Source organism: Lutra lutra, chromosome 17, assembly GCF_902655055.1.
Source record: "Lutra lutra chromosome 17, mLutLut1.2, whole genome shotgun sequence".
Lineage (NCBI taxonomy): Eukaryota > Metazoa > Chordata > Mammalia > Carnivora > Mustelidae > Lutra > Lutra lutra.
In genome coordinates, this window is record NC_062294.1 from 24,572,704 (window position 1) to 24,716,882 (window position 144,179).

The window sequence follows — 144,179 nt, forward strand, 5'->3', positions numbered from 1 at the left end:
TTGGTTTCTTTATGGATTTAGCCCACAAACTCAAGATTTAGATTTGATCACAAAAGCAGAATCACTGCACTGATAAATATATACATTCATCCTGTTAAAATTAATCAGACATGTAAAACTGACCCCCAACTATAAAATGGAAAGCAAAAATAATATACCATGCTCTAAAATAGTTAAGAAATCATAATGGCATATTATATTAAGTCTCAGACCCATGGTCTAATAAATAATAAATAATAATAATAAATAAGTAATAATATTAAATAATACATAATATTGTAAATATATGATATATAACATAATAATAATAATAATAAACAATAACACTAAGTTAGCATATAACCCTCAGTGTTATTCTCTATTTTTAGTTGTATCATGTTGGTTGTTCTACTGGTGGGTGTTTATTGCTTACTAGTATACAGATTGACCAGGTTCAATTACCTCCAAGAAATTTCTTTGATTTTGAGAAAAGCCAATCAGAGCCTATTAGCAGGATTCAATAATTAGTGTCACTGCACCAAATTAATGTGACTTTAACTCAAATGAAAGACAAAAGGCTTCAGAGAATTGTTAACAAATTTGGGTAGGCTTTCCGAACTCTTTTTTTTTTTTAATAATGAATTTTAATTATGATTTTATGAATGTTTAAAGTCTGGGGGCTTTATGTTTGGAAATCTGACTACAAAGTCTGCCATCAATATGCTGAAAGAGTAAATATATTCCTCTGACAGACAGAACATGTTGAAGGAAGATAATTTGGAGATTATAATTCCATACAAACTTTGATTCATTGTGTCTATTCACTCCTATCCCACTTACTTAGGCCCACGGTATGGGACATCAAAGAGGCTACACTGTATATTTATTAAGAATAAGGATTTTGCAGTCTGACTCTGTGGGTTTCCATTTTGGTTTCCTGACTTATTAGTTATTTGGCCATGACTGAGATACTTGGCCTCTCTGTGCCTATTATGGTCTGAATGTTTGTGTCCCCAGCATTCATATACAAAAACCTTAACTCTAACTCCCAATAGGACAGTATTTGGAGATGAGGCCTTTGGGAGGTCATTAGGGTTAGACAAGTGTGGGACCCTATAATGGGATCAGTGCCCTTATAAGAAGAGACACCAGAGAGCTTGCTCTCTTTCTCCCTGAGTGCTTGCTCAAAAAGGTGACGTGAACACACAGAGAGAAGACTGTCACGAGAACCAAAGAAGAGGGCTCTCACTAGAACCCACCATGCTGGTATCCTGACCTTAAGCTTTTAACCTCCAGAGTGTAAGAAAACGCATTTCTGTGGTTTAAGCTACCAAGTCTGTAGTAGTTTGCGATGGCAGCCTAAGCAGACCAAAGACCTCAGATCGCTCATCTGTAAAATGAGGATAGCAATAGGATGTTTTTAGCCTATGGCATTATTACAAAAGTTGAGTAAGTGAGAACACCACTTCATATGAAGTAAGAGATAGAATATAAGTTTCCATGGGTATTGTTCCTTTACTTTGTAATAGATGTGAAGTTAATTTCTGTCTTTGAAATTTACATCGGTTCAAAAAGGAAGACAGTCTCAGAATTGGGGTCTGTCAAAGGCTCTTATCTATCTCTTACAGAGGAAGAGAGGCGATCATTGCCTTCTTGTTTTCCAAATTCTAAAAGATTTAAGAATACTGAGGTCTATAAATAAAATCCTTTGAGTTAAGTCCTCCTATATGGCTTCTAACTGGATTTCCCTATTCACAGCGTTACAGCAGATCTCACATATAATATCAGAAAAAAAAATTCCAATAATGTTGAGGAGATGCAGTTAAATGGAGCAGACTGAAGATGATTTTTTCTTGGCATTGTGTACATTTTCAGATGAGAAATTAGAGATGCACCATGCTTAACCTAAGCAGGAAAACACGCAGGAAGTTATATGGTGTGAGCCAACTTGTTCTGGAACATCAAATCTGAAACTCCTGACAAAATGGCATCAGGCGTTAAGTTATATTCTGGAGAGGGGATGACACCGCAGCTACCTTGACAGTCCATCTGGTAAATGTGAATGTCATTTAGCGGTCTACTTCCCAATGAGTGGCATGCTAACATCTCAATAAAATAAGAATGCAGGCTAAGTGTCAATCATCCCATGCCTTCTCAGTTTCCAAGGGATGTGTCTCATCTGTAACAGCATGGAAAAATTGCTCTTTCTCCTTAAGAGACGAAAATATTAGAGCAGCCGGAAACACAGCCCAGAATACCATCAATGAATTCTGCAAAGAGGGTAGAACTTGGGAAATAATGGATGACTTTTTTCTTGATTAATTAATATAAATCAATCAATTTCCTGATTAATTAATATAAATCAATTTCTTGATTAATTAATATAAATTAAATATAAATCAATATAATCATAACCTTTTAAAAAAATATTTAATCCTCTATAGTGTATGTGGGGCAGAGAGAGATAGTCCAGTAGCTATCACACACTCCTTTCTCCTTTGGTAGTCTTTTACTGTGGAAGCTGGGATATGTCGTTTACTCCCTTCTCTGACCTCTCTAAAAACTGAAGCCATGTATACTGTTTGGGCTAGTAAAATACAATAGGAGGTCTGCTGAGGTAGGGAATAAAGGAGAGACTCCAGAAACGGGGACTTTTCTCTTCATCTTCTCAAACACTAGCCATTTAAAGCCACAACAGCCATCTTGTGACCATGAGGCAACATGCCTGACAGCGCTAGAAACTGGAGTTTACCAGTAAAGCTAGGAAGAGTCTACCTCTCAGATGGAGACCCCCTGTGATTGGCAGAAATTTGGCATCCATGAACCTTAACCTCCCCTGTCATACCTAGGAATATGTTACTTACCATGTCAAAAGACACTTCAATGATAAAATTAGTTATGGACTTTAAAATAAGGAGATTCTCCTCTAATCACTTGAGCCTTCCAAAGCAGCAAGTTTCTCAGGCTGGGGGGTCAGAGAGATGCAGTGGAGGAGGAAGAGAATGGAGAAAGAAAGCAGACAGATTTGAAGGTAAGAAGGATTTGGTCTGTCGTGCTGCTTTTGTTAAGGAATGCAAGTGACCTCTAAAAGTGGAGCATAATCCGGGCACCTGGGTGGCTCAGTGGGTTAAGGCCTCTGCCTTCGGCTTAGGTCATGATCCCAGAGTCCTGGGATCAAGCCCCGCATTGCGCTCTCTGCTCAGCAGGGAGCCTGCTTCCCTTCCTCTCTCTCTGCCTGCCTCTCTGCCTACTTGTGATCTCTGTTTGTCAAATAAATAAACAAAATCTTTTTTAAAAAAAAAAAAGAAAGAAAGTGAAGCATAATCCCCAGCTGACAATTAGCAAGGACAGGGGGACCTCAGTCCTGTAAGACCCATGGAGCTGAATTCTGCCAACAACCTGAATCAGTACAGAACCCGATTCTTCCTGAGAGGCTCCAGACCAGAAAGTAGACTGGCCTATACCTTGATTTCAGACTGGCGAGACTCAGCACTGAGAAATTAGCTAAGCCAACTAGATTTCTGACCTATCGTTTCATGCCTGTCTCAACCTATCTATAGTAATGTTATTGGCTAAAAATGCCTGCGGGTACTCACCCGGCCCTTGGTAAGCTTCTCATCAATATGCCCCCTTCCTGAACCAGTGTTACAACTAGACAGACCCTTGTGCTTCTTACAATTGGAAGACTCCCTTCAGCAACAACCATCAGGGAACTTAGAAAAAAACAAAGGTTTATTACTTATCAGTACTAAAATTAGTAACATACCTGGGGCCATACAGTGAGTTCACAGAGGGGAGAGGGAGAGAGAGAGAAAATGATCCTGAGGTTCTACTTTAGGGCGGAGGACTAGGATTTCCTTGCTTATTCTTTACTGGTGAATTTAAAACATTAGAGTGGGAATGTAGCCGGGGAGGAGAAAAGTCAAGTGGCCCAAATGGTCAATTACCAAAATTAATCAAGATCTCTGAACACGAGCTTCTTTGTGAGGGGTGGGCTGTGCAAGGAGGAGTGGACAGGTCCTAAGGAGGTCCTAGGAGGTCCTAAGGTGGACAGTGTGTGTTTCCAGATCGTGTCTTTGAAATGGATGCCTTGGTAATCAAAGCTTAAATCATGTCCTTGTGTTACCAAAAAAGAAAACAAACAACGACTAAGGTGGGCTTACACTATACGCTATAGAACTGTGAGATACTACGGGTGTGTTTTTATGCCACTAGGTTTGTAGTAATTGTTAGAGGAGCAATAGAAAACTAACATACTCCCCTTAAACCAACTTAGTTATTAATATGTTATAGAACACAGGCCAATCTAGGAAGTCAGATAATAAAAACAATAACAACAGTGGCAATGGCAACAACTAATAATGACTAGATGTTTCATGTTGTGCGTCAGGCTCTGTCCCAGGACAAACAAAACAGATGAGGGAATCTCCCTCGGAGTTTCTGTCTTAGAAAGAGGAGATAGACAGTCAACCCCCAAAAACACAGGAAAAAAAAATACTAGTAAGTGTTGTAGAGGTAATTACAACTGGCCATTTTAAGGCAAATTACTCATTAGATAATTTAGATTGTACGGTCAGAAAAAGCCCCTGTGTGAAGGTAATTAGTCTCTATGTGAAATCTGGATAAGAAGCAACAAGCTAACAAAACTCTGTGAGGTGGGTCATATAGACAGTTACAAAGTCTCAATGATAAAAATAAGCTTGGAGTGTTTGATATAAAGGGCAGAATCATGGTGGTTGGGGAAAAGATGGTGGAGAGGAAAGGCATGAAGTTTGAGAGGGAGGCAGGGCAAAGACTTGAGAGCACTTTATAGGTCCTGAGCAGTTTACGTTTTATTCTTAGGGTAACGGGAAGTCAGTGGAGGGAAGTAACCTGCACTATGCGAAAACGATCACTGATGTTGTAGGCGCATGTTATGGAGGCCTGCGGGTAACAATGGAAACAGGGGAACAGGGAGCAGGAGATCAGCAGGGTTTAGGCTAAGGTGGCAAGAGAGGAGCTGGATGCTTTCCAGAGACTGGATAGTTCCAGGTGGTTTTAGAGGCGGATTAAATGGGACCTTCTGAAGCAGGTGTTGCGAAGATGAAGTTAGAAGCAGACGCAAGAATAACTCAAAGTCTTCAGTTTGAGCAGATGCATGGATAATTCAGATTAAGGAAAGAATGGAGAAAGCAGGCAGAGTGGATAGATTGAGAGATTAATATTGCTTTGGCTATTTTCATTTTGAGTCGACTATTAAGTATTCTAATGAATAATTTTAACATCTATTGGCTAATAGTCCCCAAACTTCATTTTTCTACATTACTCATATATATATATATATATATATTTTTTTTAAGATTCCTACCTGATGTGGAGAACAAAGGCAGAAGGAAAGATAGATAAAACTCATTGTCCTGGGGAGCCTGGGTGGCTCAGTGGGTTAACCGGTTCTCTGCCTTCCACTCAGGTCATGATCCCGGGGATCCTGGGATTGAGGTCTACATGGGGCTCTCTGCTCAGCAGGGAGCCTGTTTCCCCCTCTCTCTCTGCCTGCCTCTCTGCCTACTTGTGATCTCTGTCAAATAAATAAATAAAAATCTTAAAAAAAAAATTCAGTGTCCTTATAACCTGCAGCCTATTGACAAATACTAGAGGTAGGCAGAATATAACTTTCCTCCAGGTAACTCCCAAATGCCTTAATGTTAATGCCTAACTAGGGGGGAAAACAACCTTAGACTGACAATAGTGAGGCCTCGGAATCCTGTGAGTCTTCTTTAGCATGTGAAAATCTTTTTGGAACTTCCCTCAGTTTTACTTCCTCCAACCCCAAAGTATAAAATCAGTTGCCCTTCACAATCCCAGGGGAACAGCTCTTTCTGCCGTGGGTCCTGTCCCCCTGCTTTAATCAAACCATGATTTTGCACCAAAGATGTCTCAAGAATTCTTTCCTAGCCTCTGGTTCTGGACACCAAACACCACCAACACTGCTCCAAAAACAATGCATCGTGACCTGCTTAGTCTCTTACTTAATTTATTTTCTCTAAACAAAAATCAATTTTCACTTATGAAACTATTTTAAAAGAAAATGTTAAGGCAAATACACATTCCATTCATTTTATTTTTGCGGTAGTCATGGAAAAGGAAGATAATCATAAAAACAAATGCACTGTTTAAAAAGATGTTTTGACTTTCAGTTTCTGTTGCCTGCCTAAGGATCTGAACATGTAGCCAGATTGTTTGATTGAGAGTGTGTGTGTGTGTGTGTGTGTGTGTGTGAGAAAGAGAGAGAGAAAGAGAGTGTGTCTGTGTGTACACATACGTCGTTGGGTTGAGAATACATATACGTCATATGTATGAGAGAAGGAGACATACAAACAAATATTAATTAGATGTGAAAGTCACGGCAGCTAAAAAATGACCCGTCCTTTCAGTTTAATTTTTATTGATTATCTCAAAAACATTTCTTTTTCCCTTGTAAAAGATTTAAAGTAGATCATGCCATATCTATGGGCCACCTAAATTCCTCTCATTTAGGGCCTAAAATCTTTGGGTGGTACCTGAGCCCCACTTTGGGAATATTGTGTACAGGCCAATAGACATAAATCAATACATGATGAGAGGGGGAGGAATAATTATAACTCACAGTACACTCTATTATCCTGGTCCTCAAGCATTTGATGGCTACTACACATATTGTCTCAATAAATGTTGTTTTAAAAAGGGATCAAAAAATTTATTACATGCCAGGCACTGAAATGATACTTGCATGTTGTCATTTATGCCAAGAACAATTTTTATTATGCTATCCAACCACACTTTTCCCTAACTATGTTGCCATGCCCCCCCCTAGTTTGTAAATCAGATTGGGTTTAGGCCAAGCTAAAAATATTTTCCATGCACAAAGCACTTTCCTAGCACATCAGTGCTTAAATCACAGACATGCTTTGTCCACGATTTGGTTCTTCATATATAGACAGGCTTGGGGGAAAATTTGTTTGTGGGATGTACCAAAAAATTCTCCCTCCACCAGCTGGACCCATACCACCCCCGCTGCTATTCAAAAAGCTCTTCACATGGTTTCTTTTCCAAGGGCATTTTGCACAAATGTATAATACCAAGCAATCTTGATTTTGTTTAATATAAAGATGCTGAATAAACTTTGTTAGAAGAGTTAAAATTTGCATCTGCTTTCTAGACATAATTGTGCACTTGTGTAAATGTGGGGTTGGAGTGGGAAGACAGGGTGCTGTAATTTCTGCTCTTTGAATATCTCTCCTAAGACCAATGAGGAACAGAATAATTTCTTCCAATATTTGGATGTTCTAGGCATTCTGATATCTGCCCATTTGTCCAGGTATGAGGATGTGATAAACTGATTGGCTAAATGGAACCGACTGAAACATCTAATGGGAGGGATGAATAGAGTGGAGAAAGGAGGTGACAACGCCTTGTCCTTCTTCCCTTTCTTGAACACTTATTTGCACAAAATGCTTTTGTAAGCTTCTGACAATGATTTGGGAAACTAACCTGATCCTGTCTTTAACAAGTCCAGCCATCATTCTCCAGGTTCCAACCCCTTTGCCATGATTAGATGAATAAATCAGACAGAGACTGTGCAGGCATCTGAAAATTGAAGGAGAGTTGGAAATCCCATTCCCTTGGAGAACAGAGGCTGATCTCAAATTTGGTTTTATCAGAGAAGCCCTCTACCTGTAGAAGAGGGTGGGAGAAGGCAATGTGGAATACGTGAAATGTATTACCATGAGTAAGGAATGACATATATATACACTGCATGAACTAGGTATCTGGCCCTGAAACTCACTATTGCATGCCTTCTAGGATTCTCTGCTTGGAGAGCTCTGTACGTGAAGACAAAAGCCAAATCCTTAACATTATCAGATGTAGTATTTGCAACATATGCATGTGCTTTATTTTTTCTTTTTGCAATTGCACACAGAGTCAATCACTTTAAGCCCATTTTGCATACAATACAGGCTAAATTGTCTCTTCTGACACTCCTAATTATTTCCACACTTGTCTCTGGTATCTTTCTTTCTTCATAGACCTGTACTTCTTACTGCTAGGATCGGCGCAATTTTTGTCATTCCCTATCCAGAGCCTCATGCCATGACATATATGCATGCTTGGACACATTTTGTTTTATATAAAAAAATATACTTGCAATCACAATTGGTAACAAAGCTGAAAATTAGCTGTGCTTCTCAGTCAGCACCATTATAAGCTAACTCAGAACATTTATTCAGCAGCAAACAAATTCGGTGTGCAAAAGGCAACAGAAAAATATCAAAGTATAAAGGATGAACGCTTGCTTTGTTTTGAAATCAATTGGCAGAAAATCAATGACCCATGATTTAAGAACCCGATTCTGAACCCTAGAGACCTCAGTATTATTGCAGTGGTTTACGATTTTCTCAAATGACAAATGTTAACATTATAATAATGAGTCATTCAAATGGGTCAAAGTTTTCAGCGTTTGACTACATATGTCAAAGCGGTTCTTAAAGTGTGGACCCTGGATCAGCAGCATCAGTATCCCCTGGGAACTTGGAGTTGACGTATTAGAAACTCAGGAACTCTGGGTGGGGTCGACACCTGTGTTTTAATAAGGGCTGCCAGTGGATTCTGATGGTCATGAAAGTTTAAGAAGCATCATTTATAAGAGGTATAAAAAAGGCATTCCTTTTGCATCAATGTTAATTACAGAAATCTATTCTGATGACATAGTTGTGGAACATGGGCGTGTCTAAAGATTTATCCAATAGGATGTCCATCACAGAACTGTTCGTGATTGTGATAAGTCATAAAACAGTGAAGTTTCTATATAAAGAATAATTACCTGGGGTGCCTGGGTGGCTCAGTGGGTTAAAGCCTCTGCCTTCAGCTCAGGTCATGATCCCAGGGTCCTGGGATTGAGCCCCGCATCGGGCTCTCTGCTCAGTGCAGAGCCTGCTTCTCTCTCTCTCTCTCTCTCTCTGCCGGCCTCTCTGCCTACTTGTGTTCTCTGTCAAATAAATAAATAAAATCTTTAAAAAAAAAAAAAAGAATAATTACCTGAAGAATATTAATGATGGGTGCCTAAGATCGTTCCAATTTTCTCAAAATCATTCAAATGACTACATTTAACTATCAAGACCGCTCATCAAAATAAGCACAATATCTAGAAAGCTGATCTATTTGTAGGATCATGAATGTTCATAAGTTTCATCTTTATAAGGGTTTTGACAAAATTTCTGTTACTGATATATGTATGTGGGTATATGCATGCATTATTTTTTATATATTATTTCAATTTCAAAGGTTTGGGAAACATTCTCCCTGGCTTTGCCAATTGCCTTTTTCCTGGTTCTAAAAGTGTAAAAAATATTTTCACTTAATATGAATGTAAAATTAAAGTTTACAACTCAGATTCATGTATTACTGTGTAATATATAATATAAAACAGTGGCAACGTGCCACTGTTTCATATTTGACACATAAATACATAATATTTATGTTATATCTTAATATGTAATATAAAACAGTGGCTGCCACTGTTTTATATTTTACACCTTACTTACTAGAGAGTAATTCTGATAACATAGTTATGATCAAGTACATACAGAACATGAGAATTCTGTCCGCATTACCCTTCACAGAATCTAAAATTTTGCTTTATAAATCAGGTGTGTGTCTCACGAAGAGGATGCCGCTCAGAAAATGTTCCTAAGGTTGATGATTTATTTTGTCTGGTAAGTCTATGTTTTCATTAAAATAACACTAATTTGACAACTACAATTCCTCCACTAAGTTTCCTTGGTTTTCCCTTTATATATATGCTCTATGCAAGGAAAAATAGACTTGGCAGAATCCAATATATGGTAATAGGGTTTTGAGGTTTTCTGTTTACAGTAAGTAGTCATTATCATATCTCCAGATACTTTTTTTTTTTAAAGATTTTATTTATTTATTTGACAGAGAGAAATCACAAGTAGGCAGAGAGGCAGACAGAGAGAGAGGAGGAAGCAGGCTCCCTGCTGAACAGAAAGCCCGATGCGGGGCTCGAACCCAGGACCTGGGATCATGACCTGAGCTGAAGGCAGCGGCTCAACCCACTGAGCCACCCAGGCGCCCCTCTCCAGATACTTCTAATTACCAACTGCTTTTTCTTTCATGAAAGCATTCTCTGGAATGTGAAATGCCTGTTTGAATGCCAGCTCTGTTTAATGAAAAATTACAGTTCAACATTTTTTGTTCTATCCTTGACTGCATCTTAGGACCAGGCAGAGTGATCCCGGGATGTAACTTCAAATGAATGGATGTCCTCAAGGTTCTTCACAAGTAACAAATTTTGTTCCTAGGTGCCAGATATATAGCTATGTGTTTCTTTTGCAGCAAATAAAAGCTAGCCACTCTTTCCAAAACATTAAATAAAAATGGAAATAAATAATGAATGGCTCTCAAAGTCAAGAAAATAGCTAAGATTCAGAGAAATTATTATTTTTTTTAAAGATTTTTATTTATTTATTTGACAGACAGAGATCACAAGTAGGCAGAGAGGCAGGCAGAGAGAGAGAGAGGAGGAAGCAGACTCCCTGCAGAGCAGAGAGCCCGATGCGGGGCTCGATCCCAGGACCCTGAGATCATGACCTGAGCCAAAGGCAGAGGCTTTAGCCCACTGAGCCATCCAGGTGCCTAATTCAGATGAATTATTTGAAGTTTCTCATCTCTATCTTTGTCAGACACTCAAGTTCTCCAAGACATTTCTTCTTTACTGGTCTTTATTATAAGGATAGAGTCCAAATGTTCCTCATATATCCAAATTTCTTGAAAATCTCATACATGATGGTTGAAAAAAAACAGTCCTTTGTTTTTGACATTTTGGTTTAATTTGAAAATGAGACCATTTTCCCCCCCTGTTTTTCAAACAGAGGAGACTGTTAAAAATAAATAGTGTAAAAAACAGAAAAATAATACAGTGTATTGTAATCATTATTTTGGTCACTAGCACTGTGAGAAGACTAAAACTATCAACGTGGTATGGTATATAGCGAGGAAACCAATCATTTCTTTTTACACAAATTTTGATTTAAGAGATGACCTTCCTCCCCTTTATCCAATGGGTACAGGATACACGGATACGAGATAACCAGAAAACGCTCAGGGTTACCAACTGCTATGGTTTGCCCGGGTCTCAGGGATTTCCTTGGAAGTGAGACTTTCAGTGCTGAAATTTGTACAATCTCAGAAAAACCTAAGATGGAGAATCAGATGAGGAATGAGAATTGAAGTTGGGATAGTCCATTAGTTTCTATACTTAGGAATATGGCCACCACAGAAGTAAAGGAGAGCAAAAAACAACATTTTAGAGGTACTTGCCAGAAATACCAAGAAAAGTACGTAGAATTAGCAAGTATGATGAACAGCAGGGCAGGATCTGACATTTTTCACCAAATAGAGGTAAGAGATCAAGCAAAACATGGCAAACACTGGGGGATCCTGAACCACTGTAGTCCCAGGTATCTGGGTGACAGGTCTTCTCGAGAAACTGACAGTAATAAAGTCTCTTTTTTTTTTAAATTTTGTAATATAAAGGATATTAGTTTTTTTTTTCCATTCCTTAACTTTGATGACTTAAATCTCCCTATCCCCCAAAACATACTTTTTACCTGCTGTAACATGCTGATAAGTGGGATTTCAAGGGGGAGAAAAATCCACGCTTTCCAATTATGATATGTAAGGAAGCATTTTAACCTATTTTCAAAGGTTTACCTGCTGCAAATATGAGAGTGATTTTAATTCCCCTCTTATTATAGTCTAGTGTTCACATACTAATCCTTACTATATTGCCATGAAATTACAAAAAGAATATCATAAGAATTTTGTGTTTACTCTAAATATGCTAGATAAGCCGTTAGCATTAATGGAGCTGAGATTTTATTATTTTTCTTCCCAGAAAAAATGGAAATGAGTTTACTTAATATGGAATGATGGTTTCATATAACTGTTAGGATTAGGCAATGTTGAAAAGAAGAAATCTTAATAGAAAAAAATTGCTAGATTTTTATTCAGTGGAAATATGTGGACTTCATTAATAAGGTTGGAGCAGCTGGTCTGATCTAGTCGTCTGCAGTAATTAATTGATAGAATGCTACATTCTGTCATCATCCTCTCCAGACCCCACTCAAGTTTGTAATGTTCACAGTCTCTGACTGTGCCTTCTGGAATCTCATATAGTCTTTCTGTAATTAAACTAGTTTAGCCTTTTCACTGGAGAACGTTAAAGCATATTATGTGTAATTTGACTGCACATGTCAACTTAGAGAGCCACTCAAATATACAGTTAAGAAGAAACTTGGCGTAGGCTAACACACGTTAAAAAATAATTCTCATTTATTCCTTGATAAAGAGTAAAAAAAAAAAAAAACCTCCTTGATTTTAAGTGATTTGTGGCCTATGAAATCAGAAACATCTAGGTTTGAATCCTTGTTCCATCCTTGTACTATGGGACCTGAGATGCTTCCCTTATTCTTCTGGAAAATAGGGATAGCAAGGTCTCTCTTACTGTGCAGTTGGGCATCTGTTAAAATCTTTTCAACTGTAAAGGCCAAGACTCTTTCATTATGTAACTCTCCTTGAAATTAAAATTATAACGATGCATAATGGCATTTTCCAAAGTGACCAAAAAAAAAAAAACACACAAAAACCAAAAAACCCAAACAAAAGAAAAACCAATCTTGCAATTCTACCTTCTTGTCTTTTTGAGGTACAGGACACTTGTAGCTGACAGTCTTAATGAGGCCAGGATGGGATGAAGAAGGTGAGGTTACTAAGTATCTTATGTTTCAATGTTGCCATTAAGCTACGGTTAAGCTACGGTATAAAAAATTTTGACTTGAATATAGCCCTTTGGAAAAGTATTCATGAAGACAAATCCTCCCCCTTTTTAATTGAAAACTACTGTTTTCCTTTTGCTCTCTAGGTCGTTATATCGGCCGTCCCCTCTCCAACTGTTGGTTCTTAGGAGTTTTCTTACATATGTATTTTTGTGAACACGTATTTTCATTGCTTTGGGGTAAAAACCTTAGAGTGAAAGGGCTGGGTCACAGCGTACATACTTGATTAACTTTGTGAGACACTTCTACCAGTTTGAAGGGAAGAGAGCCACCCTTTTCTGAGCGCTTACTATGGGTGGGACACTAGGCTATGCACTTTGCATTGATTGTCCCATTGGATCCTCTTTGAACACCGTGAGCTAGGTTCTGTTTTTATTCCTGGTTTACACCGCTATAAACTGAAGTGCAGAGAGGTCAAGAAATGGGACCCAAATCACTGTTAGTAAGTTGGTCTAGGTATTTGAAGCCCACACATCTTGCACAGACATTAGTACGAACTAGGGAGAAACAAAACAAAACAAAACAAACCTAATTTTTGCCCCACATGTGCTCATGAAGTTCCAGAGTGTCACTGAGGACCAGTGATACAGCCCAAGGTGTTCTTAGTAAAATAACTTCGTGGATCTGGGAAAGGGTGATTTTTATGTATCTAGAGAAACACTTCCATTTCTTGGGAGTTACCCTTGACCAGTGACATGCTAAAGCCAAAGGAAGTGGATGTTACGGCATTATTTTATTCTGGATTCGGGGAGGCGGTTTGTCACTCTCCCCTCCACTATTTTGCACAGCCCAGCACGCCTCCCCACTACCCTACAATTAACCTATTTGAATTAGGTTTCCAATTACTATCTAAGGAAGCTGGCAGTGCCCTTTGGGTATTCTCCATCAGGGGCTGAGTTAAGCATACATTTACATGTAAATGGTCTCCTTGTCTCCTTCTTCTTAGCCTGCTAATAAAATATTCTGCAGTGCGTGCATGCTGTGTTACACATACATTTTGAATAAAAAAATGCCTGTGATGAAAAGGAAAATTAAAGCAAAACTATACGTAAAACATAGCCCTTGGAAAGAGCCATTTACCCTTTGTTTCCCATTTCTTCCATAATACGGTGCATATCTGAGGACCTACCCTGTGCCAGAGGCTGGGCTAGGAGCTGCAGGAATGCCACTGATCCGGGCCTGAGACCTGCCCTCAGGGAGCTCACTGCTGGATGCTGAGGGCATCAGTTACTGAGTTCACATGCACGCCAATAATTTTCCTGAATTTTGGAATTGTGGTACCGCTCACCCACCTTAGCCGTTACTGAGTGTTCACTACGAGCCGGGTACCGTGCCCAACACCTTACAGGTGCCATCTCCACAGATTTCTGAGGTGGGTCTTGTTACTTTCATCATTTCACAGACGGGGGAAATGAAGCCAGGATTCAAACCCAGGCTACTTGAATCTGAATTATACACATCCAACCACCAAGTAACCACACAGCTCTGGTTGCTGTTCCTTTCCCTTTTTAAAAAATTACTTCTTTCTGGGGCACCTGGATGGCTCAGTCGTTAAGCGTTTGCCTTCAGCTCAGGTCATGGTCCCAGGGTCCTAGGATCGAGCCCTGCATCAGGCTGCCTACTCAGCGAGGCGCCTGCTTCTCCCTCTTCCACTCCCCCTGCTTATGTTCCCTTTCTCTCTGTGTCAAATAAATAAATAAAATCTTTTTAAAAAAATTACTTCTTTCTGTAAAGTATTTTTTTCCTCTGTTTTCAGTTGGCCTGATTACTATTTCATTAAAACACTGAATTTGCCCCTTGATTCTAGCCTATGTTAAAATAGTTCTGATATGCACTTGTTACTTTATAAATAAGCAAAGGTAACTTTGGTTTTCATTTATCAGCCATAAATATGCACCAAGTACTGTAGGAAGTGTTTGCACCCAGAACTTCTTTGGGCATCTTTAACATCCCTGTCCCAGAGGAGAGAAATTTAAGTAAAGAGAAGTTTATTGGCTTACATGCCATCCATGCTTGGAAAGCCTGGAGGAGATGGGAACGGAAGCCAGGTCCGCCCACACTGCTGCAAACACTGGGTGGACTCTCTGAGTTATTATTAGTGGTTCACTGGCCTCAAAAGAAGGCTGCACAGATATTAGAAAACATTTCTACTTCTTGGGTATCCCCAACGATGACCAGTGCAATCTCATGCTTATGACATAAACAAGTGCTGATCAAATGAATGAAGTGACCCATGAAATCCTTCCGTTTCTTTGCCTCAGTCATCAATTCCCCAACCAATATTCTGATGATTAATTCTTTCCCTGGTATTTTGATATCAGAAACATGTTGTCCTGAGTGCCTTCAAAAAGAATACCTAGTTGGCTTGGTTAAATGCTTTGCATCGTAGATATCCATAATTACTTTCATATCTAGTTCAGCCTCCTGAGAATCGGGATGGGGTGATTTCTAGATACCTGATAGGAAGGTCACCGTGCTTCTGCCATTTTATTTTTTTCTTGACATTTTCCAAAAACTCTCTTTATTTTCTCTCCATACTTCACATTTCTCTGTCCCCGAAACTTACTCCCATTTTCCTACTCATTCCTTCCTGGGAGAACCTTTTGATTTCCAGAAATTGTAAGGTACACAGGATGACATGATGGCTCCTATTTCAAATATTCAGAGCCACCTTCCCCACAAAAACCCTCTCAGCTGTCAGACCGCATATTCTGATGCTGGATGGAGACAATAGATCTCTAGCAGCTCCCCACTGATATCTCTCTAGAGCCAGTCCCTAGGGAGGTTTAAAAAAAAAAAATGCAGATAGCACTGCCGGTGTTTTGGTATTTTTGCCTTCAGTCCCTCACGTGTCCTACCTGTTCTTCTACAAAGTGTAATTTCAACTCCACAGACTTCTCTTAAGTGCTCTCTTTTGCTTGGCCTCACATCAGATCACCATCTAATCTGGCCCAGAGATTTTTCATTAGGTTTCATTACAGGACCTTACAGTTTTCATTGCATTGCTGTGCTCTCCACAGAGACTTTTCACTGACACTATTCCGAGAAATTAAGTGATCTGAAGTACGGCAGGAGCAGCACCTGTTACTGTCAGGTTTTTAAGCCAAATAAAATGGAAGAGATCATGTTTGGAACGCTGAGTGTGCCAGGTAAGAGCCAAAGACACTTCGTTCACGTAATAACGATGATAATGATATTAACTGAGAGCAAAAACTACGTGTTTCCAAAAAATGTTCCATTTGGCCATTCCTTCCTTCAACAAATTTATTTATTTGACAGAGAGAGATCACAAGTAGGCAGAGAGGCGGAGGGGAAGCAGGCTTCCCGCTGAGCAGAGAGCCCGATGCGGGGCTCGATCCCAGGACCCTGGGATCATAACCTGAGCTGAAGTCAGAGGCTTTAACCTGCTGAGCCACCCAGGCACCCTCAACATATATTTTGTTGTGGACCTGCTATGTTCTAGGCCCTAGCATCAAGGCAAAACAAATTGTTTATGTACTTTTATCATCGGATACACAATAGTGATAGGGATATTTGATGATATGCGGCTTACTGGAATATCTAAAGTTTGCAATAGGGTAAACGTTGATGTCTCTGGAGTGGTACACACATAGCTTGAACAGAAGCTTAGTAACGGGGGTCCCTCAGGGAACTCCAGCTACTCCCTGTGCCCCCGTTAGGAGAAGCCTCAGAATATTTTCATAGTCAAAGACCATGGGTTCGATTCCAAAAGTAGCGCTAATATAAAATGGACCAAAGTTCTTTCAGAGTACATAAGCGATACCACAAATCATTTGTCAAGTGAAACTACCTACGTATTCCACTGTCTCTTTTCTTTCCCTTAATTTCTTCTTCTCAGCAGCGATGGACTCTCACTCAAGCTTTCTCTGTTTGTCCCTCTCTGCCTCTGTCTTTCTCTCTCCCTTGCTCTCCACCCTCTCTACCCATACCTTCTCCACTCCCCCTTCTTTTCCTGCCTTGTCTGTCCCCTTCAGAACTCTGCTGCTGGAAATTCTCTTGACACACAGGACTGGGTTCCTCAGTCGGCTCCTTTCCTTAGTCTCTGGGGGTCCAGTCTCCCCATTCAGCACAACAAGGCATCTCTCCTGTACCCAAAGTCCTCACAAGGCAGAGCAGAGACTCTCCTGGTAGTGAATATTGTTTTTAATTCTTAGTTGTTGTCTTTTTTCCCCCCATACTTCTTTTTGTCATCTCCATTTTTAGTTTTATCTATGTGTTTATTTTTTTTAAAGATTTTATTTATGTATTTGACACACAGAGAGAGATCACAAGTAGGCAGAGAGGCAGGCAGACGGAGAGGGGGAAGCAGGCTCCCTGCTGAGCAGAGAGCCCGATGCAGGGCTCGATCCCAGGACCCCAGGATCATGACCTGAGCTGAAGGCAGAGGCTTAACCCACTGAGCCACCCAGGCACCCCTGCCACCTCCATTTTTAAAAACAAAATTTTATCAGTATACCCACAGAATCTTAAGAGTACCCTTTCTGAAGATGGCAGCCTGATTTTAAAAAATCATAGTAAAAAACAGTAAGTTGGAAACCTCCAGTGCCCATTCATGTAAATTGAGTTATTATTCACTAGGGAGACAATCACTGTGGGAACATGATTTAGTGCTTACAGTAAAAAATATAAGTGGATTTCTGATAAATGACAAGTTGATACTTTTGTTAATAAAGTATCAACCCAGGAAGTGAGCGCTGATTGCAAAAATACATTTTGTAAACTCCAGTGCTTGGCAATACCTGTTTTCCATTCACTTCGAAAGTAACAGCCCGAATTTTCCATTTGGTCTAAAGTAATCTTTACAATATCTGAAATTGTGCAAAAACTATATACCACATTCAGCTGCTAAGTGAACTTGTACTAAATTGAACACTGTAATCTAATACAACAAAGATATTTTTATTTCCCTAAAGACATGCCTTTCTCATTTCCTAAGACATGTTTTGGGATTTAACAAACTTCTGGTGTGGATAGAAACAAGATGGTTTCATTGTAGTGTAAAGTTTAAAAAAAAAAAAAACTGTAAATAACTCTAACCAAGCTGTGTGATATATTTTTTTTTTCACAGCTGGAATACTAGTTTTTATTACAGCTCAACTGGCATTGCAAATTAAAATTCATCTCTGTTTGTTAAACTGCTACTTAAAATGGCTTCCGCCAACTGTTATAGTTGGATATTACGTTGTCATTTATGCATTTAGTGGGAATGGTTCAATAGCATGAATATTTAAAAACAAGTACACAAAAAGTACTTTTTTCTCCCCCCACTGGTTTTCAATAGTTTACTAACTGAATTATGTTTCAAATTTTTGGTCAAACTTGGCTCAGTTTCCACTGGTGATAAGGCAGCTGTCGGCTGAATTAATTAAATAGTCATTATAGGTACATTATAGCTGTAGCTCCTGATTATAGCCGAACAACTCTGATTTGTTATTACTTCTCTGTTACATTACCCTGCGGATTTGCCACTTACAGAAACCAAAGGGTTTCCAGTGACAATTCAACCACCTCCACACAAGTGACACATTGTTAACGACAACAGAAAAGCATCCTTTTGCTTTGTGCATTTCACATTTATTTTTACTAGGCACAAAGGCCTGCAGGCCATCTTGAATGCATTACATATCTAGCATTTGAATGTTCACTATTATAGGTAATGTGGGTTTACGACTACCTTAATTGTATGTATTAATGAAATAAAGCAATGAACGACACTCAGGGTCATGATACATCTTCACAGGAAATCAGCCCGATTAGTTCTCCCATTAATACTGATAATCCTCATTACCTTCTTTGGGAAACATTTACTGTCACTCCAGACAGAGTAAATCATGTTCTTTTCTGAGTTACTCTGTAACTCCCGAATCATCCTGTTATCTTTCTTACTAGAATGTTTTTTTTTTAAATTCTTTGTTTATATGCCTATCACAGAGATAAAATCATAAAATGTATCCTACCCTCTGCTATATATGGGAAGGCCCAGCAATTTCCCTTTCTCAGTAGGCCCCCTTGCTACTAAAATGCCAAAGTACAATTTTGATGGCTTGTCTGAACTAAGGAAAAATGCTAAAAATGCAGCTGAATGATTCTATCTAAAACTCCCTGTTCACACCCGATCTTGAAGACATGATTCAAGTTTATTTATTGCACCATCTTTCCCACTTAAATAGCCCATTTTTTCCTGAGAAAACAGATCTCCATAGCTGATCATTTCTTTAAAAGTAAATGTAACTTCATGTTCAATTTTTTTTCTTGTGATTTTCTTACATTAGCCTCAAATGAAAAGAAAACAACAGCTTCTTAAAAGCCTTAAATTGAGAAGAGGGACTTAGGTTCAAAGACATAAGTTCCTAATTTTGCTTTGAAAATAAAAATGTGGTTACAATTAACCATTACTTTTTGTAGCGTCATCAAAATTGCAATTCATCTACTATTTTGTGAGACTGACGCGCTACCTACTGCGCTAACGAGGCACCTCATCTACTCTTTTATAGAACAAAGAAACCCTGCCTCGTTATATATAGTGTTTCTTAAAAGATCAGATTCTTGATAACCACTTAACACTGAGAAGGGTATAATACATGTATAATAATTTATATATTTATAATTTATAAATATATAATTTATAATCCATTTGTTTTCAAGTGTTTTATCCTAGGATACACCATAAAAGGTGGCAAGAAAGGAGGAGAAATCTTTGTGATAGTTTTATAGCTACGAGTAAGAAAAATGCTAACCTTTTCTTCAGTAATATCTTGCTAGGACAACACTTTTTACCCGGCATTTATCCTCTTAGCTATCTTAATCATATCATACATTGTGAATTCCAAGAAAAATGTGTATTCAATGTCCTTAGTAAAATGTCATCTGCCTGGCAACTAGCCGGTGACTTACCACTCAGACCTTGAATAATTTCATGCATTCTAACTTGTCATAGTTTTGAACATTAGGGAAACAGAGGAACACCAAAGTCGTATGACAAACAGCATAGTTTACAAGGAAAGAGCAGCAGTCGAGTACTTTTGATGACTCTGAAACCATGATATTTGAAGATCCAAGAAGTAAACTTTAAGTTAATTTATGAAGTGCTTATATTCCTTACATAATATCCTTTTCTTAAAAAAATGAAGAATGCCTATGTCCTATCAAGTAGGAAAGGACAGTTAGCACTAATTTTATTTTATTTTTTTAAAGACTAACACATTCCTTAAGCTTTGAAAAAATGAATTTTTCAGCATTAGTATTTCTCTACTGGTAGGTAAATGCTTTCCCATCCATCATATTTCATCAAATTAAAAAAAAAAAAAAGTGGCAGTTTTACTGCTTACCAACTGGGAAATGGTGTGTCCAATCAGGAGGGTTTTTCTTCTTCCTCTTTTTATTTTTTTTAATTAATTTATTTTTTTTTAAGATTTTGTTTATTTATTTGACAGACAGAGATCACAAGTAGGCAGAGAGGAAGGCAGAGAGAGAGAGAGAGAGGAAGAAGCAGGCTCCCCACCGAGTAGAAAGACTGATGCAGGGCTCGATCCCAGGACCCTGGGATCATGACCTGAGCTGAAGGCAGAGGCTTTAACCCACTGAGCCACCCAGGTGCCCCCTTCTTCCTCTTTTTAAAAGATGGTTATAAAGCATTCTGTGGAGTTAGTTTCAACTTTTTAACTTCATAAAGTCAGATAATCATGTCATATCTGAAAGTTAAAAATAAAGATCATTCTATAGTTGGGACAAAAGGAAAATTATTGCTTTATTAAGGAATATAATAAGTGTAGTTTGAATCCTAGGTGGGATTTTTATATGATTATCTTTAGGGTATATTAGATAAGCATCTTCAAGTCTGTCCTTTGAAGTAGCTTCTCTAATCTCAGTATGAATTCCTAACAAGATTTTCACATTTTTTTTAAATGCTGTCCCAAAAAAGTGTGTGTCTATGTAGAGAAGAAGATAGTCAGTCCCCTCGCACACACATTCACAAATCTTTCCTGTGAAAATTGTCAAGTATGACGCCCAAATGGTATGGTTCTAGACGTGCCACAGTTGTTGGGTATGGGGTTAAGAACATGAAGCACTTATGCCACCCCAAAACATACCCCTTTAGCATAAGCATTATTTTGAGCTGAAGGCAACCCAGAAGAAGAAGATATAAGAATAGCTCTTCTTCCATGTGCCTAAAAGCAGAACATAAATTTAACAAGGTGTGTCACTCTCCTTCCTACCAGGAAGGACAAATGTTAGTCATTCAAGAGAAATTTAGACCTGTATCAGCTGGAGACAGCACCAGAGAACTGTGCATAATAGACTCTACTGATTAGCTTTTCTTTACCCTTAGTTCCCATCTATTTGCCTCTTCACAATTTTCCACTCTGGAAACATAAAATCCTTTTCCTTTGTCTTGCACTTCTCTAAATGTGTGTTGTTCCTTCGCTAAGATGCTATATAAGCCCAAATTCCAACCAGTCCTCTGGCGCTCATCCCTGAGTGCTCCCACGTACAAGCGTGACACACACATGCTAATGAACCTCTATTTGTTTTTCTCTTGTTAATCTGCCTCTTGTCAGTCCAATTTACAAGGCCTCCGCTGGAGGATCCAGGAAATGTTCCTCCTCACAGCAGCCACTTCCTTAGGAGTATAAACAGTTTCAACTTTAAATTATGATGTCTTATCCCTGTTTAAGCTCTTCGACCACCTCCACATCCCTTCCGGTATTTTGCTGACTTTTTCCCCTAGCCATATGGTCTATCATTCCTTCCATTCATCTATACAAAAATATTTACAGCAACTATTTGCCATGATCGTACTTTGCCTAATAGAGTTTAGAGCAGTGGCGATTTGGTTACTAATACAACTTTGTGTGCATTTGCAAGTTATGGTAGAAATTTGAAAGAAAGAAAGAGAGGTCTTGTGAAAGCAGAGAGCAAGGAAATGTGACCCAGGTTAAATGAAGGGGAGGAGCAAGTCAGATTTAGCATGCCTCAGGAGATGACGTAACCGAGTTCTGGGCGTTGTGTTCTGTACAACATGGTAGCCATTGGCTACCTGGCTATTGAGCACTTGACATACAGCCTGGAGTGAGTAAATTACATTTTTAATTTTTCCAAATGTAATTAATTAAACAGCCATATGCAGACAGTACCGTTCTAGAAATGCTACAATACTCATCGGGTCCCATTCACATGGTGCTTCCCTATTCCTTGGTGTCCTGCATACCATAGCCTTTTCCCCAAATACAAAGTTTTCTGGTTAAAAGTATAGTCCAACAACCAATTGATGAATAAAAGAATGTAAGACAAGAATTACAATTTAGGACCATGTAGGCCTTTCCATCTCACCATTTAACTAGAGGTTCTCAATTGGCATCTTGGGGAGAGAATAATAAGGAGGAGGCAAAAGTAGAGTGGGGGGACACAGGGGAAAAAGAAAAATCAGAATTCTTTAGGTTATCTCCTGATAGTTTTACAGAACCTTGTTTCTACTCTGGGTAAGAGACCTAGTAATACAGACTATTTATCTAATGCACATGTATAAATTTAACTTAGAAATGGAGTCCGAGGACACGACGTTTACAGGACTGTGATAATGATGGATTTCAAGCATCTCTCCCATGAGAGCTGGAAGGTAGATTTTCCTACATAGTTCTAATGTCGTCCTGAAAGGAGGTCTCCCTACAAATGTTTTGGAGTATAATCACTCTTGTCTAAATGAACAGTGGTTTTTGATGGTCCTATCTCTTTCCTGTTTGAGCTATAACTTATTGTCTGAGTTAAAAAGCCTCAACTGTGCTTTTGCAAAAGCAGCAACCAAGTCTTTCTACAAATTGTTAGAATTTTAACAATTAGAATGAGAATACTGTAAGTAGGGATGCCTGGGTGACTCAGTGGGTTAAGCTGCTGTCTTCAGCTCAGGTCATGATCCCAGGGTTCTGGGATAGAGTCCCACAACAGGCTCCCTGCTTGGCAGGGAGCCTGCTTCTCTCTCTACCTCTGCCTAACACTCTGCCCATTTGTGCGCGCTTGCGCGCTCTCTCTCTCTCTCTAACAAATAAATAAATAAATAAAATCTTAAAAAAAAAAAAGAAAACTGTAAGTAGCTCAGGGATACTCTAATGTGCATAAAGTTGGGTGTGACATTCTAACCTTCTCTTTCAGTTTTGGAAATCAGCACATTTTATAGGTCTAGAAACTGTTAGTAAATTAATTTGTTTAAATGAGTGGCAATAGGGTGTTCAGAAGTGTGCGTGGGGAAGGAGCAGGGACAAGGAGAAGGCAGAGTGAATCAAGCTTCATTCTGTCCTTGTTTGGAAAGACCTACAATAATAATTAGCTTATTTATTAACATACTAAGAATACATTATGTTAGCTATTATTAATGATCAGTTATTTATTTAATTCATCATCAATTAATTTATTCAGTTTGCGGTTATTACAGAGGGTGCAGGGGTGATGAAGCTCAGGGTTTATCATAGAAAAATAAACATCCATGAGAAGAGGGAAATGGCATGTGATCATTTAGAAGCACAGCGGATGGTTTGCTGCAACTAAACCAAGTAGCAGGGAGGCCACTTACAGTGCTTGTGCCTTGTTATGCCCCAGTAATGGTCCGTGATGAAAGGAGCCAGTCTGATACAAAGCGAAAGTTAAGCAAAGCTTTATTTCGCGTCAAGCATTAAGAATCTAACCGAATATTTGGGGCCGCACCTCTTACAAGAGAGGGTGACCCTTCTCTGTTTCACAGACTAGCTTTTAAGGGCAAAGGCCACGCGGTCGGGCCTGGCCACGCACAGGTGGCCAATGAGATTGTAACACACACAGGAAACTCCACAGTGATGCTAGGTGACCAGCTGAGTTACAATTTACCCTAGTAGACATTTGACTCAGCCTATCACCTTGGTTGGGATTGGCGCCCAAAAGGCTCCCAAAGGGAGGGGCCCATACTCCTTGGTACCCAGGGAGACAGTATGCATCCCCCCCCACTGATCGGATGTCTCCACCTGGCCTGACCCACCTTTGTATCTGGGCTATGTTACCTGAAGCTGGTTTCCAGGACTTGTCTCCAAGTAAATCCCCTGGGGGAAGGGGATCAGGGACAGTTTCTAAATAGGTCCTTACATGCCTGAGGACATGAGACTTGAACTGAGGTCAGAAAGTGCCTGGCAAGGTGGAGGCAGGAAAGAGTGGAGGTTTATAATAAACAAGTTATACAAAAGTGAAGAAGAAATAGATACTGCATTTGATTTAGATCCTGGTAAATATTTCATTATGGATGCGATGTAGAAGAGGAGAAAAATAAAAAGGAGAAAGAGATGAATCTGGAGATGGAGGCAATGGCCAGATAATAAAAACCCCTGTAACACTAAAGGGCTTGGGGGGCACCTGGGTCGCTCAGTTGGTTAAGCATATGCCTTTGGCTCAGGTCATGATCCCAGGGTCCTGGGATTGAGCCCCATATTGGACTCTCTGCTCAGCGGGGAGCCTGCTTCTCCCTCTCCCTCTGCCTGCCTCTCCCCTGGCTTTTGGTTGCTCTCTCTCTGTCAAATAAATAAAATAAATAAAATCTTTTAAAATAAAGTAAAAGACTTTGTGTTAATCCTAAAAGTACTATGTAGAGGATATTTTAATTTTTGCCATCCTAGAAGGATTTCTTTTTTTTTTTTTTTAGAATTTTTTTTTTTTTTTTTGACAAGAGAGAGATCACAAGTAGGCAGAGAGGCAGGCAGAGAGAGGAGGAAGCACGCTCCCCGCTGAGCAGAGAGCCCGATGCAGGGCTCCATCCCAGGACCCTGAGATCATGACCCGAGCCAAAGGCAGAGGCTTAACCCACTGAGCCACCCAGGTGCCCCTGTAGAAGGATTTCTTTTAGAAAATGCTTCATCATCTATCCCATGGAACACTGGTAACACCATCAGCCATAAACCATGAGAATTTTAGACATTCATTTTGTGATCCATTGGGTGCCTGTCCATGGAAGCCTCCAATAATTAGTTTGATACGTGAGCCTGGCTGGAATATTTGACTACTACCAAGGTGTTCAGTAACTCTGGCAAGTGCAACTGTCAAATTTGCAAACAAAAGTATGCAAATGGAAAAAACAGAAATATTACTGCACAGGAGGTACTGTGAGATATAAAGAGAGCTCTTCTCAGAACTGCGTGGGATGAAGCAAATAGTTTTGCCTGGGGTGGGGCAGGTCACAGCCTCACTGATAAAGGGCCCATTAGCTGGACCTTGACAGAAGGATGCTATCTATCAACCTATTATCTATCTGTGTATCTATGCATCTATTATCCACCCACCCACATCTACACTCTTACTTACACACCGTTTTTTGTTTTTTGTTTTTTTTAAATAGAGATAGCCATTCCAAAAAGCAACGCATACAAAGGCACCTAGTCATAAAAGAGATTTCATCTAGAGATGTTATCCACTAGGAAATAGGAGTCTACATAATATTTATAAAAAGGAACAGTGTATTTAGATTTGTGTTTTCCAACAGCAGCTCCCATAGAAGTATGGGAATTGGTTGTAATAAAGAGAAACTATTGATAAAACATATACTTTTGAAAGTTAAAGTGAAATGTAATGAGGGAGTAGTCTACTGCTTCTGTAAACTTTTGTTTTCTTTCTCTCCTAAAAATAATTTGAGTGGGCATTTAACAACACAGATGTCCAGACCTCACTCAGAAATTCTATTAATTTTAATGTCATAGATTAATTCTTAGTAGATAAAAGAAGTGGCAGATTTACTGATAGAAATGGCCAAATTTGTGACATTTCTGTTTGCTATCCTGAGTATTCCTTCATTTTTCCAGTATTTTAAACACTCACTACGTATAAAACATTTTCCTAAAAGCTGATGATACAAATTTGATGTAATGAACTTGGTCCCAAATACTTTATGATCTTAATGTTATTTTTCTCACAGTTTGGTCTATAGACAACCTAGAATCACCTGAGGAGCCTGATAAAAAAACACATTCTTATACCCCAACCCAGACAAAATTAGTAAAAATTTTGGCAGAGGGAGAGAAAATTGACATCTACAGGTGCCTCAAGTAGGTCTAATATATGTCAAGTTTGAGAATAATTGATCTAACGTGATGACAGGATTCGGGGTGAATATTGGTATATATCAAGGTTGTTACAAGTGGTACTTAGAAAAAATAGGTGGATGATGATTCTATTAACTGAAATTGAGATTAGAAGAGATCATGTCACCACTGGGAGAAGATAAAATATTCTGAAGTATTCTCAATTAGATGAATCCAGGAGACTGCTGGAAATAGATATTTGTTGTTTGGAAAGTACCAATAATTATTTGGGCATCATTAGCACAAAGATTATCACTGAAACCACAGAGACTGGTAATATTACTCAAGAAGGATATTCTTCAGTACAGTAAAAATTTTCTTAGTTTTTTAAAGAATTAAAAAAAAAAAAGATACTCAGGAAAACTCATACTCCAAAACAAGCAGAGAACGTGAAGTAATCCAAAGCAAGCAAGGCAAAAGAGACATTTCAAATTATATAAGTTAACATCAGAAGAACTGGTCTGCCCTCAACTCTGGTCAGACTAACAGACACTCATGATGACACCAAGACAGGATTCTCCATTGCTTATTCCATCATTTTTGTTGACTTCACTGACTGCCATGTTCTCTTTTGTGGCCCCATTAAGACTCTAGCATCTACAGATCTCATACTCTATCATCCTATAAGCTCTACTGCAGAGAGAGGCTACTCTCTCCCAATGAATAAAACAAGTTCTGGCCCTATCTCTCAACGGTCCAAGTATGTCCCATGCCCACACATCAACAAATCACTTGGAACAGGGAAGTAAAATACATTGATAGTCCTAAGTCATTCTGAACCCAGCTAGAGGAGCAGAGGTAGGGTTAAATGCCATCACAACCACAACTAAAACCATCAAATCATATGACCTGAGATTCAGAAAAAGGATAGATTTAAAAGAAAATATGTAATAGCCTTAGGAAGTAGGAATGCAGATGAAGCAATCCTATGTGACAAAAATGTCAACTTCATTGGGTATTAATGTCACAGCTCACAGCTCATTGTTTAAGGAATAGATCACTTCCTTGTGTTTCTGAAAATCAGGATATCGCTTTTCTGCCCTCAGTCTCCTGTTCCTCTTCCACTCCCTATTATTCTTCAAAGATCAGTGGCTTGGCAATGTAATTTCATACTTATTTCGACACCCTGGGAAGTCACAAATCCTGACTGGAATCCTTGAACTCATTTAAGACCTCTATTTTGGTGTCATTATGAGGTATACACACATCTAACTGTGAGATGCATTAAATATAACTACTCATTTCCATGATCATTCAAGGTTTTGCATTGTACTGAATAAGACTCGGTAATTTTTTTTTAACTTCTCTCTGTGCTTTGTCCATGGAAGAATGGTGTTTAAAGGGCAGCCTTAGATAATTCACACAGCTAAAGGTCATGAAGTTGGAAAAGGAAGAATGATAGAGCTGCTCATAAGTGAAGGCAAGTAATACTAAGTTGAGGCTATGTGAGTGTAAAGAATTCATTGAATAATGAATAGGAAGAGAAAGTTTGATTGAAAAAAATATATATCTTAAATGTTGATATATTATAGCTATTAAAAAGTAAGCACTGTAAATATATACACATATATACATATTTATACTCATGGAAAAATATTGGAGAGCAAAGTACTGAAATCATAATAAAATTATATGGCATAATTATTTTATTCTGAATACTTTCCTCTATTTGCCAAACTTTCTAAGTACATATTGCAAGATTATATTAAAAAAAGATAAATGTTTGTTTTTTGTTCTTTTCTACCTCTCCCATCAAAAATGTTAAATTTTATTTGCTTAACCCTCTTATTTTTCTTAAAAAAATAAAAAGGCACAACATCTTGAAGCCATATCTCAAGCCTTCTGTTTGAGTTAATCCAGAAAAAGAGTGACCAGGAAAAAAAAAAAAACAGGACAATAGTTGCTCTATTGTTTTCCAGATCTCTGTGACTCAGAACCTTTTTGTTTTTGTTTTTAAGATTTTATTTATTTATTTGCCAGAGAGAGAGAGAGAAAGAGCAAGCACAGGCAGAGAGTCAGGCAGAGGCAGAGGGAGAAGCAGGCTTCCCGCCGAGGAAGGAGCCTGATGCGGGACTCAATCCCAGGACGCTGGGATCATGACCGGAGCCGAAGGCAGTCGCTTAACCAACTGAGCCACCCAGGCGTCCCAGTGACTCAGAACTTTAACTATCCTGAAAACATCTAGGAAGCTACAAGGAAATTATAGCAAAAACATGGGAAGGTATGAGGAATTTTGTTATACATAAACAATGCATTTCAAATTCTATTGCCTTAGAAAAAAATTATCATAAGAAAGATATTTTTCCCTGTAATATTTTTAATACATTTATGCTGTATTCTGAGTGACCAAAATTTTTTTAAAGTAATAATACAAAAATCACATATAAATCAATTCTAAACACAAAAAAACAGGGTTTTCATTTAGGTCCATATATGCCTGATCAGGAGGTCAGCTGAAGTATGTGCCTTACTCAACTTGACCCTCTTTGTCCTGTCTCTCTCTCTCTCTTTTAAGGATTTTATTTATTTGTTGGAGAGAGAGAGCATGCACATGCAGAGGGAGCAGCAGACAGAGGGAGAAGCAGGCTCCCTGACGAGCAAGGATCCTAATGCAGAACTCAATCCCAGGACCCTGGGATCATGACCTGAGCTGAAGGTAGCTGCTCAACGGACTGAGCCACCCAGGCATCCCCCTGTCTCTCCTCTTGCACACACTTCAACACATTTGCCACTCTTGGGATAGGCCAATGCTTCTCAACCTTTTTTTTTCCCCATTAGAAACCCCCTACGAATACTTCTTAGACATATTTTTCCTAATCATCCTCCATGAAATTTTAATACAACAGGAATACCATTATCTCTTCATTGATTGTTTGAGTATCTGTGCTTCACATGTAACAAGAGGAAGATTTTTTTTTTCCTGTCCCCTAGAACCAATTTTCACACCCCTGGAGGTAATATCACTCCCATTGAGAATGCATGTCCTAAACTATTTCCTCAAAAGGAAGGCTACCAGTGTTTAGAGATATAAAATTTTTCATGGTACAGGAAGAACCCACAAATTGTAGAATCCTTGGATTCTGCTCGGTAAGTATCAGTAATATTTCTAGTCATTATGATAATTTAAAGAAAATGCTTCTTAAGAAAAGAGACAAAGTTTCCTTACAGAAGAATTCCAGAGAATATATGGAGATACTCCACATCTAGGAAGTGAAGCTTCATCCCTCCTCCATGGCTGCTGGTCTAGATTTAGGATTGGCTTCCAGTGAATTGAGAAGGAAAGGAAAAAACTGTAACTTTATGTTGGAAGAACCAGGTCCACACCATCTTAACCATGTGATAAAGCATATTATCCACCAGTACTGTCGTGTGGATATTAGGTACCCCTGATATTGTCTGATGAGAAGGGCACTTACTTTTTCAAAAAAAGATAGAACTCTGATCTTTTCATGAAAAAAAAGTTATAAAAATCCAAATTGGGGGGAATTCTATATAATATCTGATCAGTCAGTATTAGCAAAACTGTTTAGGTCACAAATGACAAAGAAAAGCAGAGTAATTTTACAGACCAGAGGACATGAAACTGACATGACCATTTAAGGCAAGTAATTAATTTAGATCCTGGCACAAAAAGAGGGCATAAATGGAAAAACTGGTGACATATTAATGAAATCTGGAATTTAGTTAATAGTAATGCACCAGCATTAGGTCTGACCAATGGACTGTGGTAATATTAGTTTTAACAACAGGTGCAATTTGGTGAGAGATACAAGGAATTCTCTGTGCTAAACATACAAATTTTTTTTTTTGCAAATCTGAAATTATTCAAAAATAAAAAGTTTTATTTTTTTTTTTAATGCTCCGCTCCAGACACACACAGAACACTTCTACATACTCCCCTGAGTAATAGTGCCCTGAATGGAGAAGAAACTATTAGATTAGCCTTTTTAAAAATGCACAGCCAGTCAAGCCACTTCCTTGCCCAAATTCTTAAATGACCATCTCCCCTTATTTATCACATGAGACCCATATGACACGGTTTGTGATGACCTTTTCAAACTCATGTCTCTCGACCACACCTCAGGTGTCCTTTCCTTACCTCCCTACCCCTGGATCCTCGCATTTCCCCAAGTACATTTGCTGTTTCGTTCTCCCATACACTACCTCATAGCATGCTAGTCGACATGATTTAGAAATAGATTACACTGAAGATTTGTCCGAGTTTAAAAAAGATTAAATGGACCAAGGAGAATGGCTGTTTGTGTTCATTTTAGTTATTCCCTGCTACCTACAATAGTCATCCTGTCTGACAGAATCTTTTGATCAACGATCTAGTCACGTAGATTATTGCTTGCTTGAAAAATGGCCTGTGGTGCCCCAGGAATGAACTAGAGACAGAGCAGCCCAACGTACGTGCAGTATCAGACCTCGCCATTCCGTGGCCCAGCTTCGCTCATAGCAAAATGTTGACAGATGGCTCTCAGAAATAATATATTTAATTTAAGCGTTTGTTTGTTGTGATAATGAGAGGATGGTCATGATTAAAACACAGGTTTAACCTCTCAGGAGATGGAACTAAAACATAACTTGTGTGAGAAGCAACAGACGGGGTTTGTTTGTTGTAAAGACATTAGCTAGTAAGATATATTTGTTTATCATCTTTGCATCCTCTCTGATCCATAAAGAATTTGAATCTTTATGGATTCAATGAAAGATTCACATTGAATGAGTATCAAAACAGGACTGACTGCTTAGCCATCATTTTTTGAAGTAGAATTATGTACAGGTCCTATGGCTTTAATAAATAATGTTCTTGCACACTCACTCTCTCCTCCAAATAGTTCTACTTAAATAAATATCTAGTTAAATAAAAGTTAATGTTCACAGGTCAGGAGATTATTTGCTGTTTTCAAACACTATAGTATATTTCTATGAAATATTAAAACTTAATTTTTGAAATATGTCTATACCTTCCTTCCAAAGCTGTCAAATAAGTAAAATTATTGAGTATAGATGTTTAGCTATAGAAAAGTCCTTTTCTGAGATGCTGAAATACAGAAGGCAGAAAGCAATGCAGGACCAGCAAGTGCTGACTCACTCACCCTGGAAAAGGTGAAGATGTACCATGACTACATCATTAGTTTGGTTTCAGAGACATGAAAATCCAATGATTTTAACCAAAATTAATGTTCATATTAAACAATGATTAAACAATATAAACAATCATTAAGCAAGTTATATATAAAAGAACAGTAAAGAAGCAAGTTCAGGGGCACCTGGGTGGCTCAGTGGGTTAAGCCTCTGCCTTAGGCTCAGGTAATGGTCTCAGGATCAAGCCCCGCATTGGGCTCTCTGCTCAGCGGGGACCCTGCTTCCGTCTCTCTCTCTGCCTTCCTCTCTGCCTACTTGTGATCTCTTTCTCTGTCAAATAAATAAATATTTAAAAAAAAAAAGCAAGTTCAGATTTGTGGGAAAGCAGTAAAATTCATACCTCCCATTCTTGATAGACTATTTCTATCAGTATGGGTACAAATCTACCCTGACTACCCAGTGTCACCGAAACTTTTAGTTTCTAGTCTACCCCACTAGAGACCAATGAACTAGAAAAGCTATTATATAATCTACTGTCTTGCCATCTTTTTACATATCCTCTTGCTATCCAGTAACTTCTATATTATTGGTTAAATTAGCTGGGAACTTCCAGGTCTGTCTGTCTGTTGCCATAATGCTACTATATCAGGAAAAAAAAAAAAAAGGAAGGAAAAAAAGGAAACTCATTAGAAGTTGCTTTAATTAGAAAAATGAAGATTATAATTGTTGTGCAAGAAATAGTTCTTCTTTTAGTAACGACAAAGTAGCTTGTATTAGACTAATCATGTCACAGAGCAATTATAAAATCTTGACCCAAAAAACCCCATCTATAAGAACATCCTGGAATAAGAGAAAAACTGGTCAGAAACCAAAGGAAAGAAGGAAACTGCACTGAGTAAATTTTAGGTTTATGTGGCCTGAGTGCACATTCCAGTTTACCCAGGACTGTATGGCTGGACTTACAGTCTTGAAAAATGGAAGGATGGCGTTGGAGTCTGTCAGAGTATGTGGAGAGTGAGAGAAAAATCCGAGAATGATGGGAACAACAGAGGCGAATGTTTTAAAATCTGCTCAAGAACTCCACCCAGATCCCTGGCTAAGTCCTGAAAGGAGGCATACTAATGCATTAGAGATGCCATGGTTTTCAGTGAAAGCAGTACCTGGAAGACTGGGAGGACAGAGAGAGGAAGAAAGGAAGGAAAGGAAGGAAGGAAAGTAGAGAGAAAAAGAGAGAAAGAGAATGTATGTGAGAGAGAGAGAGAGAGAGAGAAAGAAAGAACCTTAGATATTTCATCTGGTGCCCACTTCAGAGAAGATATAATTTGGAGTCTGAGTATAGCAATGAAGTTTTTCCTAAACTGCTAAAAAAAAAAAAAAAAAAAATCAACGTTGTTCAGAAAAAGAGAACAGAATCTGGAGCCTCTCCAGAATATATCACCTAAAAGGCCTATAAACAATTAAAAAAAATAGGGGCGCATGAGTGGCTCAGTCAGTTAAGCCTCTGCCTTCAGCTCAGGGCATGATCCCAGGGTCCTGGGATTGAATCTCGCATCAGGCTCCTTGCTCAGTGGGGAGCCTGCTTCTCCCTCTGCCTGCCTCTCCCCCTGCTTGTGCTGGCTCTGACAATAATTAATAAAATCTTTTAAAAAAATAAAAAGTACTAGACTTGCACAGACACAGAAAAATGTAACCCATGGTCCGGGGGAAAAAAAACAAAGTATAAAAACTGATAACTAAAAGACCCAGATGTTGGTATTTGCAGATAAGGACTTTAAAGCACTTATTATAAATATGTGAAATAACTCAAAGATAAGTTGGTTAAAATGGATAAATAGATGGGGAATAATAAGAGAAAAATAGAAACAATAAAAAGCACTAAATGAAAATTTTAGACCTATACAACATCTGAATTAAAAAATAATCCCCCACATGGGCTTACGATCAATTTTGAGACAGTAGAAGAAAGGGTCAGTGAACCTTAATATAGATCAATACAAATATAAATTATCCAAGCTAAAAAACAGAAAAAAAAATATATTTTACCAAAAAAAGCAATATAGCATCAATGAATACAAATACATATGAAGCTGTCTAAATATATGTAATTTGAGTCTCAAAAGGAGAGAAGAGAAAGAATGGAACTGAAAAAACAAACAGAAAACACCTTCAAAGGATAATTTAAAAATTCCAAAATTTTGTGAAACACACTAACTTAAAATAAGACAAAACACAAAACTCATCAAACACCAAACAAGAGAAGAACAAAGGCTACAGTACCTGGGTACACCAGAGTCAAAGACTGAAAACCAAAGATATAGGGTACATGACCAAAGAAAAGGGTCAGTTATACTTAACTAATGAAAGGCAACAAGAACCCAGACAGAGGATCTCATAATCAGAAATACTGAAGTTCTGAACAATTCTTTAAGAAATAGGGGCGCCTGGGTGGCTCAGTGGGTTAAGCCGCTGCCTTCGGCTCAGGTCATGATCTCAGGGTCCTGGGATCGAGTCCCACATCGGGCTCTCTGCTCAGCAGGGAGCCTGCTTCCCTTCCTCTCTCTCTGCCTGCCTCTCTGCCTACTTGTGATCTCTGTCTGTCAAATAAATAAATAAAATCTTTAAAAAAAAAAAAAAAGAAATAATTAGAACTACCATACCATAAATCATGTCAACCTTATTATTTTCATATAATATGGCCAAATCTAGAAGTGAAAAGCGAAATCACATTACATACATGCAGACAACAATATGAAATTAAAATAGCATCTATAAAACAATGGTATACCATCTTCACAGTGTTTAAAAGGGTTAAATAGGGGCACCTGGGTGGCTCAGTGGGTTAAGCCTCTGCCTTCAGCTCAGGTCATGATCCCAGGTCCTGGGATGGAGCCCCACATCGGGCTCTCTGCTCAGCAGGGAGCCTGCTTCCCTCTCTCTCCCTGCCTGGGTCTCTGCCTACTTGTGATCCCTGTCTGTCAAATAAATAAATAAAATCTTAAAAAAAAGGGTTAAATAACTGTCACATCAAAATTCTAGGTCTTGAAACCATACCCTTCCCAAAGAAAAGCCAATTAAAGCCATGTCATGATAGAGGAATCGTCACAACACACCTACACTACAAGAAACACTAAAGAACCATCTTTGGGCTAAAGGGAAATGGCACCAGATAGAGGCATGCATCTAAAGTTAAAAAAAATATAAAGAGTATTAGCAATGGTGGATATGTGTGTAAATGCAAAAAAATAAAAAAATACAAATTTTCTTCTCCTAATTGCTATAGGAGACATAAGTCTACCAATTACCATCAGATATATAAACCCTGCCATATCATGGGGATTATACACTACAGATCTGCTATACTGTGTACGACACTAACAATACAAAAAATGAGGGACAAATAGGACTATACAGTCACAGTGTCTTTTCCATTTCATGTGACATAATATTAACTCTGAATAGACTGTGATTAGTTAAGAATAAGTATTTTAAACAACCACTTAAATAATTATGCAAAGCTATGCGCCAACGGTGCCTTCAAATAAAACAAAATTAAACTACATTTTTATTCAAAATTCTGACACATAATAAGTCACAACTATGCAACAGATATCGGGCTAGGTATTAGGTGTCCTTGTTAAAAGGAGCAGGAAGGAAACCAAATGGTGAGAAAATAGAAGGAAGAATACGGCAGAGAAGAAGTGGCTGCTTTCTTCCTAAAACAGTTACTCAGGACATATGAAATCTTCATCAGATTTTTTTAATCTACAGATTCCTGTGCTGGTTAATAAAACCAATAAGAGAGAAATGATGCCATTATTTATGCTGTGAGAAGGAAACTGATGAGATGAAAAGTATCACTTCTTTCTGTAAGTAGTTGGGAATTTGGAAGAAAAAAAAATTAATCCCGGTGAAGCAAAAGAAAAGCCATGCAAAATTCAATGTGATTCAGATGTCTTGATACAGCCTCAGATTCTTGGCAATAATATGTTTCTGAAAGGATGTGGTAAGTCTTATTCCAAAATAGAAAGAATACATTTGAGCATAGCCCTACTGACATGACATGACGTTTACAAAGTAAATATAAAGTTACATATCATGGAATAACCAGAATGACATGTATAAAAATACAGTGCAGAATAGAGATGGTTATTTCCATAATAAAACCATTAAAGGAAAAAAGTAGGAAGGCAAGCAAAAACAAGTCATAATCTGAGCTAGTACTACATGAACATTGAATATTGAATAAAGCAAACCTGGTATTTTATTACAAGTTGGTAATTGAACATGATTATGTGTCTCTGTCTCTTTCTCTCTTTATAAAATACCAATTGTTTGAAGTTTGAAGAACTGACTTGGCATATCCAACAGTTAATTCATTAGTTTGTACACATGACTGTTCTGAAGATTTAATGAAAAAGTCATGTTAAAACAACTTAGCGCAGCGCATGGACATTATATTAACCAAACGAAGGTTTTTGTTAATGTTTTATCATCATCATCATAACAGCAGCAGCAGTCTTTGTATAGGAAAGAACAGGTTAAATAACTGTTACAGTTATTAATTAATCAGCTACAGAAAGAGGAATATCTTTATTCATCAACAACATTTATTAAGGGCCTACGCACCACTGCCATCCTGTCTGAACAATGTTGTGGGGGCGAGCATGGCTGGGGCAAAGTAAATAATCAGTTATACTTAACGAACGAAAGGCCACAAGAACCCAGACAGAGGATCTCATAATTAGAGATAACTGAAGTTCTCACCAATTCTTTAAGAAACAAATAGAACTATCATACCAACAGCATTTCAGCTTTATTATTTTTTATAAGATGTGGCCAGATCCAGAGAGAGTACTTGCCATTCTATCAGTAATCTACCCTTCTCCTCAAATTCTGGTGCCTGTCTAAACTTAATTCTTCATCCTTCATTCTTAATTCAACTTAATTCTGCCTGCCTAAACTTAATTCTTCATCCAGCATTAGAATCACCCAAAATGTTTCCTGAACATTCGAACCATGTATAGAATAGAATGGGTTTGAGGGGAAGCACAGCAGTGACAATTATAGTCAACCCTTGAAAAACTGGATGGTTTGGGGCACTGACCCCCACACAGTAGAAAATGTGGGCAAAACTACTGACTCCCCAAAAATGTAACTCCTAACAGCCCACTATTGACTGGAAGCCACACAGATAACACACCCCAGCAAACAACATATATTTTGTATGTTACATGTATTATATACTGTATTCTTTTTTTTAAAGATTGTTATTTATTTATTAGTGAGCGAGAGAGAGATCACAAGCAGGGGTGGGAGGGTAGAGGGAGAAGCAGACTCCCTGCTGAGCAGGGAGCCTGATAGAGTACTCAATCCCAGGACCCCAGGATCACGACCTGAGGTGAAGGCAGATGCCCAACTGACTGAGCCACCCAGGTGCCCTATATATGCTTATAATAAAGTAAGCTACAGAAAAGAAAGTGTAAAGAAAATCATGAGGAAGACAAATACATTTATAGTACTATATTGTACTTAATAAAAAAATCTGTGTATTGTGGACCCATGAAGTTCAAATCCATGTTTTAAGGGTAAACTGTACTTAAATTTCAGTAAGTTTCAGAAAAATTTTATATCAGTATTATCAACTTATTTAATCATCACAAGAGTAAGAAGTATCCTTATTTTACAGATAAGGAGATCAGAAGTCAGCGAGATTCAGAATCTCGCCTACGGACACAGAGCTAGTAGGCAAAGGGATCAAAGGGGAACTCCAGTCTTGTAGCTCATAGACAGATTTCCACTCTAGAACCATTGTTTCCCTTACCCATAAGAGATGCCATGATCGTGATCCATTACACAGAATTATTGAGTCAGGTAGGTGGTTAAGTATTTAAACCTTTATGGCAAAGTTCACTTGATGCATCATAATTAGCAACAGAGATTAGCTAATCAAAGTACTAATGATAACCTAATTGGTGCAGTGTTTGACTGCTTACAAAGCACTTTCGAGTAATTATATAATTTGATTCTTATAATGATGATGTGTGGCAGAAATTTTCCTCCTAACTTTACAGGTGAAGAAATTAAGGCTCAAAGAAATTTATTGACTTTCCCCCAAATCATTAAACTTCCAAAGAAGTAAAGTTGGGAAATGAATGAATTCCAGCTCATCATCTTATGTTTTTCAAATACAACATATGCCACTATCCCACATGATGAGATGATCAAGAGCAGGGTTCTTAGGAGTCCTTCCCATATTCAGAAATGACACGTGGTGCATTCTTTTAGTGGGTAATTACCCTTCCACCTGCAGTCTTAGATCCTCGTTGTGATTCTGGTCTCTTCTCCATGGAAAACATTCTTGAAAGACCATTGCATTGCCCCGTGAATATAGATTTGCGTCTGACTTCTTTCATGCTCTGTCCAACCTGAGAACACTTTTGTGATCTTAAAGGAAACACTGAAAGCATTTTCTGCTATCATCTCCCATCCATAGTTTCTGTAACACACCATAAAAGGAACTTTTCCTTTTTCTTTCACTACAAAAGCTGTGCATTTTAGCTTATTGAGCAATTTTCCATACTTTATAGTAGGCTTCTACGTCTCAATAAAACAACACATATAGAACTAAGCATTTTATCTCCTAGTTTGATTTCTAAGACTGGTTTCAAATAACTGATGTATTATTAGAGTAGTAGAAAATTCTAGGAGACTATGACAGAATTAAACCAAATAATAAAGGGAATTTGATATTTACCTCCCCCTCTTCTTTACCTGTCTAAACAAAATTTCCAACTGGTGGATTTGAATTTTGGTAACAGATATGTCCTAGTTGAGCAAAATATGGTTGATTAAACTTGTTTCTTGAAAAAAGAGAGAGAAGGAAAAAGGAAGGAAATAACTTTGGTTAATATTTTAGAATTTAATTTTATTTAGAATAAAACTGCTCAGCTACATTTTGTATTTCAAAGACCATCCGACAAAAAGATATGACCTACTACCTTACCCTCTTGAGTGTAGTGTCAAAATAATAAATGAAATAAAGTGGTGTCAGATTTGGGTCTTACACTTTGGTCTACCTTAAAACCTGGGGGGACTTACATAAAGTCATAAATGTTCTAGACCCTCACTTGCTTTTATCTACAGGTGAAGAATGTTTCACCTTCTTTGTACCATTATTATGAAGATTAGATATAATAAATGACAGATTCTGTTATTTATTTTACTCTTTACATTTATTACGTATATTCTCTCATTCTGTGTGATGGTTAGAAAATTATTATCTGTTTTGGAACATATATAACAAAGGATTTGTTTTAGAACATATAAAGAATTCCTACAGACGTATAAAAAGACTAGTGATTTTTAAAATGTGCAAAATAAGTGGCCAGGCATTTAACAGAAAAGATGTATGTGCATATCTCCCCTCACTGGTAATTAAGGAAATGCAAAATAAAATTACAACAAAGGTATTTTTATTTAGAGTTGGTCAACTCAACCCAGACCTGGAATTTTTCTTCCTCAAAGACTTGCATAATAAAACTAAAGATACAACAACCACAAAAGGCATATATTCATAAAGAAAAAGAGAACAGATAAAAAGCAACTAATTTATTACTAATGGAGGAAGGAGTGAAGTAAAAGATTGCATGTTGAATTCTAAGTACTTATCCCAAGGTTTTTCCTTAATTGCTCTCCAGATACGAGCAAAAAGTCTTCATGTGCCAACTTGGAAAACAGAAATGTCTTCGCTGAGGAATCTAGCCAGCTCAAGTGAAAAATCTAAAACTAAAATCACTAGTGTCCAATGGACCAGGAAAATGGACCAGGCAGATCTAAGGGGCGCCTGGGTGGCTCAGTCAGTTAAGCACCTGACTTTGGCTCAGGTCATGATCCCGGGGTACCAGGATCAAGCCATGCCAGGTGTCAGGCTCCCTGCCCAGTAGGGAGCCTGCTTCTCCTTTTCCCTCTGCCTCTCTCCCCACACCCCACCCCCGCTCACGTGCACGCACGTGCTCTCTCTCTTTCCTTCAAATAAACAAAATCTTAAAAAAAAAAGTCCCTTTCTCAGCTTCCCATCAGCTTGTCCTACTCCTAATATGAGAAAAAAGTCAACAATCACCCTACTTGTGAAAATTCTCTGGCAAGAGTAATGGAAACCAAAATAAGTAAAGCAGATAAAGGTAGGAAAGAAGACAAACAGACAAAAGCAACTTGAAGGAAATAAGCTACAGAAAAGGAAGAAAATTTAAAATCAACAATTATTAATGCCTTTAGGGAGAGGGAGGAAGAGATGACAGACTTACAGGACTGTGGTTCCCTCTATATTGGAATGAGGCAAATAGAAGGTCATCAAGGGAACTGATAATGTTCACTTTCTGAATCTAGAGGTGACTCTTCCTGCTAGAAGAAGTTGAAGGGTCTCTTTGCAACTCCACTACTTGGCAAACAGAATGGCAATATTGGTAGAGACAGAAGGTAAACGAAGGACACTTTCTAAACTATATTAGAGCTAGAAAGAAGCACTCACAGACACACACACGCACACACACACACACACACACACACACACACAAACACAATTCTCTAGAGTCTGTAAGTACAGAGAAATACAAAGTGAAGTGAGAGCAGAAGTCAGTGACTCGTGTGCCAGACACGTTTCTTTATGTTGTATGGTAAGAGGAGGGAAGACTTTGAGGTTAGAAAGATCTGGAATCAGATCCTTCTGGCTCTGACATTTGACACCTGGGAGAAATTGGATAAACCAATGTCACCAAGCTTTACTTACTTCACACATGAAATGGAGTAACAGAAGACATTCTATAGGATCACTGTGACTATTCCAGATAATGCATACACAAGCACTTTTGTAGCTTGGTTCAAAGTACAAACTAAATCAGTATCAGTTATTATCATTATAGTAAGATACATGGAGTTCTCATTACACATTGCTGGTTTACCTATTCTCATCAAATACTCTTCTTGTTTTTATTATTTTGCTAATTAAATAACCTCCCAGTTTTCTACCTAAATCTGTCAGTTGGGGTGTGTGTGTGTGTGTGTGTATACATTACATATATATATTACATATATATTACGTAGATATGTATGTCTACTGATATGTATTTTATATATTTTTATATATTATATAAGTAGATATATCAGTCTGCATGGATCCTACCTTACTATGCAAATCAAGCTTGAGTTTCCCAGAAGGAAAATGAACAAGCAAATAACTTCCCTTATAGAGTTCGGGCTTTGCAATTGATTCTAAGTGTTCATATCTTATAGTCAGTTTAAAAGCTTTTTTTTTTTTTTTTTTGGCTTTGTTTTTTCTATCTAACATTTGCTAAGTGGCCTTCGATTGTGTATATGCCTATTTTAGGATGTTTAAGTATGATTAGGAAACCTAATAATTGATTGCGTGGGAAGGAAGAATATCAAAAAGAAGAGGAAGAGAAGCTGAATTATATAAATAAAAACATCCAAGAGCAAGGACCACTCCGCTGTGCCGGATCAAGATACATCTTGCAAACACTCACTTCTACTTGAAATTGCCAGGGGAAGTGTGCCTGCATTTTATATCATTCAATTGCATCACAATTACATTTTGAAAACTCAGGATGATCTGTGGTTATAGTCCTTTGGTTTCTGGTGGGTGCTGTGCCTTTTATTTTATTTTTTCTTCATTCAACAGACAGACACCTGAAGCTGGTGGCAAAGTCATAAACCACAGAGCTGAATGAAAAGGCAGTTGGGCTATAATTCAGTTCACATTTAATGGTGCCCAGAGCAATTAGGCCTGGTGACAACCACTTTATCAAAGAGTAAAATTTGAATCCATTCTTTCTCATCCCAGGAGCTCGAGACAAGTTCATATTTGAACTTGAGCAAGCTATCACCAGACTTCCTTCGAGCGTTAGATGTCAAGACTTTTTCCTTGTTTGTTTCTTTAATGGGAGCCTTCTGAAGTGCTGAATTCCTTTGAATCTTTGCTGTTGAGAACCCTGTATTCATCCAGGCAGCATTAACTTTGCTCAGTAAAGATGCTTCTCACCGCTCATAGAAATGATAATATAGGGGCGCCTGGGTGGCTCAGTGGGTTGAGCCACTGCCTTCGGCTCGGGTCATGATCTCAGGGTCCTGGCATCAAACCACGCATCAGGCTCCTTGCTCAGTGGGGAGCCTGCTTCTCTCTCTGCCTCTGCCTGCCTCTCTGCCTGCTTGTGATCTCTGTCTCTCTCTTTCTCTGTCAAATAAATAAATAAATAAATAAATAAAATCTTTAAAAATTAAAAAAATGGGGCACCTGGGTGGCTCAGTGGGTTAAGCCACTGCCTTTGGCTCAGGTCATGATCTCGGGGTCCTGGGATCGAGTCCCACATCGGGCTCTCTGCTCAGCAGGAAGCCTGCTTCCCTCTCTCTCTCTCTCCCTGCCTCTCCATCTACTTGTGATCTCTCTCTGTCAAATAAATAAATAAAATCTTTAAAAAAAAAAAAAAATAAAAATAAAAAAAAATAAAAATTAAAAAAATGATAATATAGTGATAGAGGACATTTAATGAGCGCTTTCATTATACAGGGAACAATGTGAAAGCTTTACAATGATTAGTACATTGAACGCTCATAAGCCACTGAGTAAAGTATTAAGCTCTTTATCATACAGGTAGGAAAAGTGAGGTCTTGAGAGAAGAAAAGTCTTTCTCAATTCAACAAAGCCAGTGTGACTGAGTGCTTGTGAGTTAATCAAAGTCCATTTCCTTCATTTATGGGGTGCTAGCCTCCGTTTTCCATCTTTCCCTGAAATTTGGTGTGCAAATACAATTACCTTCTGAGCAACATGTTTGAGAAGTAGATGCTCTTCCATATGGGGCCTTCCCTTTCTTCACTGGTGGCTGAATGGAGAATACTTTAAGGCCACTTGAAAACTGTAGACCCAACAAAGAGTAAGAGCATGGGTCTTGGACAAAAGAAAGCACATCCTACAAATTCACTTAGTCACCCATTACACATTAGCAAGAAATCATGTCAGAGGCTTCATACAGTAAGATTTACTGGTTACCAGCTATAATATTTATGTAAGTGCTAGCTGCCATTAGGGGTATAATGGAGTGTTTAACTCATATTGTGTGATTCTGAAGAACAAGATATTAACCCCTGTGCTATATACCACGTCTAAACTGATGAATAAATCCCCCTTGTTAGAACTCTGAACACTTGCATCATTCCATCTTCTTGACAACTGTCTTCTTATTGTGTTAATTGGGGAAATCCACTAGTAATTTTACCTTGACTAAATCTCCAATAAATATATAGATAAATATCCACTATTCGAAAAATATAATATTTTCAAGGCAAAGGAATAGGAAAATCATTTTGTAGCCCTTGTTTTCAGCCTTGGGTACTTTGAGATTAACGACTCAAGCAATCGGATAAATCTGATAAGGTTTATGCATACTTAAGTCCCCCAAGTGCATATAAATATAATATTTTGCATAAAATCTTGGGATCCATAGAAATGGATTTAGGACCCTTGACACATGTGATTTCAAATAATTCACATGGAAGTTTTGCCTGACAGCGGTTTTATTACCCTCATTTTACAGATGACAAAACATAAGATACAAGTGCTAAGTGACTTGCCTAAGCTCAGACATTTGGTACATGGCAGAATCAGGATTTAAATTCAAGACAATTTTACTCCATGGTTCATGTCTTTTTGACTACTTTATGACTCCTCAGCCCCTGTGAAACATCATCTAGTTTCTCACAACTAATGTAAAACCGCTCTTCTAACATTAAATTTTGTAAAATATGACAGACTTTGCCATTCAAAATATCTACTATTTGTACAATTGAGGAAATTTAGTATGTATGTGAAAAAAGATGGATAGAAATATTGAAATTGAGAGATTAAGACAGAGATCCAGAAAGATCCAGAAAGCTAATACCTTCATAAACTATTATGTAAGACATTATCTATAAGTGACATTTACTTTTATCCAAAAGTTTTACAGAAATCTATGGTAAAGGTAACATAAAATAGCCTCCAGTGCTTATTTCCAAAGTTCTCCTACTCTCTAGCCATAAGGAGCTGGAGTTACTCAAAGAGCCTGCTCTCTTTGGTGCCTACTGAAAAATTTCTTCGGTCTCAAACCCTTTTCCCTTTCTGCCTTCATAAATCCCATCATCTTATTCAACACATTCTCCAACCAATGACCAATTTCTCCCCCTAAAACAAAACAAAACAAAATAAACAAACCCATCTCCTGATTTGTGTGGAAGTAAGAACCATGTGAGGGATCATGGTACAGTTGGTATTACCAGGTTGTGATGAATAAATGCACATCCTTAATAGCAATTATTTCTCTGGAATTCTTCGGTTTATTTTTCCTTTCCCCAATAGATTATTCTCTAAGAAGGCAGTGATTCTCACCTCTCTCTTTCTCTATAATATTCTCTATACCAGTGTAGCTTCTTCTTCTTTTTTTTTTTTTAATTTGACAGATCACAAGTAGGCAGAGGCAGGCAGAGAGGGGAGGGGGAAGCAGGCTCCCTGCTGAACAGAGAGACCGATGTGGGGCTTGATCCCAGGACCCTGAGATCATGACCTGAGCTGAAGGCAGAGGCTTTAACCCACTGAGCCACCCAGGCGCACTCCCCCCCACCCCGCCCCGGTGTAGCTTCTAACGCAGAGTAGGTGTATTTGTTGAATGACTGAAAGGTGGGAGCTTTCTCCCAATTCAGGGATTTGGGGAAATCTCTAATGATGATAGAGCAAGTTCTCTAGCTTGCATCATTCCTGAATGGCTTCAGCACACCTCACACAATTGAGAATCTGACTAATGAAATGAGCCTGACGGGTCTCAGGCTGATGAGAAACATTGCCACCACCTAGGTGGAATATGCCACGCAAACATTTTAAATTGCTTTTCCTCCCTCCTCAGAACCAGCTGAGTTGGGGACTTGCAGAAGGAAGGGCAGATGGTGTCGCTCTGCCACACTCCAGAGGTGCCTGTCTCAGTTCTACACCAAGAACATCTGCTTCTCGCCACTCTTCACCATGGCAATCCCTTCCCCGCTGAGAGACCAGCACCAGGGGCTCTGGCCTCCGTAGGTGCAGGGAGGTGCTTTCTGCTAATTCAGAGAGATGTCACGGGGAGCTGGCAGACAGTTGATTATTTAGAACCCTGTAGTGTGCACACCCTGGGGCAAAGTAGCCATGGCAAGCTATTGCTGGACCAGCAATATGCCTTTATTTCCACATCTGAAAAAATTTTAAAAATAGCTAGAAGAACAGCCTGAGTCTTTATCTTAGTGTTCTAATTAAAGCCCATAACATAGACACCTAGCAGGGAGCATAAAATATTTGAGTTAGGAAGACAGTTTTGAATGACGGCATCTCCATTCATTGATGTGTTACTTAAAATTCTCTAATATCTCACATCTCAGAGCCAGTTTCCTTGTTTATATAAATGGTAATAAGTTGATTGACATCATAGACTGCTATGAAGATTCCTCTTTCTCCTTCACCTATCTCGTCATTCCACCACAGGGGAACGCTCTCGTTGTATACCCATCTGAAAATGTCTATAGATCACATGCATTGGAATCACTCACTGCCCAGGTGATTCCGCTGCATACTAAAGATTGTTCTAAACAATTTGAATAAATCAAAATCCAGATTGCACTGATGTGATCTCAGGCAAAACATATTTCTTTCTTAAGCTGGTAGTTATCTATCTCAAAGCCTTATGTAGAGCATTTTTATGATCAAGAACCTTATATACTTAAAAAACTAGTTTGGGAAAACAGATGCTATGAAAAATGTCCTCCACCTCCCCCGCTCCTAGAAGTCTTTACAGATTTTTGATACGAACATAAAATTGTTTCATATGCACAGCACACACTAAATATAACGTTGACAAGACTTCCTACATCTTGAGACATCTTAATGGTGGTATTTTTTTTTAAGTAACAATTCAATGGTTTTTATTATATATATATTTTTATATATAAAATAGTTGTGTCACCACCATTACATAATTCCAGAAGTTTTACACCCAATAAAGAATATGTTTTCAATTCTGTTTAAAATATACACCTGCGAGTGGAAGAGCTGAGCCCTATGATAATTCTCTGTTTAACATTTTGAAGAACTACCAAACTGTTTGCCAAAGTGCCATCATCAATTTACATTCCCAGTAGCAAAGAATGAGATTATCATGTTCTCCACATACCCACCAACACTTGTTACTGATTATCTTTTCATTTTAGACAGACCAGTGGGTGTGAAGTGACAGCTCATTTAGAGTTTGAACGTGGTATTCTTTTTTTTTTTTTTTAAGATTTTATTTATTTACTTGATAGAGAGAGACACGAGCAGGGAGCCTGATGCGAGGCTCGATCCCAGGACTCTGGGATCATGACCTGAGCCGAAGGCAGATACTCAATGACTGAGTGACCCAGGCGCCCCAGAAGGTGGTATTCTTAATATGTACTTGCCCATTGTCTTAGATGTGTGTAGAGATACCCATTTCCTACAGTTTTCTAAGAAACAGTAAATTCATCTGGCTTTGCAGCAAACCATTGGCTCATGATGGGATGCCCCTTTGCAATGTTTAATATGATTATTATTTTTAAATAAGATGAGTTTGAAGAACTTAATGTTAACTAACAATTACATATATTCAATCTAACATTCACATAGTTGGATAGGATAAAGAACACAGTTTATATAGTTGGAAAGGATAAAGAATACAGTTTCACTTTCATGAATGCCCAGTACCTTGCAGCTGGGAGAGATCACTACCCTAGCATCAGGCCAAATCCAGGACACACACACACACACACCCTGAGGATTAGCTGACAAGCACTGTGTTGGTAACCAATAGATTTATAGCCATTGGAAAATTGCAGTTGGGATTAAAGCCAGATCTAGGATAGGAGGGCCAAAGGTGGAGGAGGAAGGGATAGGAGAAAGAGAAAGAGCAGCAGCAACTATCACTTACTAATTTCTTAGAATCTGAATTACATAACCTTAAACCTAGAGGAGAGGTACTATTAGCAATTCCTTTTTGTAGGAGATGAACCTGGGTCTTAAGCTATATCATGCATTAGCTAGGTTAAGAAGGAGAGCAATGATTAAAATCTGCTTTTTATTTTGTGTGTTTTGTTTTCACTTCCAGAGTAAACCCATCTTACTGTAGTAAGCCACAAACCCATCTCAACTTTACCAGAAATAGGGAGAAAAAAAAGCACCTCTTCAAAGAATAAAATAAACACACTTATAAAACCAAACACAATATTAAACAAAGTAAAGATTTTTTGGATTCAAGAGCTAAAAGTGACTCCACAGATTCACCCAAGTGAAAAATATCTGGCTGTACATAGAATTTAAAGCATTCATTCAGAAATCTGAATGATAACAATAGCTGAGAAACTAGAGTTTCTTGAAGATCACCACTGCTTTAAGGAAAACAAAACAAAACAAAACAAAAAACCTTCATTGTAATTTCTAGTTTTGAAATAATAAGTGTTACAAGCTGGATAAATACAAATGAAAGCACTAATGGAGACTTAACTTGCAGACACAGTATCTTCTATATTTCATTAATTTAAACTGCATATTTATTTCACATTTTAATATCTCTGAAATCAAGATGAGACATACAATAGATGGCTCCATACGGTTACTCTCAACAAGATGAATACTGTCTGATTCCAAGGCTAAGATTCTTTTTTTCTTTTATTTGACACAGAAAGAGAGAAAGAGAGAGAGCAAGCACAAGCAGGGGGAGCAGCAGAGGGAGAGGCAGAAGCAGACTCCCATTGAGCAGGGAGCTTGACATGAGGCTCCATCCCAGGACCCTGGGATCAAGACACAGGTTTCCAGATTTACCACATAATATTTTTAAATCACCAGTTTTCAACCAAAAAGTACAGGCATACCACAAACCAGGAAAGGATGACCCTGACAGAGGAGGAAAAAAAAAAAAAAAAGAATGGACAGAAGCCATTTCTGAGTAAGTCCAGACATTGGACTTACTAGACAAAGACTAAATCAAATGTCTTAAATATGCTCAAAGAACTAATGGAAACATGGAAATGAGGAGAACAATGTATGAATACAGTACCGCTATAAAAATACAAATCATAAAAATAGCAAAATGAAAATCTAGAGATGTAAATAGGTGAAAAAAATCAGTAGCTAAAATCAAAATTTCACTAGAGTGATTCAGGAACAGATTTGAGCAGGCAGAAGAAATATTCAGCAAATTTGAAAACAGTACAATTAAGATCACTCATTCTGAGGACCAAGAAGAAAAATAATGAAAAAAAAAAAAGTGAACAGAGCCTAGATTACCTGTCAGACACCATTAAGTATAACAATGTATAAATTATGGGAATCCCAGAAAGAGAAGAGAGAGAAAAGAGGGCAAAAAGAATGTTCAAACAAATTATAGATGAAAAATTTCCAAATTTGGTGAAATAAATGAAGCTTCATTGACAACAATTGAGATAAACTCAAAGGATGCATACCAACACATGTTATAATAAAACTACAGAAAACCAAAGAAAAAGAAAATCTTGAAAGCAATGAGAAAACCAACTCTTCACATAAAATGGATACTATTAAGATTAACAGTTAATCTGGGGCATCTGGATGGCTCAGTGGGTTAAACAAACCAACTCTAGGTTTCAGCTCAGATCATGATCTCAGGGTCATGATATTGAGCCCTATATTGAGCTCAATGCTTAGCTCAGAGTCTGCTTGTGACTCTCCCTCCCTTGTCCCCCAACCCCCCTAAGAAATACTGAAAGGAGTCCTGAAATGAAAGCACACTTGACAATAACTAGATGCCACATGAAGAAATAAAGAACTTCAAGAAAGTTATCTATATGGGAAAATATAAAAGCTATTATTGTGTTTGGGGATTGTAACTTCTGTTTTTGTTTCCCATATTATTTTAAAAACAAATCCATAAAACAATAACTACAAATATATGCTAATGGGAACACAATGCATAAAAACCTTGTGACAATAACAATATAAAGTGGAGAAACAGCTGTATAGGAGAGATTTTGTTTATTGATACCAACCTATTTAGTTAGGTTGGTATCTATTCAGACTAAACTGCTAAAAAAATTCGGATGTTATTTTAATCTCATAATAACTACAAAGAAAATAACAAATAGATATGCAGAAAAAGATATGTCAGAAATCAAAATGGCACACTAAGGAAGAAAAGGAATAAAAAAAAGAAGAAAACAGTATTGGAGGAATTAAGGAATACAAACTAACATAAGACGTAGAAGACAAATAGCAAAATAGCATTAGTAATTTCTTCTTCACTAGACAGCAGTTTAAATATAAAGGACTAACTCACCATTTACATAACACGGAATGGTTAAAAAAAAACATGATACAACTATGTACTATCTTCAAGAGACTCACTTTATACTCAAAGACACAAACTGGTTGAAGGTGAAAGCATGAAATAAGATACTTTAGCAAACAGTAAACAAAACTGGAGTTGCTATACTAACAAACAAAACAATTATAATATAAATGGTTAAAGACAGAAGTCATTATATATTGATAAAAGGGTCAATTAATTCATCAAGAAGACAAAACAATTTATAAACATATCTGAACCAAATAGGAGAGCCCACATATATATATAAAGAAAACACTGACAGAATTAGAGAGAGTTTTAGATAATAGTTGAAGAGTTCAACAATGTACTTTCAATAGTGAGTAGAATACCTAGACAGAAGGCCAGTAATTAAATATAAGACTTAAACAACACTTTAAACCAACCAAACCTAACATTTATAGAATATTCCTCTTCAAAACAAGAGAAGACACATATTCTCAGGTGGCCAGATGCACATGGAATAGTGACTAGGACAGACCATATACCAGACAGCCAGAGTAGCCTGAATTTTTTTTTTTTAACTGAAGTCATGAAAAGTCTTCTCTCACTGCAATGGAGGAAATCTAGAAATCCAGAAAGAAAACAGAAAATTCACAAATATGTGCAAATTAAACAATACAGCCTTAAGTAAACAGTGGGTCAAAGATAAGATCAAAGGGAAATTTTAAAAAATATGTAGAGATGAATGCAAACAAAAACACAAATGCAAAAATTTATAAAAGGAATCAACTCAGTGCATAGAGGGATATTTATAGCTGTAAGTATGTATACTAACAAAGAAGAAAGATCTCAAATCAAAAACCTAACTTTACACCTTAAGGAAGAAGAAGAGAAAACTAAAGCTAAAGCTAGAAAAAGAAAGAAAACAATAATGATTAGAGCAAAAAATATAAAGAATAGAAATATATAACAGAGAATTTATCAAAAGCTGATTCTTTAAAAAGATAAACAGAATTACCAATCTTTAAGATGACTGAAGAAAAAAAGAAGTTAAAAATAACTGAATATAAGTTAAAAATCTGAATACAAAAGAACTAAAATTTGAATTACTATTCACTATACAAAACCAAAAAGAATTAAAAAAGAAGCCCATGAATAATTCTATACAAAAAATTAGATCACCTAAATAAAATGAACAGATTCCTACAAATACAGAAATCACCAAAACTGACTCAAGAAGAAATAGAGAATCTGAATAGATCTGTAACAAGAGACTGAAGTAATAATCAAAAATCTCCTAAAGACAAATCTAGAATCAGGTGACTTCATAGATAAATTCCATGAAATATTTAATAAAGAATGGAAACCAAATGAACACCAAATATTTAATAAAGAAGGAAGACCACTCCATCTAAAACTCATCTAAAAATAGAAGAGAGAGCACTTCTTTCTTCATTTTGTGAGGTCAGCATTACCCTGATATCAAAGCCAGACAGATACCAAAAATATAAAAACAAAATAAAACAAAACAAAAAAACAAAGAAACCAATACCCCTTACAACTAGAGACATGCAAAAGTCCTCAAAAAAACAGTAGTGGTCTGAGTCCAACAGTATGATAAAGGGATTGTATACTATGACCAAGTAGGATTTATCCTAAAAAATGCAAAGCTGTTTCAACATTAAAAAAAAAACCACAATGTAATACACTGCATAAATACAAAACAACAAAAATACATGAGCATCTCAATTGACAGAAAAAGTATTTGACAAAATCCGTTATTCTTTCATGATAAAAATGCTTAACAGACTAAGAATGGAAACAGATTTCCTCAACCTGATAAAGAACCTGTGGAAAAATCCACAGACACCATCACACTCAGTGGTGAAATCTGAAAGTTTTCTCCTACTATCAGGAACAAAACCAAGATGCTACTTTTGCTATTGCCTTTCAACCCTGTACTGTAAGTTCTAGCCAGAGCAATTAGATGAGAAAAATAAATAAAAGGTATTTAAGTTGGAAAAGAGTAAAATTTTCTTTATTTGTAGTCAACAGGATCTTATATACAGAAATTCCAAATAATACACAGAAAAAGCTATGAAACCTCATAAATGAATTCAGCAAATTCAAGGGTACAAAATCATCATGCAAAAGTCAATTGAATATGAAGAGTTCTGTTTACAATAACACCCCCAAAATATAAAATACTGAGGAATAAATTTAAGGTGAAAGACTTTATACTGAAACCTGTAAAACACTGCTGAAACAAATTAAAGACCCAAATAAATAAAAAGATATCCTATGTTTATGCACCGAAATCATCCAAAGATTGAATATAATCTCTATGAAAATTCCAGTGCACACTCCCTACCCTTTGTTTTTTTTGCAGAAATGTTAAAGACAGTCCTCAAATTCACATGGAATTACAAGGGAGTTTTTAATAGCCAACACAATATTGAAAAGGAGATCAAGAGTGGAAGACTCACTCTTCTCAATTTCACAACTCACTACAAAACTATCATAATCAAAATAGTGTGGTCTTGGCATAAAACAGTCATATAAACCAATGGAAAATAATTGAAAGTCCAGTCATAAACCAATATATTTATGAAAAACTGATTTCAACAAGGATGCCAAGACCACTCAATGGGGGAAGAACAGTATCTTCAATGTAGTTTGTTGAAGTGCTGAAGTATCTGGGAATCCACAGTCAAAAGAATAAACTTGGACACCTACCTCATATTATATACACATATTAACTCAAGATGAATCAACAAACATAAATATAAAACCATAAAGTTCTTAGAAGAAAACCTAGTGGTGCATCTTGAATTTTGGCAATGGGTTCTTAGTATGACAACAAAAACATGAGCAACAAAAGAAAAAAAAATAGTACTTCATTAAATTTAAAATATTTGTGCTACAAAGAACATTATCATGAAATTAAAGACAACCTACAGAATGGGAGAAATATTGGCAAATCATATATCTGATAAGAGTACATATTCGAGGGGCGTCTGGGTGGCTCAGTGGGTTAAAGCCTCTGCCTTCGGCTCAGGTCATAATGTCATGATCCCAGGGTCCTGGTATTGAGCCCCACATCGGGCTCTCTGCTCAGTGGCAAGCCTGCTTCCCCCCCCCTTTTACTCTGCCTGCCTCTCTGACTACTTATGATCTCTCTCTGTCAAATAAATAAATAAAATCTTAAAAAGAAAAAGAGTACATACTCCAGAATATATTAAGAACACTTAATAGCGTGGGTCACCTGGGTGGCTGAGTCAGTTAAGCATCTGCCTTTGCCTCAGGTCATGATCTTGGGGTCCTGGGATCAAGCCCTGCATTTGGCTCCCTGCTAGGCAGGGAGTCTGCTTTTCCCTCTTGCTCTGTCCTACTTGTGCTCTCTCCTTCTCTCTCTCTTTCTCTCTCTCTGTCAAATACATAAATAAAATCTTTTTAAAAAATAAAAAGAACACTTATAGCTCAATAACAACAACAACAAAAACAAAAACAGAATAGAATTTTTAAATGGGCTTTAGACTTGAATAAAAATTTTTCTAAAGAAGATATAAAAATGGTCAGCAAGTACATGAAATGGTGTTTAATATCATTAGTTACTGGGGAAATGCAAATCAAAATCACGAGACATTACTTCATACCCACTATGACTATAATCAAAGAAATAAAAGGAAAAAAATACAAATATTGGCATGGATGAGGAAAAATTTGAACACTTGTACATTGCTAGTAGAATTTAAAATCATGCAACCAAAGAGAAAATAATTTCATGGTTCCTCAAAAACCCGAATATAAAATTACCATAAGACCCAGAAATTCCATTCATATTCCCAAAGAACTAAAAACAAGCACTCAAATAAATACTTATACACACATTTGTAGTAACACTGTTCACAACAGCCAAAAAGTAAAAACAACTCAAGTATCTATCAACCAATAGATAAACAAATTACAATATGCTTATAGAATGGAATATTATTCAGCAATAAGAAAGAATAAAGTATTGTTATATGCCACAACATCAATAAGCTTTGATTTTTATAAATGAAAGATGGCAGGCACAAAAAGTTACATATGTTATGATTCCTTGTATATGAAATACCTAGAATCCAAAGAAACAGAAAGTAGATTAGTGAGAAAAACTAAACTTTATAATGATTAATTTTGTATCATGTTAATTTCACCTCAATTAAAAAAAAAGTAAAATTAATTTCAACAGACTTTGAGCAAATCTCCAGAGCTACTAGAGAAGCCCTCTTTTAGAAAATGCAAGATTATCAGCGTTAGCATTTTTGATGGCACAAAGGATGATACTGAATGATAATAAGTGAATATCCACAACTCTCATAAATTTTCAAAAAGCTTCAAAGGGTCTGCCTCTGGAAGTTAGAGTACTTTATAAATACCCTAGTTCTAGTACATTTCATACCCCCCCACACATATTTACAGAGAGATGATTAAAAAAATTATGAAAGTCTACAAGAGATAGCCATAGTTCTTACATTTACTCCAAGTGTTAAGAAAGCATGGTGTTAGAGTATATTTGGCAGTATATTTCTTTATATTGGTCTATAAAATCACAGTGCATCTTATGATTAATGGCATCTTGAGTTTAGTGAGCCACAGTAGCTACAACGGTAACATCCCTACACTTTCCACAGATGCTTTGTAGTACAAAGGTGACCCATTCATTCATTCACTTACTTTCACGAATCAGGATTTTTTTTTAAAGATTTTATTTATTTATTTGACAGAGAGAGAGAGAGATCACAAGTAGGCAGAGAGGCAGGCAGAGAGAGAGAGGGAGAAGCAGGCTCCCCGCTGAGCAGAAAGCCCGATGTGGGGCTCGAACCCAGGACCCTGGGATCATGACCTGAGCCGAAGGCAGAGGCTTTAACCCACTGAGCCACCCAGGCGCCCCACGAATCAAGATTTTTGAAAAGGCTGTGCTAACTTCAGAATATAAATGGTTAAAAGTTTTGATATGACAAATTTGAAGGACACTTGATTTTAGAGAACTGAGAGTCAACTTCAAGAAACTTCCACTAACTTTCAAAAGTTCACCATCAAGTAGGAGACACAAAAACCTAGAAGCATTATGGTGAACCATGAACTACTGAAGAGGCAGTTATAAGGCACAATTTGGGCAAAACCCAGTGACCGTCCCTTCCTGGAGATTTATAGGAGGCTTTGTAGAAGCAATAGGGATTTGGTAGTCTTAGAGGACACACGGGGGGGTGGGGGTTGAATTTATCACAATAGAACTAGATACGAAGGTCATTCCTGGTGGAGGAATTACAAGCACCAAGGGGAAAAGGTATGAAGCAAGTTGTGAAGAGAGTAGAAGAGGGAAGGGGTCAGGAAGAAGGGAGTGGAGCCGGAGACAAGGTCAGAAGCCAAGCCAAGATTATTTTAAAACACTGGATTTCTGGATATCACATTCATAATCATTTTCTTATCTAGCCCTCTTAACAGAAAGTTAAATGCATTAGGCTGTGTTATTAATCTTTAGTGATCTCTTTGATAAACCAAATTTGATATAGTACCAGGGCTAAAAAAGGTTTAGATCTGGCCTGTAGCTATGCCACAGTATTGCTGCAATCTTTTACTTCTCTATTAAAAAAAGAAAAAGCCAAAATGTTCACTCTATATAATGGCTCCCAATTAAGGAGTATATATTCCAGGAATCACATCCAACACACACAGACATGCATGCGCACACACACACAAGGTCCTTTCAAGCAATATAATCATATGCTCACTTTTATTTTTTTTCTATTTTTTTTTAAAGATTTTATTTATTTATTTGACAGAGAGAAATCACAAGTAAGCAGAGAGGCAGGCAGAGAGAGGAGGAAGCAGGCTCCCTGCTGAGCAGAAAGCCCGACGCGGGGCTCGAACCCAGGACCTGGGATCATGACCTGAGCCGAAGGCAGCGGCTTAACCCACTGAGCCACCCAGGCGCCCCCATATGCTCACTTTTAGATGAAGAAATGTAGAGATTATATTTTCCTAATATCCATGAGCCAATAACTGATTAAAGCCAGATATGCCAGAACTTCATGATCTTAACCTTAAATTCCCTTGGTCAGTTGTGTGTCTGTGTGTGTGTGTGTGTATGTATACATGCACAATGTAAGTAAGTGGTTAATCCAGAGAAGTGGGGGGTCTTCTAATTTTTTTATAATCTGTCTTCAGTAATGGAATAATACCAGAATCAGAAACAATGCCATCTTTGACCTAAACATGCCACATTTGTTTTTGAGAGTTCAGAAAACAAACAATTACACCTATTACTTCTTTGGAAATGAGTTATTGAGTCCTGCAAGTATGTCCTTTTACTGGAAAGTGAGACTCACTGAAAGCTGTGGTTAAATTATAAAAGAAAAATAAATTATCCGCGGCATATGTGTTCTTGTCTTTGATATTGATATTGACTTTTGTCCAAACACATTTAATTTACCTTAGAATCAATGTGATTATTTCTTTTATCATCTGTTCTGCAAATTTGGTGTACTGCACATTTCAATTTACTTCACTCATCTGCCTTCCCTTTACATCATGAATTGTTTGAAAGCAGGAACCATGTTGGATTAACATTTTTATCCCTAGACTCTAGCATTCTCCCAAGCATGGAGTAGCCTCTTGCTAATCGTTTGAACTGGTGAAAAGAGAACGGGAGAGTGAATGTATCAGTGAGTAACTGAGTGAACACATCAGTCAATAAATAACTGAGTGGGCAACTGTCCTTGGAGAACGTCCCTAATCCTAAAAGGTCAGTTGCATTATTATCCCTTTCTAACAAATGAAGAGTTGGAACCGTGGGGAATTTGAGTGATTAAATATTCACACCACTATTATTGTCAAGAAATTGCTATGCACCAGACACTCTGCTAAATACTTGGTACGTGAGATTTTTAAAGGGGCCCCTCTCAACCCCTTGAAATATAGTAAGATGGACTTAAATCTAGGTATCCAAGTTGTTTATTTTACAAGCTATAACAAACATGAAGGACTACAGAATTAAACCAGGACTGTGCCAGGAAAACGGGGATATAATATCAACGTAGTTTTAATCCTTATTTTAAAAGAATTTTCCAAAAAACTTCACATAGCATATTAGAATCTCCATGCTGATGTCAGCCTCCACGTTCTAGAGTTCTTCTATGTAAGGAAGGAACTAAGTATACATTTTGGGCAAATGTAAAAAGGAATGACATCTCTATGAAGCATTTGTTAGCAAAGCAGAATGAGTAATGATTTGGGGTAAAACTGAAAGAGAGATTTTAGCATATCAGAACCAGGAAGTTTGGGTTGAACAATAAGCACTGAGGATATAAATTAGTCCACCAGCAAATTTATACTGGCTATTTTCCCATAAAGACTCAACCCCAAAGAACCTCCTTTACTCCTTTACATTCTTCTCCCTTCCCTTTTCCCCTTGCAACTCTACCGATATAAAAACACACACCCCTCTATTTTTTCATGCATGCAGTTTTTTCATCCTTCAGTTGCCTGTAGTTGTGACACCAGCCCATGATCTTACCTTCTCTTCCCAAGGCAGTATCTAGTCTTTCTTGCCTCTAAGACCCAATCATCCCTCTCTCCTGGAAACAACGTAGAATCATCATTACCTATCACAATGTTAACAGGATTGAAAATATTTATGACAGTAACTTGTAAAATACCTGCCACTTCTAAGTTATCACACAAAGCAATCAGTTTACCTGTATACCCCACCTAAGCCTTTGCTTAAGATCCCAGTAAAGTATCTGAGGGTCTGTTTCTTTCCTATTCCTTAAAATTTCAAGGCTTAGGGTACTTTTATTTGCAGAATCCTTCTTCGAGGGACCTGCTCTCCCGACTTTGACCTTCACTCTACTTTCACAGTGGAATTCTGAAACTATGCCTCAGATCATCTTTTGGAAACATGACTGGAACTGGTCTGGGTTTGTTATCTTTTTGTTGGATTTGCATTCTCCCTCTATAAATTACTTATCTGTTAGTTGCAACTGACAGAAAATCAACCTAAACAGATTAAACGAAACAAAACAAAACAAAACAAAAAACATACTGGCTGTTGGGGTGAACAAGTTCAGGGTTAGGGCTAGATTAAGGACCTCCGGTGGTAGTATTAGGAACTGTAGTATTAGGAAATCTATGTCCATATTTGGTCCATTCTCTTCTTTTTTTTTTTTTTATATTTTATTTATTTATTTGACAGACAGAGATCACAAGTAGGCAGAGAGGCAGGCAGGGAGGGTGGGGCAGAGTGGGTGGGGGGAAGCAGGCTCCCTGCGGAGCAGAGAGCGCAATGCAGGGCTTGATCCCAGGACCCTGAGATCATAACCTGACGGGAAGGCAGAGGCTTTAACCCACTGAGCCACCAGGCACCCCCACCCTCTTCTCTTTCTTCTGTTGACTGCATTCTCAGGTATAAATGGTGTTAAGATGACTGCAGAACAATATGCTCAAATCCTCTCAGGTAGAAGAACCTCTCAAAAGGAGATCCCTTTTCTGTTAGTTCCTCCAAAAGCCATGAGTTTCACTGTACTTTTATTTAAGTTGCGTATATACCAATCACTGAATCAATTTCTGTGGCCGCAATATTTGGGTCTCTGATATGCCTACACTGGTCACTTGCTCAGGCCTGAAGTTCCACCCATTAGCATGATATGGGCATAGGATATTGTGGGTTTTTATAAGAAGGGACTAGTTAGCAGAAGACATGCCTCTCACATTTTGAGGCTACTTCCTTCTCCCCCATCTTCTTACATTCCTGCCGTTCCCTATGGATGGCTTTTCTCCTTTCCTTCTACCAAGCCACAGGGTCACACTCTCAAAGTCATTAATACTGAGCTTTATGGAGAACACAGTAGATAGAATAAAAAAAGTAAATTGCTGTTTAATCTCTTCCCTTCACCCCTTTCTATAACACATACGAATAAGGCAGCAGCATGGGAAGAATTCTGCAAGATGTTCACAAGGCAATATGTTACAAAGTAGGCGCTCAATAAATATTCGTTGATAGATTTTAAGTCCCACTAAAGCACTTTCTCAGAGCCCCTTTGGCCCAATTAATATCTCTACAAGAAAAGACAAATCCACAGAGCAATGCTGAAAAAAAAAAAAGATTGATTTTGTATATAGCTTAGTCTATAATCTTCAAGATATATATTGCTTGGAGAGGTACTCAAGGTGGTTTGTCATTCCCATCTTGTCTCTTTAGCATCAATAAGGGATATGATGGAGAAAAGAACAGTATTTTCTACTAAATATTATAGCAGCAAACACTGAGATTTACTAGAAAAACTAGGAATATCAATTTGTTTTCTATTTTTAAGACCCTTAGTCAAAGCAAGTTGGCTTTGTAAAGAATGAGAGGGTGTTTGTATTCCTTTTTTGTTTTTGTTTGATGGAGGAAGGCAGACATAAAAGAAAATACCTTTATTTTTATTTTGTTTTATTTTTTTACAGTTAGAAACGGAATGCCACACAAGGCAGGTGCATTTGAGTCTACCTGGAAGTGTGCCTACAGTTCAAGCCTACTGCATATTGATGGTATCACCTGAGGAGTTTATTTTCCCAGTATGAGTAGGAGTCTCAAATTTCTCATATAGGAGGGGAAGGCAACCATAGCTGCCTGGACACAATTATTATGAGGATCACATGCAAGGTACTACTTCTTTTTATTCTTACTTATAATAGGCTCACACAGTAATTAAAAACGCAGGCTTGAGTGTTACGTTTTCCTGATTGCAAGCCTCAGCTCCATCTCCTATTAGCTCTGTGTGACCTTTGGGAAATCACTTAAGACGTATGTAAAATATATTTCTATTTGTGTAAAAAAAAAGTTACTGACATATATGCATGTGCAAGCTTAGGACATTTCTGAAAGGACTCACAAGAATCTGTCAAGTGTTGTAGCTTCTAGCGAAGGGGACTAAAAGAAAAAAAAAAGATGTCAAAAAATGTGAAGAAATGAATTTAAAACTATTTTTAACTAAACCAAATAACAGCAGCAATAAAGAGACAACAGAGTGGAAACTTGATAACTATTCCTTATGAAACATGCAAGGCTATTTTCTTATGTCTTTTGTCTTCTAGAAGGGGAGTCAGACAGGATTAGGTTTTGTTCTGCCTTCACTATGACTTGCTATGACCTGGCCTAATTACATATCTTCTCTGTGTCTCCATTTCTTGATGTAAAAATGATAATAATACCTATATCCTGAGATAACTTTAGAGAGTCAAAGAGGAAATCCTTATAAAATTTTAGTATAAGGACTAATGAACTGTTCACACACCTACCATTGTAATCAAGAGGTCAAGGTCATACATTGATGGCACATCCAGGAACACTAGCTACATCCTCTTCCTTGCTTCCCTGCCCAGGAAGTCCTGAGCTTCTCGGCCATTTACTCCATAAAGCATAAGGAGATCTGTTCCTAAGAGCTGCCAACCGTCTCCACAGAGTCTGAGGGAAGTTTCTGTCTCAGACTGGAATTTTCTGAGCTATTTAACACTCAGTGACTAGTTAGTGGAAAAGTGGTCAATAGGTTCATTTTGAGGAGCTCCTTTTAGAAGGGCTCCCGCAAGAAAGCAATTTTTCTTTGGCCACAGATACTGTCAAAACCTTCCAGAAACTCATGTGGCAAGAAGCTGCACAAGGCACTCATGTCTGCTGAGTGGATGTGAACATGAAACACTGTGGAACATGTACTTTTTCCCTCCAGAATGGTGTTCCTTGCCTTTCTGCGATTGTTTCTCCTTTCCTCTCACTTCCCATTGTGACATGTGGGAGGAAGAATAGTAAAACAGTGACCTCTTTAGTCACCCTGGTTAAACACCACTTCCCTTCTCTTTGTGTCAGAATAATCCCAGGCACAGGTAGCAAATGTGGTTACCAAAAAAGCACAAAGCAAATGTTCCTCTATTTTTAAAACACTGTGACCGCAAGAGTAGTTATTGTCATCGCTCGCCCTGGGGCAAATTTGCCCTGGAAGCAAATAATTTTAAAAAGGCCGAAACAACAAATGTAAAAAATACTACTTTGAGTAGGGGAAAAAAAAAACAACAACAACACAAAAAACCAACTACCAAATATTTACTGATGACAGAAGTTCTGTTCACAGTAAAGTCTGCAATATAGAATTTGAATTGGACTTGGAACTCTGTTCTTGTGACCTTGTTATGATTAATAACCATGAAAAGCCCTTTGTTTTGTAACCATTTAAAACGAGCAAGTTCCTTCCCAAGAGGGACTTTGTTTTCCATAATAGAATATCTCTGAATCTGCTCAGTTTTAGGATCTCCTGTATCAACCTCTGCTTTGGTGGAAGTACAAGCAGGCTTAGGAATCAGAAAACTGAGTGTTTGGGTCTTAACACTGATGATCATGGGTTATAACAACTCTGCTGAACTCTCTGAATCTGGCTTTTGTACCCAGTAAACTAAACAAATAATTAAAGGAGGAGGAGGAGGAGAATTACATCATATATAACTATCTATACATCTACAATTATCTCTCTCTCTAACCATTTTTCCACAAACACACATACATGTAAAACACACACACACACACACACACACTGGGTGATGCCTATAGACATTGGAAGGTCATTTTACCTTGCTGAGTAGTCACTGACTGACTCAACTGCTAATGCCACCCAGAAATACCCTCACAGACACACCTAGAAATAATGTTTAACCTGGGTACACAATGGCCAGTCAAGTTGACATGAAATTAACCATCACAAATGGGATATTGAAGCAGTGGTAATTAAAGGCTGACCCCCATTTGCTTCTAGTAATTTCCAAAGCAATCCTTGGAAGGTCTCTGAGGAAAACAGGCCATAAATTGATGAGACTGATCCCCTTAAATTCAATCCTTTTTGGAATAAGCTGAAAAGTACTCTGCCTTCAGAAATACCCATATCCTAATCCCCAGAACCTATAAATGTTATCTTAATTTTAAAAGGGGAATCTTTGGGACCCCTGGGTGGCTCAGTGGGTTAAAGCCTCTGCCTTCGGCTCAGGTCATGATCCCAGGGTCCTGGGATCGAGCCCCACATCGGACTCTCTGCTCACCTAGGAGCCTGCTTCCTCTCTCTCTCTCTCTGTCTGCCTCTCCACCTACTTGTGATCTCTGTCTGTCAAATGAATAAATAAAATCTTTTAAAAAAGTACAATAAAAGGGGAATCTTTGCAGATGTGATTAAACTAAGGATCTTGAAGGGAAATTAATCTAAATTATCATGCAGGTCTTAAATGTTATCAAAAAGTATTCTTATAAGATAGAAGCAGAGGGAGATCCCATAGACTGAAGAGGAGAGGACATGAACACAGAGAAAAGGGAATGTAAACCCAGAGGCATATATTGGAATGAGGTGCCCACAAGTCAGTTTAGCTGGAAGAAGTAAGGGACAGAGTAGAGCTTCCAGGGAAAGTACAGCTCTGATGACACCCTGATTCTGACCCAGTGATTTTGATTTTGGATTTCCACCCACAAAAACCATCACAGAACAAATTCATGGGGTTTTTAGCACTAAACTTGTGGTGATTTGTTATAGCAGCCACAGGAAACTAATACATCTTTATTTTGCATTTTGAAAATAAAGGTCAATTGAAGAATGGAAAACCCCCCTGAAGTCACTTAGTGATGGATCTGCGACTGGATTCCAAGTCCAGAGCACTTTCCACTTCACTGCCCTGAGATTTATTTCCTTTTTTATTCTATTGCCATTGCCCTAATCCCAATTACCATAACTTTCCCTTGGACTTGGTCCCTAATGTTTCTGTTTCCATCCTGATTGACCACTCCCCATCACCTCCTTAAAAACTACCTCTTCTCCTTTCAACATCTTAAGGATGAGATGCCACTTTTCATTTGCTAAGAGACAATGTGTGTAAAATTCAAATACTTGGAGGAACCTGGCAGGTAACATAAATGAGGCAAGTGAATAGATAAAGAACTAGGAAGTCGTTTTCTATCTAAAGCAGTAAATTCTTAACCTGGGTGCTTATTTAAATCATCTGGGAGTCTTTCAATAGACTCCAGATCCCAGACTAAGTAAATCAAGTCTTTGGGGATGAGATCTAGGGATTAGTTTTTTCAGATCTCAGTAGCTAATTCCAGTGCACAGCCTGGAATCACGTATCTAGAGAGATTCCTCCACAGTCTCAGCAGATAACTGGAGAAATGCAGGTCAAACCTAATTTCTCCAGACATTCTAAGATTTCTAAAGAAACAGAAATTTCTGTAATGTATGTGAAATCTCCAGATTTTTAAACATCAACAAAGGCATTTGCTGATTATAATGGGCTATTTGTGTTGCCCCCTAAAATTCATATATTAAAAACCTAAACCTGAGTGTGATGACATTAGGAGCAAGACTTTCGGAAGGTAATTAGGTACTGAAGATGATGCCCTCATAAATGACATGTGTCCTTAGAAAAGAAAGCTCAGAGAGGTTTCTAGCTTCCTTTCCAACATATAGATAGAAGATATAGAAGATACAAAGACATAGAAGATACAAAGAGAAAAAGAAGTTGGAGTCTACAAACCAGAAGATGGCTCTCATCCAGAACTGACCATGTGACACCCTGATCTTAGACTTCTAATCTCCCAGACTTTAAGAAATTCATTTCTATTACTTATAAGCCAGCCAGTCTATGGGGCTTTGTTACAGGAGATCTAACTGATGAGGACACTGGTGAAACAAATATGTCAGTGGATCAGATTCAGCCTATGTGCCTCATTTTGCAACCACTGAAATACATTGGCTTGGTTTTGTCTATTCAGTACCTTCTTTTCACTAAAAGGTCGTACATATTTTTTTTTTCTGTGATGAACTTAGAAAAGCAATCAACATTTGATTAAGAGCAAGTTTCCATAACACAGAAATCAATATATTTTCTATCCAAAAAGAAATCCATATGAGTAAAGGCATTAAGCTATTTGGTAATTGCATTCTAATAAATTTTACCATAAATGAAGATTTTAAGTATTTATAATATTTAGGGAAATACATTTTTAAATCCTTAGTCTAGATGAAATACAGAAGTTATGATTACCACTCTTTTCTGTACCAATTGTTGAAAATTAATGCCATTTTTGGAAGGCTGCCTTGTCAGAAGACTGAATAAATATTTTTGAAGGGGCATTCCATTTGACATTAAGTTATTTTTCAGATAATCTTGATTGAAATAGCTATCCAATATTGTTTCAAGATACTAAGTCAATAAAGTCAAGAAAACCAAGAGCTGACTGTATCATATTTAAAGTCTAGAAGTCCCAACACAGATTTATGGATGGAACTGGGTACATGTGGCATTTGGCCAATAATTTTGCTTTTAGAATTTTCTCTTCAACATAATTTTAGCAAATGAAAAGAGACAAAGAGAAACACTCCCCCTAGAAAGATCAAACTCCAATATTTAATTCAACATAAGTGACATATAGGTTTTAAGGATTTTTAGTATCTACATTTCTGATATAAATGATTATCTTATTTGTTTAACTAGATTCATTCATTTGCAATTCTGAATGTTGCCAGAGAGAAAGACTCAAATCATACTATTTTAAATACATTAAAATAAAAGGCAGAGTTACTCATTACAATAGTTTCTCTGTATTGTTGTGGGCTTATTTTAAGAATAACTAAGTGACTTTAGAAGTAATTTTAAAGAACAATTTTCCCATTAGGAATTTAATAAGACATTATGACTGACACATATTAACTACTCAATAGACATTTGATGAAAATATGATTGGCAAAGTAAAACTCTTGAGATTCCCCAAAATAATGCAGTCATTCCAAAATTTTATATGAGACTATCCTCTCAGAATTGTGTTGTGGTTCTTCCTTAAAAAAATACTTTTGTCTTCTACCTTCTCTGAGCATTTGGACAACCACCACTTTCTAAATTATGATAGTCTTATTATTTTCTATGTCCATCAGAAAACAGACAACAGAATATGCTTTACTAACCAGAAAGGGATTCATCACATTTAAAAAAAACTGGCTTGAAGAATTTTGGCAGGTGACTAAAAATAAGGATTCCTAGTTGAGTCTCCAGTAATGACTTCCAAAGCAACAATGAAGAATGAGGCTACAATTCTATAATTTGGGACATAAGTTCAATTTCCAGTGTGGGGGAGGGGAGAGTTCCCTACACCAGCAAACAATGCTCTGAACTCTAACTGGCTGTCTTACAATTCAACTCAATTCTGACACTATCTACCTGGAGATAGCATCAGATTTTACAGGTAAAGGGCTCAGTCCCAGAAGACCAGCTCCCATTCCCACTTCAGATATCAATTGCACACCCTGGTTATTACCGGGGCTTCTCACTTATCAGCTACAAACTGGAGATTCCAATAACACCCTTCAACTCAGGATGCCAATCACAAGTCCAAGTTTTTACCTGTGTCTATGTCTGACTAGTTACATGTTGGAGGTCCCCACAGCCCATTCCTTGGGTTTGATTAATTTGCCAGAATGGCTCAGAGAATGCAGAGAAACATTTCACTTACTAGATTACTAGTTTATTACAAAGGATATAACTCAGGAACTGCCAAAGGGAAGAGATGCATAGGGCAGGTGTGGGGAAAAGCCACAGAACTTATATACCCTCTCTAGGCACACCACTCTCCCCAAATCTCCACGTGTTGGCCAACCCATAAACTGTTCCAAATCCTGTCCTGCTGGATCCTTAAGGAAATTTCATTACATAGTCATAATTGATTAAACTATTTGTCATTGGCCATCAGTGCAACCTCCAGTGCCTCTCAGGATTGCAAGTTTTAACCCTCCAATCACGTAGTCAATTCCACTGACAACCAGCTAGCATCCTGAAGTGCGGTCCAAAAGTCACCTCATTAACATAACAAAAGACACATTGATCACTCTCTATGCTTGCACTGTTCCAGGGGTTTTGGGAGTTAAGGGCCAAGAACCACAGACATGAAGACCAAATACATATGAGAAATGATACCAACCTTATATTTTACTTATAAAGCATTATATCATGGGCTATTGACCTTGACAAAATCAGGAAGCTTCAAACTCAGAAAGTTATCTGCTAAATTTCTTGTTTCAAACCCAATTCAGGCTCATTTGATTGGCAGAACTAAATATAGTCACACCCCTATCTGCCAGGGACTCTGGGAAATGCAGTTTTTAACTTTTCTACCTCTGCACACTTGAAGAGGGATGGAATGCAATTTAAGAAGCTGGCTTTCAGTGACTACCTTTCTGCAGGAAAAGATATTAAATGTGCTTGTATAGCCTTTTCTACAACTGAGTCTAGAAAGAAAACAGGAATTTTAAATGCATTCGGAGGTTATCTTTTCATCATAGAAATCCTTTGCTACAAAAAGAAAGTGGACTTTAACCAGATTGGCATATGCAATGGAAAAAAGAGAGAATGAATGGGTATTAAGCTCCTGTAATATATAGGCTTTACAGAATTCATCTTATTTAATTCTTGAAACATTCCTCTGAGATGGTAGCAACTACTCCATTGGAGAAATGAGAAAGCCCAAAACTGAGGCTCAGACAAGTATCACAACCTCTCAACATTCAAAACACTGTTTAATGTCAAAATCCCTACTTTTTCCATTTTATGACATCTCAGACCTTTTGCTACTTGGGGACCTTGGCTCACCTATTTTGGTGAAGTTATGGAAGCCCTGTGTTTGACACCCTGACGTTTACTTCACTCTTATCACAATAGCTCGAAAGCATGAACCTAATGTGCCTGTGGTACATAACCTGCTCTTTGGCCAAGTCACTGAACGAAATCAGTGAGGGCAGAGATGTATGCACACTGCCAAATTCCTACAAGAGAATCTTCAGGAAGATCATTTTCCCATAAAATCATTTGGCTTACTGTGGAAATACTCATAGTTGAAAAATGGAACTGAAAAAGACAAGAGCTAAAGTGGAGACGCATGAAAGCCCAGGTGAGAAAAGACTTGCCCGAGAGATGTGGAAAGTAGAAAGTGTAGAGAAGAGTGCAAACGTGTCTGTTATGAAGTGTGAAAATAAAGGAAGCCTCATTTAAAGTGGAGTCTGGAAAGCCTGAAGAGGGCGCTCTGACACACACACCACTCCTTGCGGCCTGCGTAACCAACTGGAAGAAGACAGACAAGAATTACTTCCATGAGGGATGGCATTTTTCACATAAGAATTGTAACTCCTGACATTAAGAAAGGGAAGGAAGATTCCTTCCTACCCCAGCAACAACACAGTAACCACCACCTGCAGCCAATGTAGCCTCAAACTCTTGTTCTTCTCTGATAAACTTTTGTTCAATACAACCCTCCTCAGTTTCCTCCTAAATCTGATAAAAGTTGACCTTCCCTTTGTCGCTTCAGACTTGTCTGTGGTCCACCATAGTTTGCTCATCTGGAATTGTGATTCCTCTGCTATTTCCAAATAAGCTCATTTTTTTTACTTAAATAAAATTGCTCTTTGCTCTGTTTAAAGTTAATAGGAGTATCCTTCATCTGAGCCACAATTTCATGCTTATATCTGTGTGTGACTGATTTATAAGTGTAGGTTAGGGGACACAGAGGCCCACTTAGAGGATGTTTTAGAACCTGAACACCACTAAAGTAGAAAGACCTTTGGGCATACAGAACAGTATGGGCTCCAACATATTGGAGCTGAGAGATGATTCCACAGTAAAATTAGTTAAGGAGATGCTACTCAATCCACTTGTTTTTCATAAGTTGTCATTCACATTCCCCAGGATTTCTTAGACCCTTTAAAAGGGAAATGCTTATGTAAATTTAAGAAAGCTTTCTTCAGATCTGTGGACCAGGTGTCTGTGTGTGTGTGTGTGTGTGCGTGCGTGCGCGCGCGTGTGTGTGCGGCACTGTGATGTATTTGATTCTGTATCTATATCTGTGTAATACTCATTCACAAGCTACACGTATTATGAAGCACATATAGTACACAATTTTGACCTGACCACACCTTCAACCCCATCGACTAATAGACAAAATTAGATATGGTAGATGGAAGTGCCTTATAGAGGAAATACTGCAGAAAATAGGCAGTGGCAAAAATTTCAGCCCAGCTAAAGCCAGGTAAAAAACAATCATATACTCCCAATCAGAAAATAAAATTTCAGTATTCTTTGAAAGAGACGTAATTGTCAAGATTCTTCTACTCCAGACTTAAACCTTCAATGAAAGTATTATTTAGACTGAGACCTTCTAAAATTTAAAAAGGCTTAGTAATCAGCAAGTTTTAAAATGCATGTTCTACATTCTGAATAAACTTGGAAGGTAAGTTGGTGGAAAATGATCAGTACCAGAAGGAAACTCTAAACTGGGGGAATCTACAACATAATATTTGTGAATTTGTGAAGCAGACATCATCATGTGTTTGATCAGGTTTCACTTAATTGTGGTAAATATATGTGTAAACAATACATCTATCAGATAATTGCAACACACAAATTGAACAAATAAAATTGTAGTATCTTAAATACCTTTAAAATTCACCACATTTTACCAGTAAAAAAGCACTTGATTCTTATGAAACAATTATCAGAGGGTGAAATTATAGGAAGTGGGTTATTTCAAACTGTTAATTTAGGGATGTTTTTTTCCTTTTCTGTCTTTTAGTGCACAATTTAGACTTTCTTACTTTCAATTCCTGATACGTATTTTTTTGGCAATGGTTGTTCATACCCCCTTCCACATGTTCTCTCTTACTATTTTCCCCTCCCATTGCACAAAATAGCTGGACGTATCTCTCTGCCTCCGTCCTCAGTTCATCTCAGTGTTTTGGGAGATAAGATTAGAGGCCTTGATCCCCCTGCTGTTAGAACAAGACCTCAATCTATCCCTGTCTCTATGTAATCAGGTCCCTATTTTAGCTGCCACAAAGCTGTCAACAAAAGAAAATAAGCTATCCCCCATCAAGGGGTTAAATTGGCTTTCACAGTGTGCAAAGGCTCTTCTGAGCAAAATTCCACCTGCACCCTCCGTCAGGCAAATTACTTCTGACTTTTAATTTATTTCTCTAGGAAATGGAAAGGTATGGCATAACCAAAGTCAACAGGGAATAAAGTACAAGGTGTAATCAGGTGCTCACCAATCGTAAGCTCCCTTCCCTGTCAGCTTTAATAGGTTCTCAGAACACACAATTTATAGAATGCATGATGTGTCCTCTGTGTTCTGAGTTTTATTTTGGACTTGTCTCGTTAAAGGCCCCAATAAGTGACAACTGACGTTTGCCTGATGCAACGGGGCTTGGAAGACGTGTATAGCGTACACTGAGGTTAGGTCTGAGAGATTGGAAAATAAGATCAGTAATTGAACTGGACTCCTGGCTTCCTCGTGTAATGCCTAATCTGAGAGGAAATCTGATTCAGGTGATGGCAGTATTTGTTTTTCAGGATTATGGTTATCAAGGATAGGGGAACCTGTTGAAAACCTGGGAAATACATTTTTAGATGAGGTTACTGTTTTGTGACTAAATCAATTTAGCAGTAAATCATTAAATCATTTAAATGATACGGTCTAACACGGTCTCTTTTCTATAATTTAACTGAACATGAGGGTATTTCTGTGATTTAATTTCACAAAACCAATTTTAAGGGATGGAAGAGATTTATATAAATTCATAACCTCAAGTACACATCGCTATGGGGAAAATAGGAAACACTTTTGTCTCAGAGATTAAAAGTAAAAAAAAATGTTTTTAAGATACAAATTTAATAAGGGTGCAGGAAATGCCCCTTCAATGAAGTAAAAAAGGGATAATAATGGAAAATTTCATTTTCATTATATGAGTCAGAGATTTATTGGTAGATTTTTCTTTTATGATATTATTGAACATTTAATTCAAGCTAGCTTTGAAATGAATTTTATATACAGGCAAACCTCAGAGTTATTGTGGGCTCAGTTCCACAATAAAGCAAATACCACAATAAAGTGAGTCAACTGAATTTTTTGGTTTCCCAGTGCATATATAAGCTGTTTACACCTACTGTAGTCTATTAAGTGTGCAATAGCATGTCTAAAAAATGTGCATACCTTAATTAAAAAAATACTTTATTGCTAAAAAAGAAACCTGCTAGCCTCCATCTGAGCTTTCAGAGAGTTGCAATCATTTTGCTGGTAGAGGGCCCATCCTGATGTTGCTGAAACTTCTCCACCAGCAGCTGCTGCTTTACTTTGCAATTTTTATGTTATGTAGACGGCTTCTCTCCTTAAACCTCGTAAACCAACCTCTGCTAGCTCCCAACTTTTCTTCTGCAGGTCCCTTGCCTCTCTCAGCCGTCGCAGAATTGAAGAGAGTCAGGTCTTGGCTCTGGAGGAGGCTCTGGCTAAGGGGGATGTTGTGGCTGATTTGACCTTCTATCCAGAACACAAGAATGTTCTCCATATCAGCAATAAGTCTGTTTTTAGCTTTTTCGTCCTCCATGTGTTCACTGGGGTAACACGTTTAATTTCTTTCTAGAACTTTTCCTTTGCCTTCATAGCTTGGCTACTTGGCACAAGAGGCCTAGATTTCAGCCAGTCTTGGTTTCTCACATGCCTTCTTCACACAACTTAATCATTTCGAGCTTTTGATTCCGCTTGGATACTTAGAGGCCACTGTAGGTTATTATTATTTTTTAAGATTAAAAAAATTATTTATTTGACAGGCAGAGATCACAAGCAGGCAGAGAGAGAGGGGGAAGCAGGCTCCCTGCTGAGCAGAGAGCCCAATGTGGGGCTCCATCCCAGGACCCTGAGATCATGACCTGAGCCGAAGGCAGAGACTTAACCCACTGAGCCACCCAGGCGCCCCGAGGCCACTGTAGGTTATTAATTGGCCTAATGTCATTACTGTTTCTCAGGGAATAGGGAGGCCTAAGCAGATGGAGAGACAGGGGAATGGCCAGTCAGTGGAGCAGTCGGAACACACACATTGGTTGATTAATTCCCCATCTTACACAGGCATAGTTCATGGTGCCCCTAAACAATTACAATGGTCACATCGAAGATCACTGAGCACAGATTGCCATAACAAATATAATAATAGCAATAATGAAAAAGTTTGAAATACTTCAAGAATCACCAAAACGTAACACAGAGACTTGAAGAGAGCAAAGGCTGTTGGGAAAATGGCACAACAGATTTGGGGGACACTATGTTGCCACAAACCTTCAATCTGAAAAAAAAAAAAAAAAGCATAGTATCTGTGAATTTCAATAAAGCAAAGTGCAGTAAAACAAGGTGTGTCTATTCCCCAAGAGTTCGGTTCCCCTGCTGTTGTAAACAATTAGTGATTTTCATATTTATTTTAAGCAAATTCAGAAAAATAAACTTGATGATATTCATTTGGTAAAGAATTAGAAGGTTTTGGAGCAGGAATAATTTTTTCAAGCTATGTATACATAGTTGGGCTGACCCATTATGATCTGCTCTGAAATACTTTTTTCATCCGTTTAATGGTTTCACTGGTCATTTAAAACAACCTTGTCGAACCAACTCTATGGATTTCAGGAGAATGTGGGTTTAGGGTGAGGGTCTGGGAGTATCATAAAAATGATATTCTTTATAAATGAAGACTTTGATAGGATTGCTGAAACCACACATCACTATGTGATGGACCAGTACCATTAATGTGTATTTTAAGCAGTGGGGCTCTTTTCATAATGAGAACCTATAATAACCGCTCCAAGGAGGACGTAAGAATTGCATTGATCTTGTCCATTACTAAAGCCAACAAATTCCCATGTGACTTAATCCATTTTGGGTAGGATTTTATCTCATCTGCAAACAATAACAACAAAAACTCTAACCGATTTCATCTACTGTTTTCATAATGTGGAATAGGAGATATATTCTCTGTTGCTGCTGCTTCTCTTCTTTGCCTGTTTCCTGGTCATTGAAACTGCCACCAGTTCTTAGATTTCTCACCAAGATGCTCCACTTTGTGGACAGATGTCTTTTGACTTGGCCTCCCAAGGCGGAATGATTGAGGCCCGGGGCTAATATTGGATTCAATGATGGTAAAATGTCTCCACTCAGGTTAGTCACATCCATATTCTTTTAATCTACATAGGGTAATACAAGTTAGGACACCTTGCAAGTAACAAGTGATAAAGATGTTCTGGCCATAAAATTTATAACCAGCCAACGGACACATTTTTCCTGTCTTACATTAACAAATGACTAAACCACAAAAAAGAAAGCATAATGTCTCAACATTGGAGTATATATACCCATAGGGTTCTCTCTCCCTTATTCCCCTGAGTTATGTATGAAAAATAAATGAGCAAAAATAAGTGAGCAACTATGAACATTTAAAAAATTAGTTGTTGGGGCGCCTGGGTGGCTCAGTGGGTTAAACCTCTGCCTTCGGCTCAGGTCACGATCTCTGATCTCGGGGTCCTGGGATCAAGCCACGCATTGCATCGGGCTCTCTGCTCAGCGGGGAGCCTGCTTCCCCCCCGCCCTCTCTGCCTGCCTCTCGGCATACTTATGATCTCTCTCTGTGTCAAATAAATAAATAAAATCTTAAAAAAAATAAAAGTTGTTAGCAGAAATAAATTTAAATATTGATGATATCAGAATAGAAAGAATACTGTCTGTGAACAAACTGCGCTCATCTTCCTCTTTCTTTCCCAACTACTGTATAAACATTTGCTTTTCCCTTTAAGTTCCTTCCGTTCTTTGTACAATGATCTAGCTCTATTTTCCACCAAGTTTATAGATAAGCTTTTTCACTTTAAATCTGTTCATCTTGTTTGTGATCCAGATGACAGAAAGCAATTGCACTAAATCCTTAACTTAAGTCTGTTTGCATACAAATGGCGCCTTCCGGGCCTGATTTGCATTACCGAAGCAGGTTTTTTCCGGGAAATTCACTTTCCCTGAGACTTGCATGTGGGTGTCAATTTTCATCAAGGGTGAATCCATTAGTCTCCTTCATTTCCTGATTACTCAAGGCTTTACCAAGTAGAGGGGATTTAACTTCCTTGAAAGATAAGCAATCCATCCATTTTTCTAGATATGGTAAATTTTCTCTCTGGACCTAGCCAGACAATCACAAATCCAGGTACCTAGGCCATAATCTTTTAGCCTCTGATGGAATTGCTTCTCTTGAACTGGGTTTTGCTGTTCCACGGACTTGCAGTAAAGGACACTGTGAGAGTCAGTCTTAGGGAAACATAGCCCTTAGTCATACTGAGGCCTGAGGAAATCTGTCAACAATGTGTCTTCCATGAAAGAGTTTCCAACCAGTGTGCAGGACACACTAGTGAACTTGGATGTATACCAAGATATATACCAAGATATGGGTTCACTCAGTCTTCGGGGACATATGGTAAAGCCCCAGGACTCATCCCCTCTGGCTAAGAGCAACCTCATCCATTCATCACCTTAAAAACGTGTACCTTAAAAATGTGACATTTTCCTTTCGCTGCATTGATAGGAAAAAAGGCTGGGAACACTGCTATTAGAGCCTCATTCACAACAAGTACATCAGTAAATTTGCTAAATAACTTGTATTTCTTTAGTGTCATGTAGGATTTAAATTTTGTAATTTGACTTGTTGGTTCCCATTAGATCCTTGGAATTTCAGAGCCAAATTTAACACTGGCAACCCCAGCTCTGGTTGCTGTAGAAAGCCTTAAAGAAATGATTTGAAGTTTGACTTTAAACCTAGCTTTGTTTCATGCCTTTATATTTATTTTGCTTTCACTACAAGTTTATCCTATTCTTGTGTGTCCACTTAAGACAAAGAAACTGAGGAGACCCTACGGGGGGAAAAAAAGCCGTTTTTTCCTTTGCTTCTTGTCTGGCTTCCATACTTGCCAGGACCTGCACCTCCAACCCACTCTAAACATGCCTTGTAATGTAAATAGCATATGTCCACCTTGTAAGGGACAATAGATAACCTGTAAGGAGTGGTTGGGCAGGGTCCTCATAAACATTCTCCAAGACCATGACACCAAGACCCCTGACTTCAGGGAATGAGTGACTTATGAAAGACACCTGGACCTTGTCCTTGTTCTGACCAGTTCCTGGATGCTCCAGAGGACATGCGCTGCAGACCCCAAGCAAAGAGGAGACTCATGCTCTTTTCCTTCCTGCCTCTCCGGGGCGCTCCGTCCATGTCTCTCTCATTCTCTCTCTCCCTCTCTCTCTCATGTATGTGTGTGTGTGTGTGTGTATGTGTGTGTGTGTATCCATCTTAAGTAAACTCTGCTTTAACCTTCTACTGGCTCCTGATTTCCATCCCTTACAAAGCCAAGGACCCTCTTGGCAGATCCTGTGTGATCCCCTCTGGGTCCCTGGACCCAGCCTGCCTGCATCACCTCGTGGGTATGTGCTTGTGCATTTTCCTTTTCTTTTCTTTCTGCTCTGTGGTGTGTCATCATGAATCTGGTTGGGAACATATGAGACATGGAGATAATATGATATACAAAAATATAATGGGACCTATATGTATATGATAATTAATGACTTGTGAAACAAAAGTCTCAATTTCATCTCAGATAAATTTAACACGTGGTAAAATTCTAAATCTCACCTTTTACACAGAGGCAGTGGGGCTGTGTAGAAGCCGTGGAAACAGTGTTTCTAAGAATAAAACTAAAGAAACATGCAAAAAGTAAACCAGACTTTCTTAACAGAAGAACAAGTTCAGGTAATCTACTTAAATTTAAACAACATCACTGTTGATAGAGGACAGTAAAGCAGAGGGGTAAGAAAAGCTCTTACAGGTTCCAAATTCCACAGCTCCCTTTGGGAACACAATCACTAATTTCACAACATGAACAGGGAGGGAAATGGATTTGTTGAGGGAAAACAATGCATCAGGAACTTTGATTGTCATTCCCTTCAGTTCTAATAATCCTGTGAAGTATTATTACTCACATTTTACAAATAAATCAGTGGAGACTCATAGAGTTTCAGTATCTTGTTCAGGAAAACAGCATACAAGCAGCCGGGCCAGGATCAAACCACAATGATTATCTGCCACCAGGGGCAGTGTAATTTCCACGATTATGAGTTGTCTCTAATAAACCCATGACCAATCTTAGAATTGGTCTTGAGATTTAAATCTTTGTGGATGCTAGTTATGAACACAGTGGGCCACTTCTGTCTAGACAAGATAAGTATGCCAAGAGTCCAGCATGACTGTAGCTAAATTTGATCCTGAATCTTAAACCAGACAGAAGAATGGAACAGCAATAGAAAGCCAAGGATGACAGAGAAAAGGGAACATGAATGTAAGTGGAAGTCACACACCCTGCTTCCCAACAGGGTATGGATGCCCAGATACTATTCTGAAACCCTGGTAGGATGTTCTGACAATACTTACTGGTCATTGCACATGGTGTTCTCTCTCCGGGATGCTTTCACCTTAATTCCATCTTTCTGGCCATGTAACTAGCCTACCTTCTATTTTCCTATACTTATTCATTCAGCCATTGCTTTCTGAAAACCTCCAGTCTGCTAACTCCAGAGCTGTGAAGCTAGGTAGTCAACTAAATCCTATACACTCAGAATTGGGCAATGTGTGGTTTTCACGGTCAGAATTTTTATAATTTTGTGGAAAAATACATTTATTTGGGTTTATTTGCTTAACATCATTGTGTCTTACACATACTTGTTTATAGCTCTTAACCAAGTGAGGCAGTTATGGGTGTATATTTTTGTTTCTGTTTTTTTTTTTAATTAATTTGTATTAGCTTTTAGAAATCATTTATTTATTTATTTTGAGCTAGAAAGTGAGCAGGGATGGAGGCCAGAGGGAGAGGGAAAGAATCTCAAACAGACTCCTCACTCAGCATAGAGCCCAATGTGGGGCTTGATCCCATCCCCTGAGATCATGGCCTGAGCTGAAATAAAGAGTCAGATGCTTAACTAACTGAGCCATTCAGGCTCCCCATTTCTATTTTTTTAAATGAGAGTTTCTGACTTGGATAATGTTAGCTCCTGGGGACTCAGCGATGTGCAAGACACAAACTCAGCCTTTGAAATATTCAGAGGTATTCAGATACTGGTTCTTAGGTAGTTGATGCAGGTTAACAAAGTAAATGAAGGGATGAACATCTGGATTTACCAACTTGATACTCTGGGGAAGTTAAAGAAGGAAACATTCAGACAATGATGGAATGACCTAGCACACTAATTATTTGATGCAAATAAAAAGAAAGGCATCTCAATACTCGTATGCACAGTTATGCAGAACTGAAGCTAACTATAGATGGTACACAAAGGGTAGAAGTTCTGTTCAGAAGGTGCAGCAGAACCTCTCCCGTGAATGGGACACATCGACAGAAGCAGGGCAGGGGGATCAATTCCTTTACCATTTTAATGTACACAGTGATTGGGAGCCACGGTAGTTTCCTTGAGAAACTAGGGGACAGACTGCAATTACTCTGTGCAGACATAAAGACTGGCTTGTGAAAGGGCTAGCACATCAGGAGAAGGCTGAGAAAGTGGATCCACCTCTAGGTATCAGTGTAGCCTGAGGATAACGGCGAGAACATGTCCTGAAATGCAGGTTACCAGGCCCAGCCCAGCGATTCAGCTTTATGAGATCTGCTGTGTGGACTCGGAATCTACCTATCCAGGAGTGTTTTTTCTAGATTTCTACACAAGCGCTCTGCAGCCCCAGTTGTGGGAAGCATTCCTTCGCGCAGGCAGGATCTGTTCACGAGGCGTGACTGGACTGACAGGTGTGAGGGGACTCTTGAAGTATGTCACTAAGAAAAATGTAGATTTCCAAAGAACGTTTTCCTTTTTCAGTCTTGAGAAAGAGCTGCGAAGCTGGTTCTGTGTAAGGCTAATGAAGGCTGTGCTTTATATTAAAGGCTCCCTGCTGTGGAGCTGTCCACTTCAGCACTAGCCTCGGCTTTCAAGTGTTAATGATCAGGAGCTCCTCTTTCCCCAGAGGGATGAGGCACGCTCCTCTGTCCTTTAGGGGCTCAGGCACTTGGCTCTGATGTTCTGACATTCTGGGACTCAGATGGTAGAGATCTCTAGTTTGGATTTGACTTTTTCAAAATCACTCTCACCTCACCTGTTTACTGCATGTAATCCAGAGCTCAGGGTCTCAATCAGTCTCCACAGGAAGGTTTTTCTTTTCTTTTCTTTTCTTTTCTTTTCTTTTCTTTTCTTTTCTTTCTTTCTTTCTTCTTTCTTTCTTTCTTTCTTTCTTTCTTTCGAATCTGTGAGAACACTTGGGGTATGAAGAATGATAGAAACACAGGGGGTCAGGAGGACCCGGGTTCAAATGGAGGTTGGCCAATTACTAGGTGTTTAATATTTGCTGCTTAATACATACTAGTTTCTTCATCTGTGAAATGGGGACAATAAACCTGCCATGGTGGGGGTAATTCATCCATCTACAACTATATATTGAGTAACAATTAGGGGCTGAGCATGCTGATAGGAGGTGGGTGTAGGCTGATGAATAAAGCTAGGGTATCGGCCTTTTGGAGCTTGGGGAACTTGGGGGAAAAGACAAGCAGTGTAGATATAAACATCCAGAAGCCCAATTAGAAATTGTGATAACTTTCTGTGGAGCAACTTTCGGTGGAAGATAATAAAGATTAAAGGGGAAGATGGGGATACTTCAGTAGAACGGCAGAGCCTCCTCCCTGGGCCAGTAATCTAGAGGAGCATATACAAGCATGCAAAGAGCTGGAAAGAGTATATCAAATAGAAAAAAAGTAAAAATAGTAAGTTCCTGAGTTAGGAAGAACTTCACCCACAAGAGGCCAGTGACACTGGGGAAAAGCAACATGAGATCAAATTTGAAGAAATGAATATGGACCAAATCACGCATGGCCCAAGTAGCCAGACACAAGAATTTCGATTTTATTCTATATATAATGGGAAATTATTGAGAGAGAAAGACATGTTCCAATTATGAAAATTATATATGAAATGACAACTTCTGGTGCATAATAGATAGTCTATAAATAGTGGTTCTTTGGAATTCATGATTCACAGTATAACTAAGCTCTCAGTCCCATAACATGACAGAATAACAGAATTTTATTGGTTATGGAGTTCATCAAATTACTGAGTATCTCATAAATTGAATGACCCGATCTGTCCAATAACCAAGTCCTTGAACCTGCAGATTGAGAACAATATTTCCTGTAAGTGGTGAAAATGGTTCAAGTGCCAAATTTCCCCAAATGTGGTAGTGGTGAAAATGGTTCAAGTGCCAAATTTCCCCAAATCTTAATAAACCCTGAGAGACATAATTTTTTTTTTTTTTAACAAAAAGACTTATACACGCTATTGGTCTGCAGTCCACAAGGAACAGAAATTTCCTCAAAACCTATTCTGTTGATCTATGGTAGATATTTTTAACCTAATGTGTGTGAATGAAGAAGGCATGATTCAGAGCAGTTAGGCAACTTTTCCAATTACATCCAGTTAGTGAAGGAGGGATCTGGGAAGACTGCACCAACATGATGGTTTCCCAGATTTATCATTGTCAATTCCTAGACTGTAGACTTCCTGTAGTTCTCTTTTGAAATATTAAGTCACATAACTAGTAGAAAGAAGAGTGGGTCCATTAGGTCATGACACGTCAAGTTACCAACTATTCACAGCAAATAGATTACAAAAAGGAAATATTTAATAAAGGAGGCAAGAAAACCTAAACTTTCATTGGACTATGAACCAAAACACATGCATTTGAATAGCTGCAAAAGCTACACATGATTAAACATTAGTAAAGCCATTCCAATTAGAAACTGAATCTCATGTCATATGACCCTTGGAAATAGAATGGCATGACATTACGAAGGTCCTCTTCAAAGAACACTTAATAAACCAGCCCAGTAGGTTAGTTCATCTGTCTGGATTCTCAATCTCATGACCCTGAGGTCATGACCTGCGCCAAAATCAAGAGTCAGACACTCAACCAACAGAGCCACCCAGGTGCCCCTAAAGATTTTATTTTTAATAAACTCTACACCGAGCGTGGGGCTCAAACTCACAACCCCGAGATCAAGAGTCGCACGCTCCACTTACAGAGCCGACCCGCCAAACCGGAAATCCTCCTGAAACACCATGAAAGGGCTTATTGCCACACTGTATGGATCTACCTCACTTTTTAAAAACAATTCATTTAAGGGGGATACGAAAAGTTACATAAAATATAAATGTTGGCAATGAATTAAGTAGACAGAATTATACATCCCTCATGAAATCATCAACCTTTTTAAAATGAGGTACAAACTGTTGTTATTATCGTCATCCCCTGCCCCCTTTTCTTTTCTTTTCCTTTCCAAATGCGGTATCAGAGATGTGTTTCTTTGTGAAAGCCAGCAGGTGGCTCTCTGGGGTACAGCTGTCAAAAAAAAAAAAAAAAAAAAAAGGCACAACTCCCAACTCCCTTACATGGTACTACTGAAAACAGACACCTGAAAGCTCAAATAAAACCACTGTTAACACCATGGCCCTGCCCATCTCTGCCCCACCTTAGTATGCCAATTTTAGTGCTGAAAATGTTAAATTTTTGTACAAAAGAGCCCTTAACTAGCTAGAAAGAAGTTTTCACCATCCTAACAGCTTGGCACAGGGAAGTAGTTAGTTTTCCCCTCCCCGGAGTGAGCAGTATCCATTAGAACAAGCAAATGACAAGCAAGTCAGACTAAGAAAACAGGTGTGGATAACTTGAAAGTGGTCTAAAATGGCAGAGTTTGTGTTTCCAGAGGACCAGTATCAATATGTTAAATGACACATAAATTTAATATCGGTTTATTTCTACTCAATATTATCCATATTACAATCTTTCCATAAAACCAACCCCCCCCCCCAAAAAAAAATCGCTTTGAGTCAAACTCTACTGAAGACATTCAAATACATTTGAATTTGGTAAGCATTCAGTCTTATGTCATGGATTAGGATGTGACTTCTGATAAGTAATCACTATTCTCAGGTTTCATAGATATTTCATGCTGTATTTACTATTCAGTTGAATACATTATACTAAGAATCAAGCTTGTAGTTTACAAGATATTAATCTAGGAGAATAAATTATGACTTTGTATCAAGGATCTCTGAATTTGAAGCACAAACTGCTGTTTTGGTAAAAGTTGCCAGAAGATCTTTCTTATTTAGCTTTTTAACATAACTAGACGAAGCAGGTTATCTCCAGTCACAGGTTTGTTTTTGCCAAAGGAGTTTACTCAGAGTTTGCCATAAACGCAGTTTATTAGGAATGAAACTGTACTATTTGGAGAGTTACTCAAGGCTGGTAACTGAATGAATTAATAATTCTCATGGCTTTAAAGTTAATTCTTACTTGAGGCTCCACAATCATACATATTTTAATATCAAAAGCTAGAAGGTGAATATTTAAAAAAAATTTTTTTGAAAGACTCACTGTAACCCAAATTTGAAATGAAGCAGGTTTTTTGGTGTTACTCTCTGTAAAAGAGAAAATCAACCAGCCTGGATTTCTTTTAAATTTTTTAAATTTTTATTTATTTGACAGAGAGATCACATTAGGCAGAAAGGCAGGCAGAGAGGAAGAAGCAGGCTCCCTGGTGAGCAGAGAGCCCGATGCGATGCAGGGGTCCATCCCAGGACCCTGAGATCATGACCTGAGCTGAAGGCACAGACTTTAACCCACTGAGCCACCCAGGCACCCCATAAACTAACAAGTACCTATATTCTTTTTTTTTTTTTTTATTTAATTTTACCTATTTATTTAACAGAGAGATACACAGAGAGAGAAGGAACACAAGCAGGGGGAGTGGGAGAGGGAGAAGCAGGCTTCCCGTTGAGCAGGGAACCAGCCTGGATTTTAAGATAGGATCCCTTTAAAAAAATGAAAAGAAAAGAAAGGAAAATAAGGACTCGGGATTCCCATCTATTTGTGAAACCTGAAGTTAATGTTATAGTTACAGATAAGCTGTTTTTTCAAGATCCATAACCATGCTATAAAAATAGTTTCCTTCCTTTTTCAAGATCCATAACCATGCTATTAAAACTTTCCTTCCCCACCCACCCACCAGCCCCTTTGCTCAGAACTGTTTTACATTGTTCATATAACAAACTATTACCCATTCCTCTTTATCAAGGTAGCTAAGTGTTAAATAATACATGTCTGTAGACTCAGTCTTAATTGAAGCCAATAGCCTATTCCCGCTCACATTATCGATGAAAAAAAAAAAAAGAGAGAGAATATAAGAGCAAACTAAGCATCCCCTCTTTCAGTTAAAAGAGAATAGTAGTCCCCCTCTTATCCATGGGGGAGCCGTTCCAAGACCCCCAGTGGATGCCTGAAACTGAGGATAGTTTCAAAAACCTGTATATACTTCACATTCATACCTATGATAAAGTTCAATTACAAAGTTGGCACAGTAAGAGATTAACAGTAACTAATGATAAAAGAGAACATTGTAACATACCATAATAAAAGGCATGTGAATGTGGTGTCTCTCTCTCAAACGATCTTATGGTACTGTACTCTCCTGATGATGTGAGGTGATAAAATGCCTATGTGATGAGACGGAGTGAGGGGAAGGGCACAGGCATTGCGACATAACATTAGGCTCCTACTGACCTGACAACTCGTCAGAAAGAGGAACCTCTGCTTCCCAATTGCGGCTGACTGCACACTTCATTGAAACAGCAGATAAGGTTGTATACGGGTCAAATTTGTTATGAACCAAAACACAGAAGATTGGGATATATGACCAGATTTCTCCCCACCCTGATTCCACCCCCCTCACACACACCTGCCTCTTTTCTGAAATTTCAGTTTTTCCCCCTTGCCTTGAGGGATCTCAGCTCCTCCTCTCTATTGTAGTTATCACATGCTCATCTACCTGAAATCTAGAATGTAAACACATCAAAATTAACTATAAGAAAGGGAACGCTTATCTGAGCCTGACAGGTTCCGCCAATTTCCTTGCACTATTCCACTCCTCCACATTTTGCGCCATTTTTCACGTTTTACGTAGAGACTACTGTCAGTCTGTCCACTCCCTCCTGCTGTTGGTTGTGGATCTGTGGCTGCCTTCCCACTGGGCTAAATCATTCAGTTCCTCTTCAAGCAACACCTCTCATTGATCACTGCAGAGGGGCTGCTTCTGAAAATGTTGATTCAACTCAGTAGGGAAGATGGGCTGGTGCGGTTGGAGGAGGAGGACTGGCAGAAACTCTCGAAAACAACACACCTCCTAGTTTCCATTGGAATAAAAAGCAATCACACCCCCTCCCCTGCCTCTTCAGCAAACTTCTGCCAAGTTGGCAGATGATTCTAACTCAAAGGAAAGAAGGACAAGTACAAAACCAGCTGAATGGCTTCACAGGAAACAACTGTTCATTTCTGCCCTTACACTCCTTGTCTACCCCCAAGAGAATCTCAAAGCCAGCTGCCTTCAGAGTTATCATGATCTGCTTGGATTCTAAACCTGGAGAATTGAGATTAATGAAAAGTACTTTTGCCACTAAAAATACCTTTCCCAAAGCAGTGATTTCCTAACCCACAACTGTTTAGAATGGCATCGTTTAACAATGTTTATAAGTCATAAAACATGCATTGGGCTGATGTATGAGTTTGTATCTTTAGAGGAACTAGAATTGCAAACAAACAAACAAAAAATGCAGGGAGAGAGGAAAGAAAAACTTTCTAACAGATGTGTTCACTAGTAAATAGAACACACAACATGTGCTGCGAAATAAAAGAACCATTTGGCAACATCAAATATCTTGGCATCTGTGTTAGATTTGTAACCACAGTAAAATATTGATATGGACCATAAAATTCAAGTTCTATATTCCTGTGCTTCTGGGTGACTCTGCTTTGAAAGACTTTTTGCACCATGGAATTGTTCTTGTTCATCAAAGACACTTTATGACAAACCTGTTTTATGACATTGCATTGCCAGGCTCATTTTCAAAAAGTAGATGCAAAAAATGGAAACATCTATTAATTCTAAGCGAGGCGTAAATTTGACATCTGAAATGAATACAGAAGAAACTACACAGCTAGGACCCCCTGATGGGAAGATGTACTTAAGGAAATATGCGCAGATAAAAGGTCATTTAAACTTGAAGTTGAGTTTCAATATTAACCTTATATTTAGTTATACATTGTGGAATTGGTTATTTTAAGAAAAAGTGACATGATAAATGGTAGCATCTATATTGTATAATATATAGTATTTAATAATTAAATGTTTTTATGTAAATATGTAATCATTTAAATGGTATGACAAATAACATTTTAACAAAATATTAAATACATATCTACATATTTTATCAGTTTTATAACTTATACCATATTACAAAAATAATTTATACATAAAAACTAGTATAGAAAATATACATAATTTATGAAGACAAAATAGTATAGTTAAATACAATTTTTTCAACAAAGCCTCCATACTGCTTATGAATGCAACTAGTTCTTAAAATTGTTTTAACTTTTTCTTCTGGTAGATATTTCTCTATATGTATTTTTTTTTTTTACAAAGTATTTGCAGTATTATTTGTTGTCTCATCAATGTTAGACATTAATTTCCCAATATGAAATATAAACATTTAATATTCTCACCCAAACCCTTTGCTATAATTACAACTATGAGTTAAATAATGAGCAGTTACAGTTACTTTTCACAAAGCAATATCCATAGCATAGTAATAAAATAATCATAGTATACTGCTTTGCTCGGAATGAACAAATGGTCGTGTCTTTTTAAAAATTTGTAATTTGATCTCCCCTTCTCATTCATTCATTTCAAACTCCAGCAGATATGTAATTTACTAAACTCCCTCTCCCATCCATCTCCACCTGACCTCCAGCCCTGACCATCCTTCTTGAAACCCCTGTTCTGTGCCTACACGTAGGCTTCCTTCTTCTTCTATTTAACTGTCATCCTGTAACTAGCCTATCCCTCTTCTCAGGTACTCCCTTCATTTCTTTTATGTGTTGTACGTTCCACACCTGGGTCATTGTCTTCCTGGTTGTTGCTTTACTTTCTTGTTTGAAGAAATTTCTAGGATTTCCCTAAGAAATGGTATCTGTTTCAAGACGTTATACATCTAAAATTATCGTTATTTCAAAAAAAAATGTATCTTCATTTCTTCTTTCCACTGGATTCAGTTTGAGCAAAAAAAGTCTAATTTGAAGATCAATATCTCTATGTTCAACATTTTTGTTCCATGACTGTTTGGCTTTCAGATTTTCTTTGAAAAATCCAGTGTCCTTCTGTATCACAATGCTTTCTGAGTTCTGCAAGATCTTCTTTACATCAAGTGTTTAAAATTTCATGATGGTACACCTTATTGCAGTACTATCTTATCATTCCCTGTGCGGTCCATAGTCAATCCTTTTAATAGGATTGTGTCCTCAATTCAAAGATATTTCCTTGTACTCAGTACTTTTATAGGAATTCTGGGAAGATTGAAAAGAAAAAAAATGAACTATGGAATTTTATCAGTTGGATATTAAACCTTCCAGAATAATTGTCTGATTTGCCCATGGTTTCCTTCAGATTTTCTGTCTCTCTTGTGCTTTACTTTGTGGGGTATTATCTCAGTTCTAACAGCTAACATTCTTTTTTTTTTTTTTCCCTTTTCTGCTATTTTATTTTTTAATTTGCAAGAGCTCTTTTTTATTATTGTTTTTGCTTCTTCCTGTTAGAGAGAATTTTCTTCTTAAGTCATACCTGTGATAACTTTTCTTAACTCTCCGAAGATAATAATTGCTAGATTTTCTAACATTTTTTTCTCTTCCCTCTATTATGTCTGTTCTCTCTGAATCCATTTTTGTGGGTGTTATTTTATGTATTTGGACTCTATTTTTCATTAGCAGGCTTTCCTTATACATGTGGTGGAGACTATCTGTTCATATTTAAGAAGGGGTCTCTAGGTGGTTGAGCAAGGGCTTGAACCCTGCTGGGCTTAACTACCGGGAAGAAAAGGAATTCTTCTTCTCCTCCCATGGGTACTTATTTTCTACGTGTGTCTTCACTAGCAGAGCCATATTTCTTCTAAAGATTTTATTTATTTATTTGAGAGACAGAGAGAGCATGGCATGGGGGAGGAGCAGAGGGAGAAGGAGAAGCAGTGTTCCCACTGAGCAGGGAGTCCAAAGCAGAGGCTGGATCCCAGAATGCTGGGATCATAACCTGAGCTGAAGGCAGATGCTTAACCCACTAAGCCCCCCAGGTGCCCCTCGTTCAGGGGCGCCATATTGGACCAAAATAATATTAGCTTTGTTTTTAAATTGAAAAGAATGTTACATATGCTCTTAAAAATAAGAATAGAAAAAATTGTGTATATTTTTTCATGTGAAGCATTGTTTGAGTCAACCTTTATATTTTTTCCTCAAATCAATTTATCCCATCTCCTTTAAATTTGCTGTAAAGTGTATATTTATACTGAAAATACCAAGGGCCTTTAAGAGTGATAAAGCAAAACAAAATGAATATGTCCCCAGAATGATTTCCTTATGTTAAATATAATTAGACTTGGTATGTAAAGTCCCAAATATAACAGATACAAATACATGCCACTGAGAAAGACCACACTGTCCAGAGACAGAACATCATAATTAATTATTCAAATTATTTTTTTTTAAATTTTTTTATTTTTTTCAGCATAACAGTATTCATTATTTTTGCACCACACCCAGTGCTCCATGCAATCCGTGCCCTCTATAATACCCACCACCTGGTGCCCCCAACCTCCCACCCCCCACCCCTTCAAAATTCTCAGATCGTTTTTCAGAGTCCATAGTCTCTCATGGTTCACCTCCCCTTCCAATTTCCCTCAACTCCCTTCTCCTCTCCATCTCCCCTTGTCCTCCATGCTATTTGTTATGCTCCACAAATAAGTGAAACCATATGATAATTGACTCTCTCTGCTTGACTTATTTCACTCAGCATAATCTCTTCCAGTCCCGTCCATGTTGCTACAAAACTTGGGGATTCATCCTTTCTTTCTTTCTTTTTTTTTTTTTTTTCAGCTTTAAAAACATATATTTTTATCCCCAGGGGTACAGGTCTGCGAATCGCCAGGTTTACACACTTCACAACACTCACCACAGCACATACCCTCCCCGATATCCATAACCCCACCCCCTCTCCCAACCCCCTCCCCCCATCAACCCTCAGTTTGTTTTGTGAGATTAAGAGTCACTTATGGTTTGTCTCCCTCCCAATCCCATCTTGTTTCATTTACTCTTCTCCTACCCCCTCGACCCCCCATGTTGCATCTCCTCTCCCTCATATCAGGGAGATCATATGATAGTTGTCTTTCTCCGATTGACTTATTTCGCTAAGCATGATACCCTCTAGTTCCATCCACGTCGTCGCAAATGGCAAGATTTCATTTCTTTTGATGGCTGCATAGTATTCCATTGTGTATATATACCACATCTTCTTTATCCATTCGTCTGTAGATGGACATCTAGGTTCTTTCCATAGTTTGGCTATTGTAGACATTGCTGCTATAAACATTCGGGTGCACGTGCCCCTTCGGATCACTATGTTTGTATCTTTAGGGTAAATACCCAGCAGTGCAATTGCAGGGTCATAGGGTAGTTCTATTTTCAACATTTTGAGGAACCTCCATGCTGTTTTCCAGAGTGGTTGCACCAGCTTGCATTCCCACCAACAGCGTAGGAGGGTTCCCCTTTCTCCGCATCCTCGCCAGCATCTGTCATTTCCTGACTTGTTAATTTTAGCCATTCTGACTGGTGTGAGGTGATATCTCATTGTGGTTTTGATTTGTATTTCCCTAATGCCGAGTGATATGGAGCACTTTTTCATGTGTCTGTTGGCCATCTGGATGTCTTCTTTGCAGAAATGTCTGTTCATGTCCTCTGCCCATTTCTTGATTGGATTATTTGTTCTTTGGGTGTTGAGTTTGCTAAGTTCTTTATAGATTTTGGACACTAGCCCTTTATCTGATATGTCATTTGCAAATATCTTCTCCCATTCTGTCAGTTGTCTTTTGGTTTTGTTCACTGTTTCCTTTGCTGTGCAAAAGCTTTTGATCTTGATAAAATCCCAAAAGTTCATTTTTGCCCTTGCTTCCCTTGCCTTTGGGGATGTTCCTAGGAAGATGTTGCTGCGGCTGAGGTCGAAGAGGTTGCTGCCTGTGTTCTCCTCGAGGATTTTGATGGATTCCTTTCTCACATTGAGATCCTTCATCCATTTTGAGTCTATTTTCGTGTGTGGTGTACGGAAATGATCCAATTTCATTTTTCTGCATGTGGCTGTCCAATTTTCCCAACACCATTTATTGAAGAGGCTGTCTTTTTTCCAGTGGACATTCTTTCCTGCTTTGTCGAAGATGAGTTGACCATAGAGTTGAGGGTCCATTTCTGGGCTCTCTATTCTGTTCCATTGATCTATGTGTCTGTTTTTGTGCCAGTACCATGCTGTCTTGAGGATGACAGCTTTGTAATAGAGCTTGAAGTCCGGAATTGTGATGCCACCAACTTTGGCTTTCTTTTTCAATATTCCTTTGGCTATTCGAGGTCTTTTCTGGTTCCATATAAATTTTAGTATTATTTGTTCCATTTCTTTGAAAAAAATGGATGGTACTTTGATAGGAATTGCATTAAATGTGTAGATTGCTTTAGGTAGCATAGACATTTTCACAATATTTATTCTTCCAATCCAGGAGCATGGAACATTTTTCCATTTCTTTGTGTCTTCCTCAATTTCTTTCATGAGTACTTTATAGTTTTCTGAGTATAGATTCTTAGTCTCTTTGGTTAGGTTTATTCCTAGGTATCTTATAGTTTTGGGTGCAATTGTAAATGGGATGGACTCCTTCATTTCTCTTTCTTCTGTCTTGTTGTTGGTGTAGAGAAATGCAACTGATTTCTGTGCATTGATTTTATATCCTGACACTTTACTGAATTCCTGTACAAGTTCTAGCAGTTTTGGAGTGGAGTCTTTTGGGTTTTCCACATAGAGTATCATATCATCTGCGAAGAGAGATAGTTTGACTTCTTCTTTGCCGATTTGGATGCCTTTAATTTCCTTTTGTTGTCTGATTGCTGAGGCTAGGACTTCTAGTACTATGTTGAATAGCAGTGGTGATAACGGACATCCCTGCCGTGTTCCTGACCTTAGCGGAAAAGCTTTCAGTTTTTCTCCATTGAGAATGATATTTGCGGTGGGTTTTTCATAGATGGCTTTGATAATATTGAGGTATGTGCCGTCTATCCCTACACTTTGAAGAGTTTTGATCAGGAAGGGATGCTGTACTTTGTCAAATGCTTTTTCAGCATCTATGGAGAGTATCATATGGTTCTTGTTCTTTCTTTTATTAATGTGTTGTATCACATTGATTGATTTGCGGATGTTGAACCAGCCTTGCAGCCCTGGAATAAATCCCACTTGGTCGTGGTGAATAATCCTTTTAACGTACTGTTGAATCCTATTGGCTAGTATTTTGGCGAGAATTTTTGCATCTGTGTTCATCAAGGATATTGGTCTGTAGTTCTCTTTTTTGTTGGGATCCTTGTCTGGTTTTGGGATCAAGGTGATGCTGGCCTCATAAAATGAGTTTGGAAGTTTTCCTTCTATTGCTATTTTTTGGAACAGTTTCAGGAGAATAGGAATTAGTTCTTCTTTAAATGTTTGGTAGAATTACCCCGGGAAGCCGTCTGGCCCTGGGCTTTTGTTTGTTTGGAGATTTTTGATGACTGTTTCAATCTCCTTACTGCTTATGGGTCTGTTCAGGCTTTCTATTTCTTCCTGGTTCAGTTGTGGTAGTTTATATGTCTCTAGGAATGCATCCATTTCTTCCAGATTGTCAAATTTGTTGGCGTAGAGTTGCTCATAGTATGTTCTTATAATTGTCTGTATTTCTTTGGTGTTCGTTGTGATCTCTCCTCTTTCATTCATGATTTTATTTATTTGGGTCCTCTCTCTTTTCTTTTTGATAAGTCTGGCCAGGGGTTTATCAATCTTATTAATTCTTTCAAAGAACCAGCTCCTAGTTTCGTTGATTTGTTCTATTGTTTTTTTGGTTTCTATTTCATTGATTTCTGCTCTGATCTTTATGATTTCTCTTCTCCTGCTGGGTTTAGGGTTTCTTTCTTGTTCTTTCTCCAGCTCCTTTAGGTGTAGGGTTAGGTTGTGTACCTGAGACCTTTCTTGTTTCTTGAGAAAGGCTTGTACCGCTATATATTTTCCTCTCAGGACTGCCTTTGTTGTGTCCCACAGATTCTGAACCGTTGTGTTTTCATTATCATTTGTTTCCATAAATTTTTTCAATTCTTCTTTGATTTCCTGGTTGACCCATTCATTCTTTAGAAGGATGCTATTTAGTCTCCATGTATTTGGGTTCTTTCCAAATTTCCTCTTGTTATTAAGTTCTAGCTTTAGAGCATTGTGGTCTGAAAATATGCAGGGAATGATCCCAATCTTTTGATACCGGTTGAGACTTGATTTAGGACCAAGAATGTGATCTATTCTGGAGAATGTTCCATGTGCACTAGAGAAGAATGTGTATTCTGCTGCTTTGGGATGAAATGTTCTGAATATATCTGTGATGTCCATCTGGTCCAGTGTGTCATTTAAGGCCTTGATTTCCTTGGTGATCTTTTGCTTGGATGATCTGTCCATTTCAGTGAGGGGAGTGTTAAAATCCCCTACTATTATTGTATTCTTGTCGATGTGTTTCTTTGATTTTGTTATTAATTGGTTTATATAGTTGGCTGCTCCCACGTTAGGGGCATAGATATTTAAAATTGTTAGATCTTCTTGTTGGACAGTTCCTTTGAGTATGATATAGTGTCCTTCCTCATCTCTTATTATAGTCTTTGGCTTAAAATCTAATTGATCTGATATAAGGATTGCCACTCCTGCTTTCTTCTGATGTCCATTAGCATGGTAAATTCTTTTCCACCCCCTCACTTTAAACCTGGAGGTGTCTTCGGGTGTAAGATGAGTTTCTTGTAGGCAACATATAGATGGTTTTTGTTTTTTTATCCATTCTGATACCCTGTGTCTTTTGATTGGGGCATTTAGCCCATTAACATTCAGGGTAAGTATTGAGAGATATGAATTTAGTGCCATTGTATTGCCTGTAAGGTGACTGTTATTGTATATTGTCTCTGTTTCTTTCTGATCTACTACTTTGAGGGTCTCTCTTTGCTTAGAGGACCCCTTTCAATATTTCCTGTAGAGCTGGTTTGGTATTTGCAAATTCTTTCAGTTTTTGTTTGTCCTGGAAGCTTTTAATCTCTCCTTCTATTTTCAATGATAGTCTAGCTGGATATAGTATTCTTGGCTGCATGTTTTTCTCATTTAGTACTCTGAATATATCATGCCAGCTCTTTCTGGCCTGCCAGGTCTCTGTGGATAAGTCTGCTGCCAATCTAATATTTTTACCATTGTACGTTACAGACTTTTTTTCCCGGGCTGCTTTCAGGATCTTTTCTTTGTCACTAAGACTTGTCAATTTTACTATTAGGTGACGGGGTGTAGACCTATTCTTATTGATTTTGAGGGGGGTTCTCTGAACCTCCTGGATTTTGATGCTTGTTCCCTTTGCCATATTGGGGAAATTCTCTCCAATAATTCTCTCCAATATACTTTCTGCTCCCCTCTCTGTTTCCTCTTCTTCTGGAATCCCAATTATTCTAATGTTGTTTCGTCTTATGGTGTCACTTATCTCTCGAATTCTCCCCTCGTGGTCCAGTAGCTGTTTGTCCCTCTTTTGCTCAGCTTCTTTATTCTCTGTCATTTGGTCTTCTATATCGCTAATTCTTTCTTCTGCCTCATTTATCCTAGCAGTGAGAGCCTCCATTTTTGATTGCACCTCATTAATAGCTTTTTTGATTTCAACTTGGTTAGATTTTAGTTCTTTTATTTCTCCAGAAAGGGCTTTTATATCTCCCGAGAGGGTTGCTTTAATATCTTCCATGCCTTTTTCAAGCCCGGCTAGAACCTTGAGAATCGTCATTCTGAACTCTATATCTGACATATTACCAATGTCTGTATTGATTAGGTCCCTAGCCTTTGGTATTGCCTCTTGTTCTTTTTTTTGTTGTGAATTTTTCCGCCTTGTCATTTTGTCCAGATAAGAGTTTATGAAGGAGCAAGTAAAATACTAAAAGGGCGGCAACAACCCCAGGAAAATATGCTTTAGCCAAATCAGAAGATATCCCGAATTGTGAGGGGGGAGAAAGGGGATAAAAAGGGGTTCAGAAAGAAAGAAAAAAAAACTATTAAAAAAAAGAAAGCCGATAAAGAAAAAATATAAAAAGAGGAAAAAATATATATATATTAGATAAACTATTTAAAAAACGTTAAAAAAAGAAAACAGTAAAAGTTAAAAAAAATTTAGCAGAAGAAGAGAAAAAGAAAAAAAAATTGAAAAAGAAAAAAAAATTAAATTAACTGCAAGGCTAAAAAATCATGGGGAGAAAGCCATGAGTTCCGTGCTTTGCTTTCTTCTCCTCTGGAATTCCGCCGCTCTCCTTGGTAGGTGAACTTGGTCCTGGCTGGGTTTCCCGTAGATCTTCTGGGGGAGGGGCCCGTTGTAGTGATTCTCAAGCGTCTTTGCCCCAGGCAGAGTTGCACCGCCCTTACCCGGGGCCGCGCTGAGTCATCCGCTCGGGTTCGCTTTCGGGAGCTTTTGTTCCCTGAGCGCTTTCCGTAGAGTCCGGAGGACGGGAATAAAGATGGCGGCCTCCCGGTCTCCGGCCCGGAGGAGCCGAGAGCCCGGGGCCCCACTCCTCAGTGCGCCCTCAGAGAACAGCGCCCAATGTCTCCCGTCACCCTGGCCTCCGGCCGCGCTCCGAGCTGACCAAGCCTGCGACCGGTTCAAGGCAACCCCGAGCTGAGAGTCACTCCTCAGCTCTGTCTCTGCAGCCGGCTTCCCCGCTCTAATACCGGTAAGCTCTGCGACACTGAGACACCCCCGATCCTTCTGCGACCCTGCGGGACCTGAGGCCGCGCTTACCCCGCCTGGGCTTCACCCCAGTTAAGCCTCTGGAGCGATGTCCCTCAGCGGAACAGACTTTTAAAAGTCCAGATTTTGCTTCGTTGGTCTGCCGCTCGCCGGGAGCCGGCCCCTCCCCCCCGCGGTCTATCTTCCCGTCGCTTTGGATTCACTTCTCCGCCAGTCCTACCTTGCAGAAAGTGGTTGATTTTCTGTTTCTGGAATTGCTGTTCTTCTTCTCTTCAATCTCCCGTTGGATTTGTAGGTGTTTGCAATCTTTAGATAAGCTATTTAGCTGATCTCCCGCTACCCGAAGTAGTCTCAGCCTGCTACTTCTCCGCCATCTTGACAAAAGTCATAATTAATTATTCAAATTAAAGGAACAGATTCTGTTTTGAGAATTAAACTGAACAAGTAGACATAAAATGGATGATACAAGCCATTAGTAGAAGTAAACCCAGTCTGCCTAGAAAGGTGTGAGTAAATAGTTGTGAAATAGCCGCAATTCCAATCAAGGTACCCTACATGGAATTTAGGGAGGCAGAATCAAAGTACAGCTGAAATGTAGTAAGGATATGTCTAAATGATTACACTGAATTTGTCTAGAGAAAGACAAATGTGAACAAAAGAGGAGGATCTCTTGTTGAAACACAGATGGAGAAAATCCAAGGACAGGGTGTCATCATGAGGTCATCAGTCTACACTAAGACTATCAAAGTACTGAACTGCTAGGATGGATAGATCAGGATATGAAAGGAACTCTGCCATCATGCTTAAGTAGTTCATGCCCAAGCCACTCTGGAAAACAGCATGGGCATTCCTCAAAAAGTTGAAAATAGAGCTACCCTACGAGCCAGCAATTATACTACTGGGTATTTACCCTAAAGATACAAATGTAGTGATCTGAAGGGGCACGTCCACCTGAATGTTTATAGCAGCAATGTCCACAATAGCCAAACTATGGAAAGAGCCTAGATGTCCATCAACAGATGAATTGATAAAGAAGATGTGGTATATATACACAATGGAATACTATGCAGCCATCAAAAGAAATGAAATCTTGCCATTTGCGATGACATGGATGGAACTAGAGGGTATTATGCTGAGCGAAATAAGTCAATCAGAGAAAAACAATTATCCTATGATCTCCCTGATATGAGGAATTTGAGACACAGAGTGGGGGGTTTGGGGGGTGGGGAAGGAAAAAATAAAACAAGATGGGATCAGGAGGGAAACAAACCATAAGAGACTCTTAATCTCACAAAACAAACTGAGGGTTGCGGGCCGGGGGAGGGAGAAGGTGGTGTGGTTATGGACATTGGGGAGGGTATGTGCTATGGTGAGTGCTGTGAAGTGTGTAAGCCTGATGATTCACAGACCTGTACCCCTGGGGCAAATTATACATTACATGTTAGTAAAAAAATAAATAATAAAAAAAAAGAAAGTCATGCCCAGACCTTAAAATTTTGTAGTCTTATACCAGGAAATCATTCCCATAAATTCAACTCCCATTGGAAATGTCTCTATAATTATTTTGCCATAACTCTGATGTCCCCAGGGAGACTGGGCCACATTTGATCATCTGCCCAGATGTGGCCAGCAGGCTTTCCTTTGTTTATTTTGTTGCACAGCTGAGATCAGGACAGAATATTAAATAAGACCTTGCTAAATATTCTGATAAATGAATAAAGGATGTTAGTGGGATAAGCAAAGAAATATTTAACCAAGTTTTCTGGTTTATTAGATTCATTGGACTTCGGTTTTACGTGGTGTGCCCTACAGTATTGTCTATGTCTCTATTTCTGCAAAGTCGAGGCTAAGTTTTTAAAGGTCAAGAAAGGAATAATAAGTGTGCTCGTGTTCGGGCTTAGCATGGAGCTCTTCCCAGCCTCCTACATTCTTTCTTTGTGACTGAGTACTTTCCTTCCCCTGGGTTACTGGCAGTGGGAATATGTACCCTTGTCAGGAGATTACTCTGATATTTACTCATAAGGGTTTGATCTTTTTCTGTAGTCAGAAAGGAAAAACTTATCAGAAGACAGTATAGTAATTCAAACTGAAAACGTGCATACACCATAGCACAGAACTGCCTTCTTTATGGTAAATAAGCATTACAATTCAAACATTTAAAGACATCTGTGTTCAGTACTACCCCGTATGTTCTCATCGAGTGATCATGATAAGTGGCTTTGAATTAGAAGCATGGGTGTTACATTTACACTACAGAAGACTATTGGCTTTTCCACATGTATTTTAACTACTGAGAAAGGCAATAGTGAAAATGCTGTAAAAAGCATCTAATCTGTTGATTAGAAAATCAACAGAATAAGTTAATTTTAATTGAATATTCACAAGCTATTTATATATATATATATATATATATTTTTTTTTTTTTTGGACGTGCTATAATCTTTTAAGTTGTTTGTTAGAGTTAGCCTCCTGAATTCTATCCATCAGGGGACACTGACAATATCGAATTCCATTTCCTGCCAAGCTGATGACTAAATCGGTCATAGTGACCAAAATAAGATAATGCCACCCTAGAAATCTTCTTGAAATACAGTCTGCCTTCCTTAGTGATTGTGGGAAACAGTCAATTGCACCTATCACATTATATCAAACAGAGAGATGATGCAGAAGACACCGCCAATGGACCATGTTTAAGTTAAGAAAATGCCAATGACACATTAGAGCAAGTGAGGGGATATGCTAGCATCTCACAATTAAAGGAAAAACAAACAATATCAAGTGATCTAATGGAGAAATTGAGACCTGAAAAAACCCCATTTATTATAGTAATTGAAAAAGGGGAGTTGGTCCAAAACTGCTATCTCTGTGTTTGCTCACAGAGGTGTTGGCTCAAAGGCCCTGAAGCGCCTTTACGGGCAGGACAGGAGGCTTACTGGAAAAAGCAGGAAGATCTCCACTTCTCCACAAACTACAGCAAAGCTACTCACTAGTCACTCAAGGGAGTGACTATCCACCCAGGGAGGATGACAAAACCATGTATTTTAAGTTGTTGAATTCAAGACTGTCCTATAAGGTGTTTTAGCCTCTGAGGCTCATTCTCTCTTAGGGATCCACTAACCCTGATGGCAGGGTGACAGTTGGCACAATCTGTGATATGCAGACACCTGTCCATTAGGAATTGGACAGGAACCATCCATGTGCCTTACTGAGGCTACAGGATGGGAAGTAACTACTATACAGAAATGGCTTTCAGCTGCTACTGCTCAAGGCCAGTCCTGGATTGGTGATGAGGAACTAAAAAGGCCTTAAATACTTTTACAAATCCCAGCAAAATGATCTCCTTAATTAAGTGTATAATGATACACTGATACATGAGGAGTGATACAGAAATGGTCTGCCTACACCAGGCTTTCATCTTAGATGTATGTGGTTCTTAATGACATCTCTGAAAATCACAGACATTCCTCTAACAAAGACCTGAGGCCATTTTCTCACGATGAATAGCCACTTCATAGTAAACACCATCTCTTTTAGCTTTTAAAAAAATATTTAATTCATACCTTTAATTTGATGTTCTTCCTTGTTATTGCCCCCCCAATATTTTTCTCTTTAACTTTTACATTAGTACGTCATTCTGGGAGCGTTAACACAACTTAGGTTCGTACCACCACCACAGTCAGGATACAGAACAGGGGCTACACCTCAAAAAATTCCACTGTGCTAAAGCTTTGTATTCAAATGCTCTCATCACCCTAAAGTCTGGCAACACACGTACCTACTCTCTGTCCCTATCGTTTTGCCTTTTCTGAAACATTGCACAAGTGAATTCATACAGTGTATATAGCCTTTTGAGTCTGGCTTCTCTTACTTAGCAAAATGCATTTGAGATTCATCTATGTTATTTGTGTATCAATAGTCCATTCCTCTTTCTTGCTGAGTAGTAGATCATTGTATGGAAGGTCCACAGTTTGTGAATCCACATACTGAAGGACATTTTGGTTGATTCCACTTTTTGGCTATTATGAATAAGGCTGTTATAAATATTTCTATATATAAAGTAATTTTTTTTTTCTTGGATAAAGACCTAGAAGTGAGATTTCCGGGTCATACTGGAAATGTAAATTTAACTTTTGGCTCTTAACTACTTGTTTTTATCCATAGGTAAGCAGATGGATAGATTCTGACTGTGTCTATACATAATTACCCTATCAGCATCTTATTATTAAGTACATATTCTGTTCCAAGCAGTGCCAGACACTAAGGACCCAGAGATGAATAATGCATTGTATATTAAGCACACGCATGGATGTGTGGACATAAGCAGTGTGTTCATTTCCTAAGGCTACCATAACAAACTACCACAAATTGAGTGCCGTAAAACAACAGTGCTCTCTCATGGTTCCAGAATCTGGAAGTTCCAAATTAAAGAGGCAGCAGTGCAATGTTGCCTCTTAGACTCTGAGCAAAACCCTCCTTAGTTTTCAACCTGGCCTCTACGGTAGCCAGCAATCCTTGGCTTTCCTTGGCTTGGAGCTGTAATACTTCAGTCTTTGCCTCCCTCCTCCCTTCCATGTTCTTCTTTTAAGAAGCTAATCATATTGGATTAAGTTCCCGTCCTACTCTAATATGACCTTGTCTTAACTAATTACATCTGTAAAAACCTTACTTCCAAATAAGGTCACAGGTTAGCTTGTCAACTGTCCTGCTAATTTTTAGGGGACACAATTCAGCCAATAAAAACAGGGATAAGGATGTATTATGTGCTGACCATTGGCCAGCTACTGTGCTAGGTGTAGAGAATTGAATGGTCAGACGATTAGGCAAAGCTCTGGGTCTTACAGACTCTATAACTTGGTAGGCAAGATAGACTTTAATACAATAATGATACAGAATCTGTTTATAAAAGTTGGTCCTTCTTAGAAGCAGCACAGGATGCTCTGGGAATGAAAATAAGGGGTTCTAACCTGGTCTAGGGTATGGAGAAGGCTTTTCTGAAGAAGTAATATTTAAGATGAACTTAAACACCAGCCACACGGAGGTAGGGAAGCATCCCAAGAAGACAGATGAGCATATAAGAAGGATTGGAAGCTGGGGAGAATATTATGTTCCAGGAGTTTGGCGTAAAAGTGTAAAGGAACAGTATCAGGAGAGGCAGACAAGTTGGCAGGGGGTTGATTACGTAGAACTTTGTGAACCTGCCTTGAATTTTAGACCACACCTTAAAAGGCAACATGAAGTCACTGTAAAGTTGTATTTTCGAGGCTGACATGATCAGAAATGCACTTACAAAGATACCTCCCCCCAAAATGTGGAGAATAGATTAAAGATTTTATTTATTTATTTGAGACAGAGAACACAAGCAGGGGCAGAGGCAGAGGAAACAGCAGACTCCCTGCTGAGCTGGGAGCCCAAGAGGGGGCTCCATCCCAGGACCCTGAGATCACGACCCCAGCCAAAGGCAGACGCTCAGCCGTCTGAGCTACCCAGGCGCCTCTGTGGCGAACAGATTAAACAGATCAAGTTTAAAGGAGATAATTAGTATATTTAAATGTTTAATATAAGATAGAGCGACTTGGGTCAGAGGGGTGTTGATGGAAAGAGAAGGAGGCTCAGGTTTGAGGAAAACACTGGATGCGCCCTCAGTAAGAATTACACCCAGTAGAACGGCGAGGACAAAGAGGTAGAATAAAAACAAACAAAAGAACACCTCTCACATTTCTAGCACAAACTCCCAGATCAGCTAAAGCATCTTTTTTACTGACTTAAAGACCACCAGCGGGTGTTCACACCTGGGGTGTGAGATGCACCAGGAGTTCTACTTGTGACACAGCAAGTTTTTGAGTGTCTGAGAGACATTCAAAGGATTATATCTAACCAGTAGTTGGATACAAGACTCCAAAGCCAGAAGAGGCGTCTGGGTTGGATACCTACAACTTTGAGTCAACAGCATAGAGATGGCAATTTAACCAAGAGAATGAATGAAATTATCTAGGCAAGGAGGATAGAATTAGAAGAGCTAAAACTGAGCCCTAAGGAACTCCCTCATTAGAAGGTCAGGCAGAGAGGAGGTTCTGGGAAAGGAGAAGGAGCGCAACTGGCATTTTTGCTGAGAGATACAACTCCAGGATAGGGTTGGAGGCGGGGCTAATGGGAGCCCTTGGAAGCAGATGGAACAGCAAACACTGAGGGCAAAGCCTCAAGAAGCTCAGAACATACTGGCAAGCTGGTTAGCTTGGTTGAAGGACAGGATGTATGAACCGGTGTAGGAGGAGGGAAACCTTGAAAGTTAGGACGAGATCAAATCAAGGCAAACCTTGGCTCAAACATTTTGTCTTTCATCTAACTGGTATGTGTTGGGGAAAACTGCGTTGGAACAGAATGTTAAATGGATTCCCTGCAATTATTGCCTGGGAGGGAAGGACAGTGGGACTTAATTCAGATTGCATTTCAGTAATGTACTTTTTTTCAATTAGGTAGTATGTGGTCCTACTATAGACACCCTTTTTAGAGTCCTGTACTCCCTACCTTCTTCCTAAGCAAATGGGTGGTTTGTATTTACTCACAACGAAATGAAGAATGTAAATACGGCTTTTTGCCTCCTAACTGAATCAACATTTTCTTGAAAGGCAGTCTTGGGTAAAACCCAGTTAAGGAATTAAAAAAAAACAACAACAAAAAAACCTAATGTTGCAATCAACCAGCAGTTTCATTTCCAGCAGTAACACATGCTTTCTAATTCCCGAAGGTGTGCTTTTCCTATTCCACTGAGCCCATGTAGGCCACCGTGGAAATCAGTCAAGGGCTGGAATTGACTCCGTACCCAGCACAGTGACCGGAGACATTAGCTACAGTGGCAACCTAATTGTAATGTAATTCCAGTAATATACGCAGTTAGCACTGAGTACAATTTAGGGTTCCCTGCCTAGAGTTTCAGGAAAGCCATGCTGTTATTGTAATGAACCCACTGCTTTGCTGCTCCAGTTTTAGTCCTTGGTTTCATTACTCAGGATGAGTTCCTCGGTTGTTTCTAAAACTTCTCCGACAGAAAAAAACGATAATGATTCTGTGCATCACTCTCCTGTTCCTTAGGAAGACTTCCTAAATGTTAGCTCTTACTCGCTATTTCAGATTCATTTCTAAGCATCTGGACTGGATTACATAATTTAATCTGCTCAATAAATCTACAGGTAGGCACTAGTGTTAACTTTCAAGTTGACATAACTTGATCGAAGTCCCACAACTCACTCACACACACACACACACCACACACACACACACACACACACACACACACACTGGTGAATGGAGGTGGGAGGATTCTGACCTCAGAGCCTACATTATCCTATATTCTTACGTTCACTGGAGGTTAATTTGCCTTCTCAATTACAATGTAAGTTACTTCAGTTCTGCTTTTGCTAGGAACTTTGCAGACTCACCAGATACTGTGTGTGTGGAAAATAGAAAAAAAGAAAAAGAAAAAGAAAGAAAGGAAGAAAAATAAAAAGAGGAAGGAGGGAAGGGAGGAAGAAAGGCAAGCAGGTATTGCAATAAAAATGGGTGCAAGATCTTTATCAAAAGAGCCTTTTTGGAAGCACCTGGCTGGCTCAGTCAGTAGAGCGTGGGACTCTTGATCTTGGGGTTGTGAGTTTAAGCCCCACGTTGGGTACATAATTTAAAAAAAAAAAAAAGCTTTTCCTTAAGGTGAAAAATAAAACAAAACAAAACACAGATTGTGAGGTAAGGACATTTTCATTCATTTGAACATGGAGTTTTAGGATTATTAGAAAAATAAATGCAGTATTTTTTAAAAAAGATTTTATTTATTTATTTGACAGAGGAGAGACAGTAAGAAAGGGAACACAAGCAGGGGGAATGGGAGAGGGAGAAGCAGGCTTCCGGCTGAGCAGGGAGCCTGATGCAGGGCTCCATCCCAGGAGCCCAGGATCAGGATCTGAGCCGAAGGCAGACACTTAACAACTAAACCACCCACGTGCCCCAATATTTCTTTTAAATGTCTGAGATTATAAAAATACTGATTTAGACTAATTCTGTCATATTTATTTAGTGTGACAGGCTGTGTGATATGAAATACATAGAACAGATTTGAATCTTGGTTCTACTGCTTCCTAGCTGTGTGATTTTCCATCAATTATTTAAACAACCTCAAATTCAACTTCTATGAAACACGTACGATATCGTGTACTTTATAAAGTTTTGGTGAGCATTCTTAACTAGTATAGATGGCTTAGGCTTTTCACCCTACAACAGTCTCAGATAACTCCCTGTCCATCTTTGTTGATCTGGGGCCACATGGAATAGCCTCCCCCAGCAGGGCAAAGGCTAAAAATGACTATTTCCTCTCCGTGATGCATTTGGAAAGCAAACCCCATAACAACACAGAGCAGTAGGTGTTATGAGCCCGATTTCGTAGAGGTGGAAACGGAGACCTTCATTCACACAGAAGACTCAGAATATAAAACAAAAACACAAATAATAGTGAATATTTATGCATTTGTATTATATGGAGTCTTCTATTTTCATCCTCTCATAGAATCTAACTTATGGGGTGTCTGTAAGGATTTGATGATTTTTCTCATTTCATAAAAGTGAAGATAATAAACGTGCTCAGGGCAAAGCTAGCAAGAAGTAAAGCACCGACTGAACCAAGGCTTTTTACTATATATCCCTAAATCTTGTCCAGTGTGGAATGTACTCTCTCAGACCCACACATGGCCAGTGGCTTAAGAAAACTGGTGACTGGGACGCTTTGGTGGCTCTGCCGGTTAAGGGTCTGCCTTTAGTTCAGGTCATGATCCCAGGTCCTGGGACTGAGCCCTGTGTCAGGCTCCCTGCTCAGTGGGGAGTCTGCTCCTCCCCCTCTCTCTGCCCCTCCCCCAAGCTTGTGCTCTCTCCTCTCTCGTTCACTCTCTCTCTCAAATAAATAACTGAAAATCTTTAAAAAAGAACGAAAGAAACAAAATTGGTGACAGGGACACAGTTGGAATTCTATTTCATGTTTTTCACAGATGTTTGTCTACATCTCTGGTCATCCCTAAATCCAAATTTTTCGGACATTAATTAGTAAATTATATGAGCTACCTATTGATACCTAACAAATTATCTCAAAACACGGAAGCTGAAAACAAAATAATCACCTATCATCTCACAGCTTTTGTAGGTTCGGAATTTGGAAGTGGTTTTAAGAGTACTTCTGGCTCAGGGTCGCACATGATGTTGTAGGCAGGATGCTGGCTAGAGCCTCAGTCCTCTGAGTGCTTGTCTAGGCCTGGAGGATTTGCTTTCAAGGTAGTTCACTCATGGGGATGACAAGCTGGTGACGGGTGTTGGCAGGCAGCCGCGGTTCCTCCCTATGTGGGTCATTCCACAGGCTGCTTGAGTGTCCTTATGACATGACAATTGTCTTTCTCTAGAGTGAGCATCCTTCTAGCAGCTCCCTGCAACACCCCCCCCCCCAACACACACTCTGTGATAACTCACAGATTTAAAAAAAAAAAAAGACAATATGAAGTAAACTGTGTTTACTAATATCTATCTCACCAAATAGGGAGATCAAATAAACAGAAGTACTCCCAAAATGGTAGCTAGTTTCACTATTCTCAGCACTCCACAGGTAACATAGAGCTTTTACTCATAAGATCTCAGCTGAGCCTCCCAGGACACCTGTACAGTGGAGAGCAAGCATCTTTAGGCCCATGTTAGAGATAAGACTAATGAACTTAAGACAGAGAAGCAACTTCAATCTAGTGTGCACATTTTGACAGAGGTTCCCAGTCTCTAAGGCTATGCATGTCTCCATGATTTGGTAGATGTTCAGGTCTTTTGTTTAAAGAGATCGTTCCCCATATAAAAGCCTATGTGGTATTATACGTGAAATCCAGGGACTTCTCTGGTGTCCTGTCCCCCATCCACTCAGCTCTTTCTCCAGGATCGACCGCAAAGGGCTCCAGACTGTTGCTAATGGGCTCCTGGCCCCAGCTGGAAACCACCTCACTCCATCATGCTCAAAAAAACTGCTCTGGCAGGAGCCCTGTCATCCTACAGCACAATCTAAAGGAACCCAGCAGCTCAGTATGAAAAACACAATCACTTCCATCCATCACTAGAGAAAGGCAGGAAAATGATTGGATGGGTGTCCTGAGCACCTTGGTCCCCACCAACTTGTTATATTTGATGTTATTACTAAGGGAAGATGGAGAGAGTAAATGCCCTACTGTGTATAATATCCATGGCATGAGTCTTGATAGATAAATGTAACTTTTATGAAGTTTATGGATTAGCCATCAGGGAAACTCTCCACTGTGTTTGCAGAAAGGTTTTCAATGCCACCCTGGCCCGAGGGGCACCAGGATAAGTAAAGCAAACACCTGTGTTCAGGGGAAGAACCGAAGTTGATCTTTAATGCCTGGATCAGAGGAGACCTTCAGTTCAAAGGATGAAGAATGAGGTTCTCTAGCGTTTATGGGTTTCCCTTCGCCAGGTACTTTCTACCTGTTATTGCTGGCAAGGCCTTCATTGATCTTTTCTTCCAGCTGTTATTTATTCTCTCCTTTTAGCCTCAGCGAAGGAGGAAGATGAAGGGGCCAGGTGCTTTGTCATTTTCCAATACATCTGAACAGTGTAGCGCTTTCTAAATAAGAAAACCAATACGTATTTTCTTCAGTGCTGCCTCCTACATTCTGCTTCTCTTGGGAATCTAAGGGCTGCCCCTTGGGCAATGAGATGGGGCAGGCTTGGAATTGGGAAAGCATTTGATGTTTCTTTTCTTTTCTTTTTTTTTTTTTTTCCATTTCCTATGGGTCTGCACTCTCAAACAACACTGAGCTGCATACAGCTCCCCCAAATGCAGCACGTCCCTTCACCTGCACAGGAATTCCTCACTTTTTGGTGCATGTTTCTCTCCCTTCTTTCTCTGATCAATGTCTTCAGTTGTAGGGAGAGACACACCTGTAGCAGAACAGTGAGAGAAACACCTTTGGCCTTAGGAGGTCCATGTTCTCATGCAGGTGTATCTCTTTTCAGATGTGTTACCTGGTGACAGGTTCATAATAATGTCCTGGTGCCTCAGTATTCCCCCTTTTCCCAAGACATAAAATAGCAAAGCGGGGCTCACTTCCTGAGATTGCTGGGAGAGATGAGATAATGCAGATAATGAAGTCGGTATGGGGTAAGCACTCAGTAACTCAATCAAGAGTAATAATTATTGGATGTTATTTAAGTATCATTAATAATAACAACAATAACAACTCAAAGCTTCTCTTTTACCCTCAGGGTACCTTCCCTGGTTCTACAACAACCTCATTTATTTTTTATTTATTTATTTATTTATTTTTAAGATTTTATTTATTTATTTGACAGAGATCACAAGTAGGCAGAAAGGCAGGCAGAAACAGAGAAGGGGGAAGCAGGCTCCCTGCTGAGCAGAGAGCCTGATGCGGAGCCTGATCGCAGGACCCCGGAATCATGACCTGAGCTGAAGGCAGTGGCTTTAACCCACTGAGCCACCCAGGCGCCCCAACAACCTCATTTAGATAGCATTCTCTGGGCCCTCCTGGTGGTGTCTGCTTCATCACAGAATGTTTACATCTCTCTTTTTCCTTTCAATCTTCAATATCCAGAAGCAAGGCTTATGCTTATGTTAAGACTTCTTAGCACCCAACATAGTGCCTGCAACAGGGTGAATGCTCGAAAAATAGTGGTGTCATTTTCCTTGCTTTCCTTCTTTGCTTTCTTCGAACACATCAATCATTTCAGCCAGCATTTCATAACTGGCTTGTGCTTCCAGCAGAGAGATGCTGGAGAGGGAGAGAAGTGGATTAGACATGGACTCAGGAATTGACTGTCTGGAGGAAGAAATGTATTTATCAGTGGAGAGCTTCAAATGCAATGCAGTGATTCCGGCATAGAGGGGTGTCCGGGGAACCAGGGGCATGTAGAGAGAACTTCATTGCAGCTGACCGTGAGGAGGTCGAAGGAAAGTATTATGAAGGCCACCCAGCAGAGAGGATACCCAAATGGCATGTTGGAAGTTGAGCAGCTGTTTAGGCCAGACAAGAGAACAGGGAGGGGGCTGAGTCTCACGATCAGAGAGAACGGCCCGTGCAAAGAGAATATAAGTAGGAAATGGCATGCTGAATCTAGGGCATGTTTCACTGTTAATCATCTTCCAATCACCCATATCAAGGCCGTGGTAGAAGATGAGCTGAGGCCAGACTAGGGAAATCCTTGAGTGTCATGACAGTGGAATGTCAAAAGCCTAGGAAGTACAATGAGGTAACATTTTTAAACAACTCAGCCCACAGTCTTGACCAACTATTTAATGTAAGAGGATGACCTATGTATTAAAATCCTCCCCCTCGGGTGGCACAGAGAGCAGAGCGCTCAACCAGGAGAGCGACTGAAGTGTTGGTATTCAAAGTATAGTTCCCATCATGAAATACCTTCCAGGTTGGAGCCACAAAGCAGAGGAAATAACAAAGTGTGTGGATAGCAAATTGCCTCAGTAGGCAGAGTAAATGGAGCATGAAGTTGGAATTGTTGCTAACTTGTCACAAAGTACATGACTAGGAAGAAAACTTACCTACGGTGAGGTTACAGGAGAATGTCAACACATAGTAATGAAAATGGAATGAACAGGGTCAAATCCAGCATCCCCACGAACCCATAATTAAGGAAGTGCGAACTCCACAGTCCTCCTTGCTTAATGTGTGCTATTTATTTATAATTAGAGACACGAGCTGAATCCTCAGATCTAATTGTTTTGATGGATATACCCAGAGTAAGACTTTCTTCCACGTTTTTCTTCCTAAAATATCTATTACGAGCCTATTAATGAGGATTAAATGGGCAGTTTTAAATTCATTGTTTCTCTGCTGGAAACTGCATACTTAGTTTTTGAATTCTGTTCAGTAGCATTAATAAATATTTATTCATCTTGAAGACCTTTCCTAAGTAATATTCTGATACCAAAAGATCTTGGGAAGAATATAGGCAAAATTAGAGTCACAGCATGCACCTGATTTGTAGTTCGCTATCTTGACCATTTCAAAATTTAACTAACATATGGTAACCATGAGATGCCAGACACTGCGCTGTGTACATTTCTACTTTATCTCAATTGATTATTGCAAAAAAGTTATAACTTAGATCTTGTTATCCCCAAGAATCGGGAGGCGCACAGTTCAGCAACTGGTCCAGGCCACAAAGCTAGACAGAGGTGGACATGTAATTTGAATTTAGGTTTGATTCCCAAGACGGTGCTTTCTCGATTGGTAGCATGTAATGTCCCTGTAGCAGACCCAGGAGGCACACAGGGACAAGATAAGATAGGGAAAGAGTCCTGCTCTGGGAAGAGCTATGCCAAGAACTTATCTACCACCAGTGTGGCTCCAAGACCATGTTCAGTTGCTATGCCAGCCAGCGTATAAACCAGACTCCCCATTTGGGAACCATGGGGCCAGCTTAGCTGTCATGATCTCTCACCTGAACCTCAACATCTGCACAGAAATACATGCCCTATGCTCTTTTACTTTCCCACCCTCTCCATTTTCTCCACAGAAGACACAGGGAACTCCTACAGGTATATAAGGAATCATGCCAAACATCCCTCAGCGCCTTTATTATTTTTTTAAAATTTAATTTAATTTTTATTTTTAAATTAAATTTATTTTTTAATTTAAACTTTAGGTCAGCAACATACAGTGCAATATTAGTTTCTGGGGTAGAATTCAGTGGCTCATCACTTACATACAACCCCCAGTGCTCATCACAAATGTCCTCCTTAATGCCCATCACCCATCTATCCCATCCCACCACCTTTATTTTTAAGCAGTTATTGCTTTATATTCCTCAGTGTAAAACCAAAAATCTTAATTAGCGGGATCCATGCAGCCTTGCTATGCTCTGACAGCTACCTCCCTCTTTCCATTTGGGTGGCAATCCCAGTGACTTTCTTTCCATTTCTTGGATATACTTTGTTTCCTTCCTCCTGCCACAAGGCCTTTGCACATGCAAAGTGCCCTCTGCCTTGAAAGTGAAGTCAAAAGTCAATATCCAATGAGGTACATACATACAATGGAATATTACTCAGCCAACAGAAAGGATGAATACTCACCATTTGCATCAATATGGATGGAACTGGAGGGGATTATGCTGAGTGAAATAAGTCAAGCGGAGAAAGTCAATTATCATATTACTTCACTCATATGTGGAATATAAGGAATAGTATGGAGGACCACCAGGGAAGGGTTAGGGAAAACTGAAGGGGAAGAAATCAAGAGAGCGAGACAAACCATGAGAGACTCTGAAATCTGGGAAACAAACTGAGGGTTTCAGAAGGGAGGAGGGTGGCAGGATGGGTGATGGGTATTAAGGAGGGCACGTGTTGTGATGAGCACTGGGTGTTATATGCAACTAACGAATCACTGAACACTACATCAAAAACTAATGATGTCTTGTATGCTGGCTAACTGAACATAAAAACAAAACACGCAAAAGTCAATATCCAGATCTAAGTGCATATGCCTGGCTCTCCAGCAAGCTTGTCCTCACCTCTAAGTCTAGGTCACCTTTTTCGATATTTGCCTTCATTGACTCTGGTCCCTTTCCCTCCCTTCCCTCACTTTACTTTGTACTGCAATCTTACCAGCACATAATGGGATGGATAGTGCTTCCCAATCAGACTATATAAATCCACGTAGCTGGGACCTTTCTATCATGTTTGCCATGACCTCTCAGGCCTATCAGAGAACCCAGCAGGGATTTGTGAAAGAATAAATGAATGAATTTTATTTTATTTTATTTTTTTTTAAAGATTTTATTTATTTATTTGACAGAGAGAAATCACAAGTAAGCAGAGAGGCAGGCAGAGAGAGAGGAGGAAGCAGGCTCCCTGCTGAGCAGAAAGCCCGATGTGGGGCTCGAACCCAGGACCTGGGATCATGACCTGAGCCGAAGGCAGCGGCTTAACCCACTGAGCCACCCAGGCGCCCCTAAATGAATGAATTTTAAAAATCAGAAATCTATGCCTAGAAAAAGATGTAACCAGAGATGAAATTCTTAAGAGTCAAATCTTAGTTGAATTATCTCTGGTGCCAGTTAGCCGTGTGTACGTGGATACCAGTATCTTTGAATGCATTGCATTCTGCAAATATTATTGAGTGACAACTTTTCCAAGGTACTGAGCCAAACAGTAAGAATATAATAATGAGAATATAACAGTAAGAATATAATACAGCAAGAGAGATGCAGCTCCAGACTCACAGTGTTTACCTGGTGAGGGCTTCAGGTTCTTTCTTCTCTTCTCTAAATGGAAATTTTTATTTGGAAAATTGCCGATACACACACAGATATAAAAAAAAATAATAATACAGAGATCCAGTGTACACTCCACCTAGTTTCTCCCAATAGTAACATTTTGCAAAACTCTACTGTAATAACATTACAGCTGATACTGGGCTGCAGTTTTTAAGCAAATAATTACAAGTGCAAGGAGCATTAAGAAAGGGGAGGTTCGGAAATTGGAAGAACCCCCAAAGAGCAGGAACAGGGAGAATAAGGTGGAGAGAGACAAAGTAATGAGTCTGGAGAGTGAGATGCATGCTAGTTCCTGGGGGATCTTATAAAGCATATAAAGAGTTCGGGACTCTATCCAAATGCAATGGAGTGCCACTGTGGATTTTAAACAAAGAAGAGAGACAAATGCAGGAGGATGAACATGGTGGGACTTCAAGAATATTACAGTACAACTCCCCACTCCCAATTTTGAAAAAAAATAACGATCTCTTTAACTGTTTCATAGAATACAGATCTCTTGACCTGTGGAGGAGGACCTGCCCAACCAAGAACAGGAAGCTCTGAAGATCGAGCTTCAACCTCTACCTGCTTTAACCCTTCAGCAGCATGTCGAGAACCTTTTCAGTTATCTCCTATCACTGGCTGAGGCTTGAGCCCAATCCCCTCATGCACATAAAGGAAATGGTGCTGCCTCTCCTAGGACAGAATCCAGGAATGTTATTTTAGGACATTCTCTTGAAAAAGGGCAAGGGGTCAGGGCGAAATGGACTTCCCTGAACATTTAGTATAAATGGTGTCATGCACTACGTGTTCCTTTGTGTCTGGCCTCTTCCACACAATATGCTTTTGCTCCCCGACTTCTGTCTTTGGTAGAAAGTGGTGAGAAAGAGGAACCTAAAAATCAAACTCTTTGGAAGAAGAAAACATGACTATCATGTGCTTTCAAATTTTTATTTAAACTATCCCTTGGGAGTATTCATCAAAAATAGAAAAGAATGACGTACTGACAGAACATGGATGAACCTTAAAAGCATGTAGTGTGAGAGAAGCCAGACATAAAAGAACACACAGTGCCTGACACTGTTCATACTGAACATTCAGGAAAGGCAAATCTACAGAGACGAAAAGTAAACTGGTGGTTGCTTAAGGACTGTGAGTTGGAATGAGGATTTACCATAAACTGGAATGAGGGATCTTATTGGGATGATTAAAATCTAAAGCCAGACTGATGAATCACAGACCTGTACCCTTGAAACAAGTAATACATTATATATTAATAAAAAAAGAGTAACATTAAAAATAAATAAATGAGGGACGCCTGGGTGGCTCAGTTGGTTGGACGACTGCCTTCGGCTCAGGTCATGATCCCGGAGTCCGGGGATCGAGTCCCGCATCGGGCTCCCAGCTCCATGGGGAGTCTGCTTCTCCCTCTGACCTTCTCGCTCATGCTCTCTCTCACTGTCTCTCTCTCAAATAAATAAATAAAATCTTTAAAAAAAAATAAATAAATAATGAATAAATGAATAAAAAATAAAAATGAGTGAGATGATTGCATTAAAACTACAACTAGATCATGGTGGTTAAATAAGTCACTACGTATACGAAAAGTCATTGTTGTACTCTTATAATTAGCAAACTTTGTAAATAAGTATGCCTTGATAAATTTGTTAAAATTTGGAAATTTATGTTTATGTTAAATTTATGTTAAAAATTGGAAATTTATCAAATGCAAAAAGAATAGAGAATAGAAAGGGTATTAAAAGGTACAAACTTCTAGTTATAAAAGAAGTCAGTCATGGGGTGTCATATACAGCACAGAGAATACAGTTAACAATATTTTAACAACCACAATGACAGATAGAACCTAGATCACCTAATAACCCACAGACATGTTGAAACACTAGGTTATACACCTGAAACTTATATAATATTGTATGTCAATTATATTTCAATAAAAGAAGGAAAGAAAAAAAGAAAATCAAGAAGTACATTTTTGATGAGATATAAAGAGTCATTTGTTCTGGAGCACCTGGGTGGTACAGCCATTTGAGCATCCGAATCTAGGTTTTGGCTCAGGTCATCATCTCAGGGTTGTGAGATGAAGCCCCGCATTGGGCTCCATGCAGAGTTGGCATGGAATTCTCTACCTCTCCGTCTGCCCCTCCACCCCCACACACTCTGTCTCTCTTTCTCTCTTTCAAATAAATAAACAAATCTTTTTTTTTTTAAAAAGAATCATTTGTTTTGTCTTCCTTAAGAATGCAAAGAATTAAGAAACAGCAAGATTCCTTCTGCTCTCCTTAAGGTATGTATATACAACTGCATTTTTCCTATGTGAAATAATTTGTTTGTCCCATTATCCTTTAGGACATGGCTACCTTGTTTGAACTGCTTTTCTTGGGCAATTTCCAGAACATAGATTTTTCTGCTGTTTGTCCATTGACTTTTTAATTCTTAAGTTCTTGACAACGAGGAGTCAATATGTGCTAAAGGTTTAAAAATACCAGACAAGACAAACAGACCTTCTTGCTCGCTGAGTTTGAGTGAAATCTGATAGAGGTGGGGATGTGGTTAACACTGTTGCCACAAGATAGAACTAAATGATTTTCATTGAACTTTCTCTCCGAGGCGGTTAAGGCAGATGCTGCCTGGCCTGGGTTTCCATTTCTCAGGCAGAGAAAAACAAATGGGACAAGGCATCGTGATAATACCGTTCGGTCCCCTAGAGAACCATGATAGCAACTCTACACTACAGAGAACAAGTCCCTTCCTAAGAATATTCAGAGTAAATTTAAGAAGAACAGCAGCATTCTATAAATCAGTGTTCTCAAAGTGGGATCCCCAGGGAAAGAGCAACAATAACCTTTGGGAATGTAGGAAAATTACAAACGCTTTGGCCATACCAGAGACTTGCAGAATCAGAAATTTGGGTTGGGAGCTAGGCATAAACATATTAAAAAGCCTCCTGGGTGATTCTGATCAGTGCCAAAATTTGAGAGCTATTGCTACAAATGTGAGGGCACAGTGTGGGATAGGATTCCTGACACTGGACTAGCAATGAGAGCCACATTTTTATATAATCTATTTATAGATTCTCTGAGCCTCAATTTCTTTGTAAGTTAAATGGGTATTATCGAACCCATGTTCATTTCCTACTGCTGTCATAATATATTATTAGAAATTTACCAATTTAAGTAACAGAGATGTATTATCTCGCAGTTTCCATGGGTTGGAATTTTCAGGTGCAAGATGGTTGAGCTGATTCTCTGCTTCAGATCTCACAGGGCCAACATTAAGGTGCTTGCCACCTCAGTGCTTATCTGGAAACTCTTAGGGAAAAACACATTCTCAAGCTAATTCAGGCTTTTGACAGAATTCCATTCCTTGTGATTGCTAGACTGAGGTCCGGGCCTCCTTCACCTTCAAAACCAGCAACAGAGCATCAAACCCTTCTCGTGACTTGAATCTCTCTGGCTTCTGCTTCTACCCTCCTCTTCTGTAAAAAGCCAGAGTAAGTTCTCTGCTTTTGAGAGCTCCTGGGATTAAACTGGGACCACCCTGGAAATCTAGAATAATCTCCCTATTTTCAGATCAACTGGTTAGTAACCTTAATTGTATATACAAAGTCTCTCGGCTCTAGAAGATAACAAATTTGTAGACATATTATGTCACCATATTCCCGGTGTAGAGTCTTCTTGGGGACCATAATTTTGCCCACCACAGAACCCTTCCTGTAGGTCCCCAAAGAGCATCACACACCATGCAAGTATACAGATATGCTTTGGAAATGCTGGAGTATAAGAAACTGAGTAAGTACCAACTTTAGTGATTCTCTGAAGAACGTGGTAATAGACTGAGAGTTATCTTTTCTTTTTTTTTTTTTAATTTTTTTATTTTTTTCAGCATAACAGTATTCATTATTTTTGCACCACACCCAGTGCTCCATGCAATCCGTGCCCTCTACAATACCCACCACCTGGTGCCCCCAACCTCCCACCCCCCACCCCTTCAAAATTCTCAGATCATTTTTCAGAGTCCATAGTCTGAGAGTTATCTTTTCTTAATGTGTTACTAGTAAAACCTCTTCAGCTGACGACTATGATTTACCTACTTCTTAGATTTCTAGAACCATTCTCACTGAGCACAGGCTAATGTACAAATATAACTGGATTAAAAATAGTGCCATAACAAGGAATAAGATTTATTGTTAGAAGATTAATATCATAGGATCAAGCCATGGGTGAGTTTAAAAGGCCCAGAACTAGCTCTCCCAGATTTCAGAGTTAGATTTTCACTGGTCACTAATGAGAGGTAATTTGGCCTGAAAATCTATGCTTTATACCCCATCTCACATAAAACTCAGTGATACCTACAGAACAATTTGTTGACTTTGGAAATAATACACTCTGTAGTCTTTTTTTGCACACTTTTCAAACATATTTAATCAATGTGATAAATACACATGGGTAAAAACAATAAAAATTAAAGATAGAATATAAATATAAATATAAACTTTTCTGTCCTTTCCCAATCTACCTTCTATATCTGTCCGATCCCTAGGGGGTACCAATTTCAGGTTTTTAAAACGATTTCTTCTGGTTATTATTTGGAAGTTTCTTTTTAAACCCCCAAGTCAGAAACTTTCACCAGGTGGAAGCTAATTTCTTTTCTGGGATAACAGTAGAGCCATATGCCCCAAGTCTTTTTAAATTTCCTGTCAAACCATCTTCCTTTGGTCTCTGTCATTATCCTCCAACTGCTTTTTAAACATATTTATAAAACATGGTACCTATGAAATAAACAGGTCCTTTAATTTGTTCCCCCAGCTACAAAACCACAAAATTGTAAGTTGCCTCCACATTACATTATAGGATGCATTCATTCCTTGTGAAAGTTGCATGGAGACTGCAATCTTTTCATAGTTGTGTATGTTTTATGAAGGATATGCAAAAACGTACAAATATGTATCCAGAAAAAAATGCATTCAACTTTGAGGCAAATATTAAAGAGGAACTTAGTCTTGAGGTTGTGTTATTTTCCTAACCCTTTGCTTCAATGTTCTCTTATTTGTGACCTTAGCACTTGCACTCCTCTTTCGACTGACACTGTGAAAATGTTACCGTTTTAACAAACATTTATTGAACGCTCCTGATGCTTCATCTTTTCTAGGTATAAGGATATGGCCAAAAAGGAATCAGACAAAATCCTTGACTTTGTAGGGTCAAGGATTCAGCACCCAGAGATGTCATGGTATGGTAGGAAACAGACAAACAAACAAAAACCTTTTGGAATCTCCTGACTCTGACATGTTACCCAATTCCAAACCTGCCATCCATCACTGGGTTCCTACAGGCAAAGGAATTAATCTCTCTGAGTTTTTAATTCTCTGACTGGAAGGACCCTGGGACTATGTCCTTCTCTCAGGTAAGCATCCCACAAATAGGAAATCAAATAATATTAAAGTAGGTCCTAGGTTGTTTTACAAAGAATGAGAATTTTTTTTAAGTAATCAAAGGAAAACAGAGTATGTCAAAGGCTAAAAAATATGTACATATAAAGACTGAGAAAAGCAGACTGACTTTAATATCAACTAACAGCAATTGACCTTAAGGATATTAAAAGTCACCACCTAAAGACGGCCTAAGAGGTACAAAGTTGCTTACAGACCATCTCCTATATTGATAGGCATGGGTAAGGAAAAGGGATGTACCTACAAATCTGGTTTGGCATGATGTTGGTGGTATTTAAGGTAAACTGCATTTGGCAAGGACTTTCTTCTGTCTACTCTATACACAAAATTACCTTTTTTTTTTTTTTTTGCTTTAGGTAGACTCCACATCCAGTGCAGAGCCCAAACTTACAACCCTGAGATCAAGACCCAAGCTGAGATTAAGATCTGAATCTTAACTGACTGAGCCACCCAGGTGGCCCCAAAAAGGACCTTTTGAGGAGACTATATAATTTGGAAATCCAAGCCTATTTTATTTGCGAACTCTTTGGGTACCATCGCTGTCCCGGTGCTAATCATTATAGTCAATGAATCACAGAGTTGTATGCTGTCCCTGTTTAAATTAGTGGGTATCTTGATATGGAAGAAACCATGGACTGGAAAAGCCTTGCTCTTTTAGTGCTCTGGATAAATGAGCCTGGGATCAGAGCCATCCTGACAGTCTTTTTTCTAAAATGCACTCTTTCCTTACTGATTGACTGCCTTATTTCATAGAAGTCCAGAGAGAAAAAGTAACATTCCCAAGGCATCCGAGGAAGGCAGAAGCCTGGGATGTAATGCCAGGCAGCCACAGTTTTCAGAGCCCTCCTCCTAGACAGTGCCACAGAAAGAACAGAGAAAGATATATTGCCAATGATCAGCTTTTACTACTGATGACCCTTATTTCTCATATGCATTAAAGTAGTTCTAATTGCAAAGTTCGCTATCAGTGCTTCCTTATTACTCCCACACTGATTCCATACCCCACCCCTCAAGGAATATCTATGACCAAGAGAGTAAATTTGAGGAATGACCCAGTAAAATAAAAAACACGCATTACTCGTGTTCCAGAAACTGTGAGTGCAAATCCTTCATTTACTCTCTGTCCTCTTCTGAGCTTTTATTCAATATCAGAGTAGCGTCCCATCAGAGCTTGAGATCCATACTGATGATTGCCTAGTTACGTTGCGTGCTCTGCTGTTTCTTGATTATAATTGAGTCACTTACACAAATCTGAATAAAGGCAGGAAATCAACCATTTGTGATGAATAGTTCCTGCAAATTGGTTGTAAGACTACATTTTATAAATGCAGATTAGGTAAGAGTTCAGATTTTCAAGAAGAACCTTATAAGGTAGGTATATTATGTGATCTCACTCAATAACACATTCATTACATACAGGGAGGGTGCCCAAATGTCCCAATAGGTCTGGAACAGTCATAGTTCATACCTGTTGCCTTGCTATCCTGTTGAGTATTTGTCTTAGACCAGAATATCTGAGTTAGAAATACAAATTGCATGGCACTCAAAGGGTAGCACAGCATTTTAGGATTGGTTCAGGTCTAAGAGTTAGTCACTCCTGAGTTTCATTTCAGTTTTGTAATCTTCATAAAGTTTTTTTTTTTAAACTTCTCTGGGGTTCTGCTTCTTCAACTAAAATGCAAAAAAGCTAGCCCCGACTTCCACATTAAGATTGCTATAAGATTCATTAAATCCTGTGTGCGCCATGCCTGAAATATTGTCTGGTATGGATGGTTTCCAGTAAAAGGAAGATGTACACTATAGGTACATAAGCAAAGAAACCTGAGATCCCCTCTTTAGGCATTTGCCTTTGAAAATAAATTCCACTTACATTTCAAATAAACACAAGCTGCACACCCCACCCTTCCTCCCTCCCAAAACATGCCATTTGCAATACTACTTAGTTTTATAAATAGAGAGGGATACATTTATAAAAATAAATAATAGTAATGGTCAGGGGATTTTTGGCCAGACAGCACCAAGGAACTGTTCCCTGGAAAGCTCTGCCTGCAAATTCTATCCCTTTGTAATCCCATCTCTGTGATCCATTTCCTTCTCCTTCTTTTCCTGTCTCCCTTTTCTGTGAGCCTTGTAGAAGGCAAAGCATGGCCGCTTCTCCACGTGTCTGTGTCAGAAACTGGTGTGTCATGAGCTTTTGCAACTGGAAAGGTTCCCAGCCCTCTGTGACAGATTGAGCTGGTTGCCCCAGAGAACAGGATTTGAATTCTCAGGGCTTTAAGTTCCTCCTTTGATGATAAACAATACCCAGCATCAATGAAGGGAGATTTGCAGAGACTGATGGAGCTTCGGAATCTAAATCTGACCTTAGACGTTCCATCCCCCTCAGCAACTTCTTACTCCTTTTCTCCTGAGACCCAGTGGCTTGTTACCACTTGTCACCTGGATTCACCCTTTCAATTACTGACCATGATACTACTAATTGTATCCAAGCTTGTTTCCAATCTAAAGATCCAAATGTGGAGGCAAGTATCAAATATCCATGCTGTTTTTTCTTTTAATTTAAACACAAAATGCCTCCTGAAAGATACTTCCATGATAAGCATTTTTTAATCTTCCATAAATACTTTATCTCAGTAAGTTTGTATTTCTGGAGCGTAAGCCTAATAGAGTTTTTTATGTATATATATTGAAAAGTCTCCTAATCGACTTCAACTAGTATTTATAGAAAAAGTTGTTTTGTGTTTTTGTTTGTTTTTGAGAGAGAGAGAGAGAGAGCACACATGCACAAACAGGGGTGAGAAGCCAATGGAAAGGAAGAGAGAGAATCTTAAGCAGGTTCCACACCCAGCTCAGAGCTCAACATAGGGCTCTATCTCACAACTCTGAGATCATGACCTGAACTGAAACCAAGAGTTGCACACTAATCGATTGAGCCACCCACACACCTCCAAAAAAGTTGTGTGGGTTTTTTTTAATTATTTTATTTTCTTAAGATGTATTTATTTATTTGACAGACAGAGATCACAAGTAGGCAAAGAGGCAGGCAGAGGGAGAGAGGGGAAAGCAGGCTCTCTGCTAAGCAGAGAGCCCGATGCAGAGCTCGATCCCAGGACCCTGAGATCATGACCCGGGCAGAAGGCAGAGGCTTAACCCACTGAGCCACCCAGGCACCCCTTAAATTTTTTTTTTTTATTTTAAACTAACATATTAGTTACTATAATTTTCTGGGTTAAGGTATTTGGAAATGAATGTAGTGAGATAAGATTCTTACATTCCTTTTTAGATAAAACCAACCATCCTTCTAAAGATATGAAAACCCCCTTTGAAAGAAAGTGAGACAATATATATGTATTATCGGGGTGCCTGGGTGGCTCAGTGGGTTAAAGCCTCTGCCTTCGGCTCAGGTCATGATCTCAGGGTCCTGGGATCGAGCCCCGCATTGGGCTCTCTGCTCAGCAGGGAGCCTGATTCCTCCTCTCTCTCTGCCTGCCTCTCTGCCTACTTGTGATCTTTGTCTGTCAAATAAATAAATCTTTAAAAAAAATTAAAAAAATGTATGTATTATCTATAATACAGTTAACCCTTGAACAACATGGGGATTAGAGGCACCAATCCCTGCACAGTAGAAAATCTATGTATAAGTTTTGATTCCCCAAAACTCCCTGAATAGCTATTGTTGACCAGAAGCCTTACTGATAACATATACAGTCATTAACGTATATTTTGAATATGTATATATACTGTATTTTACAATGAAGTAAGCTAGAGAATAGAAAATGTTATTAAGATAATCATGAGGAATAGATAATACATTTACAGTACTATGCAGCATTTATCAAAAACAAATTCACACATAAGTGGACCCATGCAGTTCAAATCCATGTTGTTCAAGGTTTAACTAATATGATATATATACAGTTGTATATGCATATATACATATATATGTATGTATACACACACACACGTATAATCCACAAAATTAACCATTAACCCTTTCCAGCCCACAAATCATCCTGTAATGGCCAATGCAATTTCCCCCTGTTTTTGTAACCTAAACAGGAGAATACCTAATCCACATTATAAAATTTTGAGAAGTTGAGAGGAAGAACAACAAATTCTTCCATCCCGAGAGCAAAACGTCTAACATACCATACAAAAAGCTGCAGAGTGTTTAAGGGGTAGACGAGGGCAACATTGTCACACAATCGTTCAAACAAAATAATTGATGCTGTCCTTGACTATACAATTTATTTTCCCACAATGCTGCAGCCAAATCATCATCAAATTTTGTCACTTCTCCTTGCAAAATATATGCTAAGACCTTGGTTAAAGTTGCCATCATTCCACGTTTCCTAAATTGCTTTCCTGCTTGTGCTCGTCATCGCTTAGATGACTTTCAACAAGGCACACAGACCATTCCTTTCAAAACAGGATGCTAAAAATGTTTCCAATAGCTCCCTGTCTCACTCAGAGTGGAGGTCAACACCTTAACTACATGGTAGGCCTTCAACTAAGGTTGTCAGACTTCACAAATAAAAATACAGAACACATAGTTAAAAACACAGAACACTTGTCCCGAACTTGAGCAAAACATGCCTTCAGGCTGTTCCTTTATGTCTATGGTAGTCAGCGAGTATCTACTGCCTGAAAAGAAGGAGGCTGCCAGTGAACAGGTTTGGGCTGAGGGACCACTTAAGTATCCACTTATCAGAAAGGTCCTTCCTAACTAGCACTTATAGTACTTATCAACACCTGAAAGATGATACTAAGAAGTACTATAATGTGTCTCCTTCCATCAGAATCTGTAGCTCCCATAAGGCAGAGAATTTGATTTCTTACCATCGTGCCAGTAATACCTAGAATATTGTCTGCTGCAGAGTAGGTACCTAATAACTGATTTGATGAACACATGTTTTTCAAGAGACTCAAGTATAAACAATGCACATATGAAAAGTTTTAGTGCATCGTTCAGTGCTTGGAAACAGCAGAACCACAATCAGAAGCCATTGAATCCAGCCTCTTGACCACTATTCAATTTTTGTTGTTAGGTTTTAAGTGGGAAATAGAGGTCTCTTCCCTGTTCCATCTAGATCTTTGCTCTTTGTATATTATTCATGGAAAAACATTCTTTCTCTGGAATAAACAATTCATGAACTGAATCTTTCTTACTTCTTATTACATGACGCTGTTTAGAGTCCTCAATTTTCTGTTTTTTCAAATGGATCAGAAAACAAGGAAGTGGTGTCAATGGTTCTTGTGTTTAGAGTAACATTGACAACTAAAATCCAATCATAATGATTTTTACCATCTAACTCAATAACCGTTCTAATACATACTCTACTACCATCAGCCTGCCAGAAACTCATCAGAGTGGAAAGGAGAGGAAAAGGAAAAAATTGGTATAATTCCATAATCACAATTCCAGCAACTATGCATTCTAAAGTAAGCTTTAATTTAATTTGAAAGTGAATATTATTTCAAAATATTCTAGCACAGAAGTAGAAGCTAAATTTTTCATTTACCAAGTGAAGGAACTTAATTTAATATATTTGTTTAATCTATTTGTGCTTTATCTGTAAAATGGAATATTATAATCAGTTAACTATTTCTCTGTACAATGACCCCATAAAGTAGCTTAACTGATTTTTTTTTAAGATTTTTATTTATTGGGCGCCTGGGTGGCTCAGTGGGTTAAGCCGCTGCCTTTGGCTCAGGTCATGATCTCAGGGTCCTGGGATCGAGTCCCGCATCGGGCTCTCTGCTCGGCAGGGAGCCTGCTTCCTTCTCTCTCTCTCTCTGCCTGCCTCTCCGTCTACTTGTGTTCTCTCTCTGCCAAATAAAAAAATAAAATCTTTAAAAAAAAAAGATTTTTATTTATTTATTTGACAGAGAGAGAGAGAGCGAGAGATCACAAGTAGGCAGAGCAGCAGGCAGAGGGGAGGGAGAAGCAGGCTCTCCACTGAGCAGGAAGCCTAATGTGGGACCCGATCCCAGGATCCTGGGATCATGACCTGAGCTGAAGGCAGCTGCTTAACTGACTGAGCCACTCAGGCGCCCTCTCTCAGCCTTTTATTTTTGTTTTTTTAAGATTTATTTATTTCATTTTATTTACTTATTTTTTTAATAAAGATTTTTTTTTTTTAATTTGACAGACAGTGAGCACAAGTAGGCAGAACACCATGCAATGGGAGAGGGAGAAGCAGGCTTTCTGCTGAACAGGGAGCCTGACTCGGGGCTCTATCGCAAGACTCTGGGATCATGGTCTGAGCCGAAGGCAGCTGCTTAACCGACTGAGCCACCCAGGTGCTCTGAAGGAGCTTAACTGATCTTAAGAAAACCTTTTCTACCTGAACATTTCTCTCAGAGAGAAGGAATGTTGAATTCTTCTTAGAGATCTGAATGCAGCTAATACATTATGCTCTTTTATTTTTAATTGAAGTACACTTGACACACACAATTCTATTATTTTCAGGTGTATAACATAGTGATTTGACATTTATACACATTATGAAATGCTTGGCCTGAGCTTCCTACTCTCTATCCAAAGCTACAGTCACTAGAGGACTAGGATTCAAGCAAATAATATACAAATAATGCTTCCAGGGAACTAAAATAAAATAGATCAAAAATACATCCTGATTACATCTTGAAGAAAAATAAATTCTTGTTACAAACTTTGGCTGACTGATTGATTGATTGATGTGCAAGAGGTTGTGCCCATATGGAATAAGCTTAATGAGAGAAACAAGTGAATATAGTAACGTATGGATGGTCTCCCATTGGTGCTGTTGGTGTCCCTGGATCATTCTGACTGAGTGAATGTACCTATCACATAGAATTGTTTCAGGTAGTATAAAGATAATATACATACAGCTTTTGCATAGTGCTTGAACATACATATATCTCGCATTCAATAATTAATATAGTATTTTTAATGTCCTATTCTATCATTATATTTCTACAGTACAAAGCATTCAGATACTAGCTCTAATTCTTGTGAAAGCTCCAAGTCTTATTATAGGTAAGTGCTCACTAGGATCCCATACCCACTCAACCTCAGCTTCCAGCCTCAACCATTATGGTGTGTATAAAAGCTGTATTTTATTTTGGAAGCTAATATGCATGGGACTCCCCAGGGTTTCTCAGCAGAGCCTGTACCACCTCTAGTTTACCAGCACAGATAATTATGTGATATATTTTGCCATTTAAAAAAGCTCTCATCTAGTAAATTTGGTCTTTGAGAAACAGAATGATTAGAGTCTTGAGCTCAAACAGTGGGAAATGCTACCATATTACCAGACTTTCAATTTGGCTTGATAAAAGTACGTAAGATTTTTAATCTAACATAGCAGGAATCCCCAGACATCAGAAATCACATAGTAATGAGGCACTCACTCCCAAAAGGTAAGGAGAAAAAAGAAAAACAATGGTTCTGAAAGTAAAGTTGAACAGGAGAATATACGGGACAATCCTAGCCAGTCTGGCTAGTTCTGACAGAACATTGTTTTATACTTTTACTTAAAAACCAAAGGATTAGGTAAAGTGTCCTCAAGATGAATAGGTTACTGGATATTGTATTGGAATAGTATCACCTTTGTTCCAATAGTAAGAATTCCAAATAGTAAGAATTCCAAATAGTAAGCAATTCCAATAGTAAGAATGCCTATACCATAAAAAATGATTTTGGAAAAACAAACAAACAAACATGTTGGGATATTTGAGGTCAGGGGACTATACTGTTCATCTTTGCACCTGCAGTAACTAGCTCAAATAAATTCCGGTTGCCATCCTGGTCCATTTGCTACTTTGTCCCCTTTAATCTTTTGCCCCAGGTAGCTGATCTCCATAAACCCTATCAACAGTTCTCCCCGCTCTTTGTATCTTATTTAATTTGGTTAATGAGGATCTCTTCTAGGGGCCAAAGGATAGAAGTAAGACTGTAAGGTCAAGATATTTATTCCCCATGTTTCCCCTATGAGATCATCTTGAGCTGGCTATATCCCAGGTCAATGCCCCAGATTACTACTTTCAGAGAGGCAGCCTCTACATCAGTATTTTTCAAACATTAATGTGCCTACAAATCACCTTGGGAGATTATGAAAATACAATTTTAAATCTTAGGTCTAGCGTTAGAGTGGAGCTTTTTCCTTTCTGTTTAGCTTCAAGGTGATACAAATATTGCAATTCTGTGACCCACATATTGACTAGCAAGATCTTCTATAATTGTCCCTTTCTGACTTCGCCATATCACTTCTGGCTCAGGGATGGAAACATCACAGTTGCTACTAACTTGTGAAATTTATACTATCTCTTGTCGTCTCCCCCCTCATAGCTCGATGCTTTTAAATATTATCTTTGGGTATAAACACACCCTTCTTCAATTATCTGGCAGAGACCTTTTGACAAATTTGTGCTTAACACAGAGTAAGAATTCAATAAAGGCTCACGTCAACCTCTGAATAATTCTATTAGATTGTGAAAGTGGAAGCTTTCTCCGTGTATTGTCATATAATGAATGTATCAAATACTTCATAATATATATGTTGAAGGCACCAAGGGATAACTGGATTTTTTAATAGTTGAGAAATCAGTGAAGACTTAACTAAATAACATCTCTCGTTTAATAATGATATTCAACATAACGGTATCAAAAACTGATGCCAAGGTAAAGGAGGCAGTTACAGAATTACAAGTGCTTAATTTAGAGAGATTTTGACATTTCCCTAGGCATACGAACCAAATGGTGGCAAATCACACCAGTTGGCATCAGACCACCAGCAGTTTGGGAAACAATGTGATATTCAAGAGAGTAGTCATTACAAAACTTCTATACCATATTCAAAAATAGCTGAACTGTAACATATGCTATCTAAGGAATTTTTTTCTCCTTCAGAGCATGTATTTAATTAACATTAACATTTATGAAGTTTGGAAATGTTAGACACCTTCAAAAGTGGATGTATTTATCAAGAAAGCTTGGGTCTCTAAATTAGTCTCATGTTCTAGCAAATGTCCACCAACGACTTGTTTGGAAAATCAGAATGGAAAGAGAGCTGAATGTATTTAGCAAGTACACTTAAATTTTAGTGTATACCTATTGGGCTCTGGAACAGATTCTCTGTCTGAGATGAATTTCATATGGCTGCCCGTGAGAAAAGGGGTCAGCTAATCAGAATTTGAGCCCCATCTTCATCACAGAAGAGCTAAGTGACACTGGAAAACCACTATTAACTTGTTGGAAGTACTTTAAAAAGCTAATGTATGTGAAAATACCTTACCGTAAAGTGTGAACTAAAACTGAGAATTTTTATAAATATGTAATATGCATAAGATGTTTTATGAACATGGCAAGGAGGATTTTAATTAAAATAGCAATTTAATGAAATTTTTATACTGACATATATATCTTGATTTTTCACTGACTCCTTCCTCCTTTCTTTCATAGAGACGAGGATAAATAAAGGAACGTATGGCTTTCTAATGTCATCTTCGGAATCTGTTTCATCCAATTTTTTAAATAGACTATTTTTTTTTCCGAGTACTTTTAGGTTCACCACAAAATCAAGCACAGAGTACAGAGAGTTCCTATATGTCCCCTGCCACTCTACAGACAGAGCCTTCTCCAGTACCAACCGCCCCCCCCCCCCCCACACATACTGGAATGGTACATTTGTTACACAATCAATGAACCTGCATTGATAGGTTGATGTCATCACTCAATGTTTATAGCGTATAAGAGGGTTAACTTATATAGTGTATAAGAGGGGTTGCACATTCTATGGGTTTTGACAAATCTATAATGACACGTATCCACCTTTATGGTGTCATACAGAATAGTTTCACAGCCCTAAAAATTGACTGTGTTCTGCCTTTCTCTCCCTTCCTCCAGCCTAACCTTTGATAACCACTGCTATTTCTACTAACTTCCCTGTCTTCTTTCACTTAGTAATATGAATTTAAGGATCCACTCTCTCTTTTCATGGTTTAATAGTTCACTTCTTTTTAGCTCGGAATGATAGTCCGTGGTCTGGATGTACCACAGTTTGTTTATCCATATGCCGACTGAAGAACATCTTGGCTCTTTCCGGTTTTAGCAATTATGAATAAAGTTGGTATAACAATCTGCGTGCAGGTTTTTGTGTGAATGGAAGTTTGCACCTCCTTGGGTAAATACCAAGGATGGAGATGGCTAGACTGTAAAGTAGGAGTAGGTTTAGTTTTGTAAGTCGCTGCAAAAATTGTCTCCTACAGTGGCTGTACCTTTTCACATTCCCCCTGGCAAGGAATGTGAGGTTCTTTTGTTCCATAGCCTCACTAGCATTTGGTGTTGTTAATGTCCTGGCCATTTTGCTAGATGTGCAGGGATATCTCACCATTGTCTTAATCTGCATTTCCCTATTGACATATGATGCGGATCTTTTCACATGCTTATTTGCCACCTGTATACTTTCACTAGTGAGGTGTCCATTCAGGATCTTGGTTCATATTTTAATTGGGTTGTTTGCTTTCTTAGTGTCCCGTTTTAAGAGTTCTTTGTATGTTTTGAATAACAGTTCTTTATCAAATTATTATTATTACTATTTTGCAAATAACTTCTCCTGGTCTGTGGATTTCTTCTCATTCTCTTGACAGTCTTCTGCATAGCAGTTTTTAATTTTAATGAAATCCAGCTTATTGATAATTTCCTCCATGGAATGTGCCTTTGGTGTTGTATTTTATGACACGACCATAGCTGAGGTCATCCAGGTTTTCTTGTATGTTTTCTTCTAGGAGTTTTATAGTTTGGGATTTTATATTTAGGTCTATGATCCATTTTGAACTAATTTTTGTGAAGGAAGAAAGATCTGTGTCTAGATACGTGTTTTTGCACATGGATGTCTGGTGATTCCAGAGTCATTTGTTCTGTTTCAACCAATTTTAGAGCTACTATTAAAAAAATCTATCAAAAAACCTAGGCAGCAACTTGGTCTCAGGTATATTTTCTTGGTGGACAGTGGAAGTAATATCACTCCACCTCCAAGGAAAACAACATGGTATTTAGAAAACTAACATGTCATTCATTCTGTTGAAGACAAGTTGTGTACAGCAAGGGGATATCCAGCAGCACAAAATGAGTGAGAGTAGAGGGATCCCAGAATCACCCCTATGGGGTCCTTGTACCTGGCTACAGCCATCCCACTTTAACTGTGGTTGCTGTGCTTGTAATCAAACTTTTGTGAATTTGGTTGCTCATAACACCTTCACCAAGGTAGACTGGTGTGGGCAATGCCATGGAGACTCATTCATTCACTCTGGTGACCCAATCAGCTTATTCCTCTGGGTACTAGCTTCTATACCTTATGGTTTGAGAGCCAAAGAGCCAGAATCCTCTCCAGGTGTAATGTAAGTTGGGGCTTCAATATGAAGTACTCTATCCTGACAGATGCAATACACTCAGTGAGTAACCTCTCATGGTTGATGCCTCAGTGGCACATGTTGGTGAAAGTTCTACTACCCTCCCCTCCCCGGCTGAGGGCAGGAGCTCCTATCCTAAATGGTGTGGTCTGCAATTATAACAGTGGATCTCAAGGTCAAGTGCCCAGGGCTGCTCCTCTTTTGTCTTCCAGTGGGTTCATTCCTTGGTCCAAAGCAACATTATGCAGTTTCTCATGTCAGTAGGTCAGAAACTCTGAAAGTCCTTGACTAGCAGTGCTTAGGCACTGAGGTTGGGACAGGGAAGCACATATGAAGAATGTGTCAACATCTGTCAGTGTATCATTGCCCTTCCTAGGCAGAAGATGTACAATGTTATCAACTTTCTATCAAGTGGCTGCCTGTTCTCCTTGAAGTACAGTAGTATATCAGGGGTACAGTATGGGTCGCTTATGCTGACAGGTTGAACATTAGGCACTAGTAGGAGCTCAACCAAATTTGGTAAGAGGGAACCCATGCTATGAAGGCCTATCTCAAGTATTGGTTGGCTAAGGGCAGCTCTCTGTCACTAGGACTACTCCACTCATAAGCCCGCCTCATGAGCACTGGGGTGGCCAAGGACAGAGGCTTGCTGATATCCACTGTTCTCTTCACTGTCTTTCATTTCAGTGAATGACCTCTGTTAGGCACTGATGTGTGATATAAGATCCCTACACTTTGTGCCAGCTGCCTTAGGCCTATCCATAGGCCTCCTCCCATGACTTCCTTCTCCCGATCTTCCAATCTTACTCTACAATGCCATGTAATAGGTTTAAGACATACGGTGACCAGGTTCGGCCAAGTGGAGCAATGGAGATATATGAGAGAGTAGTTGAACCTTCCATAGAGAACTGGAGAGGCAACAGGATGGTTAAATCAGCCTGTGAAATTTTGGACGCTGGCATTTTTGTTTTGACTTCATTAAGAAAAGGAACTTATCAAGATGCATAAACCTTCTGGCAGAATGGCAGAACTGAGTGAGTTCAGATTATCCTGCAGCTGGAACTGGATTGGAATACAAGGAGACTGGTTTCAGGGGTGAGGGTGAGTGTGGTGGTAAATGTCCCAGTTCTCACACAGACAGGAAGTCTGTAAAAAAGGGAAGATGAGGAATTCAGAGATACTGGGAATTAAGTCTAGAACTTGGTGGTTGATCGGGATGTAAACTTTGATTGGAGATTTATTTTGGAAAGGTTCAGGGAGATTGGGCTTTATCTGGTCTCTCAGGATAGCAGGATAATTCTTTATTCAGCATATCGAGAACACAGAACAGAAAAATACAGATGGTGTTCACACATATGGTATTTAAAAGATCGTTCTTTCTATAATTATCACACTATGTATATTCCCTAATATTATTCTTGATAATTGGTACAGTATTATTGCATTAGTTTTTGAAACGTGTTTTTTAGCTTCAAATATACTGAACCAAAGCCTCAGCTGCTTAAATTTTTTCTCCCCTTCTGGAAGTTAATAATGCTCCTGAAAAAGCAATTAAACTAAAAAAATAAAGCTTCATTTTGAAGAATAAGCAGCTTGCAACCTGGTTTAACGCTGAGACGGCACTAATAACATAGCACTTAGGATCTAAGGGAGAAAATAAAAAGGCTTTATTATTTCCCCAAACACTGAAACAACCAGGGCCTAAAGACACACTATCACCATTTATTGCATTAGATAATGTGCATTTTTGTAAATGAAATGCTTACTTCTGAGCATTATATCCTCCACTTTAGTGATTTGGCTAAATAGTTAATTTGATCTCCAAACATAAAGAGTTCTAATGTCGTTTCAAGACTCACAAGCCAAGGGAAAAGGTGAGAGGGAAAGACCAGTCAGCTGAGCCAAGGAGGCAGCCTCTACTCAGAGGTACATGACAGGGCAGGATGCTCATCTGATTTGACCCAGAGAAAATAATCTTTGCATTTTAAGATAGGGCTATTTCAAGAAAGCCTTCTCCCTAATCCTTGCTTTGCTTTCCACAAGGCTGAGGATAAGGCAGGCAGGTTATTTCAGTAAAATAAAAGTGAAACTTGGCTTTCAACTGAGGGATTTAAGCCTTGCTTCTCTGTTAGCCTCGAGAAATTGGACTCACTCTTGTTGGCATACTCTTGGTGGTTTTAGCAGAAAGAAAGGCCTTTCACAGCTCTTATGCCCCAGAAACATACACATCCTTGTTGAATTCGACCCTCGAAATTGGAAACTGCTATCCTGAAGAGAAAGCTCCATATATAAAGTAAAAACCATACTAAACAAATTATTTATACTCAATAAAATGGCTAACGTTAACTCCCAGGTTTCAACAACAATATTGATGGTGGCAAGAAGGGGGCACTCTGCTCAGCTCTTCTGATGCTGGTCACTAGATGCTTGGGATGATGGTTGTATCTCTTGAACGAAAGCAGTGCATCCTGACATCACACAGACCTTCATGCCATATGGCACTGCACCAATTCTGAGCCCAGAGAAAAGTATGTAACACTTGTTTTCTTTCCAGAAAAAAAGATTAAAGCTTGATCTTACACTGCTCTCATGCCCAATTTTTCCCTATTGGCTGTCAGGAAGCTTAGGTCCCTTGGAAGCCTTTTGTAGTCCAGGTGCTTTCCAAATACTACCACTTCTCTCCCTCAATGAGTTTAGGTATATTTTTTTCCAAACAATTTTAATTTTCTCAAATAACAAATTTTTGGCTTTGACTTTCCTTGTAGAACAAGACGACTAAGAGATTTCATTATTTATGCAAGAGCACTTCATTTCACTTATGTGTTTGAATGCAACAACCTCTTACAAAGCTATTAGAAGGGCCAGAAGAGCAAAATTGAGAAAGTAGGAGGGACTGGAGGAACAAAGAAGTAGAGGGGAGTTTTTGGTGCAGATCCTGAGAAGCCTCGACTACCCCTCAATAGAAATCCACCGGTTCCAGCCTTCTACTTGCTTCAGTTTCCAGTTGGCCTAAGGTATTACCCCCATGTGTTGAGACAATGGCCTATAAAAGAAAAGGTATGGAGCTGACAGAAAGCGGATGCTGCACAGGTGGGCAACCTTTTCAGAGAGCTCTATGGTAATCACGTAAAAGGAAGCACCCATACTTAGATCCAAAAATGTCTTTCTGGAATCTAAACAAAAGAAACAATCCCAAAGGTACTCAGATCGATGTGACTGTAAGGGCATTACGGAATTGTTCTAGTATTTTATTATTATTACATAGAAAAAGAAAACCCCACAAATGTCTTAAAGTCAGGCTATGATTGAATAGATCCTAGTATATATCCATTTTATGGAACTTTATACACAGTAGTAGAGTAGTTCTATATAAAATGAATAAAAATACCTTTTAAGTGTATGATGAATAAAAAAAACACAAAGAAAATAACTACATATATGAATGCCATGGCAAAATGCCATGGCAAAAACCCCCACCCCAAATATATATGCTATTTTCCTGTAAGTAGTTAGTTATCAATAAAGAGGAGATTTAGGAGTAATGGGAAGGAAAGAGAAAATGTTCATTTTTTTTATTCTATACAATTCTAATTTTTGAATGTTTAGAGTATGCATATATTTTCATATTTCTTATGAAATTTATAACCATTTTGGTATTTTTAAATTGATACAATTTAATAATTTATTGTCAATATAGGAACAATCAGCAAATCTCAAATGAAATATATTTACTGAGTGCAAAATCGCTTACTATTTATTGAGTAGTATTTTTCAATGCTAGAGGATACTTTAATAAATTTTGACATTTCCCTATAGATTTTTAAAAAAATTCATATTGATAATTTTTAGACTTTAAAATTTTGAAATAATTGCTGATTCACATGAAAATATTAGAAATAACAGAAATTCCATGTAAACTTTGCCCAAACATTTTAACTCAAACGCTAACAGTGTACAAAAAATGGTCCTTCACAATTCCCTTTTAGACCCACATATATTTCCCTCTTGTCTCCCCCACCTCCTTAACCACTGCCAACTCCTAATCTCTCTTCTGTTTCCATAATTTTGTCATTTCAAAATGTTATATAAATGGAATCATAGACTGTGCAATATTTGGGGCCTGGATTTTATTTTTACCCAGCATAAATCTTCAGAGATTCATTCAGATTGTTCTCTGTATCAACTATGTGCCATTTTTATCCCTTTGTTGCCCAATTTCTAACTGGATTGCTTATTTATGGTTCTGTTTTGAGACTTCCTTATATATGCTAAACACTAATGCTTTGTTGGGTATGTGTTTCACAAATATTTTACCCCATCCTACAACGCATTTTTCCACCCTCTTTAAAGAAAGATTATGTTTAAAAGTTTTTAATTTTGGGCACCTGGGTGGCTCAGTGGGTTAAGCCTCTGCCTTTGGCTCAGGTCATGATCCCAGGGTCCTGGGATTGAGCCCCACATTGGGCTCTCTGCTCAGCGGGGAACCTGCTTCCTCCTCTCTCTCTCTCTGCCTGCCTCTCTGCCTACTTATGATCTCGCTCTGTCAAATAAATAAATAAAATCTTAAAAAAAAAAGTTTTTAATTTTGATAAAGTCCAATTATCAATTTTTTTCCTTTTGTGGGTTTATCCCTTTGGTGTTAAGTCTTAGAACTCTTTACCAGGTCCTAGAACCCCCTTTTTTTTTTTCTCAAATATTTTTAGTTTTATGATTTACATTAAGTTTCTATTCACTTTGAGTTAATCTTTTGTGTAAGGTATGAGAGTTTGGTCAAAGTTCTTTCCTCCCTCCACTTGGATGTCCAACTGCTGCAAAACCATTTTTTGAAAGATGATCTTTCCTTCACAGAATTGGTCTTGCCAAAAATCAGTTGGGCATATTTGTGTGGATCTACTGCTGCATTCTCTATTTCTGTGCCACTGCTCTTTCTCTGCCAATATCATAGATTTTTTATTATAATAGATATACAGTGAGTCTTGAAATCAGGTCAATTGATTCCTTCCTTCTTATTTTTCTATTACAAAATTATTTTTGTTATTCTAGATTCTCTTCTTTTCCATATAAATTTTAAAATAATCATGTCTATATTTACAAAAAAAATCATTGATCTTTTGGGAGGAATTATATTAAACATATATATCAACGTGGAGGAAGTTAACATCCTACCTGTGTTGTCTTCCAATCCATGGACATGGTATTTCTCTCCCTTTGCTTAGGTCTTTGATTTCTTTCAGCTTGGAAATTCAGGGTGGTAAAGTGTGGCAACCATAGGCCTGACTTCACTTGTTCCTCTTTCAAAGATCACTGTATTTCTTGCTTATTTTAGGTGGAAGAATAAATTTGATCCCTGTTACTTCATTTTGTATAGAAGAGAATGTCTCCAAAAAATTTAATTACCCATGTATACTCATTTTCAAGTTGTATGCAAATTTTAAAAAGGCAAAATCTATTTTGAAGTGGGCAGGATAAATAGTTTATGATGATAAATCCCAGGTAGTAATGATTTTGAGCATTCTTCATCAGATTAGATTTCAATTCAGTCACATAAGTGTTATTGAATTTTTATTATCTTTGGTTATAATGACTCTTGCACTCTGGAAGGATTTTTTTTTTTCTTTTCTCTTTTTCATTGATATTTTTTTTTCTTTTCTCTTTTTCGTTCTTTTCAACCTAGGTGCCTGAATGTTGAGTGCAGACAGTAGACACTGCAATTGTTGTGGTCGTTGTTATTATCATTTGTTATTGTCATTGTTATTATCATTATTATGTAGAATTTATTGAGCACTTTCCTATGTTCTGGCAATAAGCTATATAGTAAATTACATGGGATAATTACATGGGAATCCTCACATTGTCTATTTCATGTTGGTAAACTATAATGTCCATTACACAGAAGAAGAAAGTGAAAACAAACAGGTGATCTATTTTACATTGGAATAAACACCCAGACAGCTTGACTCCAGAGCCTGGAGAAGCCACTGTGAAGAAACTGTATTAAAACAAAAGTTTGTTTAAAAATACACGACAGCTTTTGATTATTGACATCTTTGTCAGGAAGACATTCTCACTGGTTATACTGAGTTATTTCATTACCCTGAAAACTGGTGACATGCTTTTAAAGCAGAGTCTTTTACCAGGTACTATCCCAAATGCCCTACTTGGACTTTCCTTAATTAAATGAACACTACCCTAAACTTTTCAATCAAATTTGAACTAAATGCTTACAGAGGACTCTATGGGCTAGAGGACTGTGTGTGGGTGTCCTCATTTCACACTGTTTGCTTTTTCTAGCAGATAAGCCCAGATAACAACAGACCATGACTTAGACTCCTAGTCCTTTCCAAATCAATGGCTACCCTGAGAAATTCATTAACATTTCCAAAGCAAACCAAAAAATGCCAGTATCAAGGTCCATATGCACGTGTATTTAGGACAAAAGCAGATCAGCTAGTAAGATGTAGAAAATCTGACACAGGTTTATCCAGAACTGTTAACATATGAATGAATATGTAGCTTCTCAAAGAGTCCTTTTAACCCCAATCACAGATACACTACATTTACTAAGATAATTCCCCGGTGCCCAGGGGCCCCTGGTGGACATTACCGCATGCAGAGAAGCAGTCGTGGGTAGACTCTTCTCAAAGAGGAGGGGTTATAAGGAAGACAAGGTAATCTGTCCATTGTTAAAAGGGGCAGCATTACTTCTTACTTTTTATTTTTTGCATCTGTTTTTGGGCTGCTCTTCCAATAAAACAGAGCTCTGATTTGTGGCCAGCATATGAGTGCTACCACTGCTAAAGTTTCAGGGTGCCTCTCGCAGGATTCCCACTTCAAATTTTAAAAGAGCTTGTCTGCAAAAAAAGAGAAAGAAAACGAATCTGCCTGTTTGTCTATCAATCTATCTCTCTACCTACCTCCCTATCTGTTGTGGTCTACAAGAAACAGGGGGTTGATGGGGGGATACTTAAGAGGAAGCAGGGAAGAAAACAATCTACTCACAGTTTAACCCCAACCCCCAACTGTATATCCTATGCATTAAGGAGGGAAGACAGAGCAAATGAAAGGAAACTGCAGAAGCCCTCCTTTACCAAGACTAGTGACTTTTTAGCATCCTTGAAGAATGATTGTTCTCATTGTTTTAGCAAATCAAATATAAAACACTCTTTTTAACTGAGGCTTGCATTTAATCCCATCACTTCCATGATTATTGCCCATTTGAAAATATGTGGATGAGCTTTACCAAATCACCTGTTTCCCACCCCCCCCCCCCGCCATTTCCTTATTTAGCTTGAAAATAAATATATTTGGCTCAACATCTTGGGAAAACAAATATGCCTACAAGAGTTTTAGAACTATGGTTTATTAAAATATAACACTTTTGAGCTGCAGAGGGAAAATTTTAGATGTTAAGGTTCTTATTGTTTCACCATTTTTCTATTGACAGATAACCAGCTTTTCTGATGAAGTGTTGTGTGGCATTACTTACACTTAAAAGTTCTACAATTCATAGATACAGAGAAGATTGATTTTCTTTTTAATTTTGAAAAATATATTTTTTTTTCCTCAAAAGCAAAATCAAGTCACCATACTTTCTATAACTAATGCATTACATTTGGTGTTTGGTTGATGCCCAAATGACAAAAACAAAATTTGTATTTTTAGGAGGCCTATATAAGCAAACCATTTAGAGCCTACTTTCTCTTTCCTGCTTAGACAGATAATTTAAGCATAATATAGGTTTCTGAGCGCATAATAGGGTGAGGAGGCATCTGAATAAGTGCCCTACCTTCACTGAAAATAGTAAAAAAATACTACACAGTAAAGAGACTTTGAAGTTAACATGTGACTATGTCTAGGCAATTTATAACCAGTACAGCAGGAAACAAATTGATATTTTTATTTAACAGATATTTCAAACACTCTAGATGGCATATTATTTGTTAAAGAGAAAAAAAGAAAAACAGTATAAATTGACTTATATTACAGATTATGCCTGTCTATATTTGCCATCTATACTGCATGATTTAAATCGACATATGTCTTCTTTCATCTGTGAAAGAACTTATTACCTTGTCTTTTCTAGACTCACTCTAAATTTTATTTATAGATAGTGAGGAGAATTTATAGCAGAGGCCTGTAAGTACAATATGCAATTATTTTGAGAGCTCTATCTCTTACCTGTGGGTTGCTGAAGATGGTGCTAATAAACTTTCAGATTCTTTTCAATGACTTTTAAATAAAAATTGAGATGTGCCTAATTAATCATGACAATGTTATTTACTCAGGTAGTTAGTATTTTTAAAGCACCCACAGAATGCATATTATGTATGGGGGAAATGCGTTAATTTTATTTAAAATGGGGACCCCTGGTATGGAAAATACTTTTCAGATCTCACAATGAACCAGCCCAAGCATGACTGTGGTTTCATGGAGAATTAGAAATGAAAAAGAATGGTTTCCCTTACTCCAAGTTTCCACAGGCCTCCATGGAATAGAATTTTTTTAAAGAAAAATTATATGCAATGATATATTTTAGAGCTTTTATTTCCTTCTCTCTTCTCTCTCTCTCTCTCTCTCTTTTTTTAGTTAGTTTGTTGTTAACTTCATTAGTATGAAGTTTTCTGGGAAAGAACTGTATTTAGTAATCACATATGGAATACCTAAAATATGAAAGACCTTGCAATGTATAAAACTTTTATATCGATGTTTTATTTAGTATTTTGACAAAAGTGGAGAAAAGAAAAACCATGTTGGGTTCCTAAGACCCACTTTGATGTTCTAAATCTCCCCCGTCAATTTGGAATATGACAGTATTTTTTTTTTTCTAATTGAGTACAATATTCTAAGTACTTATTTAACGTTTATTTATTGGTAACTAGATAGTTCTTATTTCTATAATCTTTGATATTATGGTCTAATACTTCTGAAAATTCTTGTTTCTCTAAATGTTTGCATTTAAAAGAGGTGTAAAAAAAATTAAACAAGAACATTTTCACTTTATGTGGTATGAGACCCATGTATAAAATAATATTCTTATATTCTACATGGTGCTTTGTCAAGACTTCAATAATCCATAAGATAATTTAATTCTGAGTAGATTTCATATTAACACGTGCTAATTTTTCCCCATTTTGGTTGCTGATGTTTAATATAGGTACTTTCTTGTCTGTGAGCTGAGTTCAACAACATGAATTATGGAAAGGAATCTAATCACATAATTATTTTTTTCTATAAAGAAATCTGGAAAAGAGTAAGTTGATTTAAAAAAGTAATGTATTAGTGTCTTTGTGGATCAATTAAAAAAAAAGAAAAAGACCCTGACTAAATTTAAATCATCAGTAAGAGGAACCAGAAATATATGCCACCATGACATAAATGCAAATATATTATCAATTAGTTCAGATATAGTACTTGACATTTAAAGGTGATTTCTCCTAATTTAGACATGTAACATTCAGGTTTTTTTTCAAAAGTTGACTCATATAAGGAAACTAATATGCATTCAATATATAGAATGAAGACATTTTAGAATAAAGTCTTATAAGAAATCTAAAGTAAAATATAAACAGTGATTAATTCCAGAGAAGGGTCCAAAAATCAGGATGAAATGAAGGAAAGAGGTAAGATAATAAAAGAATTTTGATTTAGGGGCACCTGGGTGGCTCAGTGGTTTAAAGCCTCTGCCTTCGGCTCAGATCATGATCTCAGGGTCCTGGGATCGAGCCCCACATTGGGCTTTCTGCTCAGTGGGGAGCCTGCTTTCCTCTCTCTCTCTCTCTCTCTCTGCCTGCCTCTCTGCCTACTTGTGATCTGTCTTTCTGTCAAATAAATAAATAAAATAAAATAAAATAAAAAAGAATTTTGATTTAAATGTTATAGCCTTGGGTGCCTGGGTGGCTCAGTGGGTTAGAAACTCTGCCTTTGGCTCAAGTCATGATCCCAGGATCCTGGGATAGAGCCTCCCATCCCGCTCTCTGCTCAGCAGGGAGCCTGCTTCCTCCTCTCTCTCTGCGTGCCTCTCTGCCTACTTGTGATCTTTGTCTGTCAAATAAATAAAACTTAAAAAAAATGTTATACCCTTTGCAATGTGCTAAATATATACATATTTTACCAAGCATACTTTCTAAAATAAAATGTTTATATTAGAATTATTTTTATATATTTGATTTTCAGAATGATAGCTGAAATATTATGACTATTTATAAATATATTTTTCCTTGAAGACATCAAAATTGAATAAATTTTAAATGCATAATTGCATTCCATCAATCACTTATAAAGGTTGAAGAGTGAAAATACTTGGTCAAAGGTCTGTAACAATATCCAAGTTACAGTTGTTTTTACTCTTTCTGTAATCTACCCAATGTTCAGTTCCTATTTGGATGTCTTTCAGACACAAAAACATTGTTTTCATTCTCACTTACCAAGTAATATCCCCCAACTCAAACCTGAGGTCTTTATTTCTACCTGATGAGTAAGAAGAACCTGAAGGAAGCAAAAAGATTTCTCATTCTGACTGATCTGGTGTACATCACCAATTAATTTTTAATTTTAAATCACCAATTTATTTTCATGTGCAAATGTTGTTTCATCAAAGGTAGGAACAGTGCCCTAACCACCTTTTCATTTCACACAAAGCTTGGGCATACTCTTGGTGTTTGTTGAATAAATACATTTTTAATCATTGTGGCACTACTTTTTTTTTTTTTTTTTAAATACAGGTGCACTTGCTTTTATAGAGACTATCTTTTAAATTGAATTGATTATTTGTTTTAGGGTCATGCAAAATTATCTTACTCTGGTTGCTTTTATAAGCTTTTAACACTATTAGTTCTTTAGGCAGCAAGGAATTATCTTCCTCCCTAAAAACTGAAATTGAAGTAAACTCAGGGAAATCAGCTTTTCTGGCTACAGTTAGAGGTAATATACAGTATGATGTGAGAAACCGAACATTTTCACTAATACTCAATAATTTGAACTTTTTATCAATTTGCTTCACTTCTCTGCACTTAGTTTCCTCATCTGTAAGACAGAATGTGTCATCTGACATACATTAAACTTCTTTGTTAGCACAGTTTTAGATTTACAGAAAAACTGCAAAGACAGAGAGTTCAGTTTAGACTTTAAAGCAAAACAAAAATGTTACCAGTGATAAAGAAGTACATTCTGTAATGATGAAAGGAGGATTCCGCCAAGAACATGATTATAAATGTACATGCACCTAACAACAGAGCCCATAAATATGTTAATAAAAACCTGACACAATTAAGGAAGAAATACACAATGAAGCAACAATAGCTAGAGAGTTAAATTCCTGTTGTGGTCTTCCCAAAGATGCAGGATGGACCACCACCTATAAATTGGTATGGATACTGAGACTGATTACTCTACATATCCACCAAGAGAGTATAAAATTTTGGTTACTCACATAATGAGGCTCTCTTAAGGAGAGCAAGACTTTAGACTTTCCCCAGAAAGTCTAAAAATGACTTGAGAGCACAGAGAGGAGATCGGCTTAGAGTTTTTATGGTGATTAAGGGGTACAGCAGGGGTGAAGGCTCACACGAAAGATGTACACTACTTGTCAATGCCAAAGAAAGGAGCACCTGAGCTTTCTCATCAGCTTAGAGTGGACGGTAGACAGAGAGAGAGAGAGCTTAAAAACTGTCACTAGTAGAACATCAAAAAATAAGTCAGTCTCTTTATTACAACTCCAACTAATAATAAGGGGTAAACTAGGCAGAAGATCAATAAGAAAACTGAAAATTTGAATCAACCATATGTAATAAATACATTATAAACACTCCACTCCAAATAGTACAATACACATTCTTCTCAAGTGCACATGAAACAGTGTCTTGAACAGATCATATGCTAGACCATAAAAAAGTTCCAATACACTTTCAAGATAAAAACACTCATCAAACTAAGAATAGACTGGAACCTCTTAAAACTGGTAAGGACCACTGAAGGAAAACTTGGATTCAACTTCATACCAAATCATGGAAGATTGAACATGTTCCAATAAAGATTAAAAAAAAAAAACAAACATGGGGTGCCTGGGTCGTTCAGTGGGTTAAAGCCTCTGCCTTTGGCTCAGGTCATGGTCTCGGGGTCCTGGGATCGAGCCCCACATTGAGCTCTCTGCTCAGCAGGGAGCCTGCTTCCCCCTCTCTCTGCCTGCCTTTCTGCCTACTTGTGATTTGTCAAATAAATAAATAAAATCTTTAAAAAAAAACAAACCTCAAAGATGTCTGTTCTTATCATTTCTATTCCATATTAGCTGGAGGTTCTAGCTAGGGCAATCAGACAATAAGAATAAATAAAGCTCAGCCAGAATGGAAACAAAGAAGCAATAGTATCTCTGCCTGTAGATGACATAATCTTGTATATAGATAATTCTAAGGAATTCACAAAATATCTATAAAACTAATAAAACATGTTCATCAAAATTATAGGATACCAGATCAACAAAGAAAAATCCATTATATGTCTACACACTATAATGAATATACTAAAAATGAATGAATGTACTAAAAGTGAAATTAAGAATTGGGGCACCTGGGTGGCTCAGTCAGCTGGGGATCCAACTCTTGATTTCAGCTCAGGTCATGATCTCTGGGTCTTGAGATCCAACCTCCCCACAGGGTTCTGCACTTGGTGTAGAGTCTCCTTGTTCCTCTCCCCCGCCCCCCCCCCCCACCACTTGCTCTCCCTCTCGCTCTTAAATAAATAAATAAATAAATAAAATCTTAGAAATGAATACAATTCCACTGATAATAGTGTTAAAGAAATAAAACTTAGACATAAATTTAACAAAAAAGTAAAAACTTGTGTGTGCTCTAAATACTATAAAACATTTTGAAAGAGATTAAAGAAGATCTAAACAAATGGAAAAGAGCCCTAATGGGAGTAAGGAGCCTTTTCAACAAATGGTGCTAGGACAACTGAATATCTACATACAAAGAGTGAGGTTGGAACCCTGCCTCACATCATATGCAAAAATTAACTCAAAATGGATCAGAGACCTAAATAGTACAGCTAGTTAAATTGTTAGGAGAAAATGAAGTATAAATCTCCATTATCTGGGATTAGAAAACTGTTAGATATGATACCAAAAACTCAAGCAACGAAAGAAAAAATCAGTAAGCTGGATTCACCGAGGGCCACCCTCTTGGGTCCCTTCCCTCCTCAGGAGTTTTGTACTACCACTTTACTATCTATTGTTCAATAAACCTTGTTTTGCTGAAAAAAAAAGAAAAAAAGAAAAGAAAAAGAAAAAAAAAGTGGATTCACTGCAATTAGAAATGTGTGCATCAAAGGACACAATGAAGAAAGTGAGTATGGTCTGGAAAGTATGGTCTGGAAGAAAATATTTGCAAATTATTTAACTGATGAAAGAATGGTATCCAGATTATATATATAAAACCGCTTCAAATGAAAAATAAAAGACAAATAACCCAATAAAAATGGGCAAGGAATCTGAACAGACATTTCTCCAAGGAAGAGATATAAACGTGGCAATTAATGCACATGAAACAATGTTCAATGTCATTGGTCATTCAGGAAACGCAAGTCAACGCCACAATGAGATACCACTTCATACTCACCAGTATGTCTATAATACAAAAAACAAAGCTTTGGTGAGGATGTAGGGAGATTAGAGATCTGAAACATTGCTGTTGGAATTGTAAAATAATACAACCACTTAGGAAAACAGTGTATCAGTTCCTCAACATACAAGTTCCTATGTGAGACAGCAATTCTACTTCTATATACACCCCAAAATGACAACATACAGCCAGCAAAAACTTGGAGATAAATATTAATAGCAACATTATTTGTAATGGCTAGGAAATGGATATAAAGTAAGTGTCCATCAAATGGCAAATGGATAAACAAAATGTTATGTATATATTTAATGGGATAGTATTTTGCCATATATGAACGAAGTGCTGATATATTCTATAACATGGACAAACCTTGCAAACACTATGCCAAATGAAAAGAACCCAGTTGCAAAAGAACTGAAAGTATATGATTGCATTTATACAAACTGTGCAGAAGAGGCAAATCTATAGAAAGATAGATTAGCATTTGCCTAGGGTAGGTGGGTTGGAGAGAAATGGGAAGTAAAATGCCAAAGGATACATGAATATAAAAGTAAGATTATAAAACTTTCAGAAAAAGTAAACACAGGAGTAACCTTTATGATTTTAAGAAAAGCAATTACTGCTTGAATACGACATTATCTTAGATACGATGCCTTAGACAGGATAGGGTTTCTTTTTGAAGTGAGGAAATATTCTAAAGTTGCTTTTTTTTTTAAGACTTTATTTATTTATTTGACAGACAGAGATCACAGTAGGCAGAGAGGCAGGCAGAGAGAGAGAGAGGAGGAAGCAGGCTCCCTGCCAAGCAGAGAGCCCGATGCGGGGCTCGATCCTAGAACCCTGAGATTAAGACCTAGAGCCGAAGGCAGAGGCTTAACCCACTGAGCCACCCAGGTGCCCCTCTAAAGTTACTTTTGATGATGTTCATACAGCTCTGAATATACTAAAGAACAATGAATTGTGCAATTCAAATTACCAAATTGTATGCTATGTGAAATATATCTCAGTAAAGTCACTAAAAATATTTTAAAGATTGTGGTAGATTTAACAAGTACATATATAATATATGCAGCAAATAGTGGGTGCTGGGGATAATATGGGGCAAACAGATAAAATATTCTGGCTAGATTTAAAAAATATATACAGTTGAAGGGGCACCTGGGTGGCTCAGTCTGTTAAGTGTTGTACTCTTGATTTTGGCTGGGCTCAGGTCATGCCCCACGTCAGACTCTGTACTAAGCATGGAGCCTGCTTGGCTCTCTCTCTTGGAGCTCTCTCTCTTGCCTTCTATTCCCCCCCCACTCATGCTCCCTCTCTCTCAAAAAAACAAAAATAAAAAAAATACAATTGGTTTATTACGAAAATAATGTATTTTATGTAAGAAATACCAAATAAATCAATGAATGGCATGTTCACCTTTATCCTTCTTCTTTTTTTTTGAAATCCTATTTCTAAGGTTTAGTAAGATAGATGGAGTTTATTCCCTCTAAATTTTGTCATTCTCATTGTAAATTATGCTGGCCTCCACCTATTTAGTAACAAAAACACAGAGCTCCAGAAATTTTGCTTAAAGAAGTAAATCTGATCTCATCTTGCTCCTGGTAACAATTCCCTTTGATTTGCAAGTTAATCTGAACTTCTTCCATCAGAATAACTTCTTGTTAGTATGTGTGTCTACTGGGCCAGTTTTGCTAATAAACCTTGTCTACCCACAGAAAATAAGAAGAATGAATAAGAATGAATAAAAAAGGACAGAAGATTTCAATTTATCGCCCAGGCCACATTGCATGCCTTCAAATCTCCTTTAAAGGCTAAGGTTATATATATACATTTTCTATTGGTATAAGAACTCAAACAGACTTCAGTAACTGTATGGTCTTAGTTTAATAGCAGAAATGTCTGGTACTTTTACAAACTAATTAATTTGTTTTAAAATTCTTTGCTTTGGTAATAAGTCTACTTATATTATTGACGAGATGCATGTTAATATCATACTTTTTATTATTTGATTCTATTTTCTACACTTCTTATTTTACAAAGAATGTGGTTTACTTCCAATTTATATCATTTGTCAATAAGTGCTGAAATTCACAATACAGTCTCTGAGAGTTCCTAAATTTACTAATATCAATACATACTGACATGCCATGTCAAAATATTTGGACCTATAACCTTCCTCTATCACCCTGAAACTGAATTAATACAAAAGTTAAATAACCAGAAATGTTAAAGAAGCTCTTTCATATAATATAATGACCATAGGTTTGGAATTAAAGAGACCAGTGCTTAAAAAAAAAAAAAAAAAAAGTTCAGCCCTTCATTATCTGGTACTAAAACCCCTTGAATTATATACACATAGTTTTTAAAGATTTTTTTTTTTTTGACAGATAGAGATCACAGGTAGGCAGCGAGGCAGGCAGAGAGAGAGAGGAGGAAGCAGGCTCCCTGCTGAGCAGAGAGCCCGATGCGGGGCTCGATCCCAGGACCCTGGAATCATGACCTGAGCTGAAGGCAGAGGCTTTAATGCACTGAGCCACCCAGGCGCCCCCACACATAGTTTTTAAAACAAGGGTCGACATTGGATGTTTTATAGAGAATTAACTAAAATAATACCTAAGGAATTAGCCCTTTGCCCCTACTAAAGTACAGAAGATGTTCAGAAAATGTTTATTCTCATCACTTTTTTAGGGGGGGGGGTTTATGATACTATGTTGCTTGCATAGAAAACCCAGCTTCCACAACCTTGTGGTTTAGTCTGGGAGTAGGGACAGAAACAAACATAACAAACAAGCAAGCATATAAAACTGTGTTATAAGTTTGAGAGATATTTGGAGAAGATGATGAGAGATGAGGCAGTAGAGGTTAGAATTAAAATCTTACAGATTGGGGTGCCTGGGTGGCTCAGTGGGTTAAGCCTCTGCCTTCAGCTAAGGTCATAATCTCACGGTCCTAGGATCGAGCCCCGCATCTGTCTCTCCGCTCAGCAGGGAGCCTGCTTCCGGTCTCTCTCTCTCTCTGCCTGCTTGGGATCTCTGTCTGTCAAAGAAATAAACAAAATCTTTTAAAAAAATCTTACAGGGCGCCTGGGTGGCTCAGTGGGTTAAAGCCGCTGCCTTCGGCTCAGGTCATGATCTCAGGGTCCTGGGATCGAGTCCCGCATCGGGCTCTCTCCTCAGCAGGGAGCCTGCTTCCCTCTCTCTCTCTCTCTGCCTGCCTCTCCGTCTACTTGTGATCTCTCTCTGTCAAATAAATAAATAAAAATCTTTAAAAAAAATAAAAAAAATAAAAAAATCTTACAGATTATTTTTTAATATTATTTATTTAGAAAGAGCACTTGCGAGTGGGGGATTAGGCAGAGGGAGGGGGGAGAAAATCTGAAGCAGGCTCCCCACTGAGCGATGAGCCCCAGGAGAGCTCAGTCTCACAGTCCCCATGTCGTGACCTGAACCAAAATCAGGAATCAGATGCTTAACTGACTGAGTCACAAAGGAACTCCAAAATCTTAAGGATTATTAAAAAAGTAGAAGGAAGGTTACATTTTAAGGAGATAGAGCATAAAGAAGAAAGTTAACACAGTGAACTCAAGGAAAACAATAGAAAAATCAGATGATTATTTTGTGAAAGAGCAGATGAGGGAGAGGAACTGAATACAGCGTCATTAGGGTGATATGTTAAAAGGCAAAAGCAATGATCACTGAAAGTTTTTGAGTCTGAGGAGGTAATAATATCAATTAATGTGAAGAAGGAAAAAATAAATGTAAAGAAGAAAAGAGGGCTGCTTTGGAGGACATTAAGTTATTTTTCTGAACTTCTTGGTCATTTAACTAATACGTATAATGAAAAGGGTATCAGATCAGGATCACATTCACCAACGTCTGCATTTGGGTTCTGTCCTATCATTTGCTATGTGAACTCGAATACATTCTTTAATCTCTCTAATGTTCTTTTTCCTGTATAGAATGGAGCTATTACAATTCAATGAGATGGCTATTTGTGAGGATCAGAATTAATGGATATAAACTGTTTATCATCATTTGCGGTTCATGTTAGGTACTTATTAAAGGCAGAAATATTCTGAGCTTTTTTTTTTTTTTAAAGATTTTATTTATTTATTTGACAGAGAGAGATCACAAGCAGACAGAGAGGCAGGCAGAGAGAGAGAGAGAGAGAAAGGGAAGCAGGCTCCCCGCCGAGCAGAGAGCCCGATGCGGGCCTCAATCCCAGGACCCCGAGATCATGACCCGAGCCGAAGGTAGCGGCTTAACCCACTGAGCCACCCAGGCGCCCTATTCTGAGCCTTTTAAGAACACATAACATTCTTTTTCCTCTTCTAGAAAAGACTCTAATACACAGCATTCAAAATCACTAATGGGCTTTAACTTAGGTCAAATAAGTTGTTGCTATTTAAATGTTTGTTTGCAGTGGAATCATTTTCAGCTAAACTTTTGCAAAACTCCTTCATAGTTATATGCAGGGAGGGTCAACCATCCCCCTAGAAGGCTGGAGGCATCTTTTCAGTCATCAAAAGTGTAAAGTCTAATTTCAGGTACCCAGGAGATTCTGAAAATGGCTTCTGCCAACCAAATCATCATGCCCTCTAGATAAACCATCCCTACTTCTAGTTTGGCAGTTTCTTATGAGGCAAAAAAAAAAAAAAAAAAAAAAAGTCCTTCAAATTGTGAAACAAGATAATTAGAACTAGCTAGAACTTGGCTGATAATAGGCTGGGAATTTTTCAAGGGCATCATGTCAAAAACTTTATTTAATACAGGTCCAACATTTGTAAAAAATTGTACAAAGGGAAATGTTGCCACTTTGGATCCCTGAGGAGTTCAGTCCTTTGCCAACATGAATGAACGGCATTGTGCACAATCCATTGCTCCATTTCTAAGCAAAACATTGAAGTGGTTAGTGTCAGTCTGTTTCTTATATCTTCAGAGTTAGCAACTTAAAAAAGAAAGAAATGAATTCCAAGCCTTTTAATGTTACACATTCAGAACTCCAGCATGGGAATTTTCTATCTAAAAGAAAAAAAGTATGATAGTTAAAATATTATGTAAATCAGAACTTCTCAAGGAGAACAAGAAAACATTCTACAGTTGTACCATATCATATCAGAAATTTTTTCTTAGAATACCTTTATTTTTAATTGATAGTTAACTCTTATTTCTAAACAGTGTTTTTCAAAAACATTAAAGAGACGAAGAAATGAAAATCTCTTAAATAAGGTCTTGCATTTACCCCTGCAAACAATGACAATAAAAGAATGATTCTGCATTTGGAGTATCCTGGTGGATATGTGTGATGGTGGGCACTTAACATTAACAACAACAACAAAGCCAATAGCAACAAAATGTCACACAGAAACTGGCTGTTGTGGGATGAAGAGTTTAGGGAAACTTCAGTAGTTTTTTCTCTTTGGTGATCAGGAGTTAAAGTATAACATATTCTTTTAACTGTCAGAGGCAGAGGATGCAATGTGTGAAATGAGATGTATTTCAATTAAATCTTTTGATGACACTGGCATTCTTTAAATGGCTTCATCACATGCTATTTCCTATTATTTCCTCCAACTTCAGCTTAGAAGATTAAGGCTCTGAGAATGAGTGTCGAAGTCCTAAGGTTTCGTCTTGGATCTGTTCCTCACCTACTAAACCTGTCCTGTGAACCCTGACAAATCACTTGAAAACATATAGGTTTCATTTTGCCAAGTCTAAAGACTTTGTACTTTCAAACTATACGAATACTCAAAATCTGCTGTCACTGATGCTTATCAGAAAATCTATCCACATTCATCAAATAATCTAGTCCTTTTACTTGTATAAACAAAGGGAGACTCCCTAACGGAGGGCTATTACTTTAGGCATGCTGAACAGGTTCAACAAAATTTAATGGGAAGTAAATGTAATTAAAATAGATTTCCAATTCTGGGGAAGACAAGAGTTATGGATAGCCTACATTCCAATTCTGGTGAAGACAAGAGTTATGGATAGCCTACATACACTCCAACCATAAAAAACCATATCAATGAATTAAATTTATGAAGCAGCTATTTGTAGGCATTGGACAACAAAAAGAATGGAAATACATGGTGTGAACTGCATATCTACTGTAGGTTCTATCTGTCTAGAGGCATTTTCTAAACTTTGTCATAAAGAAGTGGCCAGACAACAATAGTTTCATGGGGAGAAGAAACAGAGATCAGGGTTCAGGGTTGTTGAATAAGCAAAAATGTGTGGGACACAGAAAGAGTAACAGATATCTGGATAGTGATGCTCTTAAGTGTTTGGTTGAATACTAAATCATATATTCAGGATGGGACTCTGTGAGAACTGGCAGAGAACAACTTTCTTTATGGAAGTCAAACAGTACTGGGAAGGATTTGAATTCTAATCAACTATTTAGAGAGATATCACTGAATGCTCACTCATCCAATTAAAACCTCAGAAAAGCCGTTCCCTATAAATAGAGCTGATGTAATCTTAGAATAAGAGTTACTTTACGCTGTTCCCAAAAAAACCTCAAACTAGTTTCAGGGTAATTAAGCTGATCAAACAGTTAATTAAGGGCTCAACAGAGCAAAAGTGAAAGCTCTTGAGTATGAAATCTAGCTTTTTGTACATATGGTGCAATTTAAAAAATTGTAACACATAACCAGGAATAAACAATCAATAGAAACAGACTGAGAGATGACACTATTATAAAAATTAGCAGAGTAGAGATTTAAAGCAGCCATGTAAATACATTCAAGGATTTAACAGAAGAAATGGATGTGAAAATAAAGTAGAAGTAAAGAAAGTTTTGGAAAGAAAAACATCTCCAAATGTGACATAAATATTAACCTACATATTTGAGATGCAAAACAAATCCCAAACAGTGTAAGCAAAAATAATAAATCTAAGCACTCTGTTGCTTAAATCAGTGAAAACTTAAAAGTCAGAAAATCTCGAAAATAACTGGATGGAGAAAGATGAAAACATACACAAGGGAACACTGAAAAGAATGGGTGCTGATGTTTCATCAGAACAATGCAAGGGAGGAGCCAACTCAATACCTTAAAATTACTAAATATAAAAAGTCATCTTTGAATTATAAGTCCAAAGAAAAGAGTAGTAAAAATATAAGCAAAATAGACATTTTCAGTATAAGAACTGAGAGAATCTGATACCAGCAAACTGGAACTAAAAGCAATATTAGAGCAAGTTTTTTAGGCAAAAGGAAGGTCTGCATATAGGACTATATCAGGTCTGCATAAGTGACAAAAAAGAAAATTGGTAAATAGGTGTGTAAATATAGATGACCAGTCTTTTCCTGTGGGGAAAAAGAAATCTTTAAAGGGAAACTGACTATTTAAGGCAAAACTACAACAGTGTATTGAGATTTATAATAAATGTAGAATTAGAATAAAAACAACTGAACAAAGGAAGATGGTGGGAAAGTGAGGTATATTATGTGAAGCTGATAAATTCCAATAAAGGTAGACTGCAGATGTTGACACTGAATACCATAATCCTTAGATGACAGCTGAAAGTAAAACAAACAGATAAAACAAAAATGGTGAATAGCTGAAATTTATAGAATAATAAAAATAAGAACTTGGTTAATCCAAAAGAAGTCAGGAGGTTGAAACAAGAACAGATGGGACAGTGATGTTTACGGCAGCATTAGTGACAATAGTCAAATTATGGGAAGAGCTGTGTCCTCTAAATGATGAATTGATAAAGAAGATATGGTATATATACATGATGAAATATTACTCAGCCATAAGAACAATGGAATCTGTCATATGCAAGACATAGATAGAACTAGAGAGTCTTATGCTAAGCAAAATAAGTCAGCCAGAGAAAGACAAATATTGTATAATTTCACTTATACATGGAATTTAAGAAACAAAAAAAATGAACAAAGGGGCAAAAAAAAAAAAAAAGAGAGAGAGAGAGGCAAACCAAGAAACAGATTCTTAACTATAAAAGAGAGAGAGAGATGCAAAACAAGAAACAGACTCTTAACTATAGAGAATAAATTAATGATTACTAGAGAGGAGGTAGGC